Source organism: Mytilus trossulus, unplaced genomic scaffold, assembly GCF_036588685.1.
Source record: "Mytilus trossulus isolate FHL-02 unplaced genomic scaffold, PNRI_Mtr1.1.1.hap1 h1tg000128l__unscaffolded, whole genome shotgun sequence".
Classification (NCBI taxonomy): Eukaryota; Metazoa; Mollusca; class Bivalvia; order Mytilida; family Mytilidae; genus Mytilus; species Mytilus trossulus.
Window position 1 is genome coordinate 831,017 of NW_026963301.1, and position 133,035 is coordinate 964,051.

Consider the following 133,035-nt stretch of genomic DNA (forward strand, 5'->3'; position numbering starts at 1 on the left):
TTAGGATTTGATCTATTTATTATTTTAGGAACACTTTTACAAAACATATGTTTAAGCTTGTTTTGAATTTGATAACAAATATAAAAGATAAAAACAATATGTTTTTGTTTCTGTTACTGCTCTGTTTTGTTCTGTATCATACAAACTTTAGTGATGATTCATATACTTAAAATATTTTAAAAAAGCGCAACAAAGGTGACGTGTGACCCAATGTGGCCTCAGTTTAATATTTTCCCATGTTTTTTGTTTCTAAACGCCAAAATGGATTACAACATTATACAATCTAGATTTTTTTTAAGTTGTCTAACAGTATTAGATAAGGCTATATGAAATATTTGTAGATCAGAAACATACCAAAAAATATTGAATAGGTTAACACATTGACACGTCGATGGTCATTGTGTATTGTATAATGTGTTACCGTATTTATATACCTATTCTTCCAATTCTTATTTTTCCCTTTTTCACAAACAAGTGCACATTCAGATTGAGGTTTTTCTGTACTACCAATTTTCCTGTAATATAAAATTATCAAATGCATAACATAGTGATATTTAAAATATCCACCTATAGGCTGCACTTTGTAAGTACAACAGTTTCTCAAGCCACGCCCTTTTGAGGAGATTTAGAATATTTATAGGAAATTTATTTTGTTTACATACCGGTTCTCAGTTAAGATCTCTGTTTTCCTTCTCAAAGAGATATATCTTGGGAATGTTATCAGTAAATATACATGTGCATATTGTTTATATTGAAGTATGTGGTTACCTTTTATTTGAGGTTGGGGTAGTTAAGAAAAGTAGTGTTAGTTTAAGATGTGAGAAGTTCAGGGCATATTTACGTTTAAAATATGCCGCACAGTCCTATATTTTGACCTTTGAATAAATTTAAAGTACATATGAACTTTCAATTCTAAGATAAGATTTTATTCAAAACTTCATTGTAAAAGAGGGACGAAAGACACCAAAGGGACAGTCAAACTCGTAAATCTAAAACAAACTGACAACGCCATGGCTAAAAATGAAAAAGACAAACAGAAAAACAATAGTACAAATGACACAACATAGAAAACTAAAGAATAAACAACACGAACCCCACCAAAAATTAGGGGTGATCTCAGGTGCTCCGGAAGGGTAAGCAGATCCTGCTCCACATGCGGCACCCGTCGTGTTGCTTATGTGATTACAAATCCGGTAAATAGTCTAATTCGGTAGGTCAAATTCATGAAAGGGAAGGGGATTGTAGCTACGACGTAAGGAACATATCCGATATCATTTGTGAAACGGTTATTCCATAACGGTCAACCAATTCGTGATGGCGTCCGTAAAATTTACGAAGGGATGATTTCAACTTCACCATTTGGAACTCTTGGTTTAATAGCTTCCTTGTGAGCAGTAACCCTCTATCAAGAAAATCATGATAGGAAATGCAAGCACGGGAATATCGTATCAATTGGGAGATATATACCCTGTAAAAGTAGTACAGTTTAAGCTTTAAAAGGAGGTCAAATGGGAAACTGCATTGCCAATATTTACAGAAATGCAACCTATAACGTAACAATTATAACTGATATTAACGTATTCAACAAGTTTATACAAGCTCTATATTACAACTTTAAACCGTCCTAGAAACTAATGCGATACATAGTGCGTTTTATTTCCGTTCTACATACACGTTGAAAGTAATTTAACTGTGTATCACTGGTTCTTTTGATAACTATCATACCATGTTGATTTAGATTTTATGTTCAATATAAGTCTATTCAACTTTCATAACATATCATTATTGGGTTAAATTATAAGTGTTTACCGTAGATGGGAACTGTTGAATGGTGAAATTAACCCAAAATAAACTTTTCTTATTAAGATTTGTCAAATTATTTTAATTCTTGTTACTGAAATATTAATTTATTTGACAAATTCAGTGTTGTTCACATGTTGGAGTGAAACAATAATAACATTAATTACATGAAACTGTCAACCCATTAACAAATACATGAAAGTGAGAGGCAAACAATGATGTGAACGGAAGTAAAATGTATGTTTGTTTGACATTTTTTTTAATGCCATGAAATAATGTAGTTTTCCTCAATTTTTGTGTTTGCTAAAGAGGAACGAAAGATGCCAAAGGGACAGTCAAACTCATAAATCTAAAACAAATTGACAACGCCATGGCTAAAAATGAAAAATACAAACAGACAAACAATAGTACACATGACACAACATAGAAAACCAAAGAATAAAAAACACGAGTTCCACCAAAAACTTGGGGTGATCACAGGGACTCCAGAAGGGTAAGCAGATCCTGCTCCACATGTAGCAACCGTTGTGTGGCTTATGTGATATCAAATCCGGTAAAAATTCTAATTCAGTAGGTCACATTCATTATAGGGAAGGGGAGTATAGTACGGACGTAAGGAACATATCTGATATCATTTGTAAAACGGTGATTTCATAACGGTCAACCAACTCGTGATAGCGTCCGTAAAATGTATCTGCCTTCTTTGTAAACAGTCAGTTTTATTGTAATACTAGTACTGTTAATTTGAATAATGGTTTGATTTCTTAAATGCGTGTGGCTCAATCGTTCGGCTGTTTTCGGTTGTGATTTTTTGCAAATATTTAGTTAGTTGAAATTTCATCGATTATTAAGATCAGATTATTTGTCTTTATTATCACAATAAAACATACATATCTCCAACTTACCGTCTTTCCCATCTTTTCCTGTGAAAATAAATAAATAGCTGTTGTTTAGGTAGTTCGCTTCTCAGTTTCATAATATTAGGAGTTTCATTACACTAGTATATATTGATAGGGGTGAAATAAAAGTACCAAAAAAAAACAAAAAAAACCAAAGATATATATATCATATAAATGTTAATTTGCTTGTTTTTTTTAAATGTTAGCCATTGAAATTTTGTTTTCTCTTGATTTTCAACGGCTGTATTATTGACAAGTTAAAGTTCTCAAAAACTTTAAAAAAAAATAACAAAGATTTACAAGACTTTTATAGATGGCTTAACATTCATATAAAAAATTTATGACAAAAAATATGGGTCAACTTGCAATTTGCTATTACGGCATTCAAATGAATAAAACCATTGGATTCAAAAAATCAGACAAAAGATCCAAAACATATGAAAAGCAAACATTTTAAACAATGTTTATAGAAGAAAACAATAAGGTCATGGGTATTTCGAAAGAGATTATGAAAATCAATTGTTTTTGTTACAGTTATTTTACTTACTTTTAGATAAGCCAATGTAGCTATTCATTTACTATTGAGATGACTATACATAATCGCCGGAAAATGAAAATAACAGATTATAAGTACGACGAGAAAGTATTCTGGTTTTGGTATTGCATTTACATTTACAAAATAAACTGTAAAAATGGACACAACTTGGTTACAAAACTGTTAATACATACCAGTGTTTCCTTTGTCACCCTTTTCTCCTTTTCCACCTAGAAAAAATAGAAATTATAAGGACATGACAATAGCACTCATAAAACCAACTTATGTTTAGTTTTTTTTATTAATGAATAACATAATTTTGATATAACTAAAATATTTTCATTTAGATATTGCTCAAAGATTTTCTTCTTATCTTACTCAATTATCCTATTTTTGATATTGCTCAAAGATCTTAGTTTTGATATTATTAACAGATCCTAGTTTTCATATTGCTAAAAGATACTGATTTTTATAATATTAAAATATCATGGTTTTGATTTTGCTAAGGTATTCTAGTTTTGATATTGTTTAAAAATTCCTGATTCTCTAAAGTTATTTGTATAATGAAATGCAACTTGATAATGGACACAATTTGTTTTTAAAACTGTAAATTTCATACCTTTGTTTCCATTGTGTCCTGGTTGTCCCTTTTCTCCTGGAAAATATAAAAAATATGAATCCATGAAAATACCAAACATAAACACAATACAATCATATGTTTGTTTTGAAGTAAATATCCCAGTTTAGGCATTACTAAAATATCTTAGTTTTTACTTCACTAAATGATCCTTGTTTTGATATTGCTATAAGATCATGGTTTTGATATTGCTAAGGTATTCTAGTTTTGATATTGCTTAAAAATGTCTGATTCTATATAGTTATTTGAATAATGAAATGCAACTTAATAATGGACACAATTTGCTTTTAAAACTTTAGATTTCATACCTTTGTTTCCATTGCTTCCAGGTTCTCCTTTTTCTCCTGGAAAATATAAAAAAATATAAAGCCATGAAAATACACATCATAAGAACAATTCAATCAAGTGTTTGTTTACTAGTAAATATCCTTGATTAGGCATTACTAAACTATCCTAGTTTTGATATTACTATAATAGACTTGTTTTGATATTGCTATAAGATCTTAGTTGTAATATTATAAAAAGATCTTAGTTTTAATATTATAAAAAAATCATAGTTTTCATATTGCTAAAAGATACTGATTTTTATAATATTCAAAGATCATAGTTTTGATATTGCTAAGGTATTCTAGTTTTGATATTGTTTTAAAATTCCTGATTCTCCAAAGTTATTTGTATAATGAAATGCAAGTTAATAATGGACACAATTTGCTTTTAAAACTGTAAATTTCATACCTTTGTTTCCATTGTTTCCTGGTTCTCCTTTTTCTCCTGGAAAATATTAAAAAATATAAGGCTATGAAAATACCAATCATAAGAACATTCCAATCTTATGTTTGTTTACTAGTAAATATCCTTGTTTAGGCATTACTAAACTATCCTAGTTCTGATATTACTAAAAGATACTAGTTATTATATTTCTAAAAGATCATGGTTGTGATATTGCTATGTTGTTCTTGTGTTGATATTTCTTAAAGTTCCTGATTCTCTAAAGTTATTTGTATAATGAAATTCAAGTTAATAAAAGACACAGTTTGCTTTTGAAACTGTTGATTTTATACCTTTGTTTCCATTGTTTCCTGGTTCTCCTTTTTCTCCTGGAAAATGTAAAAAATATAAGGTCATGAAAATGCCACTCATAAGAACAATTCAATCATATGTTTGTTTTGAAGTAAATATCCTTGTTAAGCCATTACTAAAATATCCTAGTTTTTGACTTTACTAAAAAAATCTTGTTTTGATATTGCTAAAAGATCAGGGTTTTGATATTACTGAAAGATCATTGTTTTGATATTACTAAAAGATCATTGTTTTGATATTGCTCAAGTTTACTAGTTTTGATATTACTGAAGAATCTTAGTTTTGATATTGAGAAAGTATTCTAGTTTTGGTATTGCTTAAAGATACCTGATTCTCTAATGTCATCAGTTTAATTAAATGCAACTCAAAGTAATCTGTCCATTAATCTTGCAACTTTTAAAACGCGTATTTGCATTTACAAAATAAACTACAAAAGGACACAACTTGGTTACACAATTGTTAATACATACCAGTGTTTCCCTTGTCACCCTTTTCTCCTTTTCCACCTAGAAAAATAGAAATTACAAGGACATGACAATACCAATCATAAAACCAACAAATGTTTATTTTTTTTTTATTAATGAATAACATAATTTTGATATTGCTAAAATATTTTCATTTTGATATTGCTTACAGATTTTATTCTTGTCTTACTAAATATCCTATTTTTGATATTGCTCAAAGATCTTAGTTTAAATATTATAAAAAGACCCTTGTTTTCATATTGCTAAAAGATACTGATTTTTATATTATTCAAAGATCATGGTTTTGATATTGCTAAGGTATTCTAGTTTTGATATTGCTTAAAAATGTCTGATTCTCTAAAGTTATTTGAATAATGAAATGCAAGTTAATAATAGACCCAGTTTGCTTTTAAAACTGTTGATTTTATACCATTGTTTCCATTGTTTCCTGGTTCTCCTTTTCCTCCTGGAAAATATTAGAAAATATAAGGCCATGAAAATACCAATCATAAGAACAATTCAATCATGTGTTTGTTTACTAGTAAATATCCTTGTTTAGGCATTACTAAACTATCCTAGTTCTGATATTACTATAATATATTTGTTTTGATATTGCTATAAGATCATGGTTTTGATATTGCTAAAAGATCATTGTTTTAATATTGCTAAAGTTTACTAGTTTTGAGATTACTGAATAATCTTTGTTTTGATATTGAGAAAGTATTCTAGTTTTGGTTTTGCTTAAAGATACCTGATTCTCTAATTGCATCAGTATAGTTAAATGCAACTCAAAGTAATCTGTCCATTAATCTTGGAACTTTTAAAACGCGTATTTGCATTTACAAAATAAACTGTACAAAAGGACACAACTTGATTATTAAACTGTTAATACATACCAGTGTTTCCCTTGTCACCCTTTTCTCCTTTTCCACCTAGAAAAAATAGAAATTACAAGGACATGACAATAGCAATCATAAAACCAACAAATGTTTAGTTTGTTTATTAGTGAATAACATAATTTTGATATAACTAAAATATTTTCATTTTGATATTGCTTACAGATTTTATTCTTGTCTTACTAAATCATCCTATTTTGATATTGCTCAAAAGTCTTAGTTTTAATATTATAAAAAGACCCTAGTTTTCATATTGCTAAAAGATACTGATTTTTATTTTATTCAAAGATCATGGTTTTGATATTGCTAAGGTATTCTAGTTTTGATATTACTTAAAAATGTCTGATTCTCTAAAGTTATTTGAATAATGAAATGCAAGTTAATAATAGACCCAGTTTGCTTTTAAAACTGTTGATTTTATACCATTGTTTCCATTGTTTCCTGGTTCTCCTTTTTCTCCTGGAAAATATTAAAAATTATAATGCTATGAAAATACCAATCATAAGAAAAATTCAATCATGTGTTTGTTTACTAGTATATATCCTTGATTAGGCATTACTAAACTATCCTAGTTTTGATATAACTATAATATATTTGTTTTGATATTGCTATTAGATCATGGTTTTGATATTGCTTAAAGATCATTGTTTTGATATTGCTATTAGATCATTGTTTTGATATTGCTAAAAGATCATTGTTTTGATATTGCTAAAGTTTACTAGTTTTGTTATTGCTAAAGTTTACTAGTTTTGATATTACTGAAGAATCTTAGTTTTGATATTGAGAAAGTATTCTAGTTTTGGTATTGCTTAAAGATACCTGATTCTCTAATGTCATCAGTATAGATAAATGCAACTCAAAGTAGTTTGTCCATTAATCTTGCAACTTTTAAAACGCGTATTTGCATTTACAAAATAAACTGTACAAAAGGACACAACTTGATTACAAAACTGTTAATACATACCAGTGTTTCCCTTGTCACCCTTTTCTCCTTTTCCACCTAGAAAAAATAGAAATTACAAGGACATGACAATAGCAATCATAAAACCAACAAATGTTTAGTTTTTTTATTAGTGAATAACATAATTTTGATATAACTAAAATATTTTCATTTTGACATTGCTTACAGATTTTATTCTTGTCTTACTAAATTATCTTATTTTTGATATTGCTCAAAGATCTTAGTTTTAATATTATAAAAAGACCCTAGTTTTCATATTGCAAAAATATACTGATTTTTATATTATTCAAAGATCATGGTTTTGATATTGCTAAGGTATTCTAGTTTTGATATTGCTTAAAAATGTCTGATTCTCTAAAGTTATTTGAATAATGAAATGTAAGTTAATAATAGACACAGTTTGCTTTTAAAACTGTTGTTTTTTTACCATTGTTTCCATTGTTTCCTGATTCTCCTTTTTCTCCTGGAAAATATTAAAAAATATAAGGCCATGAAAATACCAATCATAAGAACAATTCAATCATGTGTTTGTTTACTAGTATATATCCTTGATTATGCATTACTAAACTATCCTAGTTTTGATATTACTATATTATATTTGTTTTGATATTGCTATAAGATCTTGATTGTAATATTATAAAAAGATCATAGTTTTCATATTGCTAAAAGATACTGATTTTTATATTATTCAAAGGTCATGGTTTTGATATTGCTAAGGTATTCTAGTTTTGATATTGCTTAAAAATGTCTGATTCTCTTAAGTTATTTGAATAACGAAATGAAAGTTAATAATAGACACAGTTTGCTTTTAAAACTGTTGATTTTATACCATTGTTTCCATTGTTTCCTGGTTCTCCTTTTTCTCCTGGAAAATATAAAAAATATAAGGCCATGAAAATGCCACTCATAGGAAAAATCCAATCATATGTTTGTTTACTAGTAAATATCCTTGTTTAGGCATTACTAAAATATCCTACTTCTGATATTACTAAAAGATACTAGTTATTATATTGCTATAAGATCATGGTTTTGATATTGCTAAAAGATCATTGTTTTGATATTTCTAAAGTTTACTAGTTGTGATATTACTGAAGAATCTTAGTTTTGATATTGAGAAAGTACAGATTCTAGTTTTGGTATTGCTTAAAGATACCTGATTCTCTAATGTCATCAGTATAATTAAATGCAACTCAAAGTAATTTGTCCATTTTTATTGCAACTTTTAAAACGCGAATTTGCATTTACAAAATAAACTGTACAAAAAGTAAAATCACAAAAATACTGAACTCAGAGGAAAATCAATTTGGAAAGTCCATAATCACATGGCAAAATCAAAAAACAAAACGCATCAAAAACGAATGGACAAGAACTGTCATATTCCTGACTTGGTACAGGCATTTTCAAATGTAGAAAATGGTGGATTAAACCTGGTTCTATAGCGCTAACCCTCTCACTTTAATAACAGTCTCATCAAATTCCGTTACATTTACATGATGCGTTAAATAAACAGTCACAATCAATAAAATAGTCAAAATATGGGAACATCAGTCATCATCGTATAACAATTTAACAGGACACAACAACATCTACTATCTACGAACACATGGATTGATTTGAGTGTCTGACGTCAGAAAAATTATATACGTCACATAAATTTGTAGTTCACAACTTGGACACAACTTGGTTACAAAACTGTTAATACATACCAGTGTTTCCCTTGTCACCCTTTTCTCCTTTTCCACCTAGAAAAAATAGAAATTACAAGGACATGACAATAGCAATCATAAAACCAACAAATGTTTAGTTTGTTTATTAGTGAATAACATAATTTTGATATAACTAAAATATTTTCATTTTGATATTGCTTACAGATTTTATTCTTGTCTTACTAAATCATCCTATTTTGATATTGCTCAAAAGTCTTAGTTTTAATATTATAAAAAGACCCTAGTTTTCATATTGCTAAAAGATACTGATTTTTATTTTATTCAAAGATCATGGTTTTGATATTGCTAAGGTATTCTAGTTTTGATATTACTTAAAAATGTCTGATTCTCTAAAGTTATTTGAATAATGAAATGCAAGTTAATAATAGACCCAGTTTGCTTTTAAAACTGTTGATTTTATACCATTGTTTCCATTGTTTCCTGGTTCTCCTTTTTCTCCTGGAAAATATTAAAAATTATAATGCTATGAAAATACCAATCATAAGAAAAATTCAATCATGTGTTTGTTTACTAGTATATATCCTTGATTAGGCATTACTAAACTATCCTAGTTTTGATATAACTATAATATATTTGTTTTGATATTGCTATTAGATCATGGTTTTGATATTGCTTAAAGATCATTGTTTTGATATTGCTATTAGATCATTGTTTTGATATTGCTAAAAGATCATTGTTTTGATATTGCTAAAGTTTACTAGTTTTGTTATTGCTAAAGTTTACTAGTTTTGATATTACTGAAGAATCTTAGTTTTGATATTGAGAAAGTATTCTAGTTTTGGTATTGCTTAAAGATACCTGATTCTCTAATGTCATCAGTATAGATAAATGCAACTCAAAGTAGTTTGTCCATTAATCTTGCAACTTTTAAAACGCGTATTTGCATTTACAAAATAAACTGTACAAAAGGACACAACTTGATTACAAAACTGTTAATACATACCAGTGTTTCCCTTGTCACCCTTTTCTCCTTTTCCACCTAGAAAAAATAGAAATTACAAGGACATGACAATAGCAATCATAAAACCAACAAATGTTTAGTTTTTTTATTAGTGAATAACATAATTTTGATATAACTAAAATATTTTCATTTTGACATTGCTTACAGATTTTATTCTTGTCTTACTAAATTATCTTATTTTTGATATTGCTCAAAGATCTTAGTTTTAATATTATAAAAAGACCCTAGTTTTCATATTGCAAAAATATACTGATTTTTATATTATTCAAAGATCATGGTTTTGATATTGCTAAGGTATTCTAGTTTTGATATTGCTTAAAAATGTCTGATTCTCTAAAGTTATTTGAATAATGAAATGTAAGTTAATAATAGACACAGTTTGCTTTTAAAACTGTTGTTTTTTTACCATTGTTTCCATTGTTTCCTGATTCTCCTTTTTCTCCTGGAAAATATTAAAAAATATAAGGCCATGAAAATACCAATCATAAGAACAATTCAATCATGTGTTTGTTTACTAGTATATATCCTTTATTATGCATTACTAAACTATCCTAGTTTTGATATTACTATATTATATTTGTTTTGATATTGCTATAAGATCTTGATTGTTATATTATAAAAAGATCATAGTTTTCATATTGCTAAAAGATACTGATTTTTATATTATTCAAAGGTCATGGTTTTGATATTGCTAAGGTATTCTAGTTTTGATATTGCTTAAAAATGTCTGATTCTCTTAAGTTATTTGAATAACGAAATGAAAGTTAATAATAGACACAGTTTGCTTTTAAAACTGTTGATTTTATACCATTGTTTCCATTGTTTCCTGGTTCTCCTTTTTCTCCTGGAAAATATAAAAAATATAAGGCCATGAAAATGCCACTCATAGGAAAAATCCAATCATATGTTTGTTTACTAGTAAATATCCTTGTTTAGGCATTACTAAAATATCCTACTTCTGATATTACTAAAAGATACTAGTTATTATATTGCTATAAGATCATGGTTTTGATATTGCTAAAAGATCATTGTTTTGATATTTCTAAAGTTTACTAGTTGTGATATTACTGAAGAATCTTAGTTTTGATATTGAGAAAGTACAGATTCTAGTTTTGGTATTGCTTAAAGATACCTGATTCTCTAATGTCATCAGTATAATTAAATGCAACTCAAAGTAATTTGTCCATTTTTATTGCAACTTTTAAAACGCGAATTTGCATTTACAAAATAAACTGTACAAAAAGTAAAATCACAAAAATACTGAACTCAGAGGAAAATCAATTTGGAAAGTCCATAATCACATGGCAAAATCAAAAAACAAAACGCATCAAAAACGAATGGACAAGAACTGTCATATTCCTGACTTGGTACAGGCATTTTCAAATGTAGAAAATGGTGGATTAAACCTGGTTCTATAGCGCTAACCCTCTCACTTTAATAACAGTCTCATCAAATTCCGTTACATTTACATGATGCGTTAAATAAACAGTCACAATCAATAAAATAGTCAAAATATGGGAACATCAGTCATCATCGTATAACAATTTAACAGGACACAACAACATCTACTATCTACGAACACATGGATTGATTTGAGTGTCTGACGTCAGAAAAATTATATACGTCACATAAATTTGTAGTTCACAACTTGGACACAACTTGGTTACAAAACTGTTAATACATACCAGTGTTTCCCTTGTCACCCTTTTCTCCTTTTCCACCTAGAAAAAATAGAAATTACAAGGACATGACAATAGCAATCATAAAACCAACAAATGTTTAGTTTGTTTATTAGTGAATAACATAATTTTGATATAACTAAAATATTTTCATTTTGATATTGCTTACAGATTTTATTCTTGTCTTACTAAATCATCCTATTTTGATATTGCTCAAAAGTCTTAGTTTTAATATTATAAAAAGACCCTAGTTTTCATATTGCTAAAAGATACTGATTTTTATTTTATTCAAAGATCATGGTTTTGATATTGCTAAGGTATTCTAGTTTTGATATTACTTAAAAATGTCTGATTCTCTAAAGTTATTTGAATAATGAAATGCAAGTTAATAATAGACCCAGTTTGCTTTTAAAACTGTTGATTTTATACCATTGTTTCCATTGTTTCCTGGTTCTCCTTTTTCTCCTGGAAAATATTAAAAATTATAATGCTATGAAAATACCAATCATAAGAAAAATTCAATCATGTGTTTGTTTACTAGTATATATCCTTGATTAGGCATTACTAAACTATCCTAGTTTTGATATAACTATAATATATTTGTTTTGATATTGCTATTAGATCATGGTTTTGATATTGCTTAAAGATCATTGTTTTGATATTGCTATTAGATCATGGTTTTGATATTGCTAAAAGATCATTGTTTTGATATTGCTAAAGTTTACTAGTTTTGTTATTGCTAAAGTTTACTAGTTTTGATATTACTGAAGAATCTTAGTTTTGATATTGAGAAAGTATTCTAGTTTTGGTATTGCTTAAAGATACCTGATTCTCTAATGTCATCAGTATAGATAAATGCAACTCAAAGTAGTTTGTCCATTAATCTTGCAACTTTTAAAACGCGTATTTGCATTTACAAAATAAACTGTACAAAAGGACACAACTTGATTACAAAACTGTTAATACATACCAGTGTTTCCCTTGTCACCCTTTTCTCCTTTTCCACCTAGAAAAAATAGAAATTACAAGGACATGACAATAGCAATCATAAGACCAACAAATGTTTAGTTTTTTTATTAGTGAATAACATAATTTTGATATAACTAAAATATTTTCATTTTGACATTGCTTACAGATTTTATTCTTGTCTTACTAAATTATCTTATTTTTGATATTGCTCAAAGATCTTAGTTTTAATATTATAAAAAGACCCTAGTTTTCATATTGCAAAAATATACTGATTTTTATATTATTCAAAGATCATGGTTTTGATATTGCTAAGGTATTCTAGTTTTGATATTGCTTAAAAATGTCTGATTCTCTAAAGTTATTTGAATAATGAAATGTAAGTTAATAATAGACACAGTTTGCTTTTAAAACTGTTGTTTTTTTACCATTGTTTCCATTGTTTCCTGGTTCTCCTTTTTCTCCTGGAAAATATTAAAAAATATAAGGCCATGAAAATACCAATCATAAGAACAATTCAATCATGTGTTTGTTTACTAGTATATATCCTTGATTATGCATTACTAAACTATCCTAGTTTTGATATTACTATATTATATTTGTTTTGATATTGCTATAAGATCTTGATTGTAATATTATAAAAAGATCATAGTTTTCATATTGCTAAAAGATACTGATTTTTATATTATTCAAAGGTCATGGTTTTGATATTGCTAAGGTATTCTAGTTTTGATATTGCTTAAAAATGTCTGATTCTCTTAAGTTATTTGAATAACGAAATGAAAGTTAATAATAGACACAGTTTGCTTTTAAAACTGTTGATTTTATACCATTGTTTCCATTGTTTCCTGGTTCTCCTTTTTCTCCTGGAAAATATAAAAAATATAAGGCCATGAAAATGCCACTCATAGGAAAAATCCAATCATATGTTTGTTTACTAGTAAATATCCTTGTTTAGGCATTACTAAAATATCCTACTTCTGATATTACTAAAAGATACTAGTTATTATATTGCTATAAGATCATGGTTTTGATATTGCTAAAAGATCATTGTTTTGATATTTCTAAAGTTTACTAGTTGTGATATTACTGAAGAATCTTAGTTTTGATATTGAGAAAGTACAGATTCTAGTTTTGGTATTGCTTAAAGATACCTGATTCTCTAATGTCATCAGTATAATTAAATGCAACTCAAAGTAATTTGTCCATTTTTATTGCAACTTTTAAAACGCGAATTTGCATTTACAAAATAAACTGTACAAAAAGTAAAATCACAAAAATACTGAACTCAGAGGAAAATCAATTTGGAAAGTCCATAATCACATGGCAAAATCAAAAAACAAAACGCATCAAAAACGAATGGACAAGAACTGTCATATTCCTGACTTGGTACAGGCATTTTCAAATGTAGAAAATGGTGGATTAAACCTGGTTCTATAGCGCTAACCCTCTCACTTTAATAACAGTCTCATCAAATTCCGTTACATTTACATGATGCGTTAAATAAACAGTCACAATCAATAAAATAGTCAAAATATGGGAACATCAGTCATCATCGTATAACAATTTAACAGGACACAACAACATCTACTATCTACGAACACATGGATTGATTTGAGTGTCTGACGTCAGAAAAATTATATACGTCACATAAATTTGTAGTTCACAACTTGGACACAACTTGGTTACAAAACTGTTAATACATACCAGTGTTTCCCTTGTCACCCTTTTCTCCTTTTCCACCTAGAAAAAATAGAAATTACAAGGACATGACAATAGCAATCATAAAACCAACAAATGTTTAGTTTTTTTTATTAGTGAATAACATAATTTTGATATAACTAAAATATTTTTATTTTGATATTGCTTACAGATTTTATTCTTGTCTTACTAAATTATCCTATTTTTGATATTGCTCAAAGATCTTAGTTTTAGTATTATAAAAAGACCCCAGTTTTCATATTGCTAAAATATACTGATTTTTATATTATTCAAAGATCATGGTTTTGATATTGCTAAGGTATTCTAGTTTTGATATTGCTTAAAAATGTTTGAATCTCTAAAGTTATTTGAATAATGAAATGCAAGTTAATAATAGACACAGTTTGCTTTTAAAACTGTTGATTTTATACCATTGTTTCCATTGTTTCCTGGTTCTCCTTTTCCTCCTGGAAAATATAAAAAAATATAAGGCCATGAAAATACCAATCATAAGAATAATTCAATCATGTGTTTGTTTACTAGTATATATCCTTGATTAGGCATTACTAAACTATCCTAGTTTTGATATTACTATATTATATTTGTTTTGATATTGCTATAAGATCTTGATTGTAATATTATAAAAAGATCATAGTTTTCATATTGCTAAAAGATACTGATTTTTATATTATTCAAAGATCATGGTTTTGATATTGCTAAGGTATTCTAGTTTTGATATTGCTTAAAAATTCCTGATTCTCTAAATTTATTTGAATAATGAAATGAAAGTTAATAATAGACACAGTTTGCTTTTAAAACTGTTGATTTTATACCATTGTTTCCATTGTTTCCTGGTTCTCCTTTTTCTCCTGGAAAATATTAAAATATATAAGGCCATGAAAATACCAATCATAGGAAATATCCAATCATGTGTTTGTTTACTAGTAAATATCCTTGTTTAGGCATTACTAAAATATCCTACTTCTGATATTACTAAAAGATACTAGTTATTATATTGCTATAAGATCATGGTTTTGATATTGCTGAAAGTTCATTGTTTTGATATTTCTAAAGTTTACTAGTTTTGATATTACTGAAGAATCTTAGTTTTGATATTGAGAAAGTACAGATTCTAGTTTTGGTATTGCTTAAAGATACCTGATTCTCTAATGTCATCAGTATAATTAAATGCAACTCAAAGTAATTTGTCCATTTATCTTCCAACTTTTAAAACGCGAATTTGCATTTACAAAATAAACTGTACAAAAGGACACAACTTGGTTACAAAATTGTTAATACATACCAGTGTTTCCCTTGTCACCCTTTTCTCCTTTTCCACCTAGAAAAAATAGAAATTACAAGGACGTGACAATAGCAATCATAAAACCAACAAATGTTTAGTTGTTTTTTTTATTAGTGAATAACATAATTTTGATATAACTAAAATATTTTCATTTTGATATTGCTTACAGAATTTATTCTTGTCTTACTAAATTATCCTATTTTTGATATTGCTCAAAGATCTTAGTTTTAATATTATAAAAAGATCCTAGTTTTCATATTGCTAAAAGATACTGATTTTTATATTATTCAAAGATGATGGTTTTGATATTGCTAAGGTATTCTAGTTTTGATATTGCTTAAAAATGTCTGATTCTCTTAAGTTATTTAATTAATGAAATGCAAGTTAATAATAGACATAGTTTGCTTTAAAAACTGTTGATTTTATACCATTGTTTCCATTGTTTCCTGGTTCTCCTTTTCCTCCTGGAAAATATAAAAAATATAAGGCCATGAAAATACCAATCATAAGAACAATTCAATCATGTGTTTGTTTTGAAGTAAATATCCTTGTTTAGGCATTACTAAAATATCCTACTTCTGATATTACTAAAAGATACTAGTTATTATATTGCTATAAGATCATGGTTTTGATATTGCTAAAAGATCATTGTTTTGATATTTCTAAGGTTTACTAGTTGTGATATTACTGAAGAATCTTAGATTTGATATTGAGAAAGTACAGATTCTAGTTTTGGTATTGCTTAAAGATACCTGATTCTCTAATTTCATCAGTATAATTAAATGCAACTCAAAGTAATTTGTCCATTTATCTTGCAACTTTTAAAACGCGAATTTGCATTTACAAAATAAACTGTACAAAAGGACACAACTTGGTTACAAAACTGTTAATACATACCAGTGTTTCCCTTGTCACCCTTTTCTCCTTTTCCACCTAGAAAAAATAGAAATTACAAGGACATGACAATAGCGATCATAAAACCAACAAATGTTTAGTTTTTTTTATTAGTGAATAACATAATTTTGATATAACTAAAATATTTTTATTTTGATATTGCTTACAGATTTTATTCTTGTCTTACTAAATTATCCTATTTTTGATATTGCTCAAAGATCTTAGTTTTAATATTATAAAAAGACCCTAGTTTTCATATTGCAAAAATATACTGATTTTTATATTATTCAAAGATCATGGTTTTGATATTGCTAAGGTATTCTAGTTTTGATATTGCTTAAAAATGTTTGAATCTCTAAAGTTATTTGAATAATGAAATGCAAGTTAATAATAGACACAGTTTGCTTTTAAAACTGTTGATTTTATACCATTGTTTCCATTGTTTCCTGGTTCTCCTTTTCCTCCTGGAAAATATTAGAAAATATAAGGCCATGAAAATACCAATCATAAGAACAATTCAATCATGTGTTTGTTTACTAGTAAATATCCTTGTTTAGGCATTACTAAACTATCCTAGTTCTGATATTACTATAATATATTTGTTTTGATATTGCTATAAGATCATGGTTTTGATATTGCTAAAAGATCATTGTTTTGATATTGCTAAAATTTACTAGTTTTGAGATTACTGAAGAATCTTTGTTTTGATATTGAGAAAGTATTCTAGTTTTGTTTTTGCTTAAAGATACCTGATTCTCTAATTTCATCAGTATAGTTAAATGCAACTCAAAGTAATCTGTCCATTAATCTTGGAACTTTTAAAACGCGTATTTGCATTTACAAAATAAACTGTACAAAAGGACACAACTTGATTATTAAACTGTTAATACATACCAGTGTTTCCCTTGTCACCCTTTTCTCCTTTTCCACCTAGAAAAAATAGAAATTACAAGGACATGACAATAGCAATCATAAAACCAACAAATGTTTAGTTTGTTTATTAGTGAATAACATAATTTTGATATAACTAAAATATTTTCATTTTGATATTGCTTACAGATTTTATTCTTGTCTTACTAAATCATCCTATTTTGATATTGCTCAAAAGTCTTAGTTTTAATATTATAAAAAGACCCTAGTTTTCATAGTGCTAAAAGATACTGATTTTTATTTTATTCAAAGATCATGGTTTTGATATTGCTAAGGTATTCTAGTTTTGATATTGCTTAAAAATGTCTGATTCTCTAAAGTTATTTGAATAAAGAAATGCAAGTTAATAGTAGACACAGTTTGCTTTTAAAACTGTTGATTTTATACCATTGTTTCCATTGTTTCCTGGTTCTCCTTTTTCTCCTGGAAAATATTAAAAATTATAAGGCTATGAAAATACCAATCATAAGAAAAATTCAATCATGTGTTTGTTTACTAGTATATATCCTTGATTAGGCATTACTAAACTATCCTAGTTTTGATATAACTATAATATATTTGTTTTGATATTGCTATTAGATCATGGTTTTGATATTGCTTAAAGATCATTGTTTTGATATTGCTATTAGATCATGGTTTTGATATTGCTAAAAGATCATTGTTTTGATATTGCTAAAGTTTACTAGTTTTGTTATTGCTAAAGTTTACTAGTTTTGATATTACTGAAGAATCTTAGTTTTGATATTGAGAAAGTATTCTAGTTTTGGTATTGCTTAAAGATACCTGATTCTCTAATGTCATCAGTATAGATAAATGCAACTCAAAGTAGTTTGTCCATTAATCTTGCAACTTTTAAAACGCGTATTTGCATTTACAAAATAAACTGTACAAAAGGACACAACTTGATTACAAAACTGTTAATACATACCAGTGTTTCCCTTGTCACCCTTTTCTCCTTTTCCACCTAGAAAAAATAGAAATTACAAGGACATGTCAATAGCAATCATAAAACCAACAAATGTTTAGTTTTTTTATTAGTGAATAACATAATTTTGATATAACTGAAATATTTTCATTTTGACATTGCTTACAGATTTTATTCTTGTCTTACTAAATTATCCTATTTTTGATATTGCTCAAAGATCTTAGTTTTAATATTATAAAAAGACCCTAGTTTTCATATTGCAAAAATGTACTGATTTTTATATTATTCAAAGATCATGGTTTTGATATTGCTAAGGTATTCTAGTTTTGATATTGCTTAAAAATGTTTGAATCTCTAAAGTTATTTGAATAATGAAATGCAAGTTAATAATAGACACAGTTTGCTTTTAAAACTGTTGATTTTATACCATTGTTTCCATTGTTTCCTGGTTCTCCTTTTCCTCCTGGAAAATATAAAAAAATATAAGGCCATGAAAATACCAATCATAAGAATAATTCAATCATGTGTTTGTTTACTAGTATATATCCTTGATTAGGCATTACAAAACTATCCTAGTTTTGATATTACTATATTATATTTGTTTTGATATTGCTATAAGATCTTGATTGTAATATTATAAAAAGATCATAGTTTTCATATTGCTAAAAGATACTGATTTTTATATTATTCAAAGATCATGGTTTTGATATTGCTAAGGTATTCTAGTTTTGATATTGCTTAAAAATTCCTGATTCTCTAAATTTATTTGAATAATGAAATGAAAGTTAATAATAGACACAGTTTGCTTTTAAAACTGTTGATTTTATACCATTGTTTCCATTGTTTCCTGGTTCTCCTTTTTCTCCTGGAAAATATTAAAATATATAAGGCCATGAAAATACCAATCATAGGAAATATCCAATCATGTGTTTGTTTACTAGTAAATATCCTTGTTTAGGCATTACTAAAATATCCTTCTTCTGATATTACTAAAAGATACTAGTTATTATATTGCTATAAGATCATGGTTTTGATATTGCTGAAAGTTCATTGTTTTGATATTTCTAAAGTTTACTAGTTTTGATATTACTGAAGAATCTTAGTTTTGATATTGAAAAAGTACAGATTCTAGTTTTGGTATTGCTTAAAGATACCTGATTCTCTAATGTCATCAGTATAATTAAATGCAACTCAAAGTAATTTGTCCATTTATCTTCCAACTTTTAAAACGCGAATTTGCATTTACAAAATAAACTGTACAAAAGGACACAACTTGGTTACAAAACTCTTAATACATACCAGTGTTTCCCTTGTCACCCTTTTCTCCTTTTCCACCTAGAAAAAATAGAAATTACAAGGACATGACAATAGCGATCATAAAACCAACAAATGTTTAGTTTTTTTTATTAGTGAATAACATAATTTTGATATAACTAAAATATTTTTATTTTGATATTGCTTACAGATTTTATTCTTGTCTTACTAAATTATCCTATTTTTGATATTGCTCAAAGATCTTAGTTTTAATATTATAAAAAGACCCTAGTTTTCATATTGCAAAAATATACTGATTTTTATATTATTCAAAGATCATGGTTTTGATATTGCTAAGGTATTCTAGTTTTGATATTGCTTAAAAATGTTTGAATCTCTAAAGTTATTTGAATAATGAAATGCAAGTTAATAATAGACACAGTTTGCTTTTAAAACTGTTGATTTTATACCATTGTTTCCATTGTTTCCTGGTTCTCCTTTTCCTCCTGGAAAATATTAGAAAATATAAGGCCATGAAAATACCAATCATAAGAACAATTCAATCATGTGTTTGTTTACTAGTAAATATCCTTTTTTAGGCATTACTAAACTATCCTAGATTTGATATTACTACAATATATTTGTTTTGATATTGCTATAAGATCATGGTTTTGATATTGCTAAAAGATCATTGTTTTGATATTGCTAAAGTTTACTAGTTTTGAGATTACTGAAAAATCTTTGTTTAGATATTGAGAAAGTATTCTAGTTTTGGTTTTGCTTAAAGATACCTGATTCTCTAATTTCATCAGTATAGTTAAATGCAACTCAAAGTAATCTGTCCATTAAACTTGGAACTTTTAAAACGCGTATTTGCATTTACAAAATAAACTGTACAAAAGGACACAACTTGATTATTAAACTGTTAATACATACCAGTGTTTCCCTTGTCACCCTTTTCTCCTTTTCCACCTAGAAAAAATAGAAATTACAAGGACATGACAATAGCAATCATAAAACCAACAAATGTTTAGTTTGTTTATTAGTGAATAACATAATTTTGATATAACTAAAATATTTTCATTTTGATATTGCTTACATATTTTATTCTTGTCTTACTAAATCATCCTATTTTGATATTGCTCAAAAGTCTTAGTTTTAATATTATAAAAAGACCCTAGTTTTCATGTTGCTAAAAGATACTGATTTTTATTTTATTCAAAGATCATGGTTTTGATATTGCTAAGGTATTCTAGTTTTGATATTGCTTAAAAATGTCTGATTCTCTAAAGTTATTTGAATAAAGAAATGCAAGTTAATAGTAGACACAGTTTGCTTTTAAAACTGTTGATTTTATACCATTGTTTCCATTGTTTCCTGGTTCTCCTTTTTCTCCTGGAAAATATTAAAAATTATAAGGCTATGAAAATACCAATCATAAGAAAAATTCAATCATGTGTTTGTTTACTAGTATATATCCTTGATTAGGCATTACTAAACTATCTTAGTTTTGATATAACTATAATATATTTGTTTTGATATTGCTATTAGATCATGGTTTTGATATTGCTTAAAGATCATTGTTTTGATATTGCTATTAGATCATGGTTTTGATATTGCTAAAAGATCATTGTTTTGATATTGCTAAAGTTTACTAGTTTTGTTATTGCTAAAGTTTACTAGTTTTGATATTACTGAAGAATCTTAGTTTTGATATTGAGAAAGTATTCTAGTTTTGGTATTGCTTAAAGATACCTGATTCTCTAATGTCATCAGTATAGATAAATGCAACTCAAAGTAGTTTGTCCATTAATCTTGCAACTTTTAAAACGCGTATTTGCATTTACAAAATAAACTGTACAAAAGGACACAACTTGATTACAAAACTGTTAATACATACCAGTGTTTCCCTTGTCACCCTTTTCTCCTTTTCCACCTAGAAAAAATAGAAATTACAAGGACATGACAATAGCAATCATAAAACCAACAAATGTTTAGTTTTTTTATTAGTGAATAACATAATTTTGATATAACTAAAATATTTTCATTTTGACATTGCTTACAGATTTTATTCTTGTCTTACTAAATTATCTTATTTTTGATATTGCTCAAAGATCTTAGTTTTAATATTATAAAAAGACCCTAGTTTTCATATTGCAAAAATATACTGATTTTTATATTATTCAAAGATCATGGTTTTGATATTGCTAAGGTATTCTAGTTTTGATATTGCTTAAAAATGTCTGATTCTCTAAATTTATTTGAATAATGAAATGCAAGTTAATAATAGACACAGTTTGCTTTTAAAACTGTTGATTTTATACCATTGTTTCCATTGTTTCCTGGTTCTCCTTTTCCTCCTGGAAAATATAAAAAAATATAAGGCCATGAAAATACCAATCATAATAACAATTCAATCATGTGTTTGTTTACTAGTAAATATCCTTGATTAGGCATTACTAAACTATCCTAGATTTGATATTACTATAATATATTTGTTTTGATATTGCTATAAGATCATGGTTTTGATATTGCTAAAAGCTCATTGTTTTGATATTGCTAAAGTTTACTAGTTTTGATATTACTGAAGAATCTTAGTTTTGATATTGAGAAAGTATTCTAGTTTTGGTATTGCTTAAAGATACCTGATTCTCTAATGTCATCAGTATAGTTAAATGCAACTCAAAGTAGTTTGTCCATTAATCTTGCAACTTTTAAAACGCGTATTTGCATTTACAAAATAAACTGTACAAAAGGACACAACTTGATTACAAAACTGTTAATACATACCAGTGTTTCCCTTGTCACCCTTTTCTCCTTTTCCACCTAGAAAAAATAGAAATTACAAGGACATGACAATAGCAATCATAAAACCAACAAATGTTTAATTTTTTTTTATTAATGAATAACATAATTTTGATATAACTAAAATATTTTCATTTTGATATTGCTTACAGATTTTATTCTTGTCTTACTAAATTATCCCATTTTTGATATTGCTCAAAGATCTTAGTTTAAATATTATAAAAAGATCCTAGGTTTCATATTGCTAAAATATACTGATTTTTATATTATTCAAAGATCATGGTTTTGATATTGCTAAGGTATTCTAGTTTTGATATTGCTTAAAAATGTCTGATTCTCTAAATTTATTTGAATAATGAAATGCAAGTTAATAATAGACACAGTTTGCTTTTAAAACTGTTGATTTTATACCATTGTTTCCATTGTTTCCTGGTTCTCCTTTTCCTCCTGGAAAATATAAAAAAATATAAGGCCATGAAAATACCAATCATAATAACAATTCAATCATGTGTTTGTTTACTAGTAAATATCCTTGATTAGGCATTACTAAACTATCCTAGATTTGATATTACTATAATATATTTGTTTTGATATTGCTATAAGATCATGGTTTTGATATTGCTAAAAGCTCATTGTTTTGATATTGCTAAAGTTTACTAGTTTTGATATTACTGAAGAATCTTAGTTTTGATATTGAGAAAGTATTCTAGTTTTGGTAAAGATACCTGATTCTCTAATGTCATCAGTATAGTTAAATGCAACTCAAAGTAGTTTGTCCATTAATCTTGCAACTTTTAAAACGCGTATTTGCATTTACAAAATAAACTGTACAAAAGGACACAACTTGATTACAAAACTGTTAATACATACCAGTGTTTCCCTTGTCACCCTTTTCTCCTTTTCCACCTAGAAAAAATAGAAATTACAAGGACATGACAATAGCAATCATAAAACCAACAAATGTTTAGTTTTTTTTATTAGTGAATAACATAATTTTGATATAACTAAAAATTTTCATTTTGATATTGCTTACAGATTTTATTCTTGTCTTACTAAATTATCCTATTTTTGATATTGCTCAAAGATCTTAGTTTTAATATTATAAAAAGACCCTAGTTTTCATATTGCTAAAAGATACTGATTTTTATTTTATTCAAAGATCATGGTTTTGATATTGCTAAGGTATTCTAGTTTTGATATTGTTTAAAAATTCCTGATTCTCTAAAGTTATTTGTATAATGAAATGCAAGTTAATAATAGACACAATTTGCTTTTAAAATTGTTGATTTCATACCTTTGTTTCCATTGTTTCCTGGTTCTCCTTTTTCTCCTGGAAAGTATAAAAAAAATATAAGGCCATGAAAATACCAATCATAAGAACAATTCAATCATATGTTTGTTTTGAAGTAAATATCCTTGTTTAGGCATTACTAAAATATCCTAGTTTTGACTTACTAAAAAATTATTGTTTTGATATTGCTAAAAGATCATGGTTTTGATATTGCTTAGGCATTATAGTTTTGATATTGCTTAAAAATGTCTGATTCTCTAAAGTTATTTGAATAATGAAATGCAAGTTAATAATAGACACAGTTTGCTTTTAAAACTGTTGATTTTATACCATTGTTTCCATTGTTTCCTGGTTCTCCTTTTTCTCCTAGAAAATGTAGAAAATGTAAGGTCATGCATATACCAAACATAAAAAACGAAATGTATGTATGTTTACTAATAAATATTCTTGTTTTGGTATAACTAAAATATCCTTTTTTAATTCTGCTTAAAGATCCAAGTTTTATTATAACTAAACGATCATAGTTTTGATATTAATACTATATCCAAATTTGGGTATTGCTCAAAAGGACCTAGTTTTGTGAATGCTTGAATATACTTGTTTTGATATTACTTAAAGATCCCTGATTCTCTTAATGTTTTTGAAGAATGAAATACAATTAAAATTAATTTGACCATCAATCTGACATCCTTTTAAATGATCATTTGTATCTACAAAATAAACTTTACAGTATTAGTCTTATATCACTAAAATATCCTAGTTGTGATCTTCCTCAACGAACCGATGTTTAATATTACTATTTAATCATAGCTTTGATATTGTAAAGGTATTCAAGTTTTGATATTGCTTAATAATCTCTGATTCTCTAAAATTATATGTATATTGAAATTGATTTTAACATGAATCTGACATCCTTTCCAAAGTGCATTTGCATTTACAAAATAATCTTTACAAATGAACACAATTTCCTCACAAAACATTGGTCATTGAAATGTCAATCATAAAACCATCAAATGTTATGTTGTTTTACTTGTAAGTATTCTTGTTTTGGAATTACTAAAAGATCCTTGATATTTATCTAAAAGATTCTAGTTTTTATATTTATTTACTAAAATATTTTAGTTTTGATATTGCTCAAAGACCCTAGTTTTAATAATAATTAACGATCATAGTTTTGGTATTATTAAACTATCCTTATTTGCCTATTGCTCATCAAAGATCCTAGTTTTGATATTGTTTGGTTATTTAAAACAAGGTTCTATATAATTTTTTTTAACTTTCCACTTGGTGCTCTATGCTTAACTATTTAAGGCTCCGAAATACGTGTACATTCAAAAGAAAAAAAAACCTAACGTACTGGTATATAAACAAACCAAATATGAAATATATTAAGCTGTAAGGATACATTGTATTATTATTTAATTTTGATGGTGATATAGTAAATGTGTGTAGTCAGTATAGTTTGTGGTTTGTAAACACAACTGTAACCATGCCTTTTTTTGGAGATATATAATGTTAATAGATAAGTTATTTGTTATCGTTCTGGTTACCAGATATTATCTCTGTGTTCCATGTCATAGAGACATCACTTTTGAATGGAATCAATATAGAAAAACATGGTAGCACCTAAAATTTAATTCTTAGGAGATCCACAAGTGAATGTAACGGTAGTAGAGAATTTTAGTGTAAATTTAAACCCTTAAAAGTTCAGGGAATATAAATGTTGAAAACATGCCACACAGCTCTATATTTTGACCTTTGAATAAAAATAGTGGTACATTGTACACATCAACTTTCCGTTCTTGGAACAACACTTCTTAATAAAAGTGTCACAGTTTAAGCAACAACGGGAGTTTCTAGGGAAACTACATTGTCTATATTTACAAAAGTACAACCTATGAGGTCCTCCTTACCTGTGTCACCCGTGTCTCCCTTGTCTCCTTTCATTCCTGAAGAGTGAAGAAATGTTTCAAGCTCTGTATGTACACCACGATTCAATACAATGTGTCATTTGCAACACATTCACAGGATAAATCAATTTAATCAATAATGAACATATATTTTTCTCTCCAATAATATATCTAACAGTTTGGTTGAACGTTTTATGTAATTACTTATATTAAGTACACATGAGAACATTAAGTTAGTAGTTGAACAGTTTCATCTCAAAGATCTACCACTCCATTTTCAAAATATATTAATTTCTTAATTTATAGGAATCCATATTCTATTAGTTATCGATTTAACACCTACCAATTAATTTTACAATAGTCAATTAGACGTGTATGAAAACTTTAGCAAACAAAAAAAATAAGAGTAAACGAACGAAGCCAATAACCTACGACAACTTTTATAACGTAAAATACAGTATGAAAAATAAGCGCACAGTATATTCATTTTGGAAGATAACATTGTATTTGTTTTAATAAAGAAATACGCATTTTTTTTAAAATCACACAAAAAATAATGACATAACAGAAATCAGCGTCCATGCTATTGCTTGTGGACGTCTACTTTCCTTGATATCGCCTGCTCCGTAGTGAATTATGCAGTACTAACAATATGTATTGCATATTTTTAAAAAGAACTGTCGTTAAAATTGATTATTAAATGAAAACTACATTAATGTCCAACATCCTCAGGCGAAATTGAACATAGATGTTTGACTCCTTTTTTTAGCGCCCTATTGGTGGTAATATATTTTTAAATGTCTACATATTCTCCCTATACAAAGGCAAAATAAATTGTGATTGTGTTGCATGCACATGTTCACGACTTACCGTCTTGTCCTTCGCATCCTGTGATAAAAACAAAACACATGTAGTATTTATGTTTAATGTTGTACAGAAGAAAGGTGTGTGAAAAAAAAACTTCATATAAAGACTTGAATATTCTAAAACTTACATTGTTTATGAAGTGTATACGTTAGACCTACTTTAAATGTTGTACTAAATACTGTGTATTCATTATTATTCGTTGGATACCAAATTTCGTGGATTTCTTGGGCACAGGTACATTTAATTTCATGTCGTAACAGACTTTTCCTGTGTTTACCATTTTTTCTCTGTATAAAATTAGGAATAATTCATTTGTTTGTATTTTTGTTATGTCTTATATAGTAAGTATGATGGTAAGCTCAATATTGTTTCGCTGTTAAAATTGTAAGGTCTAATAATGTCTACATATCGTCATCAATATATTTTATATCCTAAATGGCTTGTACTATTTATAGGGCCAGAACTCCACTATTAATGTCTTTACCTGTGTCACCTTTGTCACCTTTGTTTCCCTGGTCTCCTTTGCCTCCTTGGTCGCCTTTTTCTCCCTGTCCGCCTTTCATTCCTTAAAAGTAAAATAAAAGGTTTTATCTCTGAATTTAAAGAACTTACATTGTTTATGAAGTGTATACGTTAGACCTACTTTAAATACTGTGTATTTATTATTATTCGTTGGATAACAAATTCCGCGGATTTCTTGGGCACAGGTAAACCACGAATTTAAATGTTCAACAAATGACTGATCTTCGATAGGTTTGTATGCAGACTTCTGCAAAACCACGAAATTAAATATCCACGAATATGCAAGTTTTTCTTAATCCATGAAAATTGGTACCCACAAAAAATAAATGTATCCCCTAGTAGATGCTGATGCATTCGATATTTACGTAGATACTTGTTTGATTCATTTACGTTTATTTGATAACAGATTACCAATGAGACGATTACGGTATGCTGCATATGATAACTACTGCGTAAATAGCGTAAGGTATCAATGGTATATGACCGTTTTCATTTAAACACACATTATTTCTAAATCTTACTATAATGTACATGTGGAAAAACATTTTTGTAGTATCACATATGAAATTTGGTTTTGAATTTTACATAATTTTATGTCGTAACAGACTTTTCCTGTGTTTACCATTTTTTCTCTGTATAAAATTAGGAATAATTCATATGTTTGTATTTTTGTTAGGTCTTATATAGTAAGTATGATGTTAAGCTCAATATTGTTTCGCTGTTAAAATTGTAAGGTCTAATAATGTCTACATATCGTCATCAATATATTTTATATCCTAAATGGCTTGTACTATTTATAGGGCCAGAACTCCACTATTAATGTCTTTACCTGTGTCTCCTTTGTCACCTTTGTTTCCCTGGTCTCCTTTGCCTCCTTTGTCGCCTTTTTCTCCCTGTCCGCCTTTCATTCCTTAAAAGTAAAATAAAAGGTTTTATCTCTGAATTTAATGAACTTACATTGTTTATGAAGTGTATACGTTAGACCTACTTTAAATACTGTGTATTTATTATTATTCGTTGGATAACAAATTTCGCGGATTTCTTGGGCACAGGTAAACCACGAATTTAAATGTTCAACAAATGACTGATCTTCGATAGGTTTGTATGCAGACTTCTGCAAAACCACGAAATTAAATATCCACGAATATGCAAGTTTTTCTTAATCCATGAAAATTGGTACCCACAAAAAATAAATATATCCCCTAGTAGATGCTGATGCATTCGATATTTACGTAGATACTTGTTTGATTCGTTTACGTTTATTTGATGACAGATTACCAATAAGACGATTACGGTATGCTGCATATGATAACTACTGCGTAAATAGCGTAAGGTATCAATGGTATATGACCGTTTTCATTTAAACACACATTATTTCTAAATCTTACTATAATGTACATGTGGAAAAACATTTTTGTAGTATCACATATGAAATTTGGTTTTGAATTTTACATAATTTTATGTCGTAACAGACTTTTCCTGTGTTTACCATTTTTTCTCTGTATAAAATTAGGAATAATTCATATGTTTGTATTTTTGTTATATCTTATATAGTAAGTATGATGTTAAGCTCAATATTGTTTCGCTGTTAAAATTGTAAGGTCTAATAATGTCTACATATCGTCATCAATATATTTTATATCCTAAATGGCTTGTACTATTTATAGGGCCAGAACTCCACTATTAATGTCTTTACCTGTGTCTCCTTTGTCACCTTTGTTTCCCTGGTCTCCTTTGCCTCCTTTGTCGCCTTTTTCTCCCTGTCCGCCTTTCATTCCTTAAAAGTAAAATAAAAGGTTTTATCTCTGAATTTAATGAACTTAAATTGTTTATGAAGTGTATACGTTAGACCTACTTTAAATACTGTGTATTTATTATTATTCGTTGGATAACAAATTTTGCGGATTTCTTGGGCACAGGTAAACCACGAATTTAAATGTTCAACAAATGACTGATCTTCGATAGGTTTGTATGCAGACTTCTGCAAAACCACGAAATTAAATATCCACGAATATGCAAGTTTTTCTTAATCCATGAAAATTGGTACCCACAAAAAATAAATGTATCCCCTAGTAGATGCTGATGCATTCGATATTTACGTAGATACTTGTTTGATTCGTTTACGTTTATTTGATGACAGATTACCAATAAGACGATTACGGTATGCTGCATATGATAACTACTGCGTAAATAGCGTAAGGTATCAATGGTATATGACCGTTTTCATTTAAACACACATTATTTCTAAATCTTACTATAATGTACATGTGGAAAAACATTTTTGTAGTATCACATATGAAATTTGGTTTTGAATTTTACATAATTTTATGTCGTAACAGACTTTTCCTGTGTTTACCATTTTTTCTCTGTATAAAATTAGGAATAATTCATATGTTTGTATTTTTGTTATGTCTTATATAGTAAGTATGATGTTCAGCTCAATATTGTTTCGCTGTTAAAATTGTAAGGTCTAATAAGGTCTACCTATCGTCATCAATATATTTTATATCTTGAATGGCTTGTACTATTTATAGGGCCAGAACTCCACTATTAATGTCTTTACCTGTGTCCCCTTTGTCACCTTTGTTTCCCTGGTCTCCTTTGCCTCCTTTGTTGCCTTTTTCTCCTTGGTCGCCTTTTTCTCCCTGTCCGCCTTTCATTCCTTAAAAGTAAAATAAAAGGTTTTATCTCTGAATTTAAAGATCTATCTTCAGATAATTTATTAAATATCCCAGTTTTGATAATACTCAATTATCATATTTTTGATATTATTGAAATATCATAGTTTTGGTATTACTAAAATATCATAGTCTTGGTATTTCTCAAATATCATAGTTTTGGTATTACTCAAATATCATAGTTTTGGTATAACTAATATATCAAAGTTTTGTCATTGCTATAAAACCATAGTTTACTAATGCTCAAGTTGACTCGTTTTGATATTGCTTAAATATCCCTCTTTCTCTAAATTTATTTATATAATTAAATGCAACTTGAATAGAATCGTCCATCAATCTAACATGCTTTTAAATGTGCATTTGTATTTACAAAATCCACTTTACAAATGGACACATATTTCTTACAAACTTCTAGTTTTGATATTGTTTAAATATCCCTGATTCTCTAAAGTTAGTAGTCTAATGAAATGCAACTTAAATTGATTTATCTATCAATCTGACATCTTAGAAACGTGCAATTGGATCTACAAAAATAAGGTGTTAAAATGGACATAATTTGGTTACAAAACTGTTGATACATACCAGAGTTTCCTGGGTCACCCTTTTCTCCTTTTCCCTCTAGAAAATATAGGCCATGAAAGCTCCAATCATAAACAATCAATTGTTATGTTTGTTGACTAGTTAATATCTTTGTTTTGGTATAGCTAAGATATCCTAATTTTGATATCGCTAACAGATACTAGTCTTATATTAAAAAAATATCCTAGTTTTTATATTGCTCAAAGTTTACTAGTTTTGATATTATTAAAAGATCATAGTTTTGATATTATTAAAAGATCATAGTTTTGACATTGCTAAGGTGTTCTAGTTTTGACATTGCTTAAATACCCCTCATTCCCTTAGGTCATTTGTATAATGAAATGCAAATTAAATAGATTCGCCCATCAATCTAGCACCCTTTTAAATGTGCATTTGTATTTACAAAAAACATTCACATCTGGACACAATTTTTTTACAAAACTGTTGATACATACTAGAGTTTCCTTTGTCACCCTTTTCTCCTTTGCCGCCTAGAAAATATGAAATATATAAGGCCATGATTAAACCAATCATAAAACAATCAAATGTTATGTTTGTATACTAGTAAATATTCTTGTTTTGGTATTACTCAATTATCTTTATTTTGATATAGCTAAGAGATACTTTTTTTTTATTACTAAAATATCCTAATTTTGATATTGCTCATAGATCCTTATTTTAATATGAATTAACGGTCATATTATTGATTTTGCTAGGGTATTCTAGTTTTGATATTGCTTAAATATCCCTGATTCTCTAAAGTAATTTGAATAATGAAATGCAACTTAGATAGATTTGCCCATCAATCTGAGAACTTTCTAAACATGCATTTGAATTTACAAAAATAAATTGTAAATTGGACATAATTTGGTTACAAAACTTTTGAAACATACCAGAGTTTCCTGGGTCACCCTTTTCTCCTTTTCCCTCTAAAAAATATAGAAAATATAGGCCATGAAAGCACCAATTATAAAACAATCAATTGTTATGTTTGTTGACTAGTTAATATCCTTGTTTTGATATAGCTAAAATATCCTAATTTTGATATCGCCAACAGATACTAGTCTTATATTACAAAAATATCCTAGTTTTTATATTGCTCAAAGTTTACTAGTTTTGATATTATTAAACGATCATAGTTTTGACATTGCTAAGTTGTTCTAGTTTTGATGTTGCTTACATATCCCTCATTCTCTAAAGTCATTTGTGTAATGAAATGCAAATTAAATAGATTCGCCCATCAATCTAGCACTCTTTTAAATGTGCATTTGTATTTACAAAAAACATTTACATCTGTACACAATTTTCTTACAAAACTGTTGATACATACTAGAGTTTCCTTTGTCACCCTTTTCTCCTTTGCCGCCTAGAAAATATGAAATATATAAGGCCATGATTAAACCAATCATAAAACAATCAAATGTTATGTTTGTATACTAGTAAATATTCTTGTTTTGGTATTACTCAATTATCTTTATTTTGATATAGCTAAGAGATACTTTTCTTATATTACTCAAATATCCCAATTTTGATATTGCTCATAGTACTAATTTTGATATGAATTAACGGTCATATTATTGATATTGCTAGGGTATTCTAGTTTTGATATTGCTTAAATATCCCTGATTCTCTAAAGTAATTTGTATAATGAAATGCAACTTAAAAGGATTTGCCCATCAATCTGACAACTTTTTAAACTTGCATTTGAATTTACAAAAATAAAGTGTACAAATGGACATAATTTGGTTACAAAACTGTTGATACATACCAGAGTTTCCTGGGTCACCCTTTTCTCCTTTGCCGCCTAGAAAATATGAAATATATAAGGCCATGACTAAACCAATCATAAAACAATCAAATGTTATGTTTGTATACTAGTAAATATTCTTGTTTTGGTATGACTCAATTATCTGTATTTTGATATAGCTAAGAGATACTTTTTTTATATTACTAAAATATCCTAATTTTGATATTGCTGATAGATCCTTATTTTAATATGAATTAACGGTCATATTATTGATATTGCTAGGGTATTCTAGTTTTGATATTGCTTAAATATCCCTGATTCTCTATAGTAATTTGTATAATGAAATGCAACTTAGATGGATTTGCCCATCAATCTGACAACTTTTTAAACATGCATTTGAATTTACAAAAATTAATTGTAAATTGGACATAATTTGGTTACAAAACTTTTGAAACATACCAGAGTTTCCTGGGTCACCCTTTTCTCCTTTTCCCTCTAAAAAATATAGAAAATATAGGCCATGAAAGCACCAATCATAAAACAATCAATTGTTATGTTTGTTGACTAGTTAATATCCTTGTTTTGGTATAGCTAAGATATCCTAATTTTGATATCGCTAACAGATACTAGTCTTATATTAAAAAATATCCTAGTTTTTATATTGCTCAAAGTTTACTAGTTTTGATATTATTAAACGATCATAGTTTTGACATTGCTAAGGTGTTCTAGTTTTGATCTTGCTTAAATATCCCTCATTCTCTTAAGTCGTTTGTATAATGAAATGCAAATTAAATAGATTCGCCCATCAATCTAGCACCCTTTTAAATGTGCATTTGTATTTACAAAATACATTTTCAAATGGACACAATTTTTTTACAAAACTGTTGATACATACTGGAGTTTCCTTTGTCACCCTTTTCTCCTTTGCCGCCTAGAAAATATGAAATATAATTAAGGCCATGATTAAACCAATCATAAAACAATCAAATGTTATGTTTGTATACTAGTTAAATATTCTTGTTTTGGTATTACTCAATTATCTTTATTTTGATATAGCTAAGAGATACTTTTCTTATACTACTAAAATATCCTAATTTTGATATTGCTCAAGGGTCTTATTTTGATATGAATTAACGGTCGTATTATTGATATTGCTAGGGTATTCTAGTTTTGATATTGCTTAAATATCCCTGATTCTCTAAAGTAATTTGTATAATGAAATGCAACTTAAAAGGATTTGCCCATCAATCTGACAACTTTTTAAACTTGCATTTGAATTTACAAAAATAAAGTGTACAAATGGACATAATTTGGTTACAAAACTGTTGATACATACCAGAGTTTCCTGTGTCACCCTTTTCTCCTTTTTCCTCTAGAAAATATAGAAAATATAGGCCATGAAAGCACCAATCATAAAACAATCAATTGTTATGTTTGTTGACTAGTTAATATTCTTGTTTTGGTATAACTAAGATACCTTAATTTTGATATTGCTAACAGATACTAGTCTTATATTACAAAATATCCTAGTTTTTATATTGCTCAAAGTTTACTAGTTTTGATATTATTAAACGATCATAGCTTTGACATTGCTAAGGTGTTCTAGTTTTGATATTGCTTAAATATCCCTCTATCTCTAAAGTCATTTGTGTAATGAAATGCAAATTAAATAGATTCGCCAATCAATCTAGCACTCTTTTAAATGTGCATTGGTATTTACAAAAAACATTTACATCTGGACACAATTTTCTTACAAAACTGTTGATACATACTAGAGTTTCCTTTGTCACCCTTTTCTCCTTTGCCGCCTAGAAAATATGAAATATATTTAAGGCCATGATTAAACCAATCATAAAACAATCAAATGTTATGTTTGTATACTAGTTAAATAGTCTTGTTTTGGTATTACTCAATTATCTTTATTTTGATATAGCTAAGAGATACTTTTCTTATACTACTAAAATATCCTAATTTTGATATTGCTCAAAGATCTGAATTTTAATAATAATTAACGGTCGTATTATTGATATTGCTAGGGTATTCTAGTTTTTATATTGCTTAACTATCCCTGATTCTCTTAAGTAATTTGTATAATGAAATGCAACTTAAAAGGATTTGCCCATCAATCTGACAACTTTTTAAACTTGCATTTGACTTTACAAAAATAAAGTGTACAAATGGACATAATTTGGTTACAAAACTGTTGATACATACCAGAGTTTCCTGTGTCACCCTTTTCTCCTTTTCCCTCTAGAAAATATAGAAAATATAGGCCATGATAGCACCAATCTTAAAACAATCAATTGTTATGTTTTTTGACTAGTTGATATCCTTGTATTGGTATAGCTAAGATATCCTAATTTTGATATCGCAAACAGATACTAGTCTTATATTAAAAAAATATCCTAGTTTTTTATATTGCTCAAAGTTTACTAGTTTTGATATTATTAAACGATCATAGCTTTGACATTGCTAAGGTGTTCTAGTTTTGATATTGCTTAAATATCCCTCTATCTCTAAAGTCATTTGTGTAATGAAATGCAAATTAAATAGATTCGCCAATCAATCTAGCACTCTTTTAAATGTGCATTGGTATTTACAAAAAACATTTACATCTGGACACAATTTTCTTACAAAACTGTTGATACATACTAGAGTTTCCTCTGTCACCCTTTTCTCCTTTGCCGCCTAGAAAATATGAAATATATAAGGCCATGATTAAACATATCATAAAACAATCAAATGTTATGTTTGTATACAAGTAAATATTCTTGTTTTGGTATTAATCAATTATCTTTATTTTGATATAGGTAAGAGATACTTTTCTTATATTACTCAAATATCCTAATTTTGATATTGCTCAAAGATCCTAATTTTGATATGCATTAACGGTCATATTATTGATATTGCTAGGGTATTCTAGTTTTGATATTGCTTAAATATTCCTGATTCTCTTAAGTAATTTGAATAATGAAATGCAACTTAGATGGATTTGCCCGTCAATCTGAAACTTTTTAAACATGCATTTAAATTTACAAAAATAAAGTGTAAAAATGGACATAATTTGGTTACAAAACTGTTGAAACATACCAGAGTTTCCTGTGTCACCCTTTTCTCCTTTTCCCTCTAGAAAATATAGAAAATATAGGCCATGAAAGCATCAATCATAAAACAATCAATTGTTATGTTTGTTGACTAGTTAATATTCTTGTTTTGGTATAACTAAGATACCTTAATTTTGATATTGCTAACAGATACTAGTCTTATATTACAAAATATCCTAGTTTTTATATTGCTCAAAGTTTACAAGTTTTCATATTATTAAACGATCATAGTTTTGACATTGCTAAGGTGTTCTAGTTTTGATATTGCTTAAATATCCCTCATTCTCTAAAGTCGTTTGTATAATGAAATGCAAATTAAATAGATTCGCCCATCAATCTAGCACCCTTTTAAATGTGCATTTGTATTTACAAAATACATTTTCAAATGGACACAGTTTCTTTACAAAACTGTTGATACATACTAGAGTTTCCTTTGTCACCCTTTTCTCCTTTGCCGCCTAGAAAATATGAAATATATTTAAGGCCATGAATAAACCAATCATAAAACAATCAAATGTTATGTTTGTATACTAGTTAAATAGTCTTGTTTTGGTATTACTCAATTATCTTTATTTTGATATAGCTAAGAGATACTTTTCTTATACTACTAAAATATCCTAATTTTGATATTGCTCAAAGATCTGAATTTTAATAATAATTAACGGTCGTATTATTGATATTGCTAGGGTATTCTAGTTTTTATATTGCTTAACTATCCCTGATTCTCTAAAGTAATTTGTATAATGAAATGCAACTTAAAAGGATTTGCCCATCAATCTGACAACTTTTTAAACTGGCATTTGACTTTACAAAAATAAAGTGTACAAATGGACATAATTTGGTTACAAAACTGTTGATACATACCAGAGTTTCCTGTGTCACCCTTTTCTCCTTTTCCCTCTAGAAAATATAGAAAATATAGGCCATGATAGCACCAATCTTAAAACAATCAATTGTTATGTTTTTTGACTAGTTGATATCCTTGTATTGGTATAGCTAAGATATCCTAATTTTGATATCGCAAACAGATACTAGTCTTATATTAAAAAAATATACTAGTTTTTTATATTGCTCAAAGTTTACTAGTTTTGATTTTATTAAACGATCATAGTTTTGACATTGCTAAGGTGTTTTAGTTTTGATATTGCTTAAATATCCCTCTTTCTCTAAAGTCGTTTGTATAATGAAATGCAAATTAAATAGATTCGCCCATCAATCTAGCACCCTTTTAAATGTGCATTTGTATTTACAAAATACATTTTCAAATGGACACAATTTTTTTACAAAACTGTTGATACATACTAGAGTTTCCTTTGTCACCCTTTTCTCCTTTGCCGCCTAGAAAATATGAAATATATTTAAGGCCATGATTAAACCATTCATAAAACAATCAAATGTTATGTTTGTATACTAGTTAAATAGTCTTGTTTTGGTATTACTCAATTATCTTTATTTTGATATAGCTAAGAGATACTTTTCTTATACTACTAAAATATCCTAATTTTGATATTGCTCAAAGATCTGAATTTTAATAATAATTAACGGTCGTATTATTGATATTGCTGGGGTATTCTAGTTTTTATATTGCTTAACTATCCCTGATTCTCTAAAGTAATTTGTATAATGAAATGCAACTTAAAAGGATTTGCCCATCAATCTGACAACTTTTTAAACTTGCATTTGACTTTACAAAAATAAAGTGTACAAATGGACATAATTTGGTTACAAAACTGTTGATACATACCAGAGTTTCCTGTGTCACCCTTTTCTCCTTTTCCCTCTAGAAAATATAGAAAATATAGGCCATGATAGCACCAATCTTAAAACAATCAATTGTTATGTTTTTTGACTAGTTGATATCCTTGTATTGGTATAGCTAAGATATCCTAATTTTGATATCGCAAACAGATACTAGTCTTATATTAAAAAAATATCCTAGTTTTTTATATTGCTCAAAGTTTACTAGTTTTGATATTATTAAACGATCATAGCTTTGACATTGCTAAGGTGTTCTAGTTTTGATATTGCTTAAATATCCCTCTATCTCTAAAGTCATTTGTGTAATGAAATGCAAATTAAATAGATTCGCCAATCAATCTAGCACTCTTTTAAATGTGCATTGGTATTTACAAAAAACATTTACATCTGGACACAATTTTCTTACAAAACTGTTGATACATACTAGAGTTTCCTTTGTCACCCTTTTCTCCTTTGCCGCCTAGCAAATATGAAATATATAAGGCCATGATTAAACATATCACAAAACAATCAAATGTTATGTTTGTATACTAGTAAATATTCTTGTTTTGGTATTACTCAATTATCTTTATTTTGATATAGGTAAGAGATACTTTTCTTATATTACTCAAATATCCTAATTTTGATATTGCTCAAAGATCCTAATTTTGATATGCATTAACGGTCATATTATTGATATTGCTAGGGTATTCTAGTTTTGATATTGCTTAAATATTCCTGATTCTCTAAAGTAATTTGAATAATGAAATGGAAATTAGATGGATTTGCCCGTCAATCTGAAACTTTTTAAACATGCATTTAAATTTACAAAATTAAAGTGTAAAAATGGACATAATTTGGTTACAAAACTGTTAAAACATACCAGAGTTTCCTGTGTCACCCTTTTCTCCTTTTCCCTCTAGAAAATATAGAAAATATAGGCCATGAAAGCACCAATCATAAAACAATCAATTGTTATGTTTGTTGACTAGTTAATATTCTTGTTTTGGTATAACTAAGATACCTTAATTTTGATATTGCTAACAGATACTAGTCTTATATTACAAAATATCCTAGTTTTTATATTGCTCAAAGTTTACAAGTTTTCATATTATTAAACGATCATAGTTTTGACATTGCTAAGGTGTTCTAGTTTTGATATTGCTTAAATATCCCTCATTCTCTAAAGTCGTTTGTATAATGAAATGCAAATTAAATAGATTCGCCCATCAATCTAGCACCCTTTTAAATGTAATGGAAAAAATAAATAGACCGTTGGTTTTCCCGTTTGAATGGTTTTACACTAGTAATTTTGGGGCCCTTTATAGCTTGTTGTTCGGTGTGAGCCAAGGCTCCGTGTTGAAGGCCGTAATTTAACCTATAATGGTTTAATTTTTAAATTGTTATTTGGATGGAGAGTTGTCTCATTGGCACTCACACCACATCTTCCTATATCTATTTGTATTTACAAAATACATTTTCAAATGGACACAATTTTTTTACAAAACTGTTGATACATACTAGAGTTTCCTTTGTCGCCCTTTTCTCCTTTGCCGCCTAGAAAATATGAAATATATTTAAGGCCATGATTAAGGGGGTACCCAACACTATACCCCAAAAAATTCCTGTCGTTTAATTTTTCTTAATTTTTTTTCATTGATAAACTAGGCCAACCTAAACATCTTGTAAAAATTTTAAAAGATTTGAACCATAGGTTTAAAAGATTTGGCAATTCAAATATGGCATCTTTTACATACTAGTATCGGCCAAAATTGGAAGTTTCTGAAATATGGGTATAGGGTTGAATTTGTTAAAAAAAAAAATGTAATCCTAAATTGACAATAGCATAGCTGATAATGATAGCTGAGGAGAATATTAGTTCACTGATACCCCCTTCTTGTATGTTTTTTATTCCGGTTAAAAAAAATTGCCAAAACTTTACTAGGGGGTATCAGAATCAGCCCTGAAAAGTGAATGCTGTGCTTCAAGTATTTAAAGAAGAATTTTTGTTTTGAAAAAAAATGTGTCGTTTAATTTTTTCATAAAACTAAGCATTTGGAGTGCTATACTAGATGGTTGTTCTTGCAAAATTTTTTTAAAATTTAACCGTTAGAATTTTTGGAATTTGAGTTTAAATTAGGCCCCACCCTCAAATTGGTTCATTAAATAAGAGCAAAATCTACTCAAAAAGTACATAATGGCCATAATTTTGTTTGTCTTTTGAACTAGGCCTTAGCTATTTGGCATGTGGATGTATCATCACAGGGTTAAGTGTCTTGCATCATGATGACCTTTGTGTGACTTTCAAATGTGACCTCAAGGTCAACTTAATGGGTGTTTTTCCGTGAAAAACTCAACCATGTAGGCCATCACTTCTTTGCCTTTTGACCTAGACCTTACATCTTTGGCATGTGGATGTATCACCATGAGGTGGTGTGCCTTCTTAAAATTTTGACCTTTATATGACCTTGAACTTTGACCTCAAGGATGATAATTGTGTTTTTTGGTAAGAAACACTTGTCCAGGCCATGACTTTCATGTATTGATGAATTCATATTTATTTAAAAAAATCATATAACATACAACAATATAGACTCATTTTACGACATTTCAAGCCATTCAATGCACATAATGGACATGTAGTCACATACAATTGTTTGAAAAGGGAATCGTTTCTATTGAAGCACAGTGTACGTTCTTAAATACCCAACAGACAGAGAAGTGAAAACTTTCTAGGAATCAAACAATAGGAGGAGTTATGCCAAATAACTATATACCAATAAAGGGAGAGACGGACAGGGGTACCCCCCCCCCCCCCCAAACCGACAATTAGTTGCAGGGGGAACAAAAGGATGTAATTGATTTTTGTTGTGAGATAATAGCTGTTGAAATTAAAAGCATGACACACCAAAAATACACATGATACATATGCAAAAGCTTCAAAGTTGGCAGATGCTTTACATGATCAAGATTTCAATTTGTTGGTCTTTTAGCCAGATTCAAAACTATACGTTCAAATTATAACGTCAAAACCATTGGTCCAAAGAATTACGGCTTATGAGAGATGAAATAGAGCTGACTGTGCAAAATCCTTATACTGTTAAATCAAGTTTGTTAAACATAGACCTTTTTTTAGTATTTCTGCAAATGTTTATAAATATGACAATTAAATACAACTGATTTCTAGTTAAAAGCACGGCAGTTACAAGTTTAAAATAATTTTGGCCCCTTATTATGATAGAGAATGATTACTCTATTCGGTAATAATCTTAAATTGAGACTTGAAAATAAACATTTTCACTTAATTGTCACTTGCAATAACACCACATTTTCTTTTTTATATTTATTCAAAATTGCATTTGATAAAAAAAATAATCGGAAAGATTCACAAACATGATAATGGAACAACAAAAGAATATAACAAATTTTGGCTATCCCTTCGGAATTGAAATTTGATAAAGCGAAAATAACATGTTCTATTTATATCATACATGTGTAGTTTCAGTTTCAACTATGATACTAAATATAGACTTTACTTTCCCTAAAATTGCGGACGGAATAGAAGACACCCATTAATTTTCTACACATGTCAAGATAAAGGTTGGAGAAAGCTACTAGAAAGATATAGGATTTTTTTATTCAGATGAATATAGAAAGCAAAAATATGTGTAGTGTTTTTTGGACTGAATGAGATGTTTTTTCTTCTTTTTCCTTGTTCCGTGACATGTTAATGATGCACTGGTGGTTGCGCTAGTATCCCTCTGGGTATCTTCGAACTTTTTACATGAATATAAATCCTTCAATAATATATTCAATTGCACTTTAAATAATATGACAGCTATTATAAAGTCATGAATTATTCGTAATCTTTTTAACATTACTACATGTACATTATTACTAAGGCCATAGAAACATACTATAGTTTCGTCTCGAGAGTTTCGTTTAACAATAGTCCAAACTACAGAAGGTGTCCCAGAAAAAAAAATAGCCTTGCCAGACGTCATAATTATTTGGACTAGTTTAACAAAAAAAAAAGTATGAGAAGTCAATTCAGTTTTGATTTAATCAATTTGATATAAAGAAGATCTACGAACATAAGCATTGTGTAATTGTCCAGAGATTCTTATTTATTTGGTTAAAATTTTATTGTCGGAGGGAGCTACCATTTGAGAGAAGGGTAGGAGGGGTCCTGGTCCCGAAATCCCGGCTTAAAAACACGAAATCCCGAGATCCCGAATTTAGATAAATTTAAATCCTGACATCCCGCGAAAGGGTTAATCCTTAAATCTTGACATTAGAAACAGTCGATCCCGGAGTCCCGATAAAGGTCCTATCCACCTTCATTTGAGGAGGGGGCTAGATGAAACTTGAAAAAAGGCAAGACAGGCTTTGGAACAAACAAAGGCAGGATCAGTAATTTAGCATAACAGGATGACAATTTATGAAAACAATTTCAGTAAACTAATGAAAATCACAGGTCTGTAAAGAATGAAAAATAAAAAAATGCAGGCCGATAATATAATGATGAGTTCATGCAACTATAAAAAAAAAAATGCAGGACAAAGTTTTATAAATCCTAGCCGTCCCCTCTTAAAATCAAATGGTAGCATCCTTAGACTTTTTGCACTTTATTTCATTTTCTTAAAGACCTACATGTAGGCATTGCCAAGTAAAAAACGAAAACAGTTATGGTCCAAGTTCTCTTTCTGTTTCCCTCCTTTTCAAACGTCCTTGTTTTCTTTTGGTAAATTTATTTCACTTTGAAATTTCCCTATTAGGTCTCATTGAAGGTTCCTTTATTGAAAATAATTCACTTTAAATTATTTTTAAGGATTAAATGAATAACAAAGGGTGTACAGCTGGTCTTAGCAATAATGTAAACATTCTGATCATGATCTTCTAAAAGCTTGCATATTGCACATAATTTTAAAACGCAACATTGAATCAGACTATGAGTAAGAGTTATCTTTTCTTAGGTGTTCTGTACCCCCTTAAACCAATCATAAAACAATCAAATGTTATGTTTGTATACTAGTTAAATAGTCTTGTTTTGGTATTACTCAATTATCTTTATTTTGATATAGCTAAGAGATACTTTTCTTATACTACTAAAATATCCTAATTTTGATATTGCTCAAAGATCGTAATTTTAGTAATAATTAACGGTCGTATTATTGATATTGCTAGGGTATTCTAGTTTTTATATTGCTTAACTATCCCTGATTCTCTAAAGTAATTTGTATAATGAAATGCAACTTAAAAGGATTTGCCCATCAATCTGACAACTTTTTAAACTTGCATTTGATTTTACAAAAATAAAGTGTACAAATGGACATAATTTGGTTACAAAACTGTTGATACATACCAGAGTTTCCTGTGTCACCCTTTTCTCCTTTTCCCTCTAGGAAATATAGAAAATATAGGCCATGATAGCACCAATCTTAAAACAATCAATTGTTATGTTTTTTGACTAGTTGATATCCTTGTATTGGTATAGCTAAGATATCCTAATTTTGATATCGCAAACAGATACTAGTCTTATATTAAAAAAATATCCTAGTTTTTTATATTGCTCAAAGTTTACTAGTTTTGATATTATTAAACGATCATAGCTTTGACATTGCTAAGGTGTTCTAGTTTTGATATTGCTTAAATATCCCTCTATCTCTAAAGTCATTTGTGTAATGAAATGCAAATTAAATAGATTCGCCAATCAATCTAGCACTCTTTTAAATGTGCATTGGTATTTACAAAAAACATTTACATCTGGACACAATTTTCTTACAAAACTGTTGATACATACTAGAGTTTCCTTTGTCACCCTTTTCTCCTTTGCCGCCTAGAAAATATGAAATATATAAGGCCATGATTAAACATATCATCAAACAATCAAATGTTATGTTTGTATACTAGTAAATATTCTTGTTTTGGTATTACTCAATTATCTTTATTTTGATATAGGTAAGAGATACTTTTCTTATATTACTCAAATATCCTAATTTTGATATTGCTCAAAGATCCTAATTTTGATATGCATTAACGGTCATATTATTGATATTGCTAGGGTATTCTAGTTTTGATATTGCTTAAATATTCCTGATTCTCTAAAGTAATTTGAATAATGAAATGCAACTTAGATGGATTTGCCCGTCATTCTGAAACCTTTTAAACATGCATTTAAATTTACAAAAATAAAGTGTAAAAATGGACGACATAATTTGGTTACAAAACTGTTGAAACATACCAGAGTTTCCTGTGTCACCCTTTTCTCCTTTTCCCTCTAGAAAATATAGAAAATATAGGCCATGAAAGCACCAATCATAAAACAATCAATTGTTATGTTTGTTGACTAGTTAATATTCTTGTTTTGGTATAACTAAGATGCCTTAATTTTGATATTGCTAACAGATACTAGTCTTATATTACAAAATATCCTAGTTTTTACATTGCTCAAGGTTTACAAGTTTTCATATTATTAAACGATCATAGTTTTGACATTGCTAAGGTGTTCTAGTTTTGATCTTGCTTAAATATCCCTAATTCTCTTAAGTCGTTTGTATAATGAAATGCAAATTAAATAGATTCGCCCATCAATCTAGCACCCTTTTAAATGTGCATTTGTATTTACAAAATACATTTTCAAATGGACACAATTTTTTTTACAAAACTGTTGATACATACTGGAGTTTCCTTTGTCACCCTTTTCTCCTTTGCCGCCTAGAAAATATGAAATATATTTAAGGCCATGATTAAACCAATCATAAAACAATCAAATGTTATGTTTGTATACTAGTTAAATATTCTTGTTTTGGTATTACTCAATTATCTTTATTTTGATATAGCTAAGAGATACTTTTCTTATACTACTAAAATATCCTAATTTTGATATTGCTCAAGGGTCTTATTTTGATATGAATTAACGGTCGTATTATTGATATTGCTAGGGTATTCTAGTTTTGATATTGCTTAAATATCCCTGATTCTCTAAAGTAATTTGTATAATGAAATGCAACTTAAAAGGATTTGCCCATCAATCTGACAACTTTTTAAACTTGCATTTGAATTTACAAAAATAAAGTGTACAAATGGACATAATTTGGTTACAAAACTGTTGATACATACCAGAGTTTCCTGTGTCACCCTTTTCTCCTTTTCCCTCTAGAAAATATAGAAAATATAGGCCATGATAGCACCAATCTTAAAACAATCAATTGTTATGTTTTTGACTAGTTGATATCCTTGTATTGGTATAGCTAAAATATCCTAATTTTGATATCGCTAACAGATACTAGTCTTATATGAAAAAAATATCCTAGTTTTTTTATATTGCTCAAAGTTTACTAGTTTTGATATTATTAAACGATCATAGTTTTGACATTGCTAAGTTGTTCTAGTTTTGATGATGCTTAAATATCCCTCACTCTCTAAAGTCATTTGTGTAATGAAATGCAAATTAAATTCGCCCATCAATCTAGCACTCTTTTAAATGTGCATTTGTATTTACCAAAAACATTTACATCTGTACACAATTTTCTTACAAAACTGTTGATACATACTAGAATTTTTTTTGTCACCCTTTTCTCCTTTGTCGCCTAGAAAATATGAAACATATAAGGCCATGATTAAACCAATCATAAAACAATCAAATGTTATGTTTGTATACTAGTAAGTATTCTTGTTTTGGTATTACTCAATTATCTTTATTTTGATATTGCTAAGAGATACTTTTCTTATATTACTAAAATATCCTAATTTTGATATTGCTCAAAGATCCTACATTTAATATTGATTAACGGTCATAGTATTGATATTGCTAGGGTATTCTCGTTTTAATATTGCTTAAATATCCCTGATTCTCTAAAGTAATTTGTATAATGAAATGCAACTTAAAAGGATTTGCCCATCAATCTGACAACTTTTTAAACTTGCATTTGAATTTACAAAAATAAAGTGTACAAATGGACATTATTTGGTTACAAAACTGTTGATACATACCAGAGTTTCCTGTGTCACCCTTTTCTCCTTTTCCCTCTAGAAAATATAGAAAATATAGTCCATGATAGCACCAATCATAAAACAATCAATTGTTATGTTTGTTAACTACTCAATATCCTTGTTTCGGTATAGCTAAGATATCCTAATTTTGATATTGCTGACAGATCATAATTTTAATTTCAATTAACGATCATACTATTGATATTGTAAGGTATTCTCGTTTTAATATTGCTTAAATATCCCTGATTTTCTAAAGTAATTTGTATAATGTAATGTTACTTAAATGGATTTGCCTATCAATCTGACAATGTTTTAAACTTGCATTTAAAAAAATAAAGTGTACAAATGGGCATAATTTGGTTACAAAACTGTTGATACATACTAGAGTTTCCTTTGTCACCCTTTTCTCCTTTGCCACCTAAAAAATATGAAACAAATTAGGCCATGATTAAATCAATTATAAAACAATCAAATGTTATGTTTGTAAACTAGTAAATATTCTTGTTTTGGTATTACTCAATTATCTTTATTTTGATATAGCTAAGAGAGACTTTTCTTATATCAAAAATATCATAATTTTAGTATTAATTAACAGTCATATTATTGATATTGCTAGAGTATTCTAGTTTTGATATTGCTTAACTATCCCTGATTCTCTAAAGTAATTTGTATAATGAAATGCAACTTAAATGGAATTGCCTATCAATCTGACAACGTTTTAAACTTGCATTTGCATTTACAAAAATAAAGTGAACAAATGGACATGATTTGCTAACAAAACTGTTGATACATACCAGAGATTCCTGGGTCACCCTTTTCTCCTTTTCTCTCTAGAAAATATAGAAAATATAGGCCATCAAAGCACCAATCATAAAACAATCAATTGTTATTTTTGTTGACTAGTTAATATCCTTGTTTTGGTATAGCTACATGTAAGATATCCTAATTTTGATATAGCTAACATATACTAGTCTTATATTACAAAACTATAAAGTTTTTATTTTGCTCAAAGTTTACTAGACGTGTTGATATTACTAAACGATCATTGTTTTGATATTGCTGAGGCATTCTAGTTTTGATATTGCTCAAATATCCCTCATTCTCTAAAGTCATTTGTATAATGAAATGCAAATAAGATCGATTCGCCCATCAAACTAGCATTCTCATAAATGTGCATTTGTATTTACAAAATGCACTTTACAAATGGACACATATTTCTTACAAAACTGTTGATACATACCCGTGTTTCCTAGGTCATCCTTTTCTCCGTTTACCTCTAGAAAATATAGAAAATATCAGGCCATGATAATACCAATCATAAAACAATCAAATGTTATGTTTGTCTACTAGTAAATATCTTTATTTTGGTATTACTAAAATATCATAATTTTGATATTGCTAAACGATACTTGTCTTATGTTACTAAAATATCCTAGTTTTGATACTGCTCAAAGTTAACTAGTTTTAATTCTAATACACGATCATAGTTTTGGTGCATTTCTGCGAAAAAAATTCACGCGCAACTATGTGAATGAATGGGGAAAGTAAATCCTCACCCGTTGCATTCGCATATATCATTTGGTACTGGCCCAATCATTTTAATATCAAGGCCATTCCACTGATACTGACGTTATCAGCGAGTACACATCAAAGAAAAAATGTACAAATTACCGATAAAGTTTTTATAAGTTGTGTAATAATCAATATATCTATTGCTGTGAGCCATGAGTAAGCTTATCAACAGTCTATTACATTGTGGAACTCTTTGTTACTAATCAAATATTATGTGAAAAAGATCCGGACCTATAGTTCCTTGACTGTATTTTATTTTCTTATTTATGTCATTTTCTAATCTATATTACCTTACATTTGATTCTTGCAGCTTTTTAAGTTCAAATGTTTTAAATGTTTGACATAACATGTCCATCGTCAAATTTGTATTCATAAGTATGAGGTCGCAAAGTTTAATTAACTAAGATGATCACGTTATTGCAAACATCACGCTATGCAGATCTTCTTTTCAATCCTTAACCAGAAAGTAAGCATACATCCAATGTCTGTCAAATTTTTATATAACTTCGAATTTGAACAAACATTCAGATTACAGATACAACATTTAATTATCTTATATTTTTTTTTTTAAGTAGATCGTAATGTTTCTATACCTGGATGAGGATTAACTATTGCTAGTACACTTGCTAAAACAGCAGCGCAAACAACTCCTTGTAATAGTATATGCATGCCTGGACTCGTTTGATGATCAACAATGGAAAGAGGCCGCCTGAATTTCTCTTAGAAAAGTTGATCTGGATAACACAGTGGTCATTACAATTATGGCTATGTTCCTTATTTATACAACTTAAAGTCGATTTGACAAGTAGCAGCTGCGTATTAATTGGGCGTAGTTTTAACATTAAGATTTGTCCTAAAGGTCAACAAAAATTTCAATTTAACAAAAGCACTGGAACACTCCTGTAACATCGCGAATCGGTGACTGAATTACTTTTTTCTGTCAATAATTTTATGTTTAGTGTCAATTTCTTTATAATGAAGACGTTCACGTATTATAATGACCTATGTCTATCGTATATCCAAAATACACCGTTTGGTGGTGCACCTTACCGAGGTTTGAAGTATATTATTTGTACCATATAATAGATCACAGGTAACATGTGACGTATACAATTGGTAGCATTTTTTTTATCAACACCATTGTACTATTTTAGTTATTGACCACGAATGAAATATGTACACATAAAAAAACCGACAAGAGAGAAACATTATCATCTTATCTTTTCAACCCATAACTGATCCCGTACATAATGACATTTGAAGTGACGGCACGGATTAAGATGAAAAAACAAGCTTACACCGATTCAAGAGTATCTAAAAAAAACGTAGATGAAAAAAATAGAATATTGGGAAAAACATTTATGTTTGTCCTTGTAAATAATGCGCATATGATAGCATTTTATGTATTGGCATGCTTATAAAAAAAAAATCCTCCTTTTCGATAGACAAACATTAGCTGATCGGAAGGTTTCAATCGATTTACCATTTTGTATCGTTTACTTGGCTATAACCAAAGGTAAAGAGTATGGCAGAGGTAGAAACAAAATTATTCAACAATCAACTTTTATATTTCTGATAAAGGGATCTAGGGTGCTATACACAGTGTAGGCATTGTTGCAAAAATAGTATGCGAGCAGCAAAAAAAACCAATCTTAGATGAGAAAAACTGTTTGCCAACCTTAGCTTAGTGGTATACATTTAAAATGACGAATACATGAATGATAGTGTTTTACATTCTTGCATAACCCAAGAATATCCGATGGAGAAAGATTGTCGTAAGATTTCAATTCTTTAGATGCAGATAGTTAAAGAAACAATGACGGCATGGTAATGTCATAACTAACAAAATCAGACTGATCTGCAACACACACCAAATATTTGTAACCTAATATCATTTAATGTAGTCCAACCCTAGAAAACACCGAGGAGGGAAATCATTTCCCAGTTAAAACAGCATGGTTCTTGTAATTAAAGGCACTGTTCTCAATTCAGAATCATAAAAACTATTAACTTTTGAAGCAGAATTTCAGTACAAAATTTGGTAGGGATATTGTTTTTTTTGTTGAGTTCGATATATAGTTACAGTCAAACCTGTTATGTGATGTTCATTTTTGTTTTTGCATCATACTAAAATAAGAGATATGTATCAAGCAATTAATTTTAATGTGTCAACAGCGTTAACATAAACTATCTTAACGGAAACAAAACCTGATATTGGAATGGGGACGGAAGCACATACTGGAAAACACAATATCCTTTTTCTAGGCCGTTACATGTGTTAATAAACAAATCTAGTTCATGTGTCAACTAAATTGTACATATTCATTACGAAAATATGCTGACACAATTTGATCATTTAAATTGTTTTACAAGGTTGTTAACATAAAAGTTCAAACACTTCATTTAAGAGTTGAAAAGGTTACATATATTAAAGAAATAATGACAATATTTCGGCTTTTGAATGTGTTTCTTATTTCAAGTTTTTTAATGATTTGTGTTGTATATTTTTGTTTTTGTTTTCATTTTTGTCTATGTCAGTCTTGTTTTACCCATGACATTGTAAATTTATTTTCGACTTAATGTATGCGTTTGGCAAAAAGAAAATCCGGTATGATTGCAGATGAGAATAAAATGACACAGAAAATACCAACAATAGATCACCGTATGGAAAAAATTGAAAACAACGCGTTAAATAATTCTATGCGTCTGACGCGCTGATTTGGATTTACCTTTATCAGGAACGCTCAAAGTCAAACATTCGAAATCCGAAGATGTATAAGTACGAAAACCGTTGAAGATCTATATGACAAAAATACCTAAAATAAATAGCCAAATTTATCTAAAGTCAACTTTGCCTCGGGGAGCTGAAACCTTAGTTTCTTAATAATTTCAAAATTTATAAACGGACCATTTTAGTAAAATTTGTTAAATCATGACAGCACCAAGATACTGACTACTGAGCTGATGATACCCTCGGTGACTGATAGTCCATCAGCAGAGATATCGACACAGTGATGTAAACAATTGAAAACAACACGTTTAATAATTTTATATGTCTGAAGCGCTTTTCTGGATTTACCTGCATCAGAAACGCTCGAAGCCAAACATTTGAAATTCGAAGATATATAAGAACCGAAACCGTTGAAGAGCTATATGACAAAAATACCTAATACAGATAGCCAAATTCATCTAAAGTTCACTTTGCCTGAGGGAGTTGAAAGAACAATGCCCAGGCCGCAGTCAGCTGTAAAAGGAACTGAAATAACAAATTTAAAACAATTCAAAGTATAAAAACTAACAGCCTAACTGACAAATATTTAACACAGCAACAAACAACAACCACTGAATTACAGGCTCAAAACTTTAGACAGACATATACATACAGATTGTTGCGGGGTAAAACATGTTAACGGACCCAAACTTCGCGCAATTTTGGACGATGACGTTACAGTACAACATAGGAACAAACTATAAAAACCAGTTGAAAAAAGGATTACCAAACCCGAAGTGGACGTTGCCGGGTACTTGTACATCTCAACAACAAAACGAAACTAGTTACAATTATGCGTGTACTAGCTGTTACTGACAGACATTTCAAATCCAAAACCAACTAACAAAAGTCATGCATCTAAGACTAAGTTATCAAACATTATACATACAACATCTAGGGGGCTTAGTGTAAAGACGCCATGAACCATTTGAGAGAAAAAATGACTTTGTGCAATACCTAGATACAGATATCGACATGTTGTGGATCATTGAATATGCATACTATGTTTATAACAATGATATTTAATTTGCTTTTAATTTACTGAAAACACAATCAATACTAGTAGCAATAAAAAAAATATTCAAAGTTCTAATGACAGTGTTGAAGTAGTAACCTTTTATAATTAGTTTATTTACATGTCCGTTTTTCCATGTCCATAGTGTATCTTCCACCGCACGCGGTACAAACCCATCGTTTTACATACTTACTAATAAATATGGGTATCTTAGTTGAAAAAACAGGAAATGACAAACTCTACATAAATCATAATCGTAACCTTTCTTGCCTAAGACAGGAATGCTAAATGTACCTCAAGATCACAAATGTCGTTGATAAAGTAAAAGGTTCGCTTATGCTCAGTCAGTACATTTACGGAAATTTATGGATGCATGCAGCTTCTTTGAAATTTTATAATATCATTTACTTGATTATCTTTTCTTTTTTTAGATCTCGTTATTTCGTTATATTTCAAGATTGTATTATGTAACCCTTTAGAAACATGCATATCCCCTAAAAAAAGTCCGATTTACCAAAAACGTGTCCACATAATGCCACTGAAATCTAGAAACATATCTAACTGTAAAAGGGTGCTTAAACGTGTAATTTTTATATAGTCCCAATCGTGTTTATATTATAAAAACACCAGAACGAGTTTTCTTTTAATTTCGTATACTTCTTTTACTATTTTATTGCATATTGACTTTTATAGTCCTTTATGTCTTTATAAACCTTATAGTATAACCCGTGCCAATGTAGAGGCATGTGTTCGTCTCTGCGGGATGTAAAAGTACGCAGCAACGTCAAGTAATAATGTGGATATTATCTGAGGATGGATACAAATGTTAATCAGGTCAACATATATCTGTCTCTGAAATTTTCCGATGAATGGGACAACCCGTAATTGGGTTGCTGACCCTGAATTGGAGTGTTTGCCCTTTATATCAATTTTTAACAATTTTTCGTAAAATTTTGTAATTTTTTACAAAATTTTCTGCTCTGAAACTATGAGAACAAATTTAACCAAACTTGTCCACAAATATCATTAGGATATTTTTTTTAAAATGTGCCCGATGACCCCACCTTCGAACCAAGATGGCAGACAAGTCTAAAAATATAGTACATAGGGTAAAATGCAGTTTTTTACTCATATCTCTGAAACCAAAGAATTCAGAGCATATCTGATGGGGCTAAAATTGTTCATTTGATTTAGCTCTATCTGCCCTGTAATATGCAGACCAAATAGGCAACTTGTTGTGTGGTTATAGTTAATTTTTAACAATTTAAAATAAAAATGTAAATTTTGTAGATTTTGAATATCATCATGAGCATGCTGAAAATACTGCAGCATTGATATCTTTTGAATGCGGCTTTTATTCTAGATTCCTTACCGATTTATATCTAATGACTGGTATGTTCTTATTGTTTAAACGACGCCTACCATTAAGGATCAGCTAAACATTCTGGAGCTAATTTAATCACCGTCTGGGTTTTGATGTTATTCAGGGATAAATATAAGAAGGTGTGGTCAAAGTTTCAACGAGGCAACTCTCCATTGGAGTCGCAGTATAAGTAAACCAGTATAGGTCAAAATACGAGCCATGGAAAAATAATAAGTGTAAAACATTCAAACAGGAAAACCAATTGTATATAAAACGAAAAGAAAGAAAATCACGAATCTGCTTAAATTTTGCCAAATGATCATGTATGGGTTATTCAGTTTTATGTAAATAGGTGTTGTGGGTCAAAATATCTCACCTGCTATCATATAGAAAAACACAAACGAGTCTGAACATTTGACACTTTTTAAAAACATAACCTAAGTACATCCTTAAACGTTTTGATAGGATTTAAGGTATAAAACAAGAGCAGCATGATTGTCAATGAGAAAACTATCCACAAGATACAAATAGTACACAAAAAAACGATCTTATATGTCACCGTACAGCCTTCAAAAATGTGCAATGCCCATACTACATAGCCAGCTATAAAATGCCCTGACTTGACAAATGTAAAACATTTTTTTATGGCTGACTATGCGGTATAGGCTTTGCTCATTGTTGAAGGCCGTACGGTGACCTATAATTGTTAATGTCTGTGTCATTTTGGTCTTTTGTGGATAGTTGTCTTATCGGCAATCATACCACATCTTCTTTTTTATATAAACGAGAAAACAATGATGACTGCCGTACCCAAATTGTTAACATGTTGAAAACTTACGGCCTAATTTATTCATGTTTTGTAATATATGCATTTTATTGTCGTTTGGTCTTTTATATCAAAATGCCATGGCTTCGCCGTTTATCATCTTAAATGTTTGTGGAGTTTAACGTATAAAGCTGAACTTGTGGAAAAAATAGTTACATCAACTACTGTCTATATTTGACTTTTTAAAAGAGGGACGAAAGAGACGAGAGGGAGAATCAAACTCATATATAGAAAATAAACTGACAACGCCATGGCTAATTAAAAACATATACATTGATAGTTATTAAATTGTGAATTGTGAATTGTGAATGTGATCTACCGAATTCGACTATTTACCGGATTTGTAATCACATAAGCAACACGACGGGTGCCACATGTGGAGCAGGATCTGCTTACCCTTCCGGAGCACCTGGGATCACCCCTAGTTTTTGGTGGGGTTCGTGTTGTTTATCCTTTAGTTTTCTGTGTTGTGTCGTGTGTACTATTGTTTTTCTGTTTGTCTTTCTCATTTTTAGCCATGGCGTTGTCAGTTTGTTTTGGATTTATGAGTTTGACTGTCCCTTTGGTATCTCTTGTCCCTCTTTTATTTCATACTTATAATCATCCCTTAATGAACCTACGATTCTAAAAATAGTGATCCATGATGAAATTGACATCGCACTAAATATAGCTGTGCTACTATATTTAGGAAATAAACACAACTAGTTGCAGTTTAAAAATACAACCTGTCGACAACAAGTGATTGTCGTAAAATTCATCAATTTTGTCATGGAAAAAATGAATTCAGTTAATTCAACAAAACTACAGCCAGTGTCATTTCTCATTAACAAGAAAGCATGTTATGAGTTTCAGCAAATTACAGATTGATCAAACGAACATTTAATTAAAGAGTCAAACTTCTATCTGACAACACTGTACCAAATGTATGTATGTACTACACCTAAAACACTTTTTAAAATCTATACATTCTTGTATACGAGTTCGAACATAACCTGAAACCTGCCGCATTGACAAGTTGATCAACAAGTTGAGTGTCCTAATTTATTGAAATACATTAAAGACTATTTAATATATAAAAATATGCTGAGTTCGTATATGATTATTGTATCTAGTAGGTGTGGCTTTTAAAAAAACATCATATCAAAATCAAGTCGTGAAATTTAGAATAACAAATTGAAGACTATGTCGAAAATAGCATATGATTGAGTATAAGTTAAATGGAAAGAATAGAAATGCACTAAGTACTCACTGTTCAACCTTACAAGATATGAGCTGCGTCGGATATAGATAGATCTTGTGGAAGTGCCTATAAACATGTACGCTTATAATATTTTGATTGATCAAGAAATACTCAAAAACGAAATAAAAGATTAATTTTGGTCTGTTAAAAAGATTTTCTTTTAACAATTTAATTTTCTAAAAGCAACATACTTTCTATAGATATTTGTTAAATCTGAAAACAGATGAAGAATTGTGTTGTATATATGTATAACATGCTTATTGTTGCGGGCCGTACTATGACCTATAGTTGTTAATTTCTTTGTCATTTTGGTCTTTTCTACAGAGTTATCTAATTGGCTATCATACCACATCTTCTTTTTTATATTCATTTGCAGAAGGTCCAATTCTATCTGACGCAGCTCATATACTAGTTTAAGAATTATACATCGGTGACCATTGTAGTTATTACCCGTTGTTTTCACTGCAGTTTCAAATATAGATTAATGACCTGTATGTGTTCAATCATAAAACCAAAAAGTAAACAAAATATGAACATTTGTTGCCTACTGTAGTTGTAAAATATTTTAGGCATACTATAGACAATAACGATTCACAAATCTTAGCAATAGATAAGTGGAGCAAAGTAGGTCGGATGCATGTCTATGTTTTCTATAACCATTAGAGCACATAGGTAATACAATACTAACAGCAACTTGTTGTCTACAAACTTCTAAACATGATGTGCAATGCCTCTAACGTTTGCTCTATATTGTTATGGTATCAGTTTAAATGTCATCCTTCCACCAAGACGTGGCTAGTTTTTTTTTATATACATATCAAACATACAAATGATAGCATGTTTTTTTTTTATGAAAAGGCTGTTAAGATGTCAGACACGTGTCCGAGTGAGGATCATACTTTTAATATAAATACTAGTATAACAATTGGGATGGTACAACTAAGTAGAAAGTTTGGTTTTAGTCTTAGATGCATGATTTTTTTTTATTATTTTTAGTGGCTTTGAACTAGCTGTCAGATAACTGCGAGTACTCTCAGATCTGTTTTTGTGTCGGGATGTATAAGTACCCAGCCACGTTCAATTGTATTTTTGTCCATCTGATGAGTTAAGTTTTTTTCAACTGATTTTTGTAGTTCGTTCTTATGTTGTACTGTTTAACCACTGTCCCAGGTTAGGGGAGGGTTTTGATCCCGCTAACATGTTTAACCCCGCCACATTATGTACCTGTCCAAAGTCAGGAGCCTGTAATTCAGTGGTTGGTGTTTGTTTATGTTTAACATTTTATTTTTTTTTCAATTTTTTTATATGAATAAGGCCTTATCTTAAATCAACCCTAATTCTATCTTACTTTTGAGTTATAGCTTTTCAAATGTGACGTCATTTTTGTGCCTTTTCACCACTTCGTATGTGACGTCATTTTTATGATTTTTTTGCGTTGAGGCCTAGACTAAGTCGGGTGTGTCTATTTTTCTGTGTTTGTGTTTGTATTATGTATTCTGGTTTTGTTTTCTGTAATTAGTTAATACTCAGTTTCATTATGTATATCTTGATATTCATTTGATAAAATTTACTATTTGCAATAGCATACTAAAAAAGTAAATTGTTCTTAATAATAAGGATGTTCTTATCCCAAGCATAAAAACATAGCCGTATTTGACACAACCTTTTTTCAACTTTTGATCTTCAGTGCTGTACAACTTTGTACTTTTTTCACTTTCGATCTTTTATATCTGGGCGTCACTGGTGAGTCTTGTATGGACGAGGCGCTTTTTTTGGCGTATTAAATTATAAACATGATGCCTCTTTTTATCTATCTATATGTATTTCTTCGTCTAATACGTTCTCCTATTTATTTGTATTGTAGTCCTGTAATATTATGTTGTCATTCCAATGTTATATTTAACATTGCCATTAAAGAGCGAGGTTTGGCATGCCACAAAACCAAGTTCAACCCACCATTTTTATCTTTAAAAATATCCTGTACCAAGTCCGGAAAATGGCCATTGTTATATCATAGTTCGTTTCTGTGTGTGTAAAATTTTAACGTTGTGTTTCCGTTGTGTCGTTCGTTTTCTATAATATTTGAGTGAATTCACATTACTATTAGACCTGTCACTGTACTTTTCTATCCCAAATTCATGTATTTGGTTTTGATTTTATATTTTGTAATTCTCATCAGATTTTATCTTAATTAAATGCTTAGTCCGTTTCTCTGTGTGTTACTTTTTAATGTTGTGTCATTGGTCTCCTCTTATATTTAATTCGCTTCCCTCAGTTTTAGTTTGTTGTCCCAATTTTGAGTTCTGTCCATAGAGTTTTGAACAGCGGTATACTACTGTTGCCTTTATTTAGTTTTCTCGTTTGAATTGTTTTACATTGTCTTTTCCGGGCCTTTTTTAGCTCACTATGCGGTATAGGCTTTGCTCATTGTTGAAATTGTACGGTCAGCTATAGTCATGATAGTTGGTAATGTCTGCGTCAATTTGGTCTCTTGTGGACAGTTGTCTCATTGGCAATCATGCCACATCTTCTTTTTTTATAAACATATTTTTACAAATAGAAAAATACTGCAATTTATTTGCCAAACAAGTACATGTTGCTCGGGTGCAACTTTTTTTATAATTCGTTCAAATGGAGGAGTTGCAAATCAATTATTGTAAATAACAATCAGATAATTATGTTGCAAAATCACGAATCGAGGGCATATGTGACATTGTTGATCAAAACAACAAGTTTTGTACTTCTAAACTTTCGGAGAACAATGTTCTGTAATATGCAGTTTCTCAGCACAAGACAAGGTATAGTGAGAGATTTTGCATGCTATAAAACCATATTCTATCTATCATTTATTACATACTATGAAAATTACTTTTATCTTTCATTTAGTATATACTATGAAAATGACTTCTATCTATTATTTAGTACATACTATGAAAATGACTGTACAAATTCGAGAATAAATAACTTTTTGCAATGAAACGACAGTCATTTTATTTTCACTGAAGACAAGATGCACGAAATGGCATTAATTTATATTGTAAAAGCAACAAAAAGCGTCTGTGCAATGGTAATGGTATTTTTTGTTTCAGCGTCTAAAAGAAAACAATTTAATTTATCTGTTGATAAATTAAGAACTGATGATGAAATTGAAAAATCACCGTTTGAAAATATTATTGGTCGTCCGGTATTATTCAAAGAAAACAATGTAATTCATCTGTTGATAAATTAAGAACTGATTATGAAATTGAAAAATCACCGTTTGAAAATAGTATTGGTCGTCTGGTATTATTTATAACTACGTTTCAATATATATGAGCCTGTCTCATAATTTTGTAATCAGATGGTTATCATTGGTTGCTGTATACATTTTTGTACCATACTTGTTTTATTTCATTTAACATGAATGAGATGATTAGTTTTCTCGTTTGTTTTAAGAAACAATACAAGTGGGTCTTGAGTTGATGATTCTCGGTGTTAAAGTTTAGATTTTTATTTACCTTACGGTGTTCCCTTTTTTTGTCTTTGTGCTACTATACTATATTTGGGGTACAGCATGTATCCTGATTACATGTGTCAAAAAAAAAGCCAGGACAAATAATCTTAAATTGAAATTTTGGGACATGACGAAAAAAAAAGTCTCTTTTATGAGCTGATTAATTTCAATTAATAACATTTTAAAGTTTCTGGTTGAAAACTCGACAAAATAAATGACAAAAATTTCGTAACGTTTTCATTATTTGTTGTTCTTCTATCAGATACATTTAGTTTCTTCTAAAGGGTTGCTGCTCACATAGAATTATTAGACCATAAGTTTTAAAAGGTGAAGCTCAAATCCTTCATTGCCAAATTTTACGGATAGCATAACGAGTTCGTTGACCGTTATTGGATATCCGTTTTACAGATGACAGTTGATATGTTCCTTATTCGTAACTACAATCACATTTCCTTTTCACGACTTTGTGCTACCGAAAATGCTTATTACCGGGTTTGTAACACGAACAATACGACGGGTGCCACATACATTGTATCTACATAAACACATCATAGATGGATACCAGGATATAAATTTTTTCCCGGTTTTTGCGCCAGACGCGCGTTTTGTCTTCAAAAGACTTATCAGTGACGCTCGAATCAAAGTAAGTTAAAAAGGCAAATAAAGTCAAATAAAATTAAAAAGGCCAACAGTAGTTGTCGTTTGTTTATGTAATATATACGTGTTTCTCGTTTCTCGTTTTGTTTATATAGATTAGACCGTTGGTTTTCCCGTTTGAATGGTTTTACACTAGTAATTTTGGGGCCCTTTATAGCTTGTTGTTCGGTGTGAGCCAAGGCTCCGTGTTGAAGGCCGTACTTTAACCTATAATGGTTTAATTTTTAAATTGTTATTTGGATGGAGAGTTGTCTCATTGGCACTCACACCACATCTTCCTATATCTATCCAAATAAAGTAAACGTTAATATCCAACGTATAGCTCTGTTTTTGTTAAAGGTAAAGCCATTCATATCATATATAAACGTATACCATAATCATTATTTTCAGCATTCATATTTATGTAATATTTGCCACTGTACTACATTAAGCGCCCATCTATCAATTTGTAGGTGTCGGCGTTTTGAAAATTGAAAATTCTTTTCAAAAGTTTATATCAGCGGTAAATGGTAATTTTTTGGGGGATCCAAAATAAAGAAAGTCATTTTTTTTTTACTTTGATACTTCCACGAGGAGCTTCGATAATGGTTCATTAAAATATTCTGATCCCCAATTTGATGGAAAAAAATATTCTGTGCAAGCAGAGGACAAAAGAAAAATTCTGAATCCAAATTTTCTCCATGCCTTCTATAGTGTTAAATTTTGAACCCGATAATTTGTTTAGAAGCGATGAAAAACTTAATATTTTTTTAGCGCTTCGACAAAACAACGACACCCCATTTTTAAAGTTAAATGGTTGCTCCCTTATAGACAACGTTTGGACTGGTTATCATATACGTAGCTCCATTATGGGTCCTTAATCAACCACTGTTCTGAAAAAGTAAATAAACGGAAAGGGATTTTGTTTGTAATAAGGGATAATATTGTTCCGTATTTGCATTTTGTTATTTGAGCATTTTTAAGTTATCGTACGACAATCGACTTTGAGCAAAATAAAAGGACACATGTACATCCAGTCAGAATAGGGCGTGTAAAGAGAATCCACACTGTCAGCTGCATGATGGATTTTTCCATTTTTGGCCATACACCAATGTTGCTCTAGAAAAACCAGTACAATGTAAAACGCCGAATTTTAAGTAAAGAATTCACATACGGAACGCTGAAACTGAAATTTGAAAGTCAAGAAAAGAAAAATAAGAACCGAAACAATTGAAGAAATTGTGAAATAAAAACATATCAAAAGCCATCTATAAGGGCTACTTTGTCCAAGGGAGTTGAATCCTAAGTTTCTTCGTAATTTGTACGTAAACAACCTATCTTAAATTGTCGATTTTTTTGTTGCCAGTGACAAATATTTCATGAATGTTCAGGAACAAATTAGCAATGAATACAACAGAGAGAGAGAGTGTGTGCATGATGAAGACATAACCTTTCAATTAGTTTAATTGAGGTCTGGCAGGGCCGTAACTACCATATGAGGCAGAGGAGGCATTTTTCCGAAGTAATAAAATAAATATGTACACGAAAAACTTGAATTTATATTATAGACAACACAAGTTTACACTTTTAACAGTGTTATCATGATACGTGATATGTCTGTCACTTTTCGGCTTTTTGATCGAAAGTGAACCGTTTTAGGGTGGTTTTTTTTTGTGTTTATTTTTTTGGCCGTCCGTCTGTTATTCAGTATTGAGGGGGTCAGTATTCGTACGAGAACATTTATGAAACTTTGCTTTCGATAATTTTTAATAAAAGCTTAACTATTTACATTTATTGGGGGGCAGAGGAAGTTCGTTTTGTATTGTGAATCTTGAAGATATCGGAAATTCATTACCGGCTGAGTTGTATTGTTTAAGTCTCCCGATCGTACGAGAACATTATGGTTAATGCCTTAGTAGGTAAACACTCCCATTCGTTGCAGCAGGGACTTTCTATACTGAGTACATACTAGACTAGTATAGAAAGTCCCTGGTTGTAGTTATATACATGTCTGTTCAGCTTTCAACAATATTGAAATACAAGATCCTTAATCAAATAAAATATCTGGCGTTCTATAATCTTGCTTTATATGTTTTTTTAAACTTACTAGTTTCTAAAAAAATATCTTTAAATACAGATAATAATTGTTTGCATGAAAATTAACCCAAGGAACCAGCAAAACTGAACTTTCTTAAAGTAAGAAAATCGTAGAAAAGCGGGTAGTTTTTAGCTAATGACTGAAAACAAAATCGGTTAGTAGGGGGGGGGGGGGCAATTTGCAGCCCCAAACCCCTGCCTCCTCTGAATTCGAACACTAGTTACAGCCCTGTCTGCAGCTGCTAGCTTTATATATATATATATATATACAACTCGTCTAAACATCAACCCAACAATGTTTGATCTGTAAATTTGCTTTCGCAAATTTTTGGTTCTTCCCTCGCCGGGATTCGAACCCATGCTACTGTGATATCGTGACACCAAATCGCCTGCACTGCAGCCGTCCCGCTAGACCACACGACCACCTGGGCTCTCAAAAAAGAGCTTTCGGTGGCCATATGTTACCTTTCCACGTCAGTTTTAATCTAGCGGCGTACTACAGTACATGATATATAAGGCATGAAGATGTTATTGTTACAGATCAGCTAAATTATCTATAGTAAAGGATCCTACAAATTAATGTAAGATACAGTCACAGAAAATAATTATATTCATAAGTACGTCTGAGTCAGTGACAACCCTACAACAGATGTATCCATCGGATCGCCATCAATGATGGTGATACATGGCTGTGTACATAATGTATATACAACTCGTCTAAACATCAACCCAACAATGTTTGATCTGTAAATTTGCTTTCGCAAATTTTTGGTTCTTCCCTCGCCGGGATATATATATAGTAGTCCTTTGTTTATTTATTATCATTGTCATTTTAATTAGTTTCTTTCGTTTCCTATTCTGACATAGGACTTGTATTTCCTTTTCAAGTGCGTTTTACTGTCCGTATTACTGTGTGATTTTCATTCTTTATGGTCTAGAGGTATAGGGGATGGTTGAGATTTCACGAAACATGTTTCACCCGCCGCATTTGTGCACCTGTCCCAATTCAGGAGCCTCTGTCCTTTTAAGTCTTGTATGATTTTAATTTTAGTTCATTGTTATATTTCGGAGTTTAATATGACGTCTATAATCACTGAACCAGTACACTTTTTTGTCTAGGGGCCAGCTGAAGCACGCCTAACACAACGTTCATTGCGACGCTATGCATTGTATATTCCTTCCGTATCATATCTTGGAACTGAAATAAATCATAAAAGGCAATATACTATCGTCATGCAATCGACGAAAAAGAAAACAAAGCGTTTAAAGTTGCATGCGACCGAAGCGCTTTTTCTGGATCTACCTTCATCAGGAACGTCAAAAAGGCGAATAATACTATTTGGTTTACTGCGGGTTGGTCAGTTTTCACTGTTGGGCACTGGGAACCCCAAATATCTCTGATTATTTATCTCAAACGCTAACCTTATATAAGAGATGTAAATCAACTTATTTGATTCCGGTTTAAATAGGTTTAATTAACTAATTTTTTTTTGACAGATGCACAACCTTAAAATTTCAGGATACTGTTATCCCATGTGATGTCTAATATGTTTTATAAAAAAAAACCGACTTCTTCTTTTCATTATTTATTTTGTAATTAAAAATGATTTGATATATTTCGTGCCATTTATCTATAGCAAAGAATGATTGTTATCAGAGCCGTATTTACATCAGTGTTTACAGGTACCCCTCTGTTTACGCCCATTTTCTTAATTTGATATTTTGATATTTAGAATTTAAATATTTTAATAATTTTGATAAAATTTCAAAATTTCAAAACTTATACACAGTTTGAAATTTTGATATTTTTAAACTTAGATCAAAATTTCAAAAATCTAAAATTTCAAAACTTTTTACAACTTTGAAATGATAAGTGCTACGCGGACAATTACTGACTTGGAACAGGCATTTTTTTATGTACCAAATTGTATTCTACAAAATCAACAGACAGACAGTGAGGTATCGGTACGTTTTCATCTTGAAATGTAACACCGATATGTTACATTATATACATTTAGAAGTCTGATGCTTGAACATACTCCAAACCATGACATAGAAGTACAGCTACTTTAGAAGATAAAGAAAATAATTTTACAAATTTAAGGTGAACCTTTCTTAATTTTTTCGTTTGTTTAATGGTGTGGATAGTCGATTTTTGAAATTCTGATAAATCAAAATACAAGAACAGTGTTGATAACCAATATGGAGTATGCATTATTATCAGGATCGTTTAATTGCAATACTCATAGAAGAAGACCCTATATCAATACTGAACTAATAACAATGAGATGATGAACAACGATCAAGAGCTGTTGACGTATTTTTAAACTATGTTGAAGTCCTTCCTTTAATCACAAAGTGATTAAAATTAACCTAGAGTTGTCTCTCTTTATCTGTTGTTTTACAGTAATTCACAAATACCAAAATTAACATGATACATACTTTCTGTATACTATACTCATTTGTGTAGAGGTTCCATCCTCTGTTCTTCATATATAACTTTTACAACTATTAAAAAAAAAAAAAAAAACATTGAATTAAACATACATTTTATTACACCAACTTGTATTTACATTTTCATGACTAGAATATACATTTTATACTTTGTGGCATTACTTTGGCTACAGAGTATTCTATAATATTTAGTTGAGGCGCCAGGGTGACTACCGATTACCTAACACAATGGCTATCAGCTGACCTATGTTGACATAGTGTCATAAAACCCCTGGTAGTTAAACACGGTTACACCACCATCTACCATGGGGAGTGACCGGGAAAAACACTCGTATTACCAATGCTCCAGTTATAAGTGCCCCACCTGTTGGCAGGTGTAGGCCTCCCCTCTATAAGATGAGGTGGAGGAGGTCCCAGCGTTACCCATGTGTAGAACCCACCGTTACCACTAACCACATTTTCCAAACCTGCAAATTGTAGAACTTGTCAGGCCCAGAGCAAGGGCCGAGTGAAATAATCCCCCAATCACTACCAGTCTCCCTGGACCTCCCCCCATTCCAAATTGACTCTGCGCCTAAGGATAGTAGAAGAAAATTAATTTCTTTAAAATGTCTTGTTTTCTTTCCAATTGTTAATTACATAAAACTAGAATTAGTTCTGGATGCTTAAATCACAATAGTCCATATGTTAATAACGTGCTTAATGACGGAAATGTCCAAATGATAGCAACGCAAGTTTATTTCTAATAATCCTGTCTAGGTCCAATACTATGAAGGTCCGGCTTGAATACTGGTAACCATAATATTGCGGTCAAATACAGCAAACCAGTGCCTGAAAATATAAACAAAAACAGCAGCAACTATTCTCATAGGGAGGGTGGGCGGGTTTTGGAGAGTTTAACTAATTTTTGTAACACCTGCTTTCGTCGACAGCAAATTAACAAGTGCCTGATACGGGATTTCCAAAATTCTATTCAAGCTGATCCGGGAATTCCAAAATTATGATTCATGCTGCGAGCGCCGTAGTGGCCAAGCCAAATATGGCATTGAGCTACAGGCTGCAACACCCACGCACCCTCACGAATATTTGATTGAATTAAACCAGATTATTGAAAATATAAAATTTTTATAATCTCAATTAATTGCAATACTCATAGAAGAAGACCCTATATCAATACTGAACTAATAACAATGAGATGAAGAACAACGATCAAGAGCTGTTGACGTATTTTTAAACTATGTTGAAGTCCTTCCTTTAATCACAAAGTGATTAAAATTAACCTAGAGTTGTCTCTCTTTATCTGTTGTTTTACAGTAATTCACAAATACCAAAATTAACATGATACATACTTTCTGTATACTATACTCATTTGTGTAGAGGTTCCATCCTCTGTTCTTCATATATAACTTTTACAACTATTAAAAAAAAAAAAAAAACCATTGAATTAAACATACATTTTATTACACCAACTTGTATTTACATTTTCATGACTAGAATATACATTTTATACTTTGTGGCATTACTTTGGCTACAGAGTATTCTATAATATTTAGTTGAGGCGCCAGGGTGACTACCGATTACCTAACACAATGGCTATCAGCTGACCTATGTTGACATAGTGTCATAAAACCCCTGGTAGTTAAACACGGTTACACCACCATCTACCATGGGGAGTGACCGGGAAAAACACTCGTATTACCAATGCTCCAGTTATAAGTGCCCCACCTGTTGGCAGGTGTAGGCCTCCCCTCTATAAGATGAGGTGGAGGAGGTCCCAGCGTTACCCATGTGTAGACCCCACCGTTACCACTAACCACATTTTCCAAACCTGCAAATTGTAGAACTTGTCAGGCCCAGAGCAAGGGCCGAGTGAAATAATCCCCCAATCACTACCAGTCTCCCTGGACCTCCCCCCATTCCGAATTGACTCTGCGTCTAAGGATAGTGAAAGAAAATTAATTTCTTTAAAATGTCTTGTTTTCTTTCCAATTGTTAATTACATAAAACTAAAATTAGTTCTGGATGCTTAAATCACAATAGTCCATATGTTAATAACGTGCTTAATGACGGAAATGTCCAAATGATAGCAACGCAAGTTTATTTCTAATAATCCTGTCTAGGTCCAATACTATGAAGGTCCGGCTTGAATACTGGTAACCATAATATTGCGGTCAAATACAGCAAACCAGTGCCTGAAAATATAAACAAAAACAGCAGCAACTATTCTCATAGGGAGGGTGGGCGGGTTTTGGAGAGTTTAACTAATTTTTGTAACACCTGCTTTCGTCGACAGCAAATTAACAAGTGCCTGATACGGGATTTCCAAAATTCTATTCAAGCTGATCCGGGAATTCCAAAATTATGATTCATGCTGCGAGCGCCGTAGTGGCCAAGCCAAATATGGCATTGAGCTACAGGCTGCAACACCCACGCACCCTCACGAATATTTGATTGAATTAAACCAGATTATTGAAAATATAAAATTTTTATAATCTCAATTAATTGCAATACTCATAGAAGAAGACCCTATATCAATACTGAACTAATAACAATGAGATGAAGAACAACGATCAAGAGCTGTTGACGTATTTTTAAACTATGTTGAAGTCCTTCCTTTAATCACAAAGTGATTAAAATTAACCTAGAGTTGTCTCTCTTTATCTGTTGTTTTACAGTAATTCACAAATACCAAAATTAACATGATACATACTTTCTGTATACTATACTCATTTGTGTAGAGGTTCCATCCTCTGTTCTTCATATATAACTTTTACAACTATTAAAAAAAAAAAAAAAACCATTGAATTAAACATACATTTTATTACACCAACTTGTATTTACATTTTCATGACTAGAATATACATTTTATACTTTGTGGCATTACTTTGGCTACAGAGTATTCTATAATATTTAGTTGAGGCGCCAGGGTGACTACCGATTACCTAACACAATGGCTATCAGCTGACCTATGTTGACATAGTGTCATAAAACCCCTGGTAGTTAAACACGGTTACACCACCATCTACCATGGGGAGTGACCGGGAAAAACACTCGTATTACCAATGCTTCAGTTATAAGTGCCCCACCTGTTGGCAGGTGTAGGCCTCCCCTCTATAAGATGAGGTGGAGGAGGTCCCAGCGTTACCCATGTGTAGACCCCACCGTTACCACTAACCACATTTTCCAAACCTGCAAATTGTAGAACTTGTCAGGCCCAGAGCAAGGGCCGAGTGAAATAATCCCCCAATCACTACCAGTCTCCCTGGACCTCCCCCCATTCCGAATTGACTCTGCGCCTAAGGATAGTGAAAGAAAATTAATTTCTTTAAAATGTCTTGTTTTCTTTCCAATTGTTAATTACATAAAACTAAAATTAGTTCTGGATGCTTAAATCACAATAGTCCATATGTTAATAACGTGCTTAATGACGGAAATGTCCAAATGATAGCAACGCAAGTTTATTTCTAATAATCCTGTCTAGGTCCAATACTATGAAGGTCCGGCTTGAATACTGGTAACCATAATATTGCGGTCAAATACAGCAAACCAGTGCCTGAAAATATAAAACAAAAACAGCAGCAACTATTCTCATAGGGAGGGTGGGCGGGTTTTGGAGAGTTTAACTAATTTTTGTAACACCTGCTTTCGTCGACAGCAAATTAACAAGTGCCTGATACGGGATTTCCAAAATTCTATTCAAGCTGATCCGGGAATTCCAAAATTATGATTCATGCTGCGAGCGCCGTAGTGGCCAAGCCAAATATGGCATTGAGCTACAGGCTGCAACACCCACGCACCCTCACGAATATTTGATTGAATTAAACCAGATTATTGAAAATATAAAATTTTTATAATCTCAATTAATTGCAATACTCATAGAAGAAGACCCTATATCAATACTGAACTAATAACAATGAGATGAAGAACAACGATCAAGAGCTGTTGACGTATTTTTAAACTATGTTGAAGTCCTTCCTTTAATCACAAAGTGATTAAAATTAACCTAGAGTTGTCTCTCTTTATCTGTTGTTTTACAGTAATTCACAAATACCAAAATTAACATGATACATACTTTCTGTATACTATACTCATTTGTGTAGAGGTTCCATCCTCTGTTTTTCATATATGTCTTTTACAACTATTAAAAAAAAAACCAATCCATTGAATTAAACATACATTTTATTACACCAACTTGTATTTACATTTTCATGACTAGAATATACATTTTTTACTTTGTGGCATTACTTTGGCTACAGAGTATTCTATAATATTTTGTTGAGGCGCCAGGGTGACTACCGATTACCTAACACAATGGCTATCAGCTGACCTATGTTGACATAGTGTCATAAACCCCTGGTAGTTAAACAGGGTTACACCACCATCTACCATGGGGAGTGACCGGGGAAAACACTCGTATTACCAATGCTCCAGTTATAAGTGCCCCACCTGTTGGCAGGTGTAGGCCTCTCCTCTATAAGATGAGGTGGAGGAGGTCCCAGCGTTACCCATCTGTAGACCCCACCGTTACCACTAACCACATTTTCCAAACCTGCAAATTGTAGAACTTGTCAGGCCCAGAGCAAGGGCCGAGTGAAATAATCCCCCAATCACTACCAGTCTCCCTGGACCGCCACATGAGAGCCCCAGTCAGCTACCAAATCTGACTGGGGTTCTCACCTTCACAAAATTTTCATTATTGATTTATTGGAAAAGTTGAATTTGTTGTGCGTAGGAGAGACTCAACACCCCCTTGTATATTATTTAAGAAAACCTGATTTCCAGTTTGTGACAAATGAGTTCCAGTCTGTTCTGTATAAAGACACTTCACTTGCCCTAATGTTCTCATGTAATATTGCTTTCCCCCCGTTTTCTATTACAAAGTTTTTGACCACTGAATTCACTCTTTTTCTCTTCTGTTCGATTATTGCTCCCGCTATTAAAATAAAAAAATATTTAAGAAAACCTGATTTCCAGTTTGTGACAAATGAGTTCCATCTGTTCTGTATAAAGACACTTCACTTGCCCTAATGTTCTCATGTAATATAGCTTCCCCCCCGTTTTCTATTACAAAGTTTTTGACTACTGAATTCACTCTTTTTCTCTTCTGTTCGATTATTGCTCCCGCTATTAAAAAAAAAACTAATTTTTGTAACACCTGCTTTCGTCGACAGCAAATTAACAAGTGCCTGATACGGGATTTCCAAAATTCTATTCAAGCTGATCCGGGAATTCCAAAATTATGATTCATGCTGCGAGCGCCGTAGTGGCCAAGCCAAATATGGCATTGAGCTACAGGCTGCAACACCCACGCACCCTCACGAATAGTTGATTGAATTAAACCAGATTATTGAAAATATAAAATTTTTATAATCTCAATTAATGATAGTTAAAAATTCAGAAAACGCTTGTCATAGGGGACTATAATTACGGTTTATTAATTAGAATATTACAATTAGTTTCTGTTGATAAATTAAGAACCGATGAAGAAATTGAAGATGTTTCCTATACTATTCCAACCCCTTACGGTTTTCTAATAATGTGACTGACCAATGATACAAGTATCCAAAAGACGGTTGAAAGATACCAGAGGAACATTCAAACTCATTAATCAAAATTAAACTGACAACGCTATAGCTTTAAAAAACAAACAAGCAATAGAACAAAACAGAACAATAAACATTGATGTTTCTTCTAAATTTTGTATAACAAGCCGACCTTTGTCGTTGCAATAATTCGTTATAGGCCTCTAAAAGTGTGTCAACTGCAATCATTTCGTCTCCCCACAACCGATTTGCAGGCCTATAAACATATTTCTCAACTTTTATATGTAGAGTTGGGTGCAGCCCAAGAATTACATAGAGTAAACGCAGGTTGACGCCGCGTGCACATATTTCGTTAGTTAACTTCAATTTTCACGTTTACTACTAGTCAAATGCTATTGAAAAGTGTATTGCTTAAACACATTTGAATTGGAGTTATCTCTATTATATGTAAAGTACAGAGAGAGAGAGAGTGTGAATGACATTGATGCAATACATTTGTTTTGGTAAAACAACAAGAAATTCGTACCTCAAATAACAGTTTGTTCACGGAGTAAACTATTTGAATAATAAATTATATTTTGACAAAAATTGACCTTTTTTGTTAATATCCTTTTTATAATTAATAATTTTACATGTTTAATGCAAGTTTTATGATTCCTTTTAGTAGTTGGTATAAGAAATAATTACGGTTGGCATACTTTGGGAGGCCTACTTCTATCCATTCCGACAGTGTTATACGCCATTGTTTAGATATATCAATCAAATTTACGACATAGCGAGTGTTCGCAAGGTCAATAACCGTTAACTCGAAATATAATGGAAGTTCGTTACCGGGTGATATCAAAATGGCGAGTTACGATATTTGTATTATATTAAGATATATAGGATTTTTTTCTGAGAAAGGTGCATATGGTCAACCAAGATATCAGAATACCATGGTGTAGAATTGCACAATCAGAGACCAAACATTTGTACATTAGATAAAAGCTTACAAAATCCAACGATTTTTTTTCAGATTTTACAATTATAATAAATAAATTACGTACAAATTTATCACAAAATCAATGAACTCCGATGCAAATTCAGAAATAGTAGTCAATACAAATCAACAAAATCAAGGGCTACCAATCAATTAAACAAATGCAAAATAACTGCCTATGATAGACTGGGTACATTTTTTTTTAATTGAAACACAGAAAAAAGTATACATAAAAAATAACACGAACAAAAACATAAAAGCCTAAGCAACACGGCATCAAAGGAAACTGGATGGGTTCTCATTTTAAAAAAAAGGTAAGATGTGCCTCATCAACAAAAATGATGCTCATTGCGAACAGCCTCCTATAATGTAGTTAATATTTGTCTTTGTCTCTGTAGGTTTTCGTTTATTCACCCTATGCCATTAACGTCTCATGGTTTACAGGTGTTTAAAAACCTATTATGCATACTTGAATTAATTCGTGCTTGTCATGGTGACCATCATAGTTAGTTGAATGATAATTGTTGCCAAGTAAAGTTTAATTTGACCCAGTAGTTTCAGAGAAGAAGATGTTTGTATGATTTAACGACGGACTACGAAGACAACTGCTAAGGACGTCAGGTGATGAGAAAAACTCTGTTAGCTCTTTTGGCAAGGCGTGCTCAAAAATGAGACACTGATTACTATATAACGATACGTTTATTATTGTGTTCTCTTACAACATGTACAATCAAAAATTGTTATATAATGTAAAACATCCGTTCTTCTCATTACACATGTTACAGTCAGAAACAGACATTTAACTTTCTCGAACGAGTGCCACTTTACGGTTTCCTGTTCCAACTGCGATATATGCGGTTCCCTGTTTTTTGGTGGGTGAAGACTTTTCTAGCGTTGAATTTTTCTGGAAAAAAAGAAAGATACATGTATCATACTGACAGGATCTTTTAAAGTACAGAGTCACGTTATAAGAACCAAAGAAATACAAAAAGTCACATATACAAAACACACCAGCAAAAACTGAAAGACAATACAAACACATTGACGAGATGTATAAGTACCGAGCCACGTTAAATGGATATCACATAAATTAATCCAACAGTAATACTGACAATAGAACAAAGACAAATGAAAGAACAATAAAACACATTGTTGAGATGATAAACAACATCAATACGCAGAATCAATACATCAAGACTATCATGTATTATTTGTGAAGCTGATACGGATTATTTATCAACAAAGTCTTGGTACGTTCCGATGAACTTTTATAGCAAAAGGATGAGACGTTCTTTGACATCAACTTTCTATTCCGACAATAATGACGTTTTACGAAATCTGGGTGGGAGTTGGAAGCTCTTGAATATCGAATAAGTTGGGAAATATATATTCCATATGAAGGTGAAGTTGGTATATTGCTGCTAGGATTGATGCAGATATCATAACATGTACAGTGTAAAATGCCTAATCCGACACGTGAGTAATGCTTTGACAGATTAATTTTTCTAGGCATTATTGTATGCCTATCCTGGCAGAAAACAAATGAGTATATCGACACCAAACATTAATGTTTGTCTGGTCGGAAAACACAGGTTACACTGTCATTAACTAATTTGTATATTCAATGATATGTCTGAAATGTATCCGATTTCTTTTGGAGAATACATTAGAATGTCTTGGTAAAAAAATCAAATCTAAAGTTATCTTTACTTTTTAGTTTATAGCTTTGAAGGACGACGTTCTAGAAGAAAACCGTCTTGTTGAAAATCATTCAAACGTAAAATGATCGGCAATGGGACATCTCTGCACAAGAGCCAGAGGTTAACAACTATAGGTCACATAGCCTGCTTGCACTTATTGACTGAAGTCATCCGACTAAAAACATACGCCGTGGCTTGATCGCATCGTACACAGGCATATATTACCTAAGCCGTATTTGGCACACATTTTTGGAATTTTGGATCCTCATTGCTTTTCAACTTTGTACTTGTTTGGCTTGATAAATATTTTGATATGAACGTCACTGAGGAGTCTTATGAAGACGAAACGCGCGTCGGACGTTATAAATTATAATCCTGGTACCTTTGATAACTATGTACAGTTCAATTATATGTTATATCAATATAAACAATCAATCCCGATAGTTGGAATAGATATGTCAACATATTTGTTTTTAAAGATATATATAACTGTATTTTTTGACAAATGTCAAAAGACCCTTATTATTCATAATATATCATAACGACCATGTTGTGATTGCAACTGAAACAATGACTGGCCAGTATTTAAACGACAAAACTTAATAAAAAATAAAAGTCATCGTATGACCTTCTATATTGTGAAAAAATCATTATAGTCAGTTATAGAATGCTGCGACATTAAAAATGTGAAACAACTCAAATTAGAAAACAAAAAGCCCCCTTTTTTCATTTATATTTTCGAAAACAATTCATCGCAGCATAAAAAACCCATAGAAACCAGTTGCAAAAAAGGGACAAAAGAAACCAGAGGGACAGTAAACTCATATATCAAAAATAAACTGACAACTTTATGGCTAAAAATGAAAAAGACAAACAGACAAACAATAGTAAATATGACACAACATAAAAAAAAACTAAAGAATAAGCAATACGAACCCCATTAAAAACTGGGGTGATATCCGGTGCTCCGGAGGAGTACGCAAATCCTGCTTAACATTTGGCACCCCCCCCCCCCCCAAAAAAAAAAAACAACTCAAAAGATCAGACGAGTTATACACTCTCTAGGGCAACAACTAATAAATAACATTAGCAACAAAACAGCAGATATGAGAGTTATCACATTTACAGAACATTAGTTAATAAATGATGTTTTCCCAAAACCAAGATTCACGTTCTTTTGTGTTAAACAGTTATCAAGTATTTACCAGTTTCATAGAATTTTCGACTCTGTCCATTCTGTCCATCCAAATGTACACGTACATTATAATAACCTGTAGATATATATATATATATATATATATATATATAAAGTTCATTACTTTAAATAAATGAGGTATTCTTTTTAAAAGAAACATACGAATAATTCATTTTTTCAATGAATGAAAACGTTATCAGATATTTTCAACTTCCAATATTATGACATATAATAGTTTGAAAAATTACAGTGACCGGTAAATCGAGCTCTGCGTATCCAATGAGTAGGAATTATTTATAAAATCAGAGACAACTAAATATTGTTAAAATAAGAGTATAGAGACAATGAAAGATCGTTACATTTCAATTTGTTTATGTTTTACTAAATGCAATGCATGTTTTTTTCATTACAATTCAAAATGCAATGCAGTCAAAGTTGAAACGAGATGTGGGACGAATCTTGATTGAAAGATTAGGTTCTGATTTTATCTATTTGAACCGGTTTTTTTTTATCTGGCTTTACAATTTTCGAATTTTATCTTTGAAACGAAATTTGATACTAAAAATACTTACCGTTTTTTCCTATCATAAAAAAGAAGAAAAAGTAAATATAAATACTTAAACCCCAAAATTCCACTGAAATTTAAAAAGTAGGTCTTGTTTAATACTTAGATAGATAAACTGCAAAAAAGGTAAAATATATCAAGTTAAGATACTTACAAATAATTTAAAATTACTACATGGCAAAGAAAAAAGGAACGAATCAAACTTCAAAACGGAATGTTTGTATAATAAGCTCATCTTAAAAGAACACCGATATCATAATTGTGTACGTTGTGTGCGCGTTAAGTCTTCCATAGGCTCATACAATGAAGGTGACTATCACGTATTCCATCAAATATTGTCGTACTTACCGGTATCTCCTTTTTCTCCTGTATTTCCTTTCGATCCTACAAATATATGTATTGCATTTTCATATAACAGCAAATAAAAATACGTGTTTCATTTCATTGCAAATCTTTTTTGGAACTCAATAAACATCAAATACAGACCATATTGTCTTTCATGAGTGTTCTTTTCCATATGATCCTTTCAGATGAAAAGTCAAATGATCGATCAAAATATTATCAAGCTTTCGATTTTTGTAACACAGTGTCAATATCACTGCTGATTATTTTCATTATTTAGTAGTCGCACTTAAACACGTTAAATAACATATCTTATCATGAAACAATATATGAAAATAAATGAATATATATAAACATAAGAAGACTTGGTATGAGCCAACTTTACACAAGAGATTATGTGACACAGAGATCAACAACTATTTTTACGTGTACGTCACCGTACTTACTTCAACAATGAGCAAAGTTCATACTGCATAGTCAACTTAAAAATGCTCCAAAATGTAAAACAATTCAAACAAACAAAAAAAAATCCACCTAAATAGTTTATAAAATAATGAACATAAAAATATGTATATAATTCCACCACTGAATTACTGGTCTCTATCAGCTTAAATATATCAATGTTGCGCAACTTCAAATTTATGATTAAGCAAAAGTAGGAATGTAAAAAACTTTTATAAATTGAAGTCACAGCGAAAATATGCCATACAAATACGTACCATCCCGTCCGTCTCTGCCATATCTTCCTGACAATGTAAAATGAGACTTTAGGTAAAGTTAATAACAAAAACAAGAATGCCTCGTTTCCGAAACAAAAGCGTTATCTGTAAATTTTGTAATCGTAAAACTAGGGCCTTGTTGGTTTTTTTTTTAAGTTGAATAAAATGTAAGTGTTCCAGGTGATAGAGTGTTTGCAGTGTTTAGTCGCCTTCAAATAGAATTGACAAATGACCAATGTTTTACATTTTAAAAAAAGGGTATTTTTGTTGAGGCTGTTACTATTTTATCGTCGTTACTCGTTATACACAGTTTTTAAAAGTTAAGTCGCTTTTTGTGGTCGTGACTAATGAAATATACAACATGCATCTGATAATCATTTGTATATTCAATTAATTCCTAAGTCGTTATTACATGTATATCATTGTTATTTCATTTATATCTTTTTATTAAAACTGATCGTCCTGGACATGACGAAAATACTTGCCACTGGATGTTAATAAAACGCAATTAATCAGTGATCAACCTGACAATTGAAAATATCATGTAAACGTAAAAAGTTAGAAATATTACCCTGTGGTCCCTGATAACCTGAAATAAAGAAAGGAGCATCAAATTATCTTATGATATAAAATATATTCATTGTCACCAAATGACAAGGAGACCGTCTTATATTTTGGTGATTTGTTTAAGTAGAGTTGATAATTGCAAGCCTATGCGTACAATGATTATATCAGGTAACACGCTACCAATTTAAATTTTTAATAGCCATGCATATAATAAGTACATTATGAGGTTAAAATCTAACAGATTGATACCCATACAATACTACATTGATTTTTGAATAGATCAATAAAACAGTTTGTTGAAAATTAGACTGATTCTCTGTCCTTTATCTGTTTGGCTTTGTGATACCCGTATGTTGCAAGGGGGAGGACCAGCCTAGTTGAAAATATACTCAATTGGACGCGAATAGTTCTGATTTAAATAGTAAAAGAGATACTTGACTAAGTCAAATAACCGATTCATTTGTTTTTGTTCAAGACAAGAGCACATTGGAAAAAATGAAATCACAAAAATATCAAACTGAAGGTCACTAATCACGTATTTAAATATGCCTAGAAAAGGAGAATATAAATGTTGTACATTTTATTTTTACCTACCTCTTTCTCCTTTGGCTCCTTTCTGTCCTACAATTATACAGATATAATGATCATTTCGAATAGTTTTGTTAATAAATGCATTTTCTTTGATTAAAACTTCATATCAACTTATATTTAAATGACAAGCTTCTGACTTGTATATTGCCAGAGTATTGTAGTTAAATGAACAAGGATGACATCGACGTTCGACGACTCATATCTAAATCTGCACTAGTAACCTCATTATGCAATGAACAAATCATAAAGACTAAATATTTTTTTCCAAAACTGCAGACAATATTATACTATACAATGCATATGAGATCAAATAAGATAGTTCGGTGTGTAATGGAAGCTATAATGAATATAAAATGCCATAAGTATATGAAGTTGCAAGTTACTAGTTGAGATTTAAGATGCCTTTACGCACACCAAACAACAAATAAATTGAGAATACTGCTAAAGATTCAAACTGTTTGTAGTTATGCGCAGGCCCCGTCAGATTCACACACTCTATTGATTTGGATTTTACAGTACTCACTTAAAAGGGTTGTATAGTTTGTAAACTGTTAACTCGGCTTATATTACAATTTGAATAATTCACATACATTTTGTGTAATAATGAAAATGAATATAGAAAGGACATCGCGTCTTTTTTATAAACTAATCAATCTACTTAACAATCTTGTTTTGAAAACGGAGATCATGTTTCTTTCATATCCGAATTCAATGTAACATAAGGATAACTCAAGTTTGTTAACGATCAATATTGTTTGAAATCAATCAACATCTGTTTAACGGTGAAGCATTATATCATTGTCCTATCTAAGGAGGCTCTTTATTTTATCAACAGTAACGTAAAGATATATATTTGTATTAGTTGATCACCCTACAAAATACTAAAGGTCAAACTTTATTTCATCAAACATGTCAAATGTATCTTTACTAAACTTAGCATGATTACAAATGTGTACGCTAGACAACTTAAAATTGAATACTAAATACCCTGATGAGTATTTAGTATTCTTTTTTGTTTTGTTTACCGTACACCTTTGCTATCATGCTCAGTTTAGTAAATACACATTTGACATGTTTGATTAGAGAGTATGTCCTTATGGCTCAAATATTGTTTACTGTTTTACCTACCGATATTTCCTTTGTCACCCTTATCTCCTTTTGATCCTGAAATTATATAACTTATATGTGTAGGACGAATTATTTAATTATAATAAGTTGCAAGTATAATGCGTTCGATTAAAATTAGTCTGCCTCTCAGCGTAGCCGAAATAAATTCTTCAAAAGCATCGTTAAATCTGATTCTTTTTATTTCCTTTCAAGTTGACTTTTTCTACGAGTGCAATTTGAAATCTTACAAAATTCCTATACATGTGTTTTGTTTAAGGAAAATGTTCCTTAATTTCTGAAATCAAATAAAGTTCAAATAATAACAAAATATGAGTACATACCAGTCATGCCCTTTGGTCCTGTTGGTCCTTTAGGGCCTAAAATACAAAACATATATCGTACCGTAATACATGTATTCGTATAAAGTATCTATAATAACGTTTAGTAATGAACGTGTGTCTCATTTCCTTAAGAGATTGAGCCAGATGCATCCTATGGATTAGATCAAAAGTTACAGTATTGCCCAACTAGCAATCGGGCTGTATGCAATGTTAACTGAGTTCGTAGTACAATTCACAATAAAAAAATAAGATACTAACAGAAAAATTCTGTTAAAATAAGTTGATTTTAAACGGTAAAAAAATAAAAACAACCTTAACATTATTCCAAGAAATAGTTCACCGCAACGAAGATTACGCAGATCTCTATTCTTTCGTCTAACATGTTTAACGACCAAACAGTCCTTTAACATTCGTTTGATGTTTTTTTATTGCTTAAATAATGATGATATTTGTGTTTAGATGTTCTTCCATTTATCTTCTGGAATGAAAGGATTTATACTGAGACTCATGTTCGATTGATCGCAATAAAAACTATGGAGGAATGTATGCAGCCTCTGGTAACCACCTTGATAATACACCTATAACTTATTTTAGCCTGATACAACACAACACAAAATAATATCGTGGCTCTGATCAAACGGTTGTATAATGAACTCATTCTATATGAGACTGTCATTAAAGTGAGAGGATTAGCGCTATAGAACCAGGTTTATTCCACCATTTTCTATATTTGAAAATGCCTGAACCAAGTCAGGAATATGACAGTTCTTGTCCATTTGTTTTTTATGCGTTTTGTTATTTTTGCCATGTGATTATGGACTTTCCGAATTGGTTTTCCTCTGAGTTCAGTATTTTTGTGATTTTCCTCTGAGTTCAGTATTTTTGTGATTTTCCTTTTTTCTATACGCCATCATTACAACTCCTGCTGAGGACGATATTTGTTTCCTAACCTACATCGGACATGATAAGTTCCTAGTGTGTCGGTGAGCAAATGTGTGTTAATAATAAACTCATCGAAGACAATACATTGTACCATATTTATATATGAGGTTAGAATAAGAAAAGGAAAAAAGGGCAAAAATGTGAATTCTTTGATTAGTCAAACACTTTTTTCGTATCGCATTAAAGTTTAAGGTTATAAACTACATTTACATGTCTATACTGTTTTCTTACCGTCATTTCCTTTTTCACCTTTAGGTCCTTTCTCTCCTAGCGATACAAAGATAGTATGGTTAAAACAAAACAAATTATTTATAAACGTATTACCAAAAATGTGTATAAACTTAAATTAAATCTTTACTGTCAGACTCCTTCTGCTTCTAGATGTTTTTTTTTCATATTTCAAATGATGAACGAACAATAAATGATATATGCAGCATTACCCGATATACTGCTCGTTTGATTATCTCATGAATATAGATAAGCACATTCATTTAATTAGATGGGGTTTAAAATGGTAGTATGTGCCAAATTCTTTCAATCTTTTAGGATCGTGTTAAAACAGCTGAACTTCAGATCGAACTGTGCAATGTTAGTGTTAAGATGACTTGAAGCGACGATTCGAAACAATACGCCAATCACACTAAATGCAAATCACAAAAACTACTGATCGTATTTTCTACATTTTGGCCAGATATTAATTTAGATAGATGTGATTTTGTTGAGCATAATTTTAGATTAAAACGTATCATGATCGATCCTTATGCATTAAGGTTTTAGTTTTAAGTACTACTGTTTATGGTCTACAAACTCATTACGTGTTACTCTAATTATATCGTAGTTGTACATTTACTTAGAACAAAAAGTACTAGATCTGATCAAAAGCAATATTCGTAAACATTGGGGAAAAACAAATACAGGCGTTTTGTCTATTTGCTAAAGACTAATCATTATTTAAAAACTTTAAAATCATGATTCAAATTATTTTTGAATGTAGCTTATTTTCGTAAAATTGTCGTTAAGCGATATGTGAACCTAGAAAATAATCTTGTATTTTAATAAAGAACTTACCATCAGCCCCATCGCTGGCATCATTTCCTGCAAATTGAAATCCATATTTAAAAATATGTAAATAATGTATACAACTTTTTGCTGTGAAATTGTTATATTATATGATATTTCGGTTTCGTTTTTAAAAATACTTAAAGTATATGTATAAATCGGATAAGATATGATATCGACGATGTATCTGAAAACCATTAGTGCACAAATTTATAAATTGATAGTTAAATACCATTTTAGTGCAAAAAGAGGAGCAAAATATACCAGAGGGACAGTCAAACGCATATATAGAAAATAAACTGACAATGCCATGGCTAAAAATGAAAAAAAGCAAACAGACAAATGATAGTTCACATGAAAAAAAAAGCAAACTTAAGACTAAGCAACACGAACACGGCTACAAACTGGGGATAATCTCAGGTGCCCGGGAGGGTAATCAGATCCTGCTCCACATATGGCACCCGTTTAGTTTTCCTTGATCAAATATTCGACAAGGTTTTTACAGTGACAGATTGAAAATAGCAATAGTTGGACACAATAGCTTATGATGAAATAGAAACAATTAAAACAGATTTCTTCCGATTTGATTTATTTTAATCACCAAAATTGCATAGATATGACTATGAATGCTCAATGTAAAAGTACTTATATCTCTTCCCCGTTATGAGGATGAATACATCAAAAGAGGAGTAATTGTCGACTAGGAGCATCCTATATTAATTTTTTTAACTTATCTGGCAATTTTGTGGATCATATAGTTTGTATAGTTTTGAGTAGACTTTGATAATCTTGATTATTATTCTCAAATTTTTATCATTCTTAAAAAATTCGAGTCATTTTCGGTTGATACTTTTGCTTACAAAATGCAGTTAATTACATTTTAATCGTGTAATAGTATCAAAATACCAACATCAATTATATCTGGTTTCTGAAACGTGATACCTTGACAAAAAGCATGTTCACGGAAATAAGTAAAGAACATTACCAAATGGTCCTGGCATTCCTGAAAAAGAGAAAGCAGTAATTGATATGATTTATACAAATAAACTCATTATAGTTTGTATTTCTATAAATATATATAGTTTGCATTTCTATAAATATATATAGTTTGCATTTCTATAAATATCTACAATCAATTTCTCGGAGACACTCCTTTTACGGCTAAATCTGTACCACTTATACTATGAAGTTTTGAAAAAAAAAACTTCTAGAATGGAACGTTTATATGCACTTCTATTTTTTTCAAAGTTCAAAATATAGGGCTGTGCGGCATATTTCAACATCTATGTGCCCCGAACTTCTTCGAGTTAAATATTTACACTAAAATTAATTACTGCCCCAACCTAGAATTAAGGGCTCCCTTAGATTTCAGTAATACTAAAATGCATATGCTTATTTACTGGTAACATTCCTAAGTTATGTTTCTACGAAAGGAAACATATAGATCATATCTGGGAACCAGTACATACCGAATTGATAATGAATAGTATATTTCTCTCCAAAAGAGGCGTGGTTTGTGAAACAGTTGTATTTACAACGTGCAACCGAAAGATACCAGACATTTAATGAAAGTATGAATTGTTCAGAACAATTGCATGAAATCGTCATGTGTTTTGATGATTTACATTAATACTTATGTCTGCAACTGTTAATATGAACTATCCTTTCACAAACATTGTTTTATGATTTTACAAATCGACAGCTGACATTGCCGATGTCTTTACATTGATTTAAGACGACGCAGTATGGGTGCAAATGAGACAACTTTCCATCTAATACCATGATTTAAATTTTAATGAACTGACAACAAGGAAGGTTGCAGAGTAAGTGAATTAGACATTCGGCTTTATAACAATTTGTTCTAATAGCATTTTAAATGAAGATTTACTTTTAAAAAATGTAATTAAGACTCATTAGTTACGCTCAAATGCTGTAGATTGTTTTACTTACCCTGAGCACCTAGTTCTCCCAGTTCTCCTTTCGGTCCTAAAAGTATATCGATAATATTGTAAGAACGAAATATCATGATCTTAAATACAATTTTTAGAAACTCATTTCCTTTTAAATACAATTTACATGACATTTAATTATGAACTTGAATGTTAATAACTGTTGACGAATTTATTTATATTTCCATACTGCGTGAAATCAATGCAACAATTTCCTTTCAAAAGTTATTTCAACTGATCAGGCGAAGACATATTTTAATTAGCATAAGGTCAGTCTTTTTAAAGATGTGTGTGATAAGGATGATTGCTGTTAAAATTATTATTGAATTCTTATCACCTATTAGCGATTAGTGTCACAAAACGCATATCACAAGAACTGAGTGTATGATACGGGACGAATAACTGGACATTTCATTGATGAGTTTATCCCAAAACTCCTGTCGATGGACTGGTTTGAAATAAACGAGCTTCTTAAACCCTGCCCAGTCAAGTGAAATAAATCGAGTAATATCTGCGTCATAAGACAACGTTCAAATGACTTTGATATATTTTTATAAGGCATATTCATGATATTAATATCATTTTAAATTTTTACTTTAACAAATAGTTTTGGTAATGTATAAACATTTAGTACATATCTTTGACTGATGTCCTTTTCTTAATTTTGAAGTTATTCTTAAAGTTTTAAATAATTGCAAACAAAATATATACCGGCTTCTCCTGTTGTTCCTTGTGGTCCAGGTGAACCTGAAAGAGAGAAAATATATCATTCATTTATAATTGCTATTGCATAAAGTTCAAACTTCTTAACGCAAAGATGACATTTGTTACCTATACTACTCAGAGAAAGTTTTGAAATCGTTTTGAAATAGTTAATGTTTTTACAACCGAAAATCCATTGACAAAAATTTATATCTGTTTTATGGTTAAGTTATTTACATCCAATTCAATACATTTGAAATGTAAGCTATATACTTATATTTGGAAAATAAAAAACAGGGAAAAAAACTGCTTGCATATGCGCAGCTACTGAATAAAAGCTTCATATGACTTTTACTGCAAATTGTTTCTTTATTATGATCTTGCAACAAACGAGGCAACATATCAGTATGCCTTTAACAAAATGTTAGTAAAATTAAGATGTCACGCTAAAAATGTTTGTCGACAAAAAACAACTCATCTATTACGCTCGAGTGAATAATGATTTAAAATGCATAATTATCAAAGTAAAGATGCTGTATACTGTATAAAATCTTACCCTGGTCCCCGTTTGATCCAATGACTCCTCTTGGTCCTAAAATAATGAAGATATACAGGTAAGTGCTATATATATATTTGAGAAACCATGTTCGATTGAACTTAAAATCAAATGTGTAATTACATTCTTCGCTTCTGCTTCTGACAAAGTTTTCATAGTGTTATTCACGTTATGACTCTAGGTAAATAGAAAACAAGTGTTCCATTGAAAATATGGATGTCAACATTCCTGAAATCAGGAAATCAATAAAAAAAAGTAGTAACATATATTTTTTTTAATGTTTTATTCAGGTTTATTGTAATACCCAAATGTTTGTGATATACATATTAACCAATGCATATCGTTAACAAACAAACTATTCACCAGAGACCCAACGATGTAGACGTTTGCGTTAATATAACATTATACAGCCCTTTGAAATTAAACAAACCAATACCAAAACGCAAATCATTAAAATCATAACATAATATTAGATCAAGACAACAGTAGTATACTGTTGTTTGAAATTCATAAATCGATTAAGAAAAAAAACAAATCAAGGATACAAACTTACACTGAGGGAAACACTTCAAACATAAGATGAGAACTACGACACAACAGAAACACAACACTAAGATGTAACACACACAGAAACGAACTATAATATAACAATGACAATTTTCCTGACTTGGTACAGGACGTTTTAAGAAAGAAATGGTGCGTTGAACCTGGTTTTATGGCTATCCAAACCTCCCGCTTTAATGGTAATGTTAAATATAACATTAAAAGGACAGGACTACAATGCAAATAAATTGGCGCATAATAGTAAACGTTTTAAAGGATTAAACTGTCTAATTTAATTTGAATATTCCGTTGGTACCTTTTGTGTCTTTTAAAAAAATAAAGTAATAGACGAAAAGTAAATAATGATAAAGCAACACGTGAAAATTAAAGGCTCCTAAATTGGGATATAAGAACATTAAAATGTTTGAAAACGACACACCTGTCTTTTGCATTGGATTTTAATTAAGCAAATTATGATAACATCAAACTGTTCAAAGTTTTTGACACATCATATCAAAACAACGTAAAAAACATATGTTAGAAGCCAAAAACATCTCACAAAAATATTTTCTTTACATTCTTGAGTTATACCGCTAAAATTCTTATTTGATTTGAATATTAGGGAATACGTTGATATGATTGGTCGAGATGACATCCAGTAATTGATCTTGGCGTTGGCTGTTTTTCCATAGACGACGTTGACCGAACTTCTTTTCGTAACCAATGTGAACAAGATGGCGGCGATAATAACACCAACGTTGACAAAATTTATTCCCATTGCACGTTAATCAAAAAATTAAATCATACACATAAAAACATTCGTTTGAATCATAATAAGAGTTTTTGTAGTTAATTTTTTATCAGATAGCAAATTCCATTGAGCACATATTTTCCATTACCAACACATATATCTATGCTCCAGGCCTATTCAATGACACTATTTACGTGTGAAAATGTGTGATAGAGGATACGAGTAAGAAAAATATATTCCTTAAATCCAATTTTAAAGAATTATAAGGATTAAACGCCTTTTCAAAGGAATTGATTGGTGTATAAACTGGACTAATTCACTCACAAACATATCATATTTGTTTGTTAGGGAATTGGTCGAATTTATACACCAATAAATTCCTTTAGAAAGGCGTTTAATTCTATACTGAATATATGATAATGATATAAGGATAAGTTATATACCGCTATGTACGAAGACTGAAATTTTTTAGTCTTTGCCATTGACACTTTAAAAGGTTTTCAAATAGTGATGGAGACTTTGGTAATATTCTCTATTCATTGATATATTTAAATCTCAATTTCCTAACAAAAAAAAGTCTCTACGTTTTTAAAATGTGTCCGCAATAATTCCAAATTATCAAAATACATTTATAAGAAAAGGATTGTTTTTATTTTTTTGTTCATATGATTTTTTTTCCTGATACGTTTTAAAATCTAATGTCATTCAAGATATACTTTGAAGTTAAACAACGTTTAAATAAATTAACCAAATACATACCGACCGAGCCCTCAGTCGTTCCCGCTGTTCCCATTGGTCCTAAAAAAAAAATCGTAGTCTTCTTATTCACATACAGTTCAAACTTTATTAGGTAAAGTTGACCTTTGACTGATTTAAGTAGTATCTTTGCATCTAAAATGTTCTCGATGGCCGAGTGCTCTATGTAGTTACTACTGTAATCACTAGCCAGCTGTCAACACTGATATCGATGTTGTGAGTAAAAACCCCGCTCGTACGGCTGCATTCGACTCCTATCCTAATTGACTAGGATCGTCAGATTTCCTATCGAAGGTCGGTGTTTTTCTTCGTCAAATCCGGCTTCCTCCACTAATAAAAACTGGCCGCCACGATATGGCCTAAATGCTGAGCTAAAAAGTGGCGTTCATTCCCCAAAAATCAACATCAAATCTTTGCGTCTAGTTCTGATAACATAAGTGGCGTTTAATCCCCAAAAATCAAAATCAAATCTTTGCTTCTAGTTCCGATAACATAAGTGGCGTTAAATCCCCAAAAATCAAAATCAAATCTTTGTTTCTAGTTCCGATAACATAAGTGGCGTTTAATCCCCAAAAATCAAAATCAAATCTTTGCGTCTAGTTTCGATAACATAAGTGGCGTTTAATCCCCAAAAATCAAAATCAAATCTTTGCGTCTAGTTTCGATAACATATGTGGCGCTTAATCACCAAAAAATCAAAATCAAATTGTTGCTTCTAGTTCCGATAACATAAGTGGCGTTTAATCCCCAAAAACCAAAATCAAATCTTTGCGTCTAGTTCCGATAACATAAGTGGCGTTTAATCCCCAAAAATCAAAATCAAATCTTTGCGTCTAGTTCCTATAACATAAGTGGCGTTTTATCACCAAAAAATCGAAATCAAATCTTTGCGTCTAGTTCCGATAACATAAGTGGCGTTTTATCACCAAAAAATCAAAATCAAATCTGTGCTTCTAGTTCCGATAACATAAGTGGCGTTTAATCACCAAAAATCAAAATAAAATCTTTGCGTCTAGTTCCGATAACATAAGTGGCGTTTTATCACCAAAAATCAAAATCAAATTTTTGCTTCTAGTTCCGATAACATAAGTGGCGTTTTATAACCAAAAATCAAAATCAAATCTTTGCGTCTAGTTTCGATAACATAAGTGGCGCTTAATCACCAAAAAATCAAAATCAAATTGTTGCTTCTAGTTCCGATAACATAAGTGGCGTTTAATCACCAAAAACCAAAATCAAATCTTTGCGTCCAGTTCCGATAACATAAGTGGCGTTTAATCCCCAAAAATCAAAATCAAATCTTTGCGTCTAGTTCCGATAACATAAGTGGCGTTTAATCACCAAAAAATCGAAATCAAATCTTTGCGTCTAGTTCCGATAACATAAGTGGCGTTTTATCACCAAAAAATCAAAATCAAATCTGTGCTTCTAGTTCCGATAACATAAGTGGCGTTTAATCACCAAAAAATCAAAATCAAATCTGTGCTTCTAGTTCCGATAACATAAGTGGCGTTTAATCACCAAAAATCAAAATCAAATCGTTGCGTCTAGTTCCGATAACTACCATTCGCAGAGAAAGTCTTAAATGCCTCACATTGAGATTATAATCTCTACCTTTTCAGTTTATACTAACCACTTTTGCTATGTATAATAGGACTTTGTTTTGTCTATGTTTCAGTTGCCAATTATTTGGCTCTGTTGAGATGATAACTGCACCATCATATGAACTAGGTTGAAAATAAACAGGATCCCCAACTTAAATCCCTTTAGTAAATAACCTAAGCTTAACAATTATAACTTATTTGTTGGCATTTAAGGGGGTTCGCGGGTCTAAATCATTTATATAGGATTTCTCTATATTTTTCTATAAATGAACTTTATCTTAAAGTCAATAGAAAAATAAAATAAAAAACAGGGGTCACCGTTCATTTGCGCTCACAATCTGCCTTCGAAAGAAGCATACAATTTTGTAAAAATGGCTTTTTTCTGTTGAAGTAATAGGAGAAATAAAGTTAATATCGAAATAAAAAAAGAAATTAATTACAGAAATCGCTCAAATTTTACAAACAAATAGTTTAAGTACAACTTATATGGAAATTATATTAAAATATATAGGTCACCGACGAGTTGAAAAAGATATTTCAATTTTAAAGCCAAAAAATGGCATTTTTTTCACCAAAGGGAGATAATTTGGAACTTTTTCAATGATGTATACATTTGAAAAGTCATCTTGGGCCAACACGAATTGATTGTTTTGAATGATTTTAATACCATATGATAAAGTAACAATTACAAAGGGTAACACATGAAATTTGTATGGAAAAACAAATGTTTAATTTTTTCAGAAATTTTTATACCCTCGAGCCTCCTTAAAGGAAACAAATACTTTCTTAATTTTTTTATTACAAATGTTTTTGAATAGACAAACGTGATTATTGGTGAAGATAACTGACCAATAACTATAATTAATATCTGTTCTATGCGGAAATAATTAACTTTCTTTGGTATACGATGTCGAAAAAGCGTTAGCATGACTCAATTTTCAAAAAAAGGAAAAGACAATTGACAAAACATTCACATTAACAATTGTAGAATATTTTTACATCTTAAAATGGGCTTCTGTGGATAGTTGTCTCATTGGCAATCATACCACATCTTCTTTTTTATATATTCATTTTATCCAAAAAATATAACTCTAAAATGGATGTTCGCTCCTCTTGTTTTGATTATTGGACAGACTTTCGAAATACTGTGGTGTTGTTGCCATATACAAAATTTGGTCCACAATACCCTACTTTTCTTTTCACAATTCTGTTTCATATATTTGAAAATACCATCTTTAACAATCTTATAAAATCCTTTTATTATTTTTATTGTTTAAAAGAAAAGAGTAAAGAGGTTCTTGTTAAAAGTAAGGAAAATCTAGAGAGACTTATTTGCCGCCAAATATGCAATGACTAACGTTATCTTATATCAGTCTTTACAAAAGCTATGTTTTTTTCAAACAGAGTAGAGAACATCATTAACTCATGTGTAATTGATCACCTGATGAAATACTGTAGAAATGTGTATAGCCTTGGTAATAGCCTGATATAGTTTTTAAAAAAATGTACTTTAATCCATTTCTTCATTTTGACCCTGCTACGAACGCGACATGATTTTATTTTGTCTTTACCCTATTATTATGTATTATGATGTATGTTAAACTTGCCATGTATATCACAGTAAGTGTACGCTAAAATTGGGTACGCTAATTGCGTGTTTTCCTTTCTATAGTATCATCATCACAAAAAACGAAAAAAAGGCTAAATAGAGCACGACGTTAAAACGCATTGAAGAAACGAATTTTAAACTGGTATTTCACGAATGCAGAAGATTTAAAAATACTGTTTAATTGTTGTACAGTGTTTACTTACCTTGAGGTCCGGGTATTCCCTCATCACCTTTCGGACCTTAAATAATAAATAGTGTATGGTAAGTACGATTGATTTCTGTTGATGAATATATTTGAAATAATTTGTAATTTTAAACGTATAATGAGTTTCTAAGCTTCTCCTGTTGCAGGTTTATTTTTCATTGATGTATAGACAATAGAGAAAATAATATGTTTTTTTAATATCCTTTCTGCATTTACAAGAAACACCTATATACTTTCAATAGGTCTCCTCGACGGGTTATGTTGATAGAGGTTAGATAAAGTATGTGATTATAAGAAAGCCATATCGTATATACTTTATTTGTTTCTCAAGTAGAGTTTGTTTCTTGCGACGTTACATCATATAAATAACAGGTTTTATAAGCCCCCTTCCCAACAGTGACTGATGTCAATAAAGTATTATAATGCAACAACTTTTGTAACGTTGATTTTGATTGGATAACGTCACTGTTTTACATGGCATCGATTGACAATTGATGCTATGGGACGTACGCACAAGCGCAGACGGCATATGACATATTTTAATTACATGTTTTAACGTTGATTGTGTCAATTTCATTAGCATGGAGATAACAATATTGTATTTTAAGCTCCGACGGCATCAATTGGGGATTTGATGATCACAAATACCCGTTTACTGTCTCCGCTAACGCGTCGCCAGTACACTTAATGTGCGACCATCAAATCCCCAATTGATGCCGACGGAGCTTAAAATACAATACAGTTATCTCCTAAATGTTATTCAGATGGAGGTATTGATATAACCATGAGTGATTTGACGTCATCACTGACAGTTTATATATGAAGATTGCCATTGAACGTTTTGCAAATACAATAACCATGAATTTACTTCTAGGTATATAGTAAATAACCAACTTATTCTAGGTTGATAAAAAAGGATTACATTGACGTTCAATGTTGGGGACTTAATCATGTATAATGACGGGCAATCGGTCGAAGATGAACGCTATAATACATCAATATTCATTGAAATAGATGAGCTTCAAGGTTCAGCGTTTAAAAGAACCAAGTCGATACACATTGATGTGCGAAGCAGTATTCTTGTATTCCATAAAGTTTGAAAATGTTGACGGTTAAAACCTAAAATGGCAATGGTTTATGTGTTGTTGTACGTACCTGTGTCTCCTTTGTCTCCCTGGGTTCCTATCGGTCCTAAAATTGTAAAGATATAATGTTAAGTAGAAACCAATTTAAAAGTCAATGCTTTTCGTTGCAACTGCAGTTGAAAACGGCTAAACGCATTAAATTGATAAATAGCACAGTGTACGTATACAAAGCATACCCCCTGAAAAAAAAACATATAATACGAAAAAAGTCAAACAGTTATAATTCAAGATCTAACTTGTATTCCGTTTTGAGTTTACACTTTTGAGTTTTGCAATGTCGCATCAATATATACTCACCAGGATCTCCGATTGCTCCCTTTGCGCCTTTTTCATCTACAATTACATATAGAATGGTTACTATGAGTTAATTATTCAATTAATGTGTTTAAGTCAAAGCATTCAATTTCTTTTAGCGCAGTTTCAATTGAATGCTTTGACTTAAACACATTAATTGAAACTGCGCTAAAAGAAAAAATAAACTGACGTTAAATCTTTTTATTTTTATCAAAAAAAAGAAATCTAACCATTGAATGTATCTTGTCGAACTTGAAAAATAGATACAACAGATTTAGTGCAATAAATATTTTATTTTTTATTTCACAATGAGGATTAGTTGAGTAGAAATTTCACGACAAAAGAAATGATTTCATCTTCTTTTTTTATATTTAATTTCTTTTTTACCACATACCTGCAATTCGTCGTTGCAGAATTTAATACATCCTGGGTAATATTTTCAAAAATGTACAGCAAAACGTTGTGTTATATTAAAAAATTAACAAACAAAGGGAAACAAACAATAACGTGACGGTGTTTTACTTTTGAGGTACGAACATTGAAATTATCCATAGTTCTTTAGATCCTTAAACGGCCACTTGATACTACAGTCAAGAGCCTTTTCTTACACGATTTTATTGATAGACAGTTGCTGCTTATAAGAAAGGAAAATAACATTTGACGTTACAAACTCAGATTTAAAGAATAAAAAAGAAGCTTCAATAGATCGGGATGAACTATCTACAAATAATAGGCAGGAAGCCAGCAAACAATTTATTCTTTGTCTAGTGTCCAGTTATGTGGCACTACCACGGCATGCGCAGCAATACACAACATTTAAAAGCGGGGAAAAAAAAGAACTACGAATAAACTAGATTATTCAACGTATAAGTAAATTGTATTTGCAAATTGTTAAAGATTTCAGGGAGATAATCATAAGGCTGACACAAATCATACAGTCTCAATGATGTCGTGCAAATGTCGATATGTAAACAAAAGAATATGAAATAAGTAAACAAAAAAAGAAAATATCTTACCTGCAAGAGCAGATATAACTGCTATGTAGACAGAGACAATCAGCAGTACATATGTCCAAAATAGAAGCTTCATTTTAGAGGTTAAGTTAAATACCTCTCTCTGAATATAATACGATAGATATATATATATTTGTTCATAATAGCCTTTTATATATACATAGGTATACGTTTAACTCTTGAACTTAGATTGACACTTTTTTTATCAAGTGAAAAGTTTAACTGAATATCATTACCTTTTTTTTCAATTATAACTTTAACAATACTTGAATCTATTCATGAAAATTAATAATATTTTTGTGTGTAAAATATTTATGAATTCGTTCAATATATCTATTTATTCATTTGTTTGTTTATTTTGCTCCGAATTAAAAATAATGTGTGTTTATTCATTTATTTATTTATTTAATTAATTAATTACAAGTAATATCGTCTATTTAAATATATAAAGTTTGGTTCCGCTGCTTTATTGATCTTATAATTGATTTCAATTTTGGCCAAGATTTTTCAAAAGCAACTATTTTAAGGGGAGCTCCAACTAATTTAATGGTTTATCAGATAGTTTCCTTAAATAAATGGTTCAATCTAAATAATCAAGTTAAAAATTAGAAATATATTTTTTACTATAATGGCTTGTATTTGGTTATGTTTATATTTAAAAGGAAAATATTTATAATATCCAAGTTTGCCCATATTGTCTAGGAATATAAATTTAATGTTTTTTTATGTATTAAAAGAGAGCTAATGAAGAATAGATTCTGTCTTTATCAACTTAATATGTGTATTTGTCAAGAGAAATTTGAGCAGCTATTTCACGTAATGTTAAAGATTTGGAAAAGCTAAATGTGTGTGTGTTTTTTTTTCTATTTCCAAATAGACTTAATCGTAAAAAAAAAAAATCTCATCAGGCACCCTGCTGAAGATCTTGAGCGTCTCACGCGCTTTTCGTCTTTAACTAACTTCAGAAGGTAATATACCAAATAAATTACCAAGCTGAAGAGCATCGAAGACCGTTATTCGGGAGATTTTGTTGAATACAGCCAAGGTGAACTACTACATGTATTGCACTCTGGTGACAATGGTTCTTTTGGATATACATCAGAACACACTAGAACATAGATAAAATAGAAGAATATTTTAAGCGTACAATTTGGATTTTATTGTGCGATCTAGTTTCTGAGAAGTTCTATGCTTTTACGATCCACAGTTGTAGTTATATCTTATTTCAGTACTAGCTCGGTGTATGAAAAAACAAAAACACATGTACATGTAGGATCATCCAGGATATATTGAGTTTTGATATGCAAGACATCTATGAGGAAAAGCTTTGTTTATGTATATCTCATAGATTTATTTTAAACTGTGTCTAGTGGTGTTGGCTATCTTGAATTGGGATTGGCTACAAATTCAAAATTTGTATCAGGCTATTTGTAGGGCAAGGTGAACTTATACATAGCAGGAACATAAAGTAAAATGTTATTGCTTTTCTTGAAACTTTTCACATGGCCCTAGACTTTTTGCAATTATTTAAGATAAAATTTTTCAAGTATGTTTGTTTGTTTAAGTCTAATAATACATTTAATTGTTGTTCAATAATTATAGATTTCTACGAGTGGGAAATACAAATTCAACACCATGATTATAGTATTTGTTTAATGATCAATTATGTAAAATTTATGATTTTTCTGAGAATAAACGAATCTTAATGAAACATGTAAATGAAAAGAGAAGCATATAGTTTTAACATCATCATGATCATGGTATACAAAAAGAGCAGTGTTGCCCTTATGGAAACTTTGTATTTAGTTAATAAGTTTATAACGCAATTCAATTCTAGAATTCAGTTAAGCTTAGTGAGTATCGCCCTTTTACATAGATATTATCTTAACATCAATGACAGTTAGTACTTGGTACTATTAGGAAGGCCTGACATCATATAATTAGTACTTGGTACTATTAGGAAGGCCTGACATCATACATGTATTGCAATAAGCATTTTGTGGGTATTAAATTATGATGCCTTTTATTCGCTGTCTGCTTGTATGATGATATGATACTAAAAATGGGAGTAATTGTGTATGATTCCAATGATAAAGACACAATATTTCAGTCACTTTCATTGAGGGATAGAGCTGTCATGTCAGTCACTGCTAGTAAATCGACCCCTTATTAGCTTATGAATCATTATCAGACTGTTAACTTATAGTTAATTCTTTTGTTACCTATTCTGACATCTATACTGGCTAAAGGAAAATGGGAGGATTAATATCTAATACAACAAGCACGTTTTACCTCGACGCTTGTTTACGCCTGTAAGTAAGGTGCATTTGACCTTCATTTATATGTTTTAAAGTTTAGGTTGACGTCCATTTTCATTGACTAAAACATGTTGTACACATTTATTAAAAGCTAGCTTTCGGATACAGGAATGCCTTGCAGTGTTGAAGACCAATTGGTGGCTTTCTTCTGTTTTCTGCCTTTTAGTCTGGTTGTCGTCTCTTTGACAAAATTTACATTTACATTCTCCATTTTCAAGAATGTTAGGTTCAAATGAAAATTAAAGCCTTGAATCTTCGTGAACAATTAATGTGTATCATTTATTGCTTCAATCGACTATACAAGACATCACATAATTTCGAACACTACCTTAAAGTACTTGATGATAAAGATGTAATAACAATGTCGCGGTTTATGAAAATAAACCCTAAAATGCCGATTGAAAATGGTAGATGGCAAAACATTCCCCGAGAACAGAGAAAGTGTCCGTTGTGAAGAGTTACTATAGGTGACGAATACCACTATGTAATGGAATGCAGCAGTCTCCTGACAGATAGAACACTACTTATTGACAAGAAATATCTTACGAACTGTATTTTTTTAAGATTTAACGCTGTTATGAACTAAAATCAGAAATCTTTACTTCGGTGCCAATTTATTAGAATTATAAATGGCAAGCTGGATTCTCTCTGATGTTAATCTGTCGGCTATACTGATCATACCATTGTAAAATAACTCACATTTAATGCTTCCTCAACAATTATGCAATGCAATGCAATGTACATTAATATGTTTTTTCTGTTTACCTTTGTTAAAAAAGACGGACGAAAGATACCAAAGGAACTTGTTCAACTTAGGTGATACCTGAATAAAATTATATACAATATCACCATGTACTTATAGTTTTAAAAGAGATTTATATATAGATAATGCAACATACGTTAATCATTATACCTAACAGTTCGTTTCATGTACATATAGATGAAGATGGTATTTTTTTAGTCTCAAAAGTCTATACCGAAGTTTTACATATTACAATTAACCGAACTCAATACAAAGAACCTGAAAAATAGACTTAGATAGAGATCTCAATCTAGTGATATACTTTGTTATGCTGGTTTTCTATAACTTGATTGTCACTGCCTGTCACCATGGTTACCAAACGCATTGAGATCCTGAAACAAATTGCAAATAACTTCTTTTACAAATAGAATTCAAAAAGATAACTTATAGATGTTAATTTCTGTCTCATCTAGTCTTTTGTGGAGAGTTCGTATTGGCACTCATGTCACATCTTCCTATTTGTTTTGTGTATAAGTTTTGTAGTATTTGGTTGAGGCAACTAAAGTTAAGAGAACGGAACCCCTTTTTTGGACGTTCGGGACGAACGGACCAGAGTAACTCTTTATGTCCCTTTACTATGGTTCCAACACAGAATTCTGACTATTGTACTGGTGCTACTTATCCCACTTGCACTGTCATTAAAACACACACAATTTTAATATAAAAATATTCAATCTTAATTTTGATTTGATTATGTTGGGCCTATAGTGATTATATGCATGCCTTAATTTCACAAGTAGTATCAAATTTGCCAAATTATTGAACATATACATTTCTGTAATATTTATAACTTATTTTTCAATTAAATAAAGCTAACAAACTTAAATTGATAATCACTTTCTTTTTATATGTCTTTTAACCTTCAATTTTGAACAAAACGATTTATTACATATACTTTACACGTATTTCTATCAAATAAGACATTATTTCAAAGCAGCTAGTAAATAAAATTCATTCGTACTTTAAATGTGCAATCAAATATATATGCAAGTCGTCAACTGGTCAAGTGGCTAGATGCACATATCGTTGGTCAACTAAACGACGGGTCCCTGCTAATTTTGTTGTCTTAAAACCTATAGACACATTAACGGAAATAAGGAATGAGTTAAGGGAAATAAATAAAAACAGAACGACTGAATTAAATCTAGTTTCCTAATCAAAATTATTAGAATGAGAAAAAAAATACCTAATTACAGCTTTTTTTACCATCGATCCTGAAATGTTTAATGTTATCAAACAGTTTTAGCATCTTTGACCTACTTTATCTTTTTATTCGGATACTTGTGGTTATCTTCTCCAAGTTCAACGGGGTCATTAGAATAATATAGAATAGAACCCAGATGGAACTAAGTAGTCGGGTTGCTATATCCAGACAACTCGGATGTTGAACCAGTTACCATGGTTTCGAACCAAAGAACCCGGATAGAACCAAGGTTCAGAACCAAACAACCCAGATGGAACCAAGATTTAGAACCAGAGTGCCCGGATAGAACCTTATTGCATTCGGAATTCTCATGACTTTTAATACCTTCAACGTATTTTCCAAAACATTTATTTTTTTAGTATATTTATATATAATTTATTTATTTCTTATTTTAATTTTTTTTACAAGTATTAATGATTTTATAAATAGACTAAACTAATTTCCGTTGCTTTATGGATCCTATATAATTGATTTTATTTATGTTCAAGATTTATGAAAGTAAACATTTTTAAGGTAATCTTCTTCTTATTTTATTACTTATCAGAAATTTTCCTCAACTAACCAGGTCAAATCTAAATAATTCATCAACAAATAAACCAGGGTCATTACTTTAGTCTAATGGTCATTATTGTAACTATGTTTTTATTTGGACTTTCAAATAATCAACATAATTTTATGCAAGTCTGTACATATTGTCTATTATTATTCATTTAAGGGGGCTCGCGGGTCTAAATCGATTTTTTTCTTAATTGAGGATTTCGCTATATTTTTCTATAACAGAACTTTATCTTATACTTAATAGAAAAATATTTTTTTTTAAAATGGGGTAACCGTTCATTTACGCTCACAATCTGGCTTAGAAAGAAGCATACATTTTTGAAAAAGTACTTTTTTTGTCTGTTGAACTAATAGGAGAAATAGAGGTAATATCGAAATGAAAAAAGAACTAAATTATAGAAATGGCTAAAATTTTACAATAGACTAGTTTAAGTACAGCTTATTTGAAAATAATAATAATTTTAATGGCATTTTTGCACCAACGGACGATAATGTCGAGCTTTTTCAATGATATATACATTTTAAAAGTCATCTCGGGCCAAACGAATTGATTGTGTAGAATGATTGTTGTACCATATGATAGAGTAACAACTAATTAAGTAATAGATAAAATTTGTAATGAAAATAAAATGTATAATGATTCCTTATTTAAAAAAGAATTACTGAAGAACAGATTCTGTCTGTTCACAACTTCAAACGTTTATTTGGCAAGGGAAACTTTAGCAGCTGTTAAACGTAATGTTCAAGATTTTGAAAAGCTACTTTTTTGTGTGTATTTGTATGGATTTAAAAAAAAACTGCATTGTGAATAAATTACCCATTATGAACCATGCTTATGATTTTGCGAGTCTCACGCACTTTTTGTCTTTAAAATAATCAAATCAAGATAGTGATAAGCCAAGTAAATTACCAAGCTGAAGAGCATTGAGGAACCATAATTCGGAAAGGTGTTGTCAAATTCAGTCAACTTGAACTACTATGGCACACTAGTGTAAGTGGATGTATACCTTGGGTGCACAGTGTGGATTTTATTGTGCGATCTAGTTTTTCAGAAGCTGTATGCTTCTGGTATGGCTTTATGCTCCACTATTGTAGAACAAGCGTGGCATTAAAAATAACAAAAACTCATGTAGGATGATTCCAGATACATTATATTTATTTAATTATTTTATTTAGTTAGCTATACATTTTATATATCCTTTTATTTAATATATTCATTATATATCAATTTCATTTATTTAGATAATTAATTAAATTCTCATTAATCCATCCAAAGAAAACTCAGGTGATAATGAATTATTATGTCTTCAAACTTTCGACCTCACTACAACTGTAGCCTATTGAAAATCTCAGGGAAAAAACCGACAACATTTTCTTAGGTCGTGAAAATTGAATAAAACAATAAATTAAAAGTGAACGAAACTTTTCACTGAGTAACCTTTGCATTTTCGTATTTTGTATTCTAATCATTCGCTCGATTTAAAAATTGATTGCTTCTATCTTATCCTTATTTGATGGACTATTTATTAGTGATCTTGTTTATTGAGAAGTGATGCATGGAGAACTGTATAACAGACTGTACGAACAAACCATCTTACAACTTATTTATAAGATTTCAAATTTGAACCTTACAATCTCATGACCGATCCTACACTAACATGCAGTTTAGAAAGAAATGTTTATTTTGCAAGATAACTAGAACAACCAATTAGGTTTCGGAACATGTGACCTATAGCCCGTTTTACAAAAGTGCAATAAGATCTAAATGAATAATGTTATATGAACTTCGTTTTGAAGAAACTCAAATACTGTAAACCAACCTATTCTCGCGGATATTATTTTTCACGTTTTGCCCTTTCTAGTTCATTCCGCGGCTGTTTATTTTCGTAAATGTCCTATTAACTTGATGTAGTTTAATAGAGAAAGCCCAAAGTTTAGCAGAAAAGAGATTTTTTCTCTATTCCCGAAAGTTACAAAAACTTAATATCTCGCGAAAATAGAAAATACGTTGGTTTACAGTATATTAAACATTCAATAACATTCTAATAATCAACTTCCTCATTGTGTGGCCTGGCAACAAAGTTCAATATACTATTCACGTCCACCCGTATCTTTCTAAAAACGGCTGTGGCAGATTTGAATGTATTTTGTCAACTACTTAAGGTTATGTAAGCATGGATTTCGGTTTCTCATTTAACAACTTTAACTTCGCCAGTTTGTATCATTTTATAAATTACAACAGACACGCTTCCTCCTTTGATAACCGATTAATCGGGTACACGTCCTGGATAGTGTACTTGAAACCTTTTTAATCTCAATTGTATTTTGATGTAAGAGTATTTGTTGTACGAACAGACACAAACGTTGTTAATTGCCAGTTAAACATTGCGAATGAAGCTTGAACCCGTAGAATACTTAAATAAAGTAGTAAATAGAAAAAAACTAAATGGTGAAATCCAAAGAGTTTATTTGACCACGAAGGATACAGCATTTTATACGGAATATATCATATATTGATGTCTTGGGTATATATTTAAACAATAAACTTGATATAAAAGACCACAAGGTCGTGTTTTTCTCTGGCTGTTTAGGACGTTTTTACACTAAATCCATTGAATATTGGATGTATGCGGATTGATAGTTAAGTCTTAGATGCATGATTTTTTTATTAGTTGTTAGTGGCTTTGAACTACTGTTAGATAACTGAAAAGACGCTCATATCTGTTTATTGTGTCCGGCCACGTCTTCTTGTATCTTTGTCCATCTGATGAGTTAAGCCTGTTTCAACTGATTTTTATAGTTCGTTCAATGTTGTACTGTTATACCACTGTCAATGGTTAGTAAAGAGTCGGGATCTCGCTAACATGTTTAATCCCGCCACATTATTTGTGTATGTACCTGTCCCAAGTCAGGCGCCTGTAATTCAGTGGTTGTCGTTTCTTTATGTGTTATATATTTTTTTTGCTATTTTTTTATATAAACTTTTCCATCGTCAACATCTCTCAGGGACGTAGCCATTTTGAAAAAAAACTTGTAGCAAATGACAAGTCGTGACGGTTTTAAAATCTGCTTTTCATCTTTCGACTTAAACCTCTCTCTTATCATTGCGAAGCAAACTGTACACTAAAACATGTACTATACACCAAAATTTAATTTTTTTATGAGTAACATGCAGCTTAATTTTGTTTATTCTATTTGAATACGCATAACGTTATACGAATTCCAATGTACCAAAATGTTTTGAAATGTGTTTGCAAAAATCAAGGTACTGTTTACGTGTTATTAAGCCCCTTAATGCTATCTTATTTATTTAAATACTGGTAATAATTGAAATATCATTAAGCTGAAGTGAAATTCAGATTTGAATTAATTCACAAACAATACAAAATTATTGGTAACACATGTTGTTTTTATTTCAAATGTACATGTATTAACTTTTTATTTATTTGACTAAAACTTTATTTACAGTGTGTCCAAATCAAATGCTGGTGACAAGGCATAGACTGGATTGGTTACAAATGGGTTTTATACATAAATAAGGCAGTTAATTTTCGCGTTTGAATTGTTTTACATTGTCATTTTAGGGCCTTTTATAGCTGACCATGATGGTTGTACGGTCACCTATTGTTGTAAGTTTCTTGGAAATTTTGCTTACTTATGGAGACATATATGTAGTTGTTTAAAACGGTAACAATATGAAAAAACAAAGTTGTTAAACTTCTGACATCGTGTACTTTAGAACTCTCTTCTGGACTCCACCTTGAAGCTGAATATATTTAATAGCTGTAGGCAACAATGGAAAAATTAATTACGGTGTTGATTTTATAATTTTACCAAATCGTGTTGTTAATTATCGTTGCATGTCATCTAGCAGATTTATTAAAAATTGTACAACGCACATGTTTGAATTATGTTTTTTCAGGTCATTTGGTTTCCTGTTTCACAAGTGGCCATTTATGACAAAACAAATTAAAATGCATGCAAAAATCCGAAGTTATGCACTGTGTAGCAATTTTACCTGACCATATCGGAAAATAGGTATTAAGTCGGATCTTAACACGTTCTTGTAATTTTGTTAATACCAATTTTTGATATAAATATACGAAGAAATTTCGAAATGTTCAGGACTTAATTAAATCTGTATTTCGGTAGGATGGTGCAAGCATACGATTTTTATTGCGTCTTACACTTTGAGAAGCGAATAATCTTTAACTGCTTTATTCAAATATTGTGAAAAACGGTAATTTTGAGCTTTGAAAGTCAAGTGACTCGAGCATTTTCCTGAGGAAGTTTTAAAAAATTGCAAAGAAATATTTTTACAGTGGGTTAGTTTTCATTAGTCTTCACTATCTATAGATTAACAACTTTTAGTTATATTTTATAATTTAGAATCATCATTGAAGGTAGAGTACGATTGCACAGTTAATTAATTCTATTGATGAGCCATTTGTATGCAAGAGTGACATTCCGTTGTATTATGTGCCAATTCGGAAAAGTTATGCGAGTATTCTCTCTCCTTAACAGGTTAATTTTTTTTATAATTAAGTTTACGTTTCTAATATAATTTTGAATAATTACAATATATATCAATTCAATATATTTCAGTTTTTGTTATTGGTGCATCAAAAACATTGATGTACGAATACAATTTCATAAATTTGAAACGTTTAAAAAGATTACATACCAATATAAAGAACCGTTCATCATTTTTGAATAAGACTATGAATGAACATCTATTTATATATCTTCTCTTGATGATAGATTGATTGGCAAATGAACTAGTGATAACAAATTATAATGACAGTGAGGGACCGGCGAGCAATTTTTTATCGTAGCTTATTCAACCTTAAAACGCATTTCCACTATAAACGAATGTTACTTTATACAAATATAAGGACTTAGTTAGCTAAATCTACAAACTTTATTAGATATTATGAGTTTTTATTGCAATAGATTAGTATGCTACACATCAATAATTGATTTCAAGTGGGTGCAAATCAGTACTTTTCAGTCGTTTTGGCGCCACACGTTTTTCAGGAATGTAAATTTAAATCTTCACTTTTATGTAAAACTAACTATTAAATTAAATAGCCGCGAAATAAACAAGAAAAAGCAAAACGCGAAATTAAATATCCCTGACAAAAGTTTTGTTAACAGAATCTGTTTTGCAGAATGAATTTTGTCTGTTTTTATTCTTTTAGATATTGATGAAAAAACAGTCTGTCGGTCTCATGTTCAAAATCCTTATTTGGATGCACTAGCGGTTTATCATTATAACACTTTCTTTCTAAACTGCATGTAATGATAAGATGGGAGCGATCCGTTTGTTAATCGAGTGAATTTTTCGGAGACAAAATACGAAAATGAAAAGGTTACTCAGTGGGCAGGTTAATAAACATCTTATTTTTTGTCTTATTACCTTTCCACGACCTTACAACAGGTTGTCGTTTTTTTTTCAGGGTTTTTCAATAGGCCGCAGTTGTTTTGAGGTCGAAAGTTTGAAAACAGATTAATTTACCATTTTTAATTTTCTATCGCATGAATAAATGAAAATTTAAAAAATTATGTCAATAAATAAAATGAATAAATAATTGAATAAAAGATAATACAAATATTTTAATAGATGAAAGAAAATAAACAATTTTTTTTATTGATTTAAGCCTTCCAATTGATATTTTATAGTGTGTTTTTCTGTGTTGTGGTGTTTTAATATTGTTTCAGAAAAGGGAGAAGGTTTGGAACCATTAAAACGTTTAATCCCACTGCAAATGTTTGCATCTGTCATAAGTAAAGAATATGATGTACAGTAGTTGTTCAAACGTGTTTCTCGTTTTGTATAGATTAGAACATTGGTTTTCCGGTTTGAATAGTTTTACATTACTGATGTTTTTGGGCATTTATAGCTTGCTGTTCGGTGTAAGCCAAGCCTCCGTATTGAAGGTCGTACCTTAACCTTTGAAGGTTTACTTTATAATTGTTAATTTAATGGAGAGTTGTCTTATCGGCACTCCTACCACACCGTTTCCTATATCTTAATAGATATAATTATAAGTTACATGCAGGTACTTCTTAGGAAGAAAGATAAGAAGTTAGCTATGACCTTTAACTCTACTTTCCGCTTTAAAGATGATGTTCTTTCACTAAATAATTCAAAATTTGGTAACTTTGTCGAACGCATCTATCCCATCGAACTAGAAATAAAAGATACAACAAATACAGTTATTTCGACCTCATATCTTGACTTATATTTAGAAATTGACAATGAGGGTCGATTGAAAACAAAACTTTACAACAAAAGAGATAATGTAATCTTTCCAATTGTGAATGTTCCATTTCTAAATAGCAACATTTCAGCAGCACCTGCATACGGTGTATATATCTACCAATTGAAACGATATTCTCGTGCTTGCATTTCCTATCATGATTTTCTTGATAGAGAGTTGTTGCTCACAAGGAAGCTATTAAATCAAGAGTTCCAAATAGTGAAGTTAAAATCATCTCTTCGTAAATTTTACGGACACCATCAAGAGTTGGTTGACCGCTTTAGAATAACGTTTCACAAATGATATCGGATATGTTTCTTACGTCGTAACTACAACCCCCTTCCCTTTTATAAATGTGACCTACCGAACCAGACCGGATTTGTTATCTCATAAGCAACACGACGAGTACCACATCTGCCTACCCTTCCGGAGCACCTGGAATGACCTCTCATTTTTGGTGGGGATCGTGTTGTTTATTCTTTAGTTTTCTTTGTTGTGTCATGAGTATTATTGTTTAACTGTTTGCCCTTTCCATAATTTTTTTTTTAGCCATAGCGTTGTCGGTTTATTTTCGACTTATGGGTTTGACTGTCCATCTGCCTCTGGTATCTTTCGTCACTCTCTTAAGTAAAGGTTATTTGTATTCTAAGCAAAATGAACAAATTGAATAAATGATAACAAACACATCATAGAAATCAGGATTAAAATGTTATATTTACGCCAGACGATGCGCGTGTCGTCTAAAAAATACTCATCAGTGAAGCTCGATTTAACTAATGTTTAAAAGGTCAAATAGAGTACGAAGTTGAAGAGCATTGAGGACCAAAATCCATAAAAAGTTTTGCCAAATACAGCTAAGATAATATATTCCTGATGTAGAAAAGCCTTAGTTTTCTATAAAAAAATCAGAGTTTTGTTAACAGTTAATTTATAATTATGAACATATTAATGATGACTAAATTCACACAGAAGTGCTGACTACTGGGCTGGTGATACCCTTGGGGAAATATATCTTCACCAGCAGCAGCATCGACACAGTGGTTGCAAATAAACTCGTCATAGATACTAGGATTTAAAATGTTATATTTGCGCCAGACGCCTGTTTCGACTCAAAATACTCGTCATTGACGCTCGAATCAAAAATTTTTAAAAGGCCAAATAGGTACGAAATTGAAGAGCATTGAGAACCACAATTCCTAAAAATAAAATTCCAAATACAGCTACGGTAATCTTTTCCTATGGTAGAAAAGCCTTAGCTTTCTCAAAAAATTCAAAGTTGTGTTAACAGTTAATTTATAATTTAGAACAGAGCAATGATAAATCAAGTCAACACAGAACTGCTGACTACTGGTCTGGTGAATACATAAATTACAAACACAAATAAATATTATCAATCTTCATGAATAAATGCAAACAATTATAAATAAATAGTTGACAAAAAAAAAGAAATAATTTAGAAACGATTATGATAATCATATGAATAAAAGCAAATATAAATAGATATCTAAAGAAATAAAAATATAACATTGCGGTACCCAAATTGCACCGAGTACCCAAATTCCACCTATTTAGCAAAACTCGCTGCAGAAATCTTACAAGATTTCCTAGCCACTAAACAGTTTGTATTTTTATGAGTTGATACTATGCTCGCCCTTTAACTTTGCTAAAAATATCTAGATATACACAAAACGTTCCCAGTAGTTATCAACAGATAAAGTATTTATTGAAAATGCAAAATGTACGGAAAAGTTGCTATCTTTTTTTTTTAAATCAGCAAATACAATGTTACAAGTATCCATTTCTTAAAAAATGAAGAATTAGCATGGATTCATATCCAATTGTTCAAAATATTTGAAGTAATTCAAAAAGGCGCTGTTAATAGACTTTTGACGATGCGAAAATAAACCAATAATGCAATTTGGGTACTCCTTATTACATAATCATTGATGGTTTGGAGGTCAGTTTAGACCAATTTTTCTATGATTTCATATGAAATCAAAATGAAATTGATGAAACAATATGATAAGTATAGATTATTACATGGCATTTTTCATATCAAACCCTTAATCGGCCCATGGTTGTGATATTAGCCCAAGAGCCGCAGGCTCGAGGGCTGATATCACGAACGAGGGCCGATAAAGGGTTTGATATGAAAAATGACATGTAATTATCTTTTTATCATATACTTCAGCAGAAGATATACAGACAAGAACTATTAAAATTTGATTTTGTTTGTCTTTGCAATTTCAGAAAATATTTACAGACAACCAAAGCAAATTCTTTACTTTAATTGTTTTATTGATATAACAAACAATTAATTTGTTTTGTCACAACAATTATCATGTTCTTCAACATGTCACCTCATTTAATTTGCTTTCAAAACATGTTTGACTTAATTCATTTATGCTCCTCAACTATTTAATCACTTGCCGTTTTCCGCGTTCTGTTGTCGTTTTCAATCAAATTTCCGGAAATGCACGAAGTTGCATGTGATAAACGTCACGGAAATTAACGGAAAGGCATGTGATAACATTCCGAAAGCAGTCAATAAAGGTACCTTTATCAGCCCGCTATGGCAATTCTTAGGAATCTGGTCAATAAACAAAGTATTCCTATCATAGCCTTTTGATATTTTCAAATGTTATTGAACTGTAAAATTTTAGTAATATTTTATACAAGTATATGATAAATAAGGATACATTTTCAAAATAAACAGTGTCACATAATTAAACTTTTGTCTAAAGCATAAATAAATGTAGGTTAAAAAAATGTAAAAATAGGTGCAATTTTGGTACTATCACGTTATAGATATATAAATAAATAAATAAAGGAATAGATACATCAATAAATAAAAACTTTAATGAATAAATAAATAAATGAATAAATGAATAGCTAGATAAATAAATAAACAAATGATATATAAATGTACTAAATAAATAAATGAAATACGTTGAAGGCATAAGATGCCATGATCTATCCGAAGGCAATGAGGTATCTAGACACTCTGGTTCAAAACTTTGGTTCTATGCAGGACTTTCTGTTCAGAACCCGGTTCGAAACCATTGTAACTGGGTTTGGTTATAACAACCCAACCTATTGGTTCTATCTGGGTTCTTTTCTAATGTTCCCGTTGAAGTTTGAGAAGATATCTACAAGAATACGAATTAAAAGAAAAAGAGGGTCAACGACGCTTAACTGGTTTTATTTCATTGTTCATTTCAACATCGCCGAAAAAAGAAACTATCAGGAAAATATGTTCTTATTTTAATCATTTTGACATTGGAAACTGGACAAAAATATAGAATCGCATATAATTACGTCAATCTAAACATACAATATATCAAAAATCCTATTCTTTTAAATCAGTCATTCCGTCAGTTTAGTTTATTTTTGACTACTCACCTCTTATTTTCTGTCAATAATTTTAGAACTTTTTAAAAGAACACTTCAAGTGGCCAACGATTTGTACATAAAGCCATTTGGTGACTTGCATATATGTTTAAGATATTGAAAATTATGTCAGATTTGCTAGACAATTTGTGCAGTATGTTAACAATCGTTCTGTTCAAAACAGATTGTTAAAAGACATGAAAAAAGAAAATGATGAACAATTTAGTTTGCCAGTTGAACTTAAACTGAAAACCTATAAAATGTTACAAAAAATGTATCTGCAGAATTAATTAAAGGTTGACACTCCGTGTGAAGGGGGTGCATTGTCATGGCTTTATTTTCGAAAAATCAAGAAATCAAAATTGTATATGGGTTGACGCCAGTGCTGGTTGAATATCATTAGTAGCCAGAACGTCTGTGTTGCCACTGTAGTAGAGGGGGCATAAAGTGTAACCCTGGTACGTCTGTTCTATACATCCAAACAAAAAGTTTCTGTCTACCTCAACAAAATGTTATAAAATTTATACACAATGCTTTTTATCACAAAACACAGATCACATTTGATATTGGGTGGCATGACTTGGACTGTTCATGGGTTAATAGAAATATAAGAAGAGGTTGTATGAGTGTCAATGAGGTACGTCTCTATCCAGGCCACAGTTTGTAAAGAGTAAACTATTATAATTTAAAGTACGGCCCTAAATACGGAGCCTCAAAAAGGAAAATAGTTAAATCTGTCGTTTTCGTTCTTAAACCAAATGATACTAAACGTATACACAATGCATGTTTTTAATCACAAAACTGTCTTAAATACATTAATCAGGCATCTGTATACGTATGTGGAAGTTGACTCAGCTGTCCATAGACACACATTTTTACTTCCTCCGAATTCTACTTCTAAAAGAAGTAATTTGTAAATATTTTTTTCAGGATCTCAATGCAATTTGTAACAGGCAGTGTTATTCAAGTTACAAGTGCCCAGTATAACACAATATATCATTAGATTGAGCTCTCTGTCTTAGTATATTTTAAAGGTTCTTTGCATTGAGTTCAGTTTATTGTATGCGTATACCTTCTGTTTGGATTTTTAAGATTTAATAACCTAGCATCCATGTCTACATGTACATGAAATGATCTGTAAGGTAAAATGATTGAAACATTTTGCATCTGTCAGCACATAGTACTACTAAAGCAATACAAGATTTTCATTAATCGTCTTCTGAGATTAAAAGATTTCATTTTCATATGAACCTTACATTCTTTAAAATGGAAATGGAAATGCAGAAGGTGTCAAAGAGACATTCTCGAACAAGGAGCAGAAAACAGCCGAACTTAGGCCACCAATGTTACTTCAACACAGCGAGACAGTCTTTAAAACGGAGATGGGCGTCAGCTATAACCTAAATAAAATGCGTACTAGTTCAGTCAAAATGGACGTAAAACCAAACTCCAAAACATATAAATAAGTTAAGATTTAAAACAAATAATACTAACAAAGGCCAGAGATTCCTGTCTTAGAACAAGCACAAACATGTGGCTGTTTTAAACGTCTCTTGCGAGAACTTAAACCTCCCCTACACATCTAGCCAATGTACAATAATCAAACACACATCAATACGCACTATATAACTAAGTTTAAAGAAGTCCGTGTCCGATGTGACAAAAAGGTACCAGACGAAACTAAGCACAATGACAATGACACATAAATTAACAAGGACCAGACTTATAGCAGTTACTGACATGCCAGCTCCAGACCTTTATGAAATTGATTGAAAGTGTATGTCTTCAGTGTATGCAAATCAAATACAGTCCCTCCTTTAAACATTGTTAAAGGATTTAGTATCACATACCATCATAAAATCAACAACATAACCCGTCTGCTTATCAATGCTTATTGCAATACACGTATGATATTTAGTTCTTTTTTTAAACATTTGTACTACCTACTTAAGAGTACCAAGTACACGTTTTCTTTCATTCATGGCGTTAAATATTTATTCTTTATATTTCTTTTTTTTCTCTCCTAGAAATCTATAATCATGGAACAAAAAATTGAATTCACCAATGTGTAAGTAAAATAATATTTGATTATTTATCTAAATATAATTTTAACCAATCCATGAGAGTCTAGGCGCATGTGAAAAGTTTCTATTGTCATAATAAAGTGTTATTGTATGCTCCGAAATGTTTATAATTAGGTTCACCTTGCTAACAAAAATAGCCTGATACAAATTTTGATTTTGAAGCCAATCCAAATGCAAGATTTTTCAAATTTTTGTGCTGTTTTCACATTTCCTGACCGGTGTGAGACAAATATTTCTCCTCACTAGTGAAAAATCTTTTTGCGGCAAATGATTTGTTGAAATTCATAGTGACGTTAAATTTTCTAGTTTGCCTCTGAATTTTCTTATTGTGAAGTCATGAAAAAAAAGAGACCATGTCTGATGACGTCACATCAAAAGTACACATCTTTCCTCAAATCTATCAATAGACCATAGGGTAGGGGGCATAAAGTGTTACCTTAGTCCGTCCGTCCCAAACGTCCCATAAGATGTGTTCCGTTCTCCTAATTTTAGGTTGCCTTATGCAATCAAATACTATTAAACTTATATAAAATAAAAAAGAAGATGTGGCATGAGTGCCAATTAGAACTCTCCAAAAGTGACCAAATGACAAAAAATCACAACTATAGGTCATCATACGGCTTTCAACAATGAGCAAAGTCCATACATAGTCAGCTATAAAAGAACCGAAATGGGAAAGTAAAACAATTCAAACGAGAATACTGACGGGCTAATTTAATAACAAAAAATAATATTTAACAGATAAACAAACGACAACCACTGAATCACAGGCTCCTAACTTCGGACAGGCACATACATACAAAATAAGGCGGGGTTAATCATGTTAATTAAATACCAACCCTGTCCCTAACTAAGGACAATGCTTATTTCAACAAAACATAAAATCAAATTTCAAATATAGTATTGTCACGTTTACCGTTCATGAGTTACCATGTCCTTTATAAACATAGAAAAATGCTGATGTTTTCGTTTCCGTTCACTCAAAGAAGTTTGTCTCAACCAAATGTTACAAACCTTATACGCAATGCTTCTAACCCAACAAAACCGAGCTTTAAAAAGTTCGATATTGTGTGGCGTCACGTTTACTGATGAGTTATAAGATGTAAGAATATGTGGTATGAGCATCAATGATACAAATGTCAACACGGATCCTTAAGATCGGAAAAATGTTTCCGATCTCTAACTTGAGTTTGCCTCAACAAAATATTATTAAACTTATACACAGTGCTTACAATGTATAGTCACAAAACGGTCAAACTACGTGAATCCAGATCTGGCATCTATATGTGGAAGTTTACTCAAGGTGTTTTTTTCACAAGCGGGGGAATTTGTGGCATATACACATATTCTATATTCATTTTGTCAACAGCTTGTTCACTTCCATTTCCTGGTCTGTGTACAAAAAAATGAACGAAAAACAAATATTTAACACATATTGCAGCACAAACTAGCAAGGAACTCGATTAAACTGTTTGAAAGAGTATGTTTTCGTCATATGAAAATCCAGGACAATTCTTCCCGTTAGGAGTTAGTACGTTTGTATCATGCCCATCACAAAATATATGAGAACATAACTTGGGTCTTTCTGTCAGGCAGCCAACAATATAAAGGATAGTTAAATACAAACACAATGGTTATTGCAATACATGGTATGATGTCAGGTTTTTAAACCTTTACTACCTACTTAAGAGTACCAAGTACATTGTACAAATTGTAATTAATTTATAGAAAATGTTGATGTAAAAAGACGAAAGAAGCTACCTTTTAAAATTGAATTGCGTTATTGATAATATCCAAATTTTAGATAAAACAACACTGCTCTATTTTTCTACCATGATGTAAAAACTACATGTTTCTGCTTTCGTTTAGACTTTCCATCGAGATACATTTTCTACTTTATTCACAAACAAATATATTTCGACAAAATTGATCAATAAAAAAATACCATAGTCATGGTGATAAATTTGTATTCTTCATTTCTTTTCTCTCTCGTAAAAATGTATAATTGTTGAACAATCAATAGAATATATTAATCGATTAAAACATGTAAAAAGATGAAATCTGATTTGAATAAAAATCTGTTGAATAATTTCAATCAAAGCATGGGGTCAATAGGCATGTGGAAAGTTTCTAGAAACACAATACAGTTTTGATTTACGCTCCTACTTTGTACAGGAGATCAACTTTTTATATAAATATGAACGATAAATACATGCTAACTCTAATTCGATTCCAAACAAACAAATGAATGAATAAATGAATTAATAGATAAATATACACAAGCAAATTTTATGAATATTCATGAATAATTTCAAGTATGAATAAAGATGTAATTGAAAAAAAGGTAATGATATTCAGTTAAACTTTTCACTTGATAAAAAAAAAGTGTCAATCTAAGTTCAAGAGTTAAACTTCCAACTATGTATATAAAAGGCTATTATAAACAAATATACATTTATTGTTTTATATTCAGAGAGAGGTATAGAACTTAACCTTCAAAATGAAGCATTTATTCTGGTCATATGTACTGCTGATTTTATCTGTCTACATTGCAATGATAGTTGCAGCACCAGGTAAATTATTTTCTTTGTTGTGAAATCATTTCATATTTTTGTATACGAATCAAAATTTGCACAAACTGCACGACATCATTATGACTGTTTGATTTTGTGAAGCTTACTGATTATCTCCCTCAAATTGTTAATAATTTGCAAATATAATTTACTAATACGACGAATAATCTAGTTTATAAGTACTATGTATTTGTTTTCGTTTTGAAATAGTGTTTATAGGTGTACTTGGTTGTTGTAGTGCCACCATACTGGACAATAGTTCAAGTTTAAGACATTGAATAAATTGTTTGATACCTACCTGACTATCAAGTATAGAAATTTTTCTTCGATCTGTTGTACTTTTGTTTTGTTCCTAAAATTTAAGTTTGCAACGTTTAAAAACGTAGTCATCGAATGCTTTCTTGTTGAAAGCAGCAACTGTATATAATTGTAATCGTGTGAGCAAACGTTTCTGGCTATAGTGTCAACTTGCCCTTTCAGAATCTAAAAAAAACATGGATAATTTTAATGTTCGTACCCTTAAATGTAAATAATGTTACGTTATCGGTTGTATTTTCCTTTTGCTAATATCATTATTAACCTAACATGACGTTTTGGTGTATATTTTTCGAAATATTACCCAGGATGCATTATGCACGTATGTTGTAAAATAGTTATTGAAAGTAAAAAAAGAAAGATTAAATCATATTCTTTTCGTAAAATTTTTGCTGAACTCATCCACATTGTGAAATGTAAATAAGATATAAGGCAGACTAAATCTGTTGTATCTCTTTTTCTTGTTCAATCAGATACATGTAATATTTACAGATATGTCCTTAAAGAAAAAAAACACAATTAAACGTCAATGTTTTCTTTATTTAGTCTCAATTGAACGCTTGACTTAAATACAAATATTAGATATATTTATTAAATAAATAAGTCATAGTTATCATTCTATTTATATAACTGTAGATAAAGGCGACAAAGGAGAAACGGGACCTCCTGGTGAGTAGATATACATCCCACATAACAAAACACAATAATGAAAACTTCAAACTTAACGGAAAACAAGTAAAATGTGTGACCAATCAAAGTTTATCTTCATTGTACTTTTTCTTTTGGTGAAGGGGTAAGCTTTGTATACTGTGCTTTATATCAATTTGATACATCAAGATGTGTTAAACTGATGTTTAACACTTCTGTCTCTTGTGCCGTTGTTACAAACACAATCCGTTGTAAATAAAGAAAGTCGCTTTCACAAACATCTAAAACACCATCACATTAAATGAAATGTGCCGCAAGTCTGCAGCCTGCAGCCTTCAATTGTAGAAGAAATCTATTACATATATCCATTTTTTGTTTATTGATTTGTAAATACACATACATGAAAGACAGTGGTTTTAGTTTTGCCTGCATTGTTTAACATAGTGTTAAAATTATTTTTTTGAAGGCTTTGGTACCTTCACTGACATTACATCAACAGGATAGATTTATTTGACCACAAAAATCTAACATAAATCGCCAACCATAACAACAATTTATTTGCCTTCATCGGGAATGTTAAAGGCCTCTTCATTTAACGTCAATGTATTCCTTAGATTGTAGTTGCAACTGGATGCAATAACTTGAATACATTAATTAAAACAAGGTTGCTACTAAACATTATATCTTTACAATTTTAGGACCGGAAGGACCCAAGGGAGTCCAAGGAGACCTGGGTAAGTACAACAACATACATATTTGACATTTAATTTTGTAATCTTTAATATGTTCAAACTTCATTGAATAAGATAATACTGCGTGGCTCATCCATGCGTGTCGTCTTCGTTTACCTGTAACCTTTTAGCTCACTTTGCCCAATGAGGCGTATTTAAATGTATTATTGCGTACATCTTCGTACGTCCGTCGGTGTGTAATATTTGTTTCCTACATATCAGAGGTACATAAAGGGACACTAAATGTCAAACATGTTTCTTGCATCAATTTTTTTATTGATTTGCCGTAATGAGGAATGATTTAGATATCGATAATAGGCACGGTTGCAAAGTATTTATCAATCCTTCCATTTGAATAGCATCATTTCATCGACATCAGTCAAAGTTGGGATGATTTATAAAGCCCGTTATACATATGATGTCAGGCCGCATTAAACACGCTTTCATTTGATATATACAATGAAGCGTACAAGATATCGTTTCATTTTAATAACACAAATTATCGAACCTCAACCAATATAATCCGTCGACTATTGAAATTATATTGTAAAAGCCATATTATATTCTCTACTAACATCATTGAAAAAATATAATAGACAGCAGGAGAAATTTAGAAATTAAGTATACGTTTTTATTTACACATTGTTTAAAATATATTCAACATAAATCAATCGTACCGACCATAATCATGATAATATATATTTTTAATTTAAGGTCCGACAGGTGACACTGGACCAACAGGACCTCCAGGTAAGTTCAATAAAGAACATATAAACTGTATTTTTGTTTCTCCCACCTTCGTGTTATACCTGTTCAAAGTTTGTCCTTTCAATACGTTTAAACTTTTTTGGCTTTTTTTTAACTTTTTCGTTTTGCCATGTTAACTAGACTATAGAAGAAGGGAAACGCACATTTAGCGTACAAAACTGTACGCGTGATATATATGGTGAGTTTAAGTAGTTAGACCTTGGTTCTGGGAATTAACTCTTTAAATCAGTTATTTGTTTGTAAAAGTCCAGTTTCATCAACGTATTTTAAGCATTTACCTGAAATAGATTGAAAATTATCTATGTAACACAGAAGCTTAGAATATATTTTTGAAAATGGTTGATAATTTATTAAAGTACAATTATATGAGTCTATTATCAAGATGCTGCATATGGTCTTCCAGTATAGTGCAGGATGTTCGCTACGTGGTTTCAAAGGCTTTTTAAAAGACTGTTATCAAATGAAAGTAATTTGATAAAATAACTAACAGAATCAGAAAAAAAACATAACATGCATAAGGATCGGTGTGCTTTTGGTGAAAATAATATCTTTTGGATATTTGGCGGGACAAGCGTCTCTCTAGAGTTTACCTACTTTAAACATTGGCTGATTTTCTCTTTTTAAAACAATGAAAATATAATAATAATTCTATAAGATTTTAAGAAATGTTTTTTTTTTAAATCTATACGAAATAAAATTATGAAAAGAAAAGTAGGGTATAGTGGACACAACTTTGTATATAGCAAAGACTGATGAAACCAGTGAATTTCTAAAAATCTGTAAAAAAATCAACAACAAATGGAGCGAACATCATTTACATCCTTAATTTGATTGATAAATTGAAGACCATTATAAGATAAATTACCACTATATTAATATTCTACAAATACTAATTATTTGTCAATTCTGTTTTCCTTCTTTTGGAACTAAAGTTATTCTACGTTTTTTGTGGCATTGGATTGTAAAGAATATTTTATCATCTCCGCGTAGGACAGATTTTTATTAGAATTATTGTTGAATTTTCTTCATTAATTATCCTGTCTGTTGTTTTCAAAAACATTTGTGACTAACACAAATATCAACGTAGTTTCTACTCTTAATGAAAAACAAAATACGTAGATTGCGAATTTTGGATAGATACGAGTCAACAATCCACTAACTTTTTCGTACTGATTGTTCATGTTAAGACAAATATCTATAGGAAACCAAGTTGGTTGATCCTGTTAATTTGCAACTTCAGATGATGCCTCTGAATTCATCCCATAACACCCATCAAACACAGGCAAAACAAAGTATTCTTATATAAATCACACAGTGGTTACAAAATGAAAATGTCGATATAACCATCTCGATGTGAGACATTTAAGGATGTACTTATGTGAGGTTTTGAGATAAGTATCAAATGTTCGGACTCCTTGGGTTTTTTCCATACCATACAAGGTAAAAAAACATTGCCCCATAACACCTATTTATCTTTAAACATAAGATGTAATAGCTCATAAAAGGTAATTCGACAAAATTTAAGCTGATTCTTAATTTTTTTTCAGTTGATTTGAGAGGCAAATAAAACCAATGCAAATATAAGATAAAAGTCCGAGTCAGCCTTTTCCCGCCATATTTTGTAAATCAAATATCTCGAAAAGGAGCTCCATGATCTATCAACTTTTTAGCTTATTGTCATCCTTAACTATCAATGTCCGTGCTTGGACAATCAATTTTGAATTCTTGATTTATTTAATTTTACCTTAGATCACCTAAGCACATCTTTCAGACTTTATCTGAGTATGATAAATATCGGAACTACAAGCAAGTATAACACTTATATTTCTTCAAAGGTCAACTTCAAATAAAACAGTTTAAACTAAATGCGAGTAAGTTGACTACGATATGATGTTGATTTTTTCTTTCCTTCAGGAAGCGATGGAGCAGACGGACCGCCAGGCACGAAGGGTATGTATTTGATTCAGTCATTAAAACTTTCTTTGAGTTGAACATATATACTGGATGATATTTTAAAACGAATCAGTATGATAAAAATAAATTGAACAAATTAACAATATCAGACATAACCATGTTTTTTAATATATACTTTGATCATGTTGATGATTTGGAACTATTTCTGAAACATTTTAAAAATGCAGATACATTTTTGGTGTTAGGAAATTGTGATTTCGATATATAAAAGTAGGGGAAATAAACCGAATCCTCCATCACTAATAAAAAAAGCCTTCAAAGTGTCTATGTCAAAGACTATAAAATTTAGTCGTCATACATAGCGGTATGTGTATAGAGATAGACTTGTCTTTTTTATCATATTTGTCATTATCATATATGTAGAGCGGTATAGAAAATACAATCAACATTTTAGTAAGATGTTTTCGGCTTATAACATGTATTTTGTTATGATATGATTTGTCAGTCCATTTTCTAATAACTTTGAACAGTTAGTTGTAATCGTTAGCTGTTTCATCGCCATTGAATGCAAGAGACAGTGGTGGCGTTCTTAGACCATTCAATGTGCAGATTCCAATTCAGAAGTCTTTGTATTTGTGTAGGGGCCAGCTGAAGGACGCCTCCGGGTGCGGCAATTTCTCGCTACATTTAAGATCTGTTGGTGACCTTCTGGTGTTGTTTTTTTCCTTGGTCGGGTTGTTGTCTCTTTGACACATTCCCCATTTCCATTCTCAATTTTATTTAATTGTCATTCGTTGCTTTCATATTTTTACATTTCGGCTATAACTTTTACATTAAAGATAGACAAAATATACCAACGGAATATTCAAACTTAAAACGCCATGGCAAAAACAAAAACACTAACAGATAAACAACTATACACGGAACTGCACATAGAAAACAAGAACTTGAGAAACACGGTCCCAACAAAAAACCGGAGTGATTATATGTGCTCTGGGGGGTGAGAAGATCCTGCCTAAAGTAGTTCAAATTGAATTACACTGTTAACCCGTTTTAATTGTTTTACATTATGTTAGGATTTTCATAATTTGCGTTTTTGTATGTGTTTGTTACATTTGAAAAGGCCGTGTAGTATAAATATAATAATGCTTACATCTACGACATTTGGTCTCTTGTGAATAGTCATTTTGTGTTTAACCTAAATTCATAAAATTTAGAATGGAAAAGGGGAATGTGTCAAAGAGACAACAACCCGACCGTAGAAAAAAACCAACAGCATAATGTTTTGTTCTTATATATGTTTATTCCAGACATATAGATACAACAGAATGAACCTTAATTAAATATTAAATTACGAAAAAAAATACTTTATTTTCGTGCTTTAATATTCAATTAATGTTCATTGTGTGGTAACCATATGTTCTGTAATAAACATATATAGAACATGAATTTATACTTTATTTCGTAATTGCTTTACCGATATCAGGATTATAAACATCTGTATGATCAATGTAACCCTTTTTCTTTTACCTATATTCATAACGTGAATAACACGATAAACATCTTTTTTGAAGCAGAAGCTAAAATTGTAAATATACATTTGAATTCAATTTCAATCGAACCGTTTTTTCCTAAATATGTTAAGCACTTACCTGTATATCTACATTCTTTTAGGAGGCCGTGGAACTAAGGGAGCCAGAGGAGGAAAGGGTAAGATACACAGTATATAATCTCTAAACTATATTCATTAGATATAAGGTATAAGTATATAATCTCTAAACTGTACTCATTATGCCCTTTAAATCAATATTAATTTGAGCGTCATGGAAAAATGGAAGAGTCAATTGTTGTCAAAACACATTTTTAGCGTGAGATCTTCGATCTTTGATCAAATTACTTTACTAACATTTGTTAAAAGACATACTGATGTCCTGCCACGTGCGAACAAAGATCATAATAATGAAACAATTAGAGTCATATGATGCCTTAAGCCAAAAGCTACACATTTTCAGCAGTTTCTTTTGGAGTTATCGACCGAACATAACTATATAGCTGTACTAAAAAGTAAAATCATAAAAAATACAGAACTCCGAGGAAAATTTAAAACGGAAAGTCCCTAATCAAAGGACAATTTTCAAACGATAAAACACATCAAACGAATGAAATACAATTGTCATATTTTTAACTTAGTATAGTTTTTGTCAAATCTAGAAAATCGTGGATTGACCCTGGTTTTATAGCGCGAAACACTATGTAAATAACTTTAACATCATACAGATATATATCTTTGTCAATGGATTTTAGGTTGTAAGCACATTAACTTTTTCAAAACTATTTCAAATCTTGCTCTGAGTGGTAAAGGTAACACAGGTGATCTATACCTGAAAAAGTTTGCACTTTATAATATACCATGTGTAATGGTATGAAATAATTTATCTCTTTCAGGTTCAGCCGGACTACAAGGACCAAGAGGAGCCACCGGTATGTATTTTTGCAATGATTAATACTATTTAATGTTCAGAATTAAAAAAATATATATCGGGCAAACATATATACTGAATATTTATACATTTCAAAAAATATGTGTATAAGTTAAAAGGGAAAAATACGTTGCCTTTTACGCATATATCTGAGTGATTTTAAACAATGTCTGATGATGCAGAGGCTTGTTTTGTAGGGCAGTTCTGGTTTTGATGTCCCACAGTATGGAAATAGAAATAGATTCGTTAACAGTGATAAACATTCCGGACAACATTAAATTCATTACTTCTTTTAGCTTAAAGAGAGATAATATAGTTTAAATGAAATGAGTTTCTTAAATGATTATATAAAAGTATGATGATACGTACTTACCATATCATCGATTTAATTTCAGGACTAAAAGGAGAAAAGGGAGGAAAAGGTGTTCAGGGTAAGTAAAACAATCTACAATATTTTAGCATTACTAATGAGTCTATTTTACATTTTGAAAATTTATCTTCATTGAAAATGTACATAGTAAAGATTGTTATTAAAGCCGAATGTTCAGTGTTGTCTCATTGCACTAAAACCACATCGTCGTATATCAATGTGAAGACATCGGCATTGTCAACTGTCAATTTGTAACTGTATAGATTCATTGTAAATAGTATATGAAGGCACCATTCTTATTAACTGTTTCAGCAAACCATCAAAACGCAAGAAGAGATCATATAGCTGTTTTTTTCGCGGGTGTAAAATTTTGCAATGTTGATTTAATAAGGTATACACAATATTTTGACAATACCTTTGTATGTCCACTTTTAAATTGAGGGATATATTTTTGCGATTTTGTTCTATCCTCGAAAATACGCGAAAGTTACCCGCTATACGTAGCCATATAATCGTTGTGAATAATTCAAACATTTGTGTTTCTGGTATCTATGATCAGTGTATTTGTTCTAATCAAATCAATAACTGCCTTATTTTTTGCAGGAACGCCAGGACAATTTGGTAAGGTTTTTAACTTATTTAAGTTAATCAAATAATTTATCACGTTGAAAAACTAGATATGAATTATGTTGATATGCAGATAGTAAAATAAGTTTAATGATTTTCTTGAGTATAAATGTATCCCATGGTTGAAGTAGAAAAAAGGGACATACTATTTACAAGTTATATACCTCCACAACGTGCATTGAAATTCGTTGTTGCCGATGAAACACGTTTTAAATGTTAATATTCATTTTATCAGCAAAAGTCTCATCTGAAAATGACACGCATTCCTTTAGAATTATAAATAAACGGCCTTTGAGATTATAATCAAGATAATAAAAGTCTACTCGAAACTGTACAAACTCTTTTCACTGCACAACTACCAGTTCACTTAAAATAAAATATATAGTATGCTTCTTAATCTAGTTGATTATTTTCCCCTTTTTTGATGTGCTGTAAATTCAGAAATTTAGTTTAGTTTAGTTCTTCCAAAGTTTTCATAATGCTAGTTACATAATTGCGATTACAAATGTGATATAAGTACATTAAGCTTTCCTAATCTTATCTATGCATTATCGTTGGTTAAAATAACTTTTTTTTTCTACTTTATCACGGATTATTGTCTCAAACTGTTGCTATTTAAAATCTGTAACGAAAAAAAAACATTGTTGAATAACTAAGTAAGGAAAACAAACGCAGTTTGGCATTTAAATTGGTATTGAATTATCAATTTGTAACTTCGTGTACTCATGGTATTCAAAGTAATTGTCAATATCATCTCGTTACCGGTTACTTCATATGCTTTTAATATGCAAACACAACCGAAATATTCTAACACGATTCATTCACAGCTAATAGTTTTGTATGATATTAAGATAAATTTAAGCATACATTTCCACTTACAGGACGAGATGGCAGGGATGGACGTGCTGGTAAGTTCTTTATCCCAATACAAGACTATTGCAGGGTTGACATCGCTGAACGACAATTTTAGAAAAAAACATCTACATTCAAATATAATGTAAATCTTGCTTTTGAAATTTTGCTATAATGATAGTCTTAGAATGATAGGGAAAATGTCTGTATATGTTGTTAACCTTAGTTTAAGTTATATTGCTTTGTGACTAGTCTTGTACTAATTGTTTTCGGTAATGTATGGGTACGCTATAATGAAAGTAACTCGTAAAAATTTCGTAGACGATCAGCAGTGGTATTTAAAACTTAAAGCTTATTACATTCGGATCGATCATAGAACGTTTTTTTCTGAAATTATACTCAACAAAGGTACATTTTTCTGTGCTTATCAATATTAATGCATGATCAAACTAGTAGTGTGTAGCATGTTGCTTTTTATATCATTGATTGTTCGTTCATCCATTTGACCATATAGAAAAGAATATAGAAAGAATATATGAAAGTAAACATTTTATTTATGTTTAAACAAATTGCTTGTAATTCATTTACAAAGTTAAAAAGAAACTATTTGTATTAACCATAATATCTTTCTATTGCTAGGACGGGACGGAGATAAGGGTGAACAAGGAAATACTGGTAAGTTAAACAGTATAAACATTTTATTGTAGTTTATAATTTCAAACTTATATGCGATTCAAATTCCTACTGTATTTTCCCTTTTTTCTTTTTTTTCCTTCTAACTTCATAGATGAGTTTTGTATCGTCTGCAATGATATATATATAAAAAAAGATCTAGTATGATTGCCAATGAGACAAATGTCCACAAGGGACCAACATGACACAGACATTATCAACTATATGTCACCGTACGGTCTTCAACAATGAGCAAATCCCAAACCACATTGTCAGCTATAAAATCCCCGATAAGACAATGTAAATCAATTCAAACGAGAAAACTTACGGCCTTATTTATATAAAAATAAATGAACGAAAAATATGTAACACAAAAACAAACGACAACCACTGAATTACAGGCTCCTAACTTGGGACAGGCACATACATAACTAATGTGGCGGGGTTAAACATGTTAGCGGGATCAACCCCCTAACCTGTGACAGTGGTTGAACAGTACAACATAAGAACGAACTATTTAAATCAGTTGAAAAAGGCTTAAATTATCAGATGGACAAAAATACAAGTAGACGTGGCCGGGTACTTATACATCCCGACACAAAAAGACAAAATGAACAGCTTAAGAGTACTCGCAGTTATCTGACAGCTAGCTATAGTTCAAAGCCACTAACAACTAATAAAAAAATCATGCATCTAAGACTATACTAAATAAGTTTGTTATAGAAAAGACATTTGCTCAACGACACACTAGTAACTTGTGGCATTCGTAGTAGTGTCAAATTCATCTGCAGTAGGAGTTGTAATTAAGGTATATATGATGAGCTAATTATGCAATCATTTTGTCAGAGTCAATATATTATCTTATCTTGTGTTGTAACACACTAAACAAAAACACAACAATAAGGTGTATTATCCAGCCGTTTCCCCGAAGCTTCACACATTCATCCACAGTTTTTGGTACATGCAATCCAACACGAGTGTATATCTTTACATTCCAGTCGATACTTTGGAGAACATCGAAAGATACATAATCATTATGTAAACAATTAAACAACATTTAACGGATGTTTAAGGACTGTTGAGTCGTTACACATATTATACGAAAGAATAAGGATCTACAAAATTTGCGTTTTGGAGAGCTATTTGTTTGTGTAATATTCAGGATTTTAATACTTTCGACGGTTCAGATTCATTTATTTTTAAAGCAACTTTTCTATAGATTGCGATTTGTTTATGGTGAATTACGTGGGTAAGGAGCTTAAATTGTATCTTACTAATTTTTTCTAGTTAGGCTACACTTTATATTTCGATTACATTCATGTCATGCCTTTTTCTAAATCAATCTCTCATGACAAACGATATACAAGTTCATTATTAAACCTTATTATAAAAAATCTGCAGTTATTGATATAAGTTACAGATAGGGAGAATGAAACCTCAAAGGATGTCATTTGAAAGTGTTTCTTAGTACTATAACTTATTTAGGGATGTACAAATAATAGGCATATCCATCAAAAGTCGTCTTTATTTATTTATTTAATGCAAATACAAAATTTATGGTAATATATATGTTTGTCTTCTAGGCCCGATAGGACTTACCGGACCAACGGGTATGACTGGTATGTATTCATGTTTGTAATAATTGAAACTTTATTTGATTTTTGAAATTAAGGAAAACTTATATAAGAAAATAGTATATACATATGTATTGCTAATAAATTTTGTAAAATTTCTAATTGCACTTGCAGAAAGAAGCAAGTGGAAAGTAACAAATTAAATATATTTCGGCTAGAAGCAGACTAGTTTAATCGAATGCTTTTTACTAGAAACTTATACAAATGAGATAATTTGTCCTACACATATGATCTATATAATTCCAGGACCAAGAGGAGATATGGGAGACCAAGGAGATACTGGTAAGTACAACAATACACAATATTTGAGTCTCATTGTTAAGTATTTAGTAATCAAAATGAACGTGTAGCGTACATATATGTTATCAAGATGAGTTTGTAAAGAAACATTTGACTAGAGATAAAATTTATAAGAGAGTTCTGCAGTATTGAGAGGGTGGTCAGCCGATATGAATATATATCTTTACATTACAACTGAAAAATTAGTTTCCGCTCTAAGATAAAACCATTACTATAAAATAACTATATAAAGTAAAATAGATGTGTATTGGTTTAAAACAATATCTATCGTTTAAATACTTGAATTCAAATGTATCCTTACATTACATTGAACTCATATATAAAAAAAAGCATCTTCATAATCTCCGTTTCAGGAACCAGTAAGTAATTAGGTAGATTGATTAGTTTGTGTTAAATAAAATATGGTGTCCTTTCTATATGTTTTCCAATGTGAATTATTCAAATTTTAATATAAGCCAAGTTTACAAATCCTATTACATAAAGTTTATAACTGTAATAACTGAAAATTTCCAAATCAATTGAATGTTTGTAGTGGGCCGAATCTGTTAACTTGGATCCTTATTCAGATTTGAACTGCGTTCCTTTGTAAAAATCAATATTAATCAAACAAGGCATACGTAACTCAACCATACGAATTAACATTTTTACATTACCCGCAGCAGTTAACATAATTAAATAATGGAGCGTGACTACAAACAGTTTGCATCATTAACAGTATCATCAAATTTTGTTGGCTGATTTTATAATCAATATTGATATATTCAGTTCAATGCAGCTTAGGATTGATATAGGAACCATATTGTTTATTTGTATTTTTTTTTACATCAAGATTTGCGAAGACATCTAAAATTTCAACTAATAACTTGTAACTTTATATATTCATGGTATTTTATATTTTTTGCATCATTTATTGTATACCAAACTATCTTAATTGATCAAATTGTATAATCTTATTGCTACGGCAAATTTAGAAATTCTCAATACTCTGGCAAGACATTTCTCAAATTATTTATTAAAACAGAAGTAAGTAAGTTTAATATAAGTTTGAATTCAATTTAAATTTAATCAAATGCATGTATAAGCTAAACGTTTTGTACTGGTCATTATATCTGTATAATTTTAGGACCAAATGGAGACAAGGGCGAAATGGGTAAGTAAAAAAAGTTTAGCATTTCAACTATACATGTATAGCTATCTCAAAACTCCAACCTACGTGATTTTGGATTTTCCGTTTTGAATTAATTGTAATGTAAGGTATTTTTTATGATTTTACTGACTCCAATGAGGGTGGTAAAGGGGGCCCTGAACACGGAAACACGTGAAATAAAAATCGCAAAAACGTTGCACGGAAAATAAAAATCGGAACAAACGAAGCACGAGAAATGAAATCGTAAATATTAACGGGAAAAGTAAAATATTTTATTAATCATGCAGCCGTTCTTTGATACCATCTTGTCATTATAAAATGGACATGATGACCCTACAGTCACCTTTTAGCGTCCGCTAGTTGCAAATGATTTGAAAGAAAAATATTATTCATAATATTAAATTTGATACAAATTTAAATATTCTGGGAATACATAATAAATTTAAAACAATCTCCGGACTGACTTTGAATTAGTCCCGGTTAAATTTTTAATCAAATGCGCATCAAGCACGAGAAATTAACAGTTCCGACACGAAACACGGAAAACAAATAAAGGGGAACACGAGGCACGCAAGTCGAACCAAACACGAGAAAACGAGAAATAAAACCTCAAAACACGAAAACACGTGAAATAAAAAGACCGAAAACGTTGCACGAAAAGAACCCTTTACCACCCTCTCCAATGTGTTTTTGTCATATCTCTTGTGGTTTTATCAGACCTAGTCAAGAATCTCACCACACTCCCCTTTTATTCTCTAGGAAAAAGAACTGAACTTGAGTACATCATTTAGAATTCCAATGAAGTAAAAAGGAAACAGTTGGCTTTTAACCTCGTAGTATACTACTTATATGTATAGACATAGTTATGATCAATTGATGGCCTGCTGCTTCATATAATTAGTTCACGTGAAAGCATTGCAATTAGCATCTGTATTAAAACAAAAATAAAGAAGGTATCCTAAACGTGTGGTGAACAATGGATATATGTATTACCATTATATTATCATTTAATGCTACTTTCTCTATTTTAGGTTTTCTAGGACCACAGGGTAATATTTATAACTTAAGTATTTCCTGCATGTGCAGGTTTATGTAAATATATATTAAATGATACACAATGTTAAAATAAGGACTTAAGGATGTACTAAGGTGAGATTAGATAACAATTCAGAAATTAAGAAATTAAAAGTGATGATATAAGCATGATAAGCTGGTAGAGCATCAATTAAGGATAAAGATAAACTAAAAATATTGATAGGTCATGGACCTTCTTTTCGAGATATCTGAGATTTAAAATATGGCGGGAAAAGGCAGACTCAGACTTTTACCTTGTATTTGCATTGGTATTATTTGGGTCTAAAATCAAAAGAAAGAAAATCAAGAATCTTCTTAAATTTTGGTAAATGCCATTTCATGAGCTTTTAAGTCTTATATGAAAAAATAGATGGGTGTGTCATTGGTAAATATATTTTACATTATATTGTTTGGAAAAACACCAAGGAGTCCGAACATTTGACACAAATTCCAAAACCTCATCTAAGTTCACCCTTAAGACTTAATTGTATGAAAAAAAAATATGATGACCAATTTACATATGATATATTCCAGGAGTATGTCAAGTAAAGCGACATAACTTTAAAACAAAAATAGGTTTCACCATAACGAGTAACGAATGTCGTTGTTGACAATGAAATAGTAATAACTACAACCGAAACAAAAAACTTAAGTTCTTTCAGAATATGAAACAATTGTATGTTGCTAATTTTATTCAAAGCAGACTTAATACTGCACAAACAATGTCACCTTTTAACTGCCATTGACATAGTTTGGCGATTGTGAAATTTTACATATTTTTTTCTTCAGGTAACGCCTAGGTATTCATTTAAATAACACAAACGAGGCATGATTGTTTTTTTTATTAACTGATTATTAAATATTTATTTACATTTACAGGAATATTTGGAAGAGACGGGCGGAATGGTAAGTATTGCATATTTTTGAAAACTATAAAATTTGAAAAGTACTGGACAGTAAATCAGATGTTGATTCATGAACTTACTGCAGCCAGTAAACTTTTTGTGAACTACTAGAATAAGAAAGATCGGAAATTTCGACTGATTTTCCAGTAATTTATTGATACCACAAATTAATATTTTATGAAGTATTCGCTGTAACTACAGTTCATCACAGTCTTTCACATCTAAGCCAGATATTATTCTAAATCTAATAGTTATTCGGTGGTGGCATTACATTCATACATTCTGTATTTTATGTTCATTGTTTTGTACATTAATTAGGTAGTAAATTATGTCGTTTGAATTATTTTTCATTTCTAATTTCGGAACCTTTTAAAGTTGACTATGCGATTCTGGCTCTACTACTTGTTGCAGGAAGTTCGGTGAACTACATATAATTGTTAATTTCTGTGTCATAGGTCTCTAATGTGAGGTTGTCTTATACCACGTGTTATTAGTTACATGTATGCATCTGTTATGATACGTAAGCATTAGTTAATGGGCTTATGTGCGACTCGCCTTCAGTGAAATTAACACGTGATAAACTTGCAAGCTACCAGCATTAATATGGACACTGTTTAACCAAACGAAAGTTTGATACTGCTTTGATCAATCATTAAAAATCTTATATTGAATGATAATGATAAAAGGAACCTCAGTTGAACGATAAAACACAAGAATGAATAGACACATGATCTGTGGAAGAGGTTTATTGAGGTCCTACAGGACCGCCTTGAAATTTTAAAACACGCTACAACGTACTATTAATTTGCTGTAATTATGAAAAAGAAATAAAAAGTGCTAACCAAATTATCTATAATTATACTTTAAGGAGCCAAAGGAAATAAGGGAGAACAAGGATATACTGGTAAGTAAAGCAATCTACAAAGGTATATGTGGTTGTCATATATGACCTTATTGTAGACTTAACGTGCACCAAACGTTAACAAATGGGTTATCGGTGTCTCTAAAATGAGCTAATTATACAAACATGTTGTCTTTATCTTTTAATCGTTTTTTTGTTGTCATAGAGTTGTTAGTGTATTTTAAATCATTGGTAATAATAAGTGTCTTAATTTTGTATCTTTAGCCCTTTTTTACAGTTTATCTACAAGAAGATAAGGCAAAATTGAAAGATTGAGCAAATTATTAAATTTAAATGGAACTATAGAAGATACTCGAGCATATCATTTTTACATTACTCATGTTTGTTATCACTTTTTTTATTTCCACTACAGGAAAAGATGGTAAGTATTGTAAGAATCAAATTCCGTATTGAAATAATAATTTGAAAAATAAAGCACGATAAAAATAAGAAAAAAAATGATAACAATAGACCAAATCAGAACATGATCGTTCCATCAAGTGTTGTCCGACATCTCGTTTCAAGTTAAACTGCAGTTAAGGATGTTTGCTGCTCAGTTTCATAATAAATAACTGTCCTGAAAACTAGTATATATTGATAGGGGATTAATTGAAAACAAAAAAAAAACAAAAATAGGTGTCAATGTGCTTGTTTTTGAGATATTAGACATTGAAATGTTGGAGGGGAAATGTTCTCTCTTAATTTTTCATAGCTTCTTCATTGACCAGTTAAAGTTCTCAAAAGCTATTACAAAATAAAGGATTTTTTATAAGATTTTACAAATGACTTAAAATCATACATGGAAAAGATTTATAAAAAGAAATATGGGGGTTTATGGGCAAATTAGTTTAAGACATTTAAATGGATAAAACCAGAGGATTTCGAAAATCTGACAAAAAGTCCAAAACATGACAAACAAAAATCCTTTATGTGCGTTAATTTGAAATATTATTCATAACCATGCAATGCATTTAGTAATAAAAGATAAATTGACATAATATGGTCTCCATTTTCTCTATACTTTTTGAAAAAATTAGAATTTGAAGAAGATAATGGGGTCTCTGATTGAATCGATCATGTTTATTCTGCACTCATTAGATACGCCATGCTTGTATAAACCGTTGATTGTGACTTATATTTATATAATCGTTTTTCTTTCATTATAATGAATTTAAAAAGAATCTTCATTGAAAAAAGAAATAATCGGATGACTTGTTCAATAGTATAACCTTGTTTATTAAAAAAAAAAAATATATATTTGTACAGGATATTATGATTTACGTGTTCAGTATGATGGGAAGAATGTACAAAATAGAAGATTCTACGAAGCTGGTAAATATTTAATAACTTTTTAAAACCAAAAAGCGTGAATATTTATTCTGGGAAACATCATTGACAGTTTTTGTATTGACTTTGAATTAACTTACTGTTACTGTGACAACTCTAATGTCAACTGTTGTATTACAAATGTTTTTTGCTAGTTCTTGTTCGTGCTGGTGTCGTACCCGTATGTTGTAACTGATTCAAACAATTTTGATATAATGCGTTGTATTTGATTCAGTAAAGATAACGGACAAAATTTGACCTTTGGTTTTCTCTTTTTGAATTATTTCACATTTAAATGTCGAAACCTTTTATAGCTGACTATAATGAATTTTAACATCATTCAAAAAGCATACGATGAACTTCAGTCAATAAACAAGTGTTTGTTTGACCTCTGGTCGGTTGTTGTTGTATTTGCAGGCAATCACAACACGTCTCCTTTATTCTATATCGTGAATGATAAAAGTCTTGTGTTTGGCATATGATTGGTAAATAATTAGAGTCGTTATATATGCTTCAAATTTAAAACAACTCCTTAATGTTGGTATACATGTATCTATGGCAATATCGGGATAATTTATTCATATTGACAAATTGAACTGTGCAATTAATGCGAACAAGCCATAACGTTATGTTTTAGTTAAGCGACTTAAGTGAACAAGTAGTCTTCATATTTTGTCGATCATAGTACTTATTAGTATGTACTCGAGGTCATTCAAATATGCATTAACGTATAGGGTAAATTAAACATGTAATTAGATTTTCAATAGAAATTTTATCTATAAGAAAATCTTTCCAAACAATAAACTATAAATAATACATAATAGATATCAGAAAATATGGTATGAGTGCTAATGAGACAACAGTCCTTCCAAGTCAATATTTGTCAAAGAAAAATCATCACAGGTCAAAGCACCGTCTTCAACACCGTTTTGATTTGAATTATTACAGCTTTCTTAAAAAACCATTCTATCAATTTTTCCTCAACAAATTTGGATTTTCAAAAAGTGCATGTAACAATTAAGACATTTTATTGAACATACAAACAATCAGATGATGATGGAATGATTGATTGGTGACTAAAAAATGTACATGTCATGGTACCTGTATGATTTATGTACTACAGTTATCTATAAACTAAAAAAAAACACCTTTCAAAGGAAAACTTGACCGCCAATGGTCATGTCGAAAAAAAATGAACATATGCCCTCCAAAGACATAACAGCTTCTGGTTTTTTTTGGGTTTATTATCTTACTAAAACATGCATTGCATATGTTTGCTTTTTTATGATTTTGTTTACTTTATCATGTTTATAAATGTACATCCTGTACATTATGCATCATCAATTGTCACCCTTCTTATCTTATGACGTTCTATTTTTTTTCAGACAAGTACAATATAAACAACGCTGTAAAAAAATTCCTTCATCAAAAGGATCAGAACAGTAGACATCCCTATTGGAACAGAAGACCTTAAAGTGGCACATGTTAGATCAAATGAAATATCCGTAGCTGACTGTAAATCATCGTAATATAGAGAAGGGATTTCTTAACTCAACATTTTAACATATTTTATTGTAATATATTACAATAATAAATGTATCGTTATATACAAGATGTTGTTGTTGTTTTATTTCTAAATGACAGTAAGACGTATAAGGTTTACATGTATGCTTCATTGTTTGATAATTTGTTGTTTAATGTCCAGGAATCAATGATACATGCGTAATACATACCAAATAAATGCTTGAAATTTCACCAAAAAGATTCCAGATCCACTTTCAACACACAAGTCTTTCAATAGTCAAAACTCATCGTCAAATACTCATACAAATGTGGCCTAGTTCACAAAGTTAAATATGTTCAACTGCATAATCAAACTTTCATAGGAATGAAATGTATACATAAGAAGATTGGTACCTTTGATAACTTTTATGATGAGAAAAAACAGTTGGAGTCCCTCAGAAAAAATATAATTAGTAATCCCTTAAATCTTTCAATATATAGTATGTATGCTACCGTTAATAACAAATATGTGGATAAATATAAATGTAACAACAATCTTTCAACACGGGTTAAACAAATCGCAGAAACTACAAACGATGAAAGTGATTTCCAATAAAGGAGAGAAAATGTGTCAAAAAAACAATAATAGAAACCCCCATGATTCGAACACAAGTTGAAAATAACAAAGTATGCATAGAAATTATGAACGAATACAGACCATGAGACGTTAACGTCATAGTGTGAAAAGCGTACTTCTTTTATGGCGTACGGGCTTACGGGCTTCCTGCATTGTGAAAAGCCGCACGGTGACCTAGAGTTGTTTATTTCTGTGTCAGTTGGTCTCTGGCGAAGAATTGGCACAATGGTAATCATACCATATCTATTTATTTATATAGAAACACAGACAACAATTAACAACATAAAAGACACCTGTTCGAATTTACATGCAATATGCATCAGAGTTATACTCATAAGAGCAGCACGATGGATGCTGCCACAGATGATAAGAAGAGTTTATCATTCTAGCAATTGAGAGCGCATCGAGTTTCTTGTCGGGACGTGTTGCCCAGTTTTTTCTCTTAGTATTGTTTTTTTTTATGTCTACTTGTTTTCCGTGGTTTTTGAAAAGGTCTGTACCAAGTCGGAATTTTGCAGTTTTTTTTCCACTTGTTTTATTAATTATAAAAACGACAAAATTAGTTTACTCGCGTAGTGGTATTCTTAAACCTTGTAAAAATATTTGGTCTTTTTTTTTTAAATAATTCTAACATAACTTTCGATTTTTTAACCCTATATACCACTAATCTCCATGAGAAATTATAATGGTTTTGAATCAACATTGAACGACAAAACTTCTTCCTATGAGACTCAATTTTAATGACAAAACTTTCGATAATTTTGATTGTCCGAAAAAATTTCAAAGTACTATAGTACGGGTGCCACATGTAACACAGGATCTTATTACCCTTTCAGAGCACATGAGGTCAACACCAGTGTTTAGTCGATTTCGTGTTGCTAATATAAAAAAGAAGATGTGGTATGATTGCCAATGAGACTATCCACAAAAGACCAAAATGACACAAACATTAACAACTATAGGTCACCGTACGGCCTTCATCAATAAGCAAAGCCTATACCGCATAGTCAGCTATACAAGGCCCTGATAAGACAATGTAAAACAATTCAAACGAGAAAACGGCCTCATTTATGTAAAATAATGAACGAAAAACAAATATGTGACACATAAACAAACGACAACCACTGAACTACAGGCTCCTGACTTGGGACAGGCACATACATAAATAATGTTGCTAAGCCTTCATATTTCCTTTTTGTATTTGTGTACTATTCTTTGGCTGTTTTCTTTTTTAGCCATGACATTGTCAGTTTATTTTCGATTTATGAGTTTGAATATATTTCTGGTATCTGTCGCCCCTCTTTTAAATATTTATATCATTGGCGACTTTTGTAAAATAAACCGTAAGGAATTGGGAAAGAATAGCAAAAATCCATGTTACGTCACTTCATCTTTATAAATACTGGAGGGGTTGGAAAAGTGTAACAAAAATCAGTATAATGTCATTCTTGTACGAAGGAGTTCATTTATACTTTAATTTCAAGATTGGTTCTAAATTTATCAACGGACCTTCTGAATTCAAATGTTCTAATTAATAAAACGTATGCTATCTTTCTTTAGCAAGGGCGTTTTCTGAATACTCAACTATCATTAAAATATCGTATAACTAGATGTTTCAAAGCGACACAAATAGTCTTGTCCCAAAAAGTTGAAAAATCTGCAATTTCAATATAAACGCATGTGGACACAAACATCTTGGTAGCCTCACAAATTCAAAAATCATCTCAAAATCTGGAGGGGAATAGAGAAAAAATCGGTAGAACTGTGATTTTGATTAATTCAAGTCCAAAGCCCGTTATTTCAGCAAAAATAAGCGGAGCGAAACGAACCTTAAGCTCGACCTATAACTAATCATGGTTAACTAACATACAAAAAATACAAAAAATCAGCTCATTATCTGAAGGCGTTTAGAAAAAAAGGCAGCATACCTGTGATTCTCAGAAACAAAAAAATAGTAGAGCGAAACGAAACTTTTAGAAAATTGTCCTAAAAAAGTCCGAAAAATGAATTGTTGCGGAATGACGGAATGACGAAATTACGGAAAGATGAAAAGACGGAATTACGGACAAGGTTAAAACTATATGGCACCGACAACTTCGATGCGGGGCCATAAACATGCATAACCCACTGTTTTGCAACTCTGTTTTGATAATTTTTAACTTATCATATATTGGCAGAAAAATAATAATATAAATGTACCCCATGGTAAGAGTAATTTTCCCAAATATTTACTCAACTTGGAGAATTGTATTAGGCGTGTAACATGAATTTTGTTTTAAAAATAATAAAATCCGAGGAAAATACAAAACGGAAAGTTCATACTCAAATGGCAAAATAAAAGATAGAACACATCAAATGAATGAACTGTAATATTCCTTACTTGGTACAGGCATTTTCAAATGTAGAAAATGTTGGATTGAAACTGGTTGTATAGCGCTTAACTTCACTCTTGTGTCACAGTCGCATCGAATTCCGTTAGTTTTTGAACGATGCGTGGACAAAACAGACAAAATAGTCAAACAATGATTACAGCAGTCATCACAGTGTTACAATCGCAAAACAAACCAATATTTTCCAAAAAAGTTCAAAAATCATCTATCATATAAAATACACAGTAATTTTTTAACGTGTTTGGCGTCAAAAAATGTAAACGACACAAAAGAAGAAATTTTCTCGTTCAATGTTTATTCAAAACAATTATATTTTCACAATGGGAATGATGGTGTGCAGGGTTAAAAATCAAAAGTTGTGTAAGAAATAATTTCGACAAAAGACCGTGATTTAAAATTATCCAGAAGTTCTTTAGAATTTATAAGAATCCATATATGGTTAATAATTTAAGTTTTTTGTGTATAATTCGGAGTTTAGTATGACGTCAATTATCACTGTACTAGTGTGCATATTTTTTTAGGGGCCAGCTGACAGCTACTGGTTAGGGAATCCTCGCTACGTTGAAGACCCATTGGGGGCCTTCGGCTGTTGTCTGCTCTATGGTCGGGTTGTTGTCGCTTTGACACATTCACCATTTCCTTTTTCAATTCTATTAATACCACTACGCGAGTAAAATAATTGTGTCGTTTGTCGTTGAAAGTATAATCAAGTTTATAATAGAACAATAACATGATGACATGTACTAGAAAAATGATATAAAGACGGGATATTTGATCTGCTTATCAAATGCTCCTAGTATATATCCACTGTTTCACGTTATTGTCCCATGCCTTTCTCTAACAAAATTGCAAAGCATTTTGAAGTCAGTCTGCTAATTCCGTTAAATAAAACTCAGTGATTTTGTATTAACATTGTGTCCTTGATCCAATGTACTCGTTCAGTGTAAGTTCCAGTTGTGTTTATTTGTCTTCTGATTGAGGTAAGCCATTTCAATTGATATTTTATAGTGTGTCTTTCTATTATGTGATATTACAGTATTTTTTCAGATAAGGGTAACGATTCGGTATTTTTAAAACGTTTAAATCGGTTATAATTGTTTCCACCTAACCTTAGTCATGAAAATGATTTCCATTAGTTGTCGTTTATTGTTATGTTACATTAATGTTTCTCGTTTCTTGCATTTCATGTAGACTATACCTTTGGTTTTCCAGTATGAATGGTTTTACACTAGTAAATAGTTACCAAAGGTAGCAGGATTATAGTTTAGTACGCCAGACGCGTCTACATAAGATTCATCAGTGACACTCAATCAGAATATTAATGAAGCTAATTAACAAGTACAAAGTTGAAGAATATAGAAATTGTTGGGGCCCTTTTTAGTCTGCTTTGTGATATCAGAGGCATTTCGGTGTGAGCAAAGTATCAGAGTTGGAGACCGTGTGTTGACCTTTAATAGTTGACTTTGATAAATTGTTACTTTGATGTAAAGTTGTCACATTTTCACTCATACCATATCTTCTTATATCCAAATATTAATATTCAAATTTCTAGGCTCATCTAATAACATCGCAGAAAAAAACCAATACGTGCATTCCCATTAAAAATTAGTTTTCAACAAGAACAACCGTTTAAAACAATTTTACCTTTATTGATATACAGTGAAACCTGTTGAAACCGAATTTCTACGAGACTTCAGATTGTGTCTGATTTTTGCCGAATTTCGGTTTAATCAGGTTCTCAACGCATACAATTTGATATCACGGTGCTTAAGAACATGATTAGTTTACACAGGTTTTTTGGTTTATCTAGAATTCGGTTTAGTCAGGTTTCACTGTATGAGAGTTTCTGTTAATATTTCTCCTGTATCAATGGCATTTCTTCTTTTCCAGTAGGGGATCTTTTCAACACGTGTTGTAAAAGTTTTTGTACATTCACATTGATTCATATATTCATTTCTGAATAACCGTACATTATCAAACCATAGATTTTAATTTTTTTCAACATGTTGGACGAGTCAGATGATTTCTAATTATGTGGGTTTTTTTTAAGGACTGAAAATTATTGATCTCAACATAATCTATACTTTCTGTTACAAAAATCCTCAAAGGCTAGGAGAAGGGTTGGGAACCATCTCACATGTTTAACCACGCCATTGTCGTGATTGTCTAAAATCATGAGGATGTAATTCAGGGGTTGTCGTTTGTTGATGTGTTACATATTTGTTTATCGTTCATTTTTTGTATATCAATTGGGCCGTTATTTTTCTAGTTTGAATTGATTTTCATTTGTTATTTCGGGGCCTTTTATAACTGACTATGCGGTTTGGGTTTTTCTTATTGTTGAAGACCGTACGATGACGTATAATGGTTATTTTTTTGCGTTTGGTCTCTTGTAGAGCGATGTCTCTTTTGCAATCATACCACATTTTTTTCATATTAAACATGTAAAGTCTTAATGCCTGAAAAAGGCCACATAGTATGTTCCTGTAATGATGAGCCTTGGCTATTTGGACGACGATGTATAAGATTTCAATTGTTTCTGTTTTAATTCCATAATAGTGAAGACTATTTAGTTAGTGATACATTTGTTTTAAAAGTTCACACTTAATAAATCAGGTATGAATTAGTTGTCATAACATGTTAAGCAACCCAACAAATTAAACCATTTTCATCAAACAAATAATAATGTCTTTCTGTCATTAATGAAAACATGTATATTTTTAGATGCATTTATTATTGCGGTCTGTTACAAATAAAAAGTTTACTAAAGATAGTAGTAAAAAAATCCTTTTAACTTCCTTGGTTGTTCATTGAATGGTAAGCGTAATCTCTTACAGCTCTTTACTTTTTCTTTTTTCCTAAAATAAAGAAGGCTTTCAGTTCTTAATGACGATAATTAACTCAAAATGTACATTTGAATAGTTGAAACAATATGGAGCAAGTGTTATATGTGTTAAAATAAGAGAGGGGCGAAAGATAGCAGAGGGACGTTCTAATTCAAAGATAAACTACAAACTGACACCGTCATAGCTAAAAAGTACAAACAAAGACAAGCAATTTTTCAAAAAGCACAACATATAAGAAACTTCCAGAAACAGAATATATTATGTTTTAAAGGTAACATACAGCGTTTCTGGTTTATTTGAAATATCCGGTACCTACAGCAATTTTAACTTAATAATAAAGACCAAAAGCAATAAAGTTCAGAGAAGTATCTTCGACTATAGGTACAGGAAGCTATAACATGAAATATAGAAACAATTATAAGGAGAGAAAAAAGGCATACCTTTTTTAGTTTACTGAATTTGCAAAAACAGTAAAATTCAGTTGCGAATTACAAATACTAGATAAGTATGACACACAAACCAAAAACTTAAACTTAAACTTCGGTACACAAAAGCAGAAGGAGAGTTAAAAGCCAATAGAAAATCATTTAGTATTGTTTTTCAAAGAATAAAGAACGGCAAATAAGCTGAATGTGAATTCGTTATTATTCGTTGTATACTATTTTTCGTGGAATTCGTGAGTACAAGGGGAACCACGAGACTACATGTTCAAA

The 133,035-nt window shown here is 30.6% G+C and overlaps 2 protein-coding genes and 1 long non-coding RNA gene across 3 annotated transcripts; 1 reads left to right on the forward strand and 2 right to left on the reverse strand.

Annotated features, from left to right (window-relative positions):
- Positions 1-3,417: 3,417 nt before the first annotated feature.
- Positions 3,418-64,230, reverse strand: LOC134700277 (collagen alpha-1(IV) chain-like). The gene is made up of 71 exons (XM_063561635.1): positions 64,128-64,230; positions 62,652-62,780; positions 46,088-46,123; positions 45,642-45,677; positions 45,230-45,265; positions 44,848-44,883; positions 43,975-44,010; positions 43,534-43,569; positions 43,097-43,132; positions 42,617-42,691; positions 37,259-37,333; positions 36,418-36,453; positions 35,980-36,015; positions 35,538-35,573; positions 35,102-35,137; positions 34,625-34,699; positions 33,745-33,819; positions 32,907-32,942; positions 32,471-32,506; positions 32,033-32,068; positions 31,158-31,193; positions 29,571-29,669; positions 28,704-28,784; positions 27,837-27,917; positions 26,970-27,050; positions 26,489-26,506; positions 25,622-25,657; positions 23,712-23,747; positions 23,288-23,323; positions 22,829-22,864; positions 22,403-22,438; positions 21,937-21,972; positions 21,513-21,548; positions 20,972-21,007; positions 20,549-20,584; positions 20,083-20,118; positions 19,658-19,693; positions 19,188-19,223; positions 18,786-18,821; positions 18,362-18,397; positions 17,821-17,856; positions 17,398-17,433; positions 16,932-16,967; positions 16,507-16,542; positions 16,038-16,073; positions 15,610-15,645; positions 15,140-15,175; positions 14,738-14,773; positions 14,313-14,348; positions 13,436-13,471; positions 13,034-13,069; positions 12,610-12,645; positions 12,069-12,104; positions 11,646-11,681; positions 10,769-10,804; positions 10,367-10,402; positions 9,943-9,978; positions 9,402-9,437; positions 8,979-9,014; positions 8,102-8,137; positions 7,700-7,735; positions 7,276-7,311; positions 6,735-6,770; positions 6,312-6,347; positions 5,846-5,881; positions 5,422-5,457; positions 4,933-4,968; positions 4,607-4,642; positions 4,180-4,215; positions 3,854-3,889; positions 3,418-3,464 (listed from the first exon to the last, which is right to left on the reverse strand). The coding sequence occupies exons 1-71, from the start codon at positions 64,228-64,230 to the stop codon at positions 3,418-3,420; spliced, it is 3,063 nt and encodes a 1,020-aa protein (XP_063417705.1).
- A 10,285-nt stretch (positions 64,231-74,515) lies between these two features.
- LOC134700192 (uncharacterized) lies at positions 74,516-78,967 on the reverse strand. The gene is made up of 6 exons (XR_010103803.1): positions 78,949-78,967; positions 77,973-77,999; positions 77,136-77,171; positions 75,963-75,998; positions 75,643-75,678; positions 74,516-74,544 (listed from the first exon to the last, which is right to left on the reverse strand). It is a non-coding gene; the product is annotated as an uncharacterized LOC134700192 (long non-coding RNA).
- Positions 78,968-108,209: 29,242 nt separating this feature from the next.
- On the forward strand, positions 108,210-126,420 carry LOC134700278 (collagen alpha-1(XI) chain-like). The gene is made up of 20 exons (XM_063561636.1): positions 108,210-108,282; positions 109,234-109,266; positions 109,944-109,979; positions 110,691-110,726; positions 112,659-112,694; positions 114,333-114,368; positions 115,104-115,139; positions 115,534-115,569; positions 116,112-116,129; positions 117,017-117,043; positions 117,627-117,662; positions 119,243-119,278; positions 119,540-119,575; positions 120,717-120,743; positions 121,772-121,789; positions 122,694-122,720; positions 123,588-123,623; positions 123,994-124,002; positions 124,887-124,952; positions 126,332-126,420. Exons 1-20 carry the CDS (start codon positions 108,210-108,212, stop codon positions 126,418-126,420), a joined length of 747 nt encoding a protein of 248 aa, XP_063417706.1.
- The last annotated feature ends 6,615 nt before the right edge of the window (positions 126,421-133,035 follow it).

Coding starts and splice junctions, on each gene's coding strand:
- LOC134700277 (XM_063561635.1), bottom strand. CDS start 64,230: ATGGGGGGAGGTCCAGGGAGACTGGTAGTGATTGGGGGATTATTTCAC. Junction 21,008..21,512: donor GGGTGACAAGGGAAACACTG/GTATGTATTAAC, acceptor AATATTTTCCAG/GAGAAAAAGGAGAACCAGGA. Junction 3,465..3,853: donor AGGACACAATGGAAACAAAG/GTATGAAATTTA, acceptor TATTTTTTCTAG/GTGGAAAAGGAGAAAAGGGT.
- LOC134700278 (XM_063561636.1), top strand. CDS start 108,210: ATGAAGCATTTATTCTGGTCATATGTACTGCTGATTTTATCTGTCTAC. Junction 108,283..109,233: donor AATGATAGTTGCAGCACCAG/GTAAATTATTTT, acceptor ATATAACTGTAG/ATAAAGGCGACAAAGGAGAA. Junction 112,695..114,332: donor CGGACCGCCAGGCACGAAGG/GTATGTATTTGA, acceptor ACATTCTTTTAG/GAGGCCGTGGAACTAAGGGA.